The 144,179-nt window shown below is 46.1% G+C and overlaps 4 protein-coding genes across 9 annotated transcripts in view; all 4 read left to right on the top strand.

Annotated features, from left to right (window-relative positions):
• Window positions 1-242: 242 nt before the first annotated feature.
• r3hcc1 (R3H domain and coiled-coil containing 1) lies at window positions 243-11,690 on the top strand (the record flags this gene model as incomplete). Its single annotated transcript, XM_033014089.1, has 9 exons — window positions 243-370; window positions 1,433-1,570; window positions 2,806-3,727; window positions 5,769-5,947; window positions 7,493-7,563; window positions 8,598-8,693; window positions 9,647-9,787; window positions 10,857-10,897; window positions 11,535-11,690. Coding segments are annotated over 9 exons (1,740 nt in total), but the record flags the coding sequence as incomplete, so codon positions are not given.
• A 4,375-nt stretch (window positions 11,691-16,065) lies between these two features.
• Window positions 16,066-39,212, top strand: entpd4 (ectonucleoside triphosphate diphosphohydrolase 4). 3 transcript variants are annotated; one of them, XM_033014086.1, is made up of 13 exons: window positions 16,066-16,207; window positions 21,099-21,218; window positions 22,268-22,462; window positions 23,626-23,831; window positions 24,099-24,249; window positions 25,768-25,871; window positions 27,249-27,308; window positions 28,269-28,423; window positions 29,927-30,093; window positions 32,151-32,475; window positions 34,898-34,983; window positions 37,212-37,373; window positions 38,347-39,212. In XM_033014086.1, the coding sequence occupies exons 2-13, from the start codon at window positions 21,211-21,213 to the stop codon at window positions 38,573-38,575; spliced, it is 1,848 nt and encodes a 615-aa protein (XP_032869977.1). In that variant the 5' UTR covers window positions 16,066-16,207; window positions 21,099-21,210; the 3' UTR covers window positions 38,576-39,212. The 3 variants fall into 3 exon arrangements, with proteins under 3 accessions (XP_032869977.1, XP_032869979.1, XP_032869978.1); XM_033014088.1 differs by having other exon boundaries at window positions 28,269-28,399; XM_033014087.1 differs by lacking the exon at window positions 16,066-16,207 and adding an exon at window positions 16,475-16,674.
• An 8,557-nt stretch (window positions 39,213-47,769) lies between these two features.
• Window positions 47,770-113,966, top strand: loxl2 (lysyl oxidase like 2). 3 transcript variants are annotated; one of them, XM_033014084.1, is made up of 15 exons: window positions 47,770-48,050; window positions 54,608-54,987; window positions 59,074-59,249; window positions 78,314-78,525; window positions 79,901-80,114; window positions 89,368-89,551; window positions 94,609-94,757; window positions 98,742-98,909; window positions 101,559-101,724; window positions 104,304-104,547; window positions 107,301-107,409; window positions 108,933-108,953; window positions 110,205-110,327; window positions 110,992-111,103; window positions 112,304-113,966. In XM_033014084.1, the coding sequence occupies exons 2-15, from the start codon at window positions 54,687-54,689 to the stop codon at window positions 112,381-112,383; spliced, it is 2,259 nt and encodes a 752-aa protein (XP_032869975.1). In that variant the 5' UTR covers window positions 47,770-48,050; window positions 54,608-54,686; the 3' UTR covers window positions 112,384-113,966. The 3 variants fall into 3 exon arrangements, with proteins under 3 accessions (XP_032869975.1, XP_032869974.1, XP_032869976.1); XM_033014083.1 differs by lacking the exon at window positions 108,933-108,953 and having other exon boundaries at window positions 47,773-48,050; window positions 107,301-107,416; window positions 110,191-110,327; XM_033014085.1 differs by lacking the exons at window positions 47,770-48,050; window positions 54,608-54,987; window positions 59,074-59,249; ... (6 more) ...; window positions 104,304-104,547; window positions 108,933-108,953 and adding an exon at window positions 104,726-104,781 and having other exon boundaries at window positions 107,301-107,416; window positions 110,191-110,327.
• Window positions 113,967-130,569: 16,603 nt separating this feature from the next.
• LOC116967466 (mitoferrin-2-like) overlaps window positions 130,570-144,179 on the top strand; it is a 22,331-nt gene continuing 8,721 nt past the window's right edge. The window contains exons 1-3 of one of the 2 annotated variants that reach the window (XM_033014056.1): window positions 130,795-130,908; window positions 135,242-135,327; window positions 142,485-142,713. In XM_033014056.1, the coding sequence (XP_032869947.1) occupies window positions 142,491-142,713 (223 nt within the window). In that variant the 5' untranslated portion in view covers window positions 130,795-130,908; window positions 135,242-135,327; window positions 142,485-142,490. Of the gene's footprint in view, window positions 130,909-135,241; window positions 135,328-142,484; window positions 142,714-144,179 lie in introns of both variants that reach the window. The other variant, XM_033014055.1, reaches the window with a different exon arrangement.

The raw sequence follows: 144,179 nt of genomic DNA on the forward strand, positions 1-144,179 counted from the left end.
AGATATGCACAAGTGCAAGAGTAACTCAGCGGGTCAGGCACCATCCGTGGTGAAAACGAATAGGTGACGTTTCAGGTTGGAACCCTTCTTCAGACTGGGTTCAGGCAGGTCTTCTGTTTTTTCTTACACATTGGATCAAGATATATTTGACTAATAATTAAAATGTTTTTCCTCCTTGTGCAGGGTTTGGACTTTATTTTCTGCAGTCTGTCTCTTTAGCGTTCTGTGGCCGCCGTGTTTGACGTTGGCTCAAACTGGCGCTGTTCCGTCTGGATGGAGTTTACCTCTCCAAGCAAGAGGCCGAATTTGCAGATAAAATATCCGAAGAGCTGGAATGCCTTCTTTCACAAGCCGTTCATGATCCAAAAAAGTAAGCAGACCACGTTTTGCTGTCACATTCTGTCTTAGCCTGAAAATGTAAAGAGATGAAATTGATGAGGCGTGTTTTGGATGTGGGGGTTGCTTGTATGGTTCAGGTCACACAGTGTATTGCAGGGTGGCCGTGCAATGCGCCTGCTCCTTAGACCATTGACAGTGGAGGTGCAGCTGTCGTGTTGGGGTACAATGTCTAAAGAACAGCTCACTTCTACTTTACTTTCTACTGGAGCCCATTGCTTTCAGTGAGCTAGGCACCTCGTGATCAGCACGGACTAGAATGGTGAGTAAAAGCCCTGTCCCACGGTACGAGTTCGTTCCAAGAGCTCTCCCGAGTTTAAAAAAAAATCTAACTCGTGGTAAGAACGGAGAATAAATGTAGCGGGTACGTTGGAACTCGGGGATGTCTCTTAGCAGCTCGTAACGCTAACTGCAGGTACTCGGGAAGACTCGCTAACTGCAGGTAAGCACGGGAAGACTCGTGAAGATTTTTCAACATGTTGAAAAATGTCCACGAGATCCCCGAGTACCGATGAGTGGCCATTACTGTAAATCTCCGAGTTCGAATCAGGGCAAACTCGGGAGAGCTCTTGGAATGAACTCGTACCGCGGGACAGGGCTTTCACCAAGAAACACTGTTCTAGAGTAACTCAGTAGGTCAGGCAGCATCTCTTGAGAGAATAGATGGGTCAGTGCTGTTTGTGGGAGCTTGCTGTGCATCAATCAGCTGCCACCTTTCTTGCATCTCAAATGATATCTTATTAGACGAGGTGGTCAATGATGCTGTAAAGAAATGTAGAAACTGGTTTGTAGAATGCAGGTGCTGGTTTACAAACAAAAAAAGTGCTGGAGTAACTCAGAGGGTCAGGCAGCATCTCTGGAGAACATGGATAGATGACATTTCAGGTTGGGACCCAAAACTTCACCTATCCATGTTCTCCTGAGATGCTGCCTGATCCGCTGAGTTACTCCAGCACTTTGGGTCTTTTTTTTTTCGATGGACATGTCGGTCTTTCTTTCCAAGTTGTTGTTTGTTAAGATTTCCCTCTGTCTGCAGGGTGCTGCTATTCCCACCACTACCAAGTCGTTTGCGTTACCTGATACATCGGATTGTGGAAAACTTTGACACTCTGAGTAGCTTCTCAGTTGGGGAAGGAGATGGGCGGAGGACTGCTGTATGCCTGGCTGAAATGAGGTGAGCTATAGGGACTGAGGGGAATACTTGGGTCACCTCTGTTCAACTGATCTCTTTGTTCCTCTGTGCCTTGCAGATTCTGATTTGTAACTTCCTGAAGAATGCTGTGAAATGGTTTTGTTTAGTTACTGCATGGATACAGGCCCTTCGGCCCACTGAGTCCGCACTGACCAGCGATCCCCGATGGATCTATTTCCATCCTGTATCTCTAAACTAAAAAAAACCTTTTAAGGTTACTGACAGGATTTATAGGGTAGTTGAGGATAATAAGATATCCCTCAGGGGTGGTGTGATTTGGTACTTGTAGCCTGAAAGAGTGGTTGAGACTTGTCGGAAGGAACTGCAGATGCTCGTTTAAACCGAAGATAGACACACAATGCTGGAGTAACACAGCGGGAAATGTCCTCAAAATGTCTAGAATCTAATAATAATAATAATGGATGGGATTTATATAGCGCCTTTCTAATACTCAAGGCGCTTTACATCGCATTATTCATTCACTCCTCAGTCACACTCGGTGGTGGTAAGCTACTTCTGTAGACACAGCTGCCCTGGGGCAGACTGACGGAAGCGTGGCTGCCAATCTGCGCCTACGGCCCCTCCGACCACCACCAATCACTCACACACATTCACACACACATTCACACACAGGCAAAGGTGGGTGAAGTGTCTTGCCCAAGGACACAACGACAGTATGCACTCCAAGCGGGATTCGAACCGGCTACCTTCCGGTTGCCAGCCGAACACTTAGCCCATTGTGCCATCTGTCATCCCAAAATCTCAACATTTATTCATCTTATTCGGGACATTAATTGACTGAGCATCAACAATCATGTGGGGTCGAGGTTACCAGAGACTCACAAACCCTACAAAACAAATTTCTCCACATCTCAGCCCTATCAAGGTTACCTCCGTTCCATTTTACCTGTTGATTAACCTGACTTCTCAGCCATATCAAAAGGTTCAACGTGTAGCCTGGGGAGATTGTCCATTCTGTCTAGATCTTTGGCTCAAATAACATACAAGCCATCAATAAATGTTGCTTGAAACAAGAGATGATTAGCTCGTGAAGTGCGTCCTGTCCCACAAGGGAACTATTGGCAGTATAAGCATGTACTGATGACACAAGTGGGGTCAGCCACAGAGGGAAGTTCAGATGGGAGTATTTAATTTGCCAGATGCATATATATATATTTTAACAGATTTGGTTTTTTTCAAATCCCTACACTTGCCAGGTCACAGGCTCTGGATGAGAACGAGAGCAGTGTGGGTAAACAATGGAAAAGCAAAGATGAGTTGAGAGAGACGTGTGGACCTCTTCATGATGGGGCTTCAAGGAACCCAAACCTTGCTCCTGGTAACGACATATCTGAGAACAAGCCTGACAAAGACAACCATGCGCATTGCCAGAACAGGGGGGAGATGAGAAGAGATGCCAGGTTCAATTACAAAAGGGATGGAAGGTACAGGAAACCCAAAAGCAGCAGGAACAAGGATGGAAGAGAGCCAAGAAGGGGTGAAGAGGAGAGGGACCAAACGTATGGACATGCTTTTGAAGATGAACAGCTCTGCTCGCTCACTGGTGGGAATGTGGTTCATGCAGAGGAAGGGAGGAAATACACGGTCTCAAACCTGCAGCATGAAGACAAGGCCCAAACAAACACACCCACTGAAGACCTGGAAGTTGGTACAACAGTGAATGAAAATCTTGATGAAGCAAAAGAAAAGGAAGGCCCAAGTTCAGATTCTGAGATGAATCACTCGCCTAATGAGAAAAGAGCAGAGAATAGTCAACCAAAATTGCTGGAAGATGCCAATCCCTTGGTGAAGGATGATGATACACCTCAGGCATCAGTGCACACAGTAAAGATATCGGAAGCTGTTGGGTCCAGCCCAAAGGCAGAGATTAATCTTCAGTGTGAAGATCAAGCTGTGAATTGTGACCAGTCCCAGATGAGTAGCATTGTAGACCAGGCTTCTACAGAGAGCGAGCACATCCCGATCAACATTCCAAGGAGCCCAGAGAAGAGTAACAACGTTGACAATGAGACGGACTTGTTGAAGTCTGGCGATTCCAAGGCAGAGGAAGAGGTTGGAGTGAAGACTGAGGAAATTGGCGAACATCCTCAAAATCCTAATGGAGATCTGCTCAAAGAGGTAACATATTTCCGTTGGGAATATTTCAGAATCTAAATGTGCAGTAGGAAAACCTGGAGCCGTAACCAATTGGTATAATCCTCAACTCTTAAATTTATTTTAACTTTTTCACACAAAGGGTTGTGGATGCATGGAACAAGCTGCCAGAGGAGATAGTTGAGGCAAGGACTATCCCAACATTTAAGAAGCAGTTAGACAGGTACATGGATAGGACATGTTTGGAGGGATATGTACCAAATGCTGGCAGTAGGACAAGTGCAGCTGGGACATGTTGACGGGTGTGGGCATTTTGGGCAGAAGGGCCTGTTTCCACACTGTATCACTCTATGACACTATTCCAAGTTTTGAAAACAGTTCCATTTTGTTGAATTTATGATTTTTTTGGAAGGTTTAAATAGAATCAATTGCATGTAGAAGGAAGCAATTGTGGATGCCTGTTGCGAGAGGATATCGGGTGGGACGGAAATTAGAGGTTTTAATGTGGACTTTAAATAATGAAAGTGAATATACCTTATAGCTTAATTATTCAATGGCTGAGGTTTATCCATTATAATTATAGTATTCCTTAAGGAAATGTAAACTTGAACGATATTGCAGTAATCTAATTCAGTTTGGTCTTTATTTGTCCATTCTTCACTCTCATATCTACTTTCCCACTTACTAAATGTAGCAATCCAATTTTTTCCATAATTACCTATTTTCTTTGTTCCTACTACTTTGCCAAGCTGATTCCTCACTCGTTTTTAGTGCAAAGATTAATTGCAGGGATTGTTTTGTGGTGCCATACCTCCCTCGAGGCAACGATACCTGGAACAAGGACTGGGCTTCAGTACTTGGAATGAAGAACTGCTTTGTCCTCTGAGCATCCCATCAGTAATACTGCCAGTTCCATGGGATTGCTTCACTATTTTTGCTTTGGATAAAGCATCATTCACAGTACAGGAGCATTAATTCCCATCTCACAATGCTCTCTGAAAGACGGTTTGTGGTAGACTCTGTGAAGCTTCACAAACCATGTGGTGAAGGTATTGCCTTGGCAATGTGGGCTAGAGACTTTGAAGATTTTTATCTAATCTGGATGGTTGCGATTTGGTGGTGGTAGTGTTCTTGTGCACCAGCTGCCCTTATTTCAAGTCTAACTAGTCAGGTAGTTTATCAACACTAAGTCATAGAACGGATGTTAAAGCCTCAGAGGAGCTCGATAAACTATTGATGAGAATTGTTCTTGGAATGATGAAGTATTATGAAACGGTGAATCAGAAAGGCTGGGATTGTCTTCTTTAGACCAGCGTTGGGGGGGGGGGGGGGTCTAACGAGGAATATTGACAGAGTGAACAGGGGGAAATTTTATTTTTGAATGTCTTGAAGACTGGAGATCCAAGTTATAACATAAAGGGGGAAAATAATTTAGAGCAAGGTGAGGAGAGTCTCGCATGTGGTTGGAATTTGGAATGCACTGCCAAATAGGTAGGGGTGCAGTTTTTACTGTAACATTCAAGAGGTACATGGAATGCTACAAGGAAAGACCAGGGGTGGAACTAGTGAGTTTCCCTGGCAGGAACACAGTGGGTCAAATGACCACCTACTGGACTGTAACCTGGATCCTGTGATTTTGATATTAGGTATAAATAAAGTTGAGGTGAGGATTAGCAGTGATCTATTTGAATCATGGAAAATGCTTGAATAGTTAGAGAATATTGTTCCCAATCAGTGTAGATTAAATGCAGGTACACAAAAATGCTGGAGAAACTCAGCGGGTGCAGCAGCATCTATGGAGCGAAGGAAATAGGCAACGTTTCGGGCCGAAACGTTGCCTATTTCCTTCGCCCCATAGATGCTGCTGCACCCGCTGAGTTTCTCCAGCATTTTTGTGTACCTTCGATTTTCCAGCATCTGCAGTTCCTTCTTAAACAGATTAAATAGATACTGCTGCACCCGCTGAGTTTCCCCAGCAATTTTGTGTACCTTTTAAATGCAGGTTCTTCTGGTTGGATGCAATCTATATTTCTGTGTTCTTAAGTCAAATTTTTGATTGATGCAGCTTTCGTCCTGCGTGTTGGAGAGCAACATCAGCATTGAGCACCCTCAGTCTGACTATTCCACTTACCTCTTGGGGGAACCGCAGACATACGATGTGGATTTTGGACACATCATTGAAATTTATGACTTCCCACCGCACGTGAAAACCGAAGACATTCAAGAGGCATTTGCCAGCTTTCGGTAAGTACTGAGATTCACTCTTGACGCTTCTTCACTGAGTTCGGGCAGGAGTATCATTGTGGAAGTAAACAAATTGCTCAAAAATTGAGATTAAATGAGCGCAATCACAGCTGCCAACATGTCCCATTCCTGTCACAGTACAATGTTCCACCATCAACTAATCATACCTCCAAAGCAGGCACGTGCCGTGAGTAATTAGTCAGGGTGGGTAGTGGCTTTAAAAAATCTTGCGCAGATTGTTCTCTCGAATTTTATCAAGTAATTTCTCATCAATATGTCCTATCTCTTAATAAAGTATTTAAAAACATATAGCTCAAAAAAATTTACTTACCATATTATTTGTACACGAAATCCATTCTTCTCCCCTTGTTTCCTGTTGTACCAAGCTGTTTTAAACGTTCTAATTATTTTTGTTCCTTTGCGCGGTTGAAGTTCTTTAAGTTCCGGCGTTGGTCTGCCATTTTCAATTATTTTGGTCGTTTCCTCGTAAGTTTGCTTCGAGAAACTCTTCAGGTAATCACTATCCATCTTTGAAAAACCCGCCAAGAAACGTGCGCATGCGCAGTAGGCTGGTGCGCAGTGCGCAGCGCATGCGCGCAGTCCACGGTGTAAAGGCAGAATTTCAGCTGCCTTTACGGACCGTTGCCACTGATGGCTTGAAGCAGCGTCGATGGCACGTGAGTGGCACGTACTTCCGCGTTTTAAATGTACTGCGGATGAAAGCACGGGAGAGTTATGCCTCCCTAAGAGATCGATCTCTGAGGGGAAGCAAAATTCTCCCGTGCCTTTACTATTTATGACCATTTTATATATATATATATATAAAATAATGACCATTTTATCATTTTAGTCAGGGTAGGCACTGCCTACCTTGCCTACCCTGATGGCACGTGCCTGCTCCAAAGAAGGACATCAATGCCCGCCTAGCTCAAAGTTACCAAACTGGGTTAATTTTACGTGTGCATGTCTATGGGCATTGGTGTAACCTTCATCACCAGAAAAGCTTTTGTTACAAACACAGGGTATTTATGTGTGTACCAGGGATTCAAATCTAACGCAATGGAAAAATACATGGGCTTATCTGTGAAAATACGCTTCAAAATAAGCCTTTTTGACATTGAAGTGTGACGTCGCTCACTATGAACATTGAGGTATGAACATAGGCTAAGACTAGATCAGTTTGCAATGAGTGCCAACACTGCTGCACAGTTGGTGGTGGGGGGGGGGGGGTGGGGGGGGGTGGACATCCTTTGGAGTCGGAATCTGCCTGGTTCTAGGGATGGTGATGATCTGTTGCCATTATTTCACACAGAGCTCTCTCCGTGTGAAAGCCAATATTGCACCCTTCATCATGCCAACCAGTAAGTTGATTTGTCGTTGACCTTGATATAGGTGTCAAATGGTGATGCCTACAACATGGCTGCCAGTTTTACCAAGATCATCCATCTATTTCTAAACCGATTCAAAGTGTGCAAGTGTGAACAAAGTGTGCAAGTGTATTTCCAAAATGCACTATTTTCTGATACTTGTTTTGACATTTTCCAGTGAAAAAGGCTTCAGAATAAAATGGGTGGATAATTCTCATGCTTTGGGAATATTTTCAAGTCCAGATGCAGGTAAGTGTCTATGATAGATACGGTCTTCTCCCCTATAACCCAGATAGTTGCCTAATATCACTACAGAGAGTTATTTGAGTTTTGAATCATACTACTACATGAGGACTGGGGTTCAAAGGAATCTTATGCTGCACTTCAAAGTTTCCTTTCAAATTTGAAATCTGGTTCTATTTGGATATTATTGTTAATGACAAATGCATTAACCACATTGCAATTGTGTGTATCTACAACCGTCTCCAGTTTTTACCTCATAGGTACCCAAGGATGGACTATTATCTCAAGGTAACACACAGTCCCAGCATGCCAACCCAGATTTAGAGTGATAGACTCATACAGCACAGAAACAGGACTTCGACCAGCAAACCCATGCTGCCCAAAATGCCCAATCAATGCAAGACCAAGCTGCCTGCGTTTGACCCTTATCCCTCTAAACCTTTCATATCCATGTACCTATCCGAATGTTGTTATAGCACCTGCCTCAGCCATCTCCTTTGGCAGCTCGTTCTATATACCCACCCACCACCATATGTGTGGAAAAAAATTGCACCTCCAGTTCCTATTAAATTTTTCCCCTCTCACCTTAAGCTAGCAAGACCTGAAGCCTTGAATTGCTCTTGTGCAAGCTAACCATCCCATATTAAGACTCCTCTTAAACCTAGCTCTTTGATTTGTGTCCTAGCCTCTTATGTCGAATGTTACCATATATTGTTTGACACAGTCCAACGAAAGACCTTGACACATTCTATCAAATAAAAAACGTTATAATTTTGCATGTTAGTCTCTGCACACTGGCAGCCATTCTCATGCTTGCTGTTTCGAGATTCTTAACCATCTTGTTATTGAATTCCATCACTGATGTGCACGTTTGGAGTGCCTGTTAAATGTGAAGCTTGCTCTGTTGAAAGGTCGATGTGGGGAAGAGTGAATGGCAGTGTTTGAATTACGGATTTCACAGGCAACTCAGGAAACCGCTAGGCAACAAGCAATGCTTTTCCTTGTATGGCACTAAGTAAATTTTTTTTCATTTCTCGCAGCCTCTGAGGCTCTGACCATTAGCCACGAACTGTTCAAAACACAGCCTTTGTCTCAAGCAACAAAACAGTCAAAACTGAAGGTTTCCAGATGTTCAGGTAAAGGAACTGGTTTCTTTGTGTCTTCAAAGACATGCAATTATTACAGTATGTAGAGAGACCAGTAAACCATCTTCATGTTGAATGGCCTTCTCCAAAACCATTTCCTTCTCATCAATATACGTTTTGCGTTTCGAAACCATCTTTCAACTAAGATGTCAGACCAAGATACTTGGTTTAGTTTTGAGATACGGCGTGGAACTAGACCCTTCAACCCACCAAGTCCACACCAACCATCGATCACTCATTCACACTAGAGATTAAAAGTAGACAAAAGGGGTTTGACCCGAAACATCACCACCTATCCATGTGATGCTGCCTGACCCGCCGGGTTTTCTCTGAGAAATATGGTTTCCTCTCACACTCCAAAGTCTGAACTTACCCTCATCTGTGGCAGCCAAACTCATTTCTTCTCATCCTTATTGCCAATACGTTGTATAATGCCAGCTGAGAATTCTTGCTTGAGGTTCTAGTGGGATCTGAACCCTTCTCACAGATGAGAGGGCCACCAACTAATCCACTGCTGACACATTTTGGGATATCTTGAGAGTGTGACTGAAGGTTAATACAAGGTTCATTTGTTTCTCTGGAGAACGTGGATAGGTGATGTTTTGGGTAGGGTCTCTTCTTCAGATTGATTGAACTGGGGGAGAGTGAGTTGGTAAAAAGGTGGGAGTGGGACAAAGCCTGGGAAGTTTTATCTGGATACAGGGATTGAGAATTTTTTGATTGGCATGAGGGTGGTGTGAGGCTGGAGATGAAAAGTAGACAAAAAGGTCTTGACCCGAAACATCACCAGCTATCCATGTGATGCTGCCTGACCCACCGAGGTACTCCAGCATTATGTGTCTTTCTTTGGTAAACCAGCATCTGCAGTTCTTTGTTACTACTTTCTTTTGGTCATTCCGGTTTGGGAGAATTTGGAAAACACCACTTTGATTCATTGCTTGCAGAGTTCCTGCAGCCAGTGAAAGAGAGGGCACAGGTCAACACTGCCATTGCCAAGCGTTTGGTCAGCAGGGCACTCGGGTTCCAAACCACTGAACGCAAAGTGTGGCCTGATTCCAAGCCCAGAAATCTGAAGGAAAATAAAGGTGCGTATCATTTTGTCCAGGAATGTTGTTCTCAATTCATCACTGTTCCTCAGATGCAAAGGGTCTAGAGAAGAATTCTTGGGAAGAATTTGGTTACATACAGACTAGTAATGGGATTTGAGGCTCTAGATCAAAGATACTAGAGGAGCTCCTCTAGTATCTGTGCTCTAGATTGAGTACTAAGTATTCCATTGTATGTTTCTGACTGTGCTTGTTGAATAGGTTGTACTATCTGTGAAACTTGTCTTTGGTGATGACATGGACATAAATGACTTCACAAAATGCTGGGGTAACTCAGCAGGTCATGCAGCATTTCTGGAGAAAAATAAAAGGTCACCTTGACAAAGGTCACTTTCAGACTGACTTACCTAGAATATGCTGGATGAGGTTGAAGCCTCCTATTCTGTCAGCTGCCTGACCTGCTGAGTCTCTGGTCTGAAGAAGAGATCCGGCCCAAACCTTCACCTATTCTTTTCTCCAGAGATGCTGACTGACCTGCTGTTACTCCAGCATGTTGTGTCTATCTTCAGTATGAACCAGCATCTGTAGTTCCTTCCTACACTAAATGACTTCACAGCACCAATAGGGTCAGGGAAGTTCTTTCTGTTCTCTGGTGCAATATGTATTTCCAAATCGTTATTACTTAAAGATAATCCAGTTGCATTGGCATTTGTCGGAGCATGTTGCATGTTGCATATTTCATAACAGTGACAACTTCACAGGCACTTCATTGTCTGTAGAGTGATGTGAGATAGCCAGACGCAAATTGGCACACGAGACCATTTAACCCTACGTGCCCACTCTGCTGTACAATGTAAGATACTGGAGGAACAGTGACTCAAGCGGGGGTGCTAAATAAATGTACATTTATGAAGGCAGCAGGCCAGCTGGGAATGCATATGGAAGATCAATAATCACTATGGGAATTTGCTTGACCACTTGTGAACTTTGTGGGAATTTTTAGTCTCCTAGCCTATGGAGGTAATGAGGAGGAATTTGGTTTTGGGAGAATTGGCTTAATCAGTTGGTTCAACCCTTCCTCATCCCATGTTTGGTTCTGTTCTTCTAGAGCCACCGCACAAGACTGAAGAAGATGCAGACAACACACTGGTACGTATCGATGCCCAGCCTGCAATCTGATGGGAACCATTGTTATGATCTGTGCTTGACCAAACACTTTGCTGTTTCTTCGCTTGGTGCTGGGTCCCAATAAGCTGCTGTATTCATAGAAATGTGCGATGGTCTAGTCATTTGATTCATTGAGTCTGTGCAGGTTTGTAAACATAGGCAAGAACAAGGTGCAAGTCTCATTGTTCTTTCAAAATAGTTCCTCGGATGGGGTCACAAGAGACCGTAGATGAGGGAATCGTGAGCAAAACCTAAAAAGTGCTGCAGGAATTCAGGGGTCAGGGGAGGGAATGGACAGGCAATGTTTCGGACTGGGAGTCTGAAGTAGGGACCTGACCTAAAATATGCCCATCCATTCCCTTCCCAGATGTTTTCTGACCCACTGAGTTTTTCCAGTACTTTATGTACTCCTCAGATTGGGTTTTGGTTAATGACCTTCCTGATGGATAACTCTTGGAAGTGCCCCTCCCCCCACCCAGTACCACACTGTCATTGCTAGCCTGGATTTCTGAATATATGAACTGAACACAAAACCTAGTTTCTGAGGCCGACTGACAGGATGAAGCTAATCATCAACATAATATTCTGCTTTATCCCCTTTTTGTTTTTGTTGCTGCAGAATTCCGGCTCTGATCAAATTTGAAACACAAGGTCTGGACAAAGTCTACGGTGAAGAAGATGCCGTGTGGATAGTTCACATTGAAGAACTGCTGTGTCTTTTGTAACAATAGACTGTGTACTTTGAAGCTGGATTAAAAGTTACTTTGGGCTGGAGGATGCTGTGGCATGAGTTTTGTGTTCAGGCTGAATGTCTTTCTTCACAAAGTACTTCATTCACCACATATATGGTCCTGTATTTTTCACTAGCAGCGATCTGCAATTGGCTGGAATGAGGTGGAATGTGGGCTTTGCCAATTATATTTTGTGATTTTAGTAAAATAAATACCGGGGGTGGCTGCGGGGGATTGGGGAAGAGCAAGTAGGGAAAGAGTAAAAAAACAAAATGCTGGAGTAACTCAGCGGGTCAGGCAGCATCACTGGAGAATATGGATGCGACATTTCGGGTTGGGACCCTTTTTCAGACTGACTTACCTAGAATATGCTGGATGAGGTTGAAGCCTCCTATTCTGAGCTGCTTGATGTGACTCCAGATTAGTCTCTGTCAGAAATAGTTCTATGTTCATAAGTCATTAGGTCTTAAGTGGTAGGAGTAGAATTAGGCCATTTGGCCCATCGTCTATTCCGCCGTTCAATCATGGCTGATCTATCTCTTCCTACTAACCCCATTCTCCTGCCTTCTCCCCATAACGTTGGGCACCTGTACCGATCAAGAATCTATCTCTGCCTTAAAAATACCCACTAACTTGGCCTCCACAGCCTCTGTGGCCAAGAATTCCACAGATTCACCACCCTCTGACTAAATAAAATGTTGGCTTAAAAGAACTTCCTTTAATTCTGAGGTTATAACCTCTAGTCCTAGACTCTCCCACTAGTCTCCACATCTACTCTATCCAAGCCTTTCACTATTCTGTATGTTTCAGTGAGGTTCCTCCCCTCATTCTTCTAAACTCCAGCGAGTACAGGCCCAGTGCTGACAAACGCTCATCATAGGTTAAGCAACTCATTCCTGGAATAATTCTTGTAAACCTCCTCTGGACCCTCTCCAGAGCCAGCCCATCCTTTCTCAAATATGGTGCTCAAAATTATGATATGATACGATAAAACTTTATTTATCCCCGGAGGGAAATTGGTCTGCCAACAGTCACGACACACAAGGTACATGAAAAACTTGAAATTAAAAGTGAGAAGAAAAAGACAAGACACTGTTGGCTGGCTGCAGTGTGCACAGTGCCTTCACCGGAACAAATGAACAAACAAACACAGACTTATCCCCTGGGCAGATGATTCTAAACTATAAGGTGGAGTTGCAGGTAGATAGGGTGGTCAAAATGGCATTTGGCACATTGACCTTCATCAGTCAGAGTATTGAGTATAGAAGTTGGGAAGTCATGTTGCAGACAACATATACAAATAAGGTGTTGGTGAGGCTGCATTTAGAGTATTGTGTTCAGTTCTGGGCACCATGTTAAAGGAAAAATGTTGTCAAGCTGGAAAGGGTACAGGGACAATTTGCAAGGATATTGCCAGAGCTAGAGGATCTGAGCTACAGTAACAGGTTGAGTAGGCAGGGACTCTATTCCTTGGAGTGCAGGAGGATGAGGGGTGATCTTATAGAGGTGTATAAAATCATGAGAGGAATAGATCGGGTAGATGCACAGAGTCTCTTGCCCAGTGTAGGTGAATCAAGGACCAGAGGACATAGGTTTAAGGTGGAGGGGTAAAAATGTAACAGGAATCTGAGAGGTAACTTTTTCACACAAAAGGTGATGGGTGTATGGTACAAGCTGGCAGAGGAGATAGTTGAGGCAGGGACTATCGCAACATTAAAGAAAAAGTTAGGAGACAGGTACATGGATAGGACGGGTTTGGAGGGATATGGACCAAACACAGGCAGGTAGGAATAGTGTGCTGGGATACGTTGGCGTGTATGGGTAAGTTGGGCCGAAGGGCCTGTTTCTACACTATATCACTATGACTCCATAATAAACTATAATTCATTCATTCATATCACAGATATGAGGATCTGCTCTCCCTATCTCTGCAGCTTAAAACACACTTGCTTTACTCACTTTTCCAGCTCTTATGACGCTCCTTGATATCAAGCATCAATTGTTATTATACAATTATGTATTGTCATTTGAACCTCAATTGAAGTTAGAAACATAGAAAATAGGTGCAGGAAGAGGCCATTCGGCCCTTTGAGCCAGCACCGCTATTTATTGTGATCATGGCTGATCGTCCCCTATCAATAACCCGTGTCTTGGTTCTTGGTTCTCCAAAATATTCCAAATGGAATTTAAACTGGAGGTGGTGGAGGGGGGACTTAAGCCAGAAAGGGTTATTGGGAAGAAAGAAATTCCCTGCCTTCTTCCCATATTCCTCGACTCCACTAGCCCATAGAGCTCTCTCTAACTCTCTCTTAAATCCATCCAGTGACTAGGCCTCCACTGCCCTCTGCGGCAGGGAATTCCATAAATTCACAACTCTCTGGGTGAAAACGTTTTTTCTCACCTCAGTCTTAAATGACCTCCCCTTTATTCTAAGACTGTGGCCCCTGGTCCAGGACTCGCCCAACATTGGGAACATTTTTCCTGCATCTAGCTTGTCCAGTCCTTTCATAATTTTATATGTTTCAATAAGACACCCCCCTCCCCTCATCCTTCTAAACTCCAGTGAATACCCCACCCCCCTCCTCCCCCCCCCCCTCCCTCCTCCCCCCCCCTCATCCTTCTAAACTCCAGTGAATACCCCCCTCCCCCTCCCCCGTCCTGCCTAAAATCAGCCACAATCGTCCCAGTGCCGAAGAAGTCTCCCATCACCAGGCTAAATGATTGCCGTTCCGTGGCCCTCAACCCGGTAATCACGAAGTGCTTCGAGAGATTGGTCCTCCAGCACATCAAGGACTATCTCCCTCCAGACTTCGACCCCCACCAATTCGCCTATCGCCCAAACAGATCCACAGAAGACGCCATCACCGTAGCTCTCCACTCTGTGCTAAGCCACCTGGAGCAGGGGCAGAGCTACGTCCGGATGCTCTTTGTGGATTACAGCTCAGCTTTCAATACTATCATTCCGGACATTCTCATCGACAAACTGGTCACTCTCGGCCTCCCCACTCTCACATGTGCCTGGATAAAGGACTTCCTCACCAACCGGCCCCAGACTGTGAGACTCGGCCCCCACCTCTCCTCCACTCGCATGTTGAGTACCGGCTCCCCACAGGGCTGTGTGCTAAGCCCCCTCCTATACTGTCTCTACACCCACGACTGTAGTCCGGCCCACAACAACAACTGCATTGTCAAGTTTGCTGACGACACTACAGTAGTCGGACTCATCTCAAGGGGAGACGAGGCAGCCTATAGAGAGGAAGTCCTGAAGTTGACAGCCTGGTGCTCAGAAAACAACTTGGCTCTGAACACCAAGAAAACAAAAGAGCTCATTGTCGACTTCAGGAGTCACAGCACCGACTTAGCCCCCCCTATACATCAACGGCGAGTGTGTGGAGAGGGTCTACACCTTCCGGTTTCTCGGCGTCCTCATCTCCGCTGACATCTCCTGGACAGACAACATCACAGCGGTCATCAAGAAGGCTCAGCAGCGGCTGCACTTCCTGAGGGTCCTCAGGAAGCACAACCTGGACTCCAACCTGCTGCTGACCTTCTACCGCTCGTCCATTGAGAGCCTGCTGACATACTGCATTACAGCTTGGTACGGCAGCTGCACCATGGCAGACAGGGAGAGGCTTCAGAGGGTAGTTAGGGCAGCACAGAAGATAATTGGCTGCCCTCTCCCCTCCCTGATGGACATTTACACCTCCCGCTGCCTCAGCAGGGCGAAGAACATCATCAAGGACAGCTCCCATCCTGCATTTGACCTGTTCGACCTGCTGCCCCCAGGGAGGCGCTATAGGTGCATCAGAACAAGGACAAATAGACTCAAGAACAGTTGCTTTCCAAAAGCCATAACCTCTCTGAACTCACACATGCACTGACTTCACAGCCTAACCCCCGGACTTCCATCTATCCACCTACTGTAATTTGTACTGTAACTGTAATTTTTAATATGTGCAATAACCCATACTGTATATAGGAGTCCTATTTATTCACTCTATTCACCCATTGTCTTTTTATAGATATGTATATAGCGCCGCAGAACTGTGCACCTTATCCTCCCCCCCCTTTTGTTTTGTTTTTTGGTTTTTGAACTAATTACATGTCTGCACTGAGTACGAGCTGCTTTTAATCTCATTGTACATGTGTATAGTGACAATAAAATGGCATTCTATTCTATCCTTCTAAACTCCAGTGAATACAAGCCTAGTCAAGTTCAAACGAAATTTGCTACACGACCTGCTGGAGAGATTTCCAAGATTGTGTGTTTTGTATTTCAGTAGCTGCAGTTGTTTTGGTCCCACTGTGACACAAAGGTCATTGGACTACAAGTCCCGGGATACATAGCGGGTGCCGTGCGTGTAATCCAGCGTCAGCACGCACGCACGCACGCAAGAGGCGGGACACTGCGGCGCAGAGCGGCGCGAGGCTTCCGTCAGTCAGTCGCCGCCGCCACTGAGGGCGAGATGGGCGCCACCTTCACCAGCGCGCTCACGGTTATAGCCGCGTTCTTTCACATTGACCTGAAATGACAGGACGGTCGGCAGCCGACCATGAACGGGTAAGTGTTCGCCCTCGTGTCGACCGCGCCAAGGCGGCCGATGGCGGTTTTTTTAGTGAAATACGACTGTTATTCGCGGGCCGCGTCGGGTCCCAGCGACGACGTAAATGCGTGCCTCTGACGTCAGCCCGGCTTGACGTCAAGGGACGGGCATGATCGACAGCCGGTTTAGCCAATCAACTACGGAGGGTGGGGCAGGTGAGTCAGGCGCAGCCAATCACGGCGGCGAGGAGGCGGGTCGCTGAGGCTTCAGGTGGGCAGCCACGTAGTGAGATATGTGTCCCAGGTGAGAGCAGTGGAGTCACTGTAGTGAATACAGGCTGAGGAGAAACGTTGTGCCACCACACCACCAGGATAAAGTACACCACTTGGGAACAAAGCCTCACTTATCCATCTGTATAATAAAGAAAGTGAGCCTAACCTTTGATATCCAGACAACAGATGGAGAGGGGAAACGTCTAATAGAGGTAACTTTCCTGTTTTAGAATGCCTTTTATTGTCATTCAAACAAACAAAAGTTTGAACGGAATTTTAAGTTGTAATCAGTATTTCCATGAGCTGCACTAATTATCATCGGCGGTCACTCAAAACGAGTATGACTGTCCTCTCCTCTCCATAGGGTCGTCTACTTGTGGGTCTGCAGATGCCTGTAGAGGCTGATTTGCAATCCACACACCTTGGTGCAACGTGGGCAGTGGAGACTGGCGGTGGTTGGTAGTCGTTGAACCGCCTTCTCTTTCTCCTTACGGTGCTGCGACACAGCGTAGTTCCATTTTGTGACGTGCAGCTCCTTCCTGCACAGATTTCCTCCAGGAGCGCCTGTCCAGTGCAATGTGCTCCCAGTTGCTCGATATGATGTGGAATTTCTTCAGACTGTTCTTGATATTGTCCTTAAAGCGTTTCTTTGGCCCACCGGGGGCTCGCAGACTTTCCTTCAATTGAGAGCATAGGAATTGTTTAGGGAGACATGTGTTGGACATGCAGATGAGGGAAATTGGTCTGTCAACAGTCATTAAACACAACAAGATACATGAAACATTAAAATGACTAGTAGAAAGTCCAGGATTGTGGATGTGCAAAGATTGGGGAAGGGGAATGGGAGTCAGTCTAGGGAGACATGTGTTGGATATGCAGATGACAAGGGCAGTCCATCAAAGTTGGTGCTGCATTATTGTGCTGGTCATGTTGGTTTCCTCCAAAACGCTGATTTTAGTGCGTTTGCCCTCCCAGCTGATCCTCAGAATCTTTCGTAAGGATCTTTGATGGTATTGTTCCAGGGCTCTCAGGTGCCTGCTGTGGGTGGTCTATGACTCGGCTCCATACAACAGGGTGGAGAGGACAGCTCTGTAGACCTGCAGTTTTGTTTGACCTTCCGGTCTCGGTCTTCAAAGACTCTTTTCCTGAGTATGGCGTCGGCTCCACTGGCACAACTCAGGCGATGGTTGACCTCAGAGTCGATGTCAGCTTTTGAGGAAAGAATGCTGCCAAGGTAGGGGAAGTGGTAGACAGCTGGTTGGGTGGAGATCGATATGGGACCCGGGCCTTCTTGATATTTAAGGCTAGGCCCATGGCTCTCTTTGCCTTGGCAAAGGCATTCAGGATGCCCTGGAGGTCTTCGCGTACTGAAGCTCCATGATGGCGGTGTTACTGACTTTGCTCTTGGTTGAGGTTTTGCTGTTAAGGTTGAAGAGCTCACCATGAGTTCTGTAGAGGATTGGGATCCCCTGGGGCAGCTCTTCACCAACGAGGTGAAGTATGGCAGCAATGAAGACCACAAACAGGGTGGGTGCGATGATGCATCCCTGTTTGACCCTGTTTCCACAGTGAAGGTCCTGGACTCAGAGCCACAGTTGCTGATCACTGTACCCGACATGCCATCATGTATAAGCCTCAATATTCTGATGTACTTGTCTTGACAACCGTACCTTGATAGGATGCCCCCAAGAGGCTGGCGTTCTACCGAGTCAAAAGCCTTTGTCAGGTCTATGAAGGCCATGTACAAAGGCTGCCTTTGTTCATGGCATTTTTCCTGGAGTTGGCGTGCTGTGAATATCATGCTTGCTGTATCTCTAGATTAACTGAAATTAAATTCTGTAACTGCTGAGGTGAAATTTGGATTTCTATTTCCATGTCTGCAAACAACCAGTTGATTGTTGGAATTGCTGTTGTATCATTCTGATCAACATGCCGATGAGGTATGATCATGCAAATGGATCATAAAATAAGAAAATGTGAAATTGTCAATTTTGACAGGAATAATTAAATAAAGAACCATTTGGTGATGGGAGATTGGAGTTCTGAAATGCAGCGATATCCAGGTGTTGCAAGAGGCAAGTATGGGGTGGAGCAAGTAATCATGAAGTTATTATTTATTGCAAGAAAATTAACGACAAAGGTATCAAGGTTACGATACAATAGAACTTTATTTGTCCCCTGAGGGAAATTGGTCTGCCAACAGTCATTAAACACAACAAGATACATGAAACATGAAATTAAAATGACTAGTGGAAAGTCCAGGATTGTGGATGTGCAAAGATTGGGGAGGGGGAATGGGAGTCTGTCTACCCCATGACAGAAGGGGAAGGAGATGTACAGTTTGATAGCCACAGGAGAAAAAGGATCTCCTGTGGCGTTCTGTGCTGCATCTTGGTGGATTGGAACCAGTCTGTTGCTGAAGGTGCTCCTCAGGTTGTCCAGTGTGTCATGGAGGGGGTGAACTGTATTGTCCAAGATGCTCCACAGTTTGAGGAGCATCTTGCCCTCCAAGACGTCAGGTGTATTAGTGCTGGAGCAGAAGAGATTCACTCGGGTAAATCAGTGGCTTGTCCTATTAGGAGCGGCTAAAAAGATGAATCGTTTTCTTTTATTTGGAGTTTCGAAAATGAGAGATCACCTTATTGAAACACACAAGATTCTGGCAAATATTTACACGGTGAGGGTGTGGTTATTCAAAGGTCAGGTACATAGAATTTAGCCCTACAGGAAGAATGTGGATCATACTATGGTTGTGGAAATGCGATCATCAAAGGTATTTAAGTAGAAGTTGATCAGTTTTTGAAAGATCGGAAATTGAGGGCCAGAAGATGTGCTGAGGCCCACTTGAGAGGTCAGATAATCTACTTGTGCTCCTATTTTCTGGTGTTCCATTTAATCATAATCATACTTTATTAGCCAAGAATGTTTTGCAACATACTAGGAATTTCATTTACCTTACAGTCATACCAATAAAAGCAACAAAACACACAAAACACATTTTGACATAAACATCCACCACACTGACTCCTCCACATTCCTCACTGTGATGGAAGGTGAAACAAAGTTCAATCGCTTCCCTTCTTTGTTTTCCTGCGGTCGGGGGTTCGAGCCTTCCGTTGACGGGGAGATCTTGCCGGCGGCGTTTGGGTCCTCGCGTCGGGGCGATTGAGTTCCTGCATGGGGAGGGAAATCTCTGCTCCCCGCACCGGGTGATCTGACCCCAGGTTAGGTCTGGTTGAAACTTTCTACATCGTTTGGAGCTTCCAGACATCGGTCTCTACCCGGAACTGCGAGCTCCTCGATGGTGAAATCCGCAGGCCGCGGTTGGAGCGTCGATCCCAGGCAGGGGATCAGCTCTGATGGTAAGTCCACGGTGGGGCTCAAAGTCAGTCCCGAGCAAGTCCTCCAGCTCCATGATGTTAGGCCGCAGAGCGACTGGAGATATGAGAACAATCCGGAGAACAACGCATCTTCGGCAAGGTAACAGATTGAAAAAAGTTTCCCCTGACTCCCTCCCCCACCCCCACATAAAATAAACCTGAGAACATTAACACAAACTTTTAAAACACACTAAAAATAACAAAAAAAGGAGAAAAGACACAGACTGTTGGCGAGGCTGCCATCCGTGCGGTGCCCCCTGGTGGTAATCTGTTTAATTTATTGGATATGGGAACATCCTAGTTCTAGCAGCAGAATTAGGCCATTCGGCCTATCAAGTCTGCTCTGCCATTCCTGATATATCTTTCCCTCTCAGCCCCATTCTCTTTCCTTTGCCCTATAACCCCGACGCCCTTACTAATCAAGAATTTGTCAATCTCCACTTAAAAAATATCCATTGACCTTGCACCCACAGCCATCTGTGGCAATGAATTCCACTGAGTCACCATTCTTTGACTAAACAAATTCCTCGCCCCAGGTCCAAATTAATCTGGGTACTCTGAATCCATTAGCACTCCAATTCACAGCACAAAATTTGAATATCCCTTAGGTTAGTTCTCTGCCTCGTCAGGGAATGTTTCTTGCATCCCGTCTGTCCCCTCCCGCACCTGGTTTCTGTTCCGGGTCACTGTAGAAGTTGTTATGATGCTGTATAACATCGTAAAACTAAATGATTGTTTGGGAATTAATGTCACTGGCATCCAGTGGTCCTTAAAATCGCCCAGTCTGGCATCGCCAGAGTCCTGTGTGCTGGATTATTGTAGTTTTAGCGTATTTTTAAAAGTTTCTGTGAAAGGTCGAATGTAACATTATTTATATCACAAGGACACTGTTACTGGGGAAAAAAAGTTGCACTAGTGACCTGAGGATAAGGTCCAATCTCATCACAGCTGTGGTATTAAAATCAAGTGTGAGCGGTAAGAAAAACATTGTTTGAGGTTTGTAAGGCACTATGCGGCATTTGTAAAGATGGTATTTATAACAGAAGTATATTTTGAACATGGTCGTAGAGTCTGAAGAAGGGTTTCGGCCCGAAATGTTGCCTTCGCTCCATAGATGCTGCTGCACCTGCTGAGTTTCTCCAGCATTTTTGTGTTCCTTATATTTTGAACATGTTGTGAACAGCATGGAATATTTTATTAGTAAATGCGTCCAAAGTGCTGATCCCTTTTAAAACATTTTTTTTTTATTGGAACAGGATAAAAATGTCTACTTGGCAGAGCTGTGAACAGCGCTCATCTAATCTTCAATACATCGAGGGCACATAGTTGCATCTTCTAGTTGTTGCATGCTTAGAGCAAATATTTGCCATGGGAAGGTAAGGATTCTAATACCCTACATTGCATGTATGTACAACATGTACCCTATGTTGATCAATTATGTATTTCTCTGGCAAAATGCTTTGCACACAAGTTGACCAGTTAGCATTGCTTAACAATAGAACTTTCCTCCATGCATTTTTCCCATTAGTAGACCTAACTTAAAATTGAATTATTCACATTTTTAGCAGTCTCAAAGACAGTGTACTCTAATTTGTCTGATTTTCTGGTGAAATAATTTTGAATTAAGTTTATTCCTTTTTTTTAAATCCAAAGCCTGCATCCACCTATAACTTGCCAGACTTTGTCCTGCCTGTAATTCTCTTCCAGCTTTCTTTCCTTCCCTACCCCATCCCCCACAACAATCAGTCTGAAGAAGTGTCCTGACCCAAACCCTCATCAGTCCATGTTATCCAAAGATGCTGCCTGACCTACTGCGTTGCTCCAGCACTTTCAGCACTTTGTCTTTTTCTGAAGTGCTATTACTGTTCCAATGTAGCAAACGTTACAGCCAATTTGCACTGGGCCATCTTTCATCACACACAGCAATGTGATTAATCTGATGTTTTTTTTATTGCAAGAAGTAAAGCAATAAAACGATAGCACTCCAGTGTCTGTGGAGATTTTCCACTGTCACTTGGATCTGCAATCATCAGACTCATTGCAATGTGGTTAATCTTCAACAACCCTCGTAAATGACGTGGCAGGCATGTTTTCAGTGCAGCACTTCGCAAGAGCAATTAGTAATGGCTGATAAAACTGGACTCTACCTGCGAATGAGGCTTTAATATTCATGACCTTGTATCTTGCAAAGATACACATGGGTTAATCTGGTCAGTTGAAGTGGTGATTCTGTAATTTAGTGCATTGCTTGCATGTACAAATATATTCCTGCACTAATTAACATTAGTGTTTGCCCTTCAGATTGCCTTTTTTTTGCTGTTGAGAGATGTAACTTTTGCACGATTGAGCAATAATCTGTTATTTTGATCTGTATTAAAATGTTGCAACGCTTTTTGTTGCAGATAACAACTTTACTATTTTTCAGGTTTTGCATCTCCTGCTTATTTCCTGCTTCGTGGCATTTCAGTTTATCGCCTTCAGCGTGCCCTCGTCCTCTAAACACGACCTATCGTCAGTTGACAGCTGTTGCATTGCTCACCATTTTAATCTCGCTGCTCTACATTTTGCTGGTCTTGGACAGGAATCGATGGGGACGTTTCTACCAGGATAATGGAAATAGGTATTGTATTATGTGTTTTTTGTTTTTTTTTAAACCACTATCCTTGATTCCGTTAGCCCTAAGAGCTATATTCAACTCTCTCTTAAATATATCCAGTGAATTGGCCTCTACTGCCGCCTGTGGCAGAGAATTCACAGATTCACAACTCTCTGGGTGACTTATCTCGGTCCTAATTGGCCTACCCCTTATTCTTAAAGTATGACCCATGGTTCTGGACTCTCCCAACATCAGGAATTGTTTTCCTGCACCTAGCCTGCTCAATCCCTTAAAAAAAATGTATATGTTTCTATAGATGGCCTCTCATCCTTCTAAATTCCAGTGAATACAAGCCCAGTCGATCCATTCTTTCATCATATATCAGTCGCGCCATCCCTGGTGAACCTACGCTGCGTTCCGTCAATAGCAAGAATTTTGGTGGTTTTTTTTGGCATCAAAGGTTACGGAGGAAAAGCAGGAGAATGGGGTTCAGAGGTGGAAATAGATCAGCCATGATCGATGGGACGAATGGCCTAATTCTTCTATGTCTTATGGTCATATGGTAAAGAGCTTGTTATGGCACAGGGAGATTGGTATGCAATAGTGGAAGAGAGTTTGAGGCCATGACAATGATGATGTGGCATGTTGAAGGTTCTATTCACTTGAAATGGATCCCCACATCTAATTGGGCAACTTCCTTTAAACTTCACCCATTTTCTCTGCCTTTGTTATCTTCGGTGTTTTTCCACTTACCCACTTATGCTTGCACCCTCAGCTCGTTCAAGGTCAACTAAAAGTCTATTGCCAACATCCTAACTTGCATGAAGTCCTGCTTGCCCATCTCACAGTGCTGCCTGGCCTTCCTGACTCCCGATCTGACAATGGCATGATTTTAAATCCCCGTATGTCCTTGCTCTTAACTCGGAATAATCCATTCCCTTTGTCAGACTCTTTGTCCATTTCGAAACTCGCACCAGATCTTTGTCTTGTGTGCATCACCAATTTTAATGACGCACTCAATTGCATTTGTGATTCCATCTGGTGAAACCCCATTCCTTAAAAGCACTGCCCAACATTTGGTCATTCTTGCCCTAAAAATATCTTGTAGATCAGTATTGACTTTGGACAACTTTTAATTTGTGTAGTATCTTGGGCTTTGTACCATTTATTAACATGCTGTTTTGCAGATACTTAACCAAATTGATGGACATGGAGGCCACTGATATAAAGAATCCTAATTTGAACTATGGCATAGTAATAGATTGTGGGAGTAGTGGCTCAAGACTCTTTGTGTACTGCTGGCCAAGACACAATGGGAACCCACACGACCTCCTCGACATCAAACAGATGAGGGGCAAGAACAGTCTACCTGTGGTGATGAAGATTAAGCCAGGTAGGATTTGCCCGTCAAAATCAGCTGAAGAATTGCTTTTGATCTTTGAATTTGCAATGTTTTGTAAAAATGCTGAGGAATAGATTTTTCTCTTTTAAGGTCATTAAAATCTGCGTGTAAAGATGTTTTGATAGTAGATGCAAAAATATTCTTTCAAATTTTTTTTTATTGCATACAACTGCTAATTTAAAATATGCATTATTCATAAGCGACAGATACTGTGCAAAGTTTTTTTGTTTTATTTAACACTGGTCTCTTTTTCTGCAGGTATTTCAGACCTGGCATCAACACCAGAAAAAGCTAGTGATTACCTCGCACCTCTTTTGAATTTTGCTGCAGACCATATTCCTCATTCTAAACATCAAGAGACTCCTTTATACATCCTATGCACCGCTGGCATGAGGATTGTGCCTGAAAAGTAATTGATTACTTACAGTTTTTTTTTTTTTGAATAAAAAAGATTTATTCCATTCAGGTGGTGAGGCAAACTGTCTGAAGTTAAATAGAGGAAGCCATACATTAATCGTTTCACGGTATTTGTACCATGAGTTGACCTGTTGATGGTTTTTATTCTTCCTTCACACGAACGCTGCCGTAAGAAACCGATTGATGCCGTGTTTGCAATCTCCCCTTTTTGTAATACAAGTCCTCGGGCAGTGGAAAAATCAAGTTGAATCACATTCCAACCATTGACCTCCTTTGGGGTCAGACATGTAGAGCTGTGTAGATGGCCCAGTTGCTCACAGCAGATTGACACCATTAAGAGGTGCGGTTGTGTTTCACTGGAACCATAAAGTTCTGGAGCAACAGTTAAAATGCAGAATAATTTTCAAAGAAATTTGCAGCTCTGAAAGAAGCCATCCTTATACGTGGCAGCTGAAAAATAAAGTACTCTGTGGTTTGGGCAATGAAATTGTGGAGTAAATGTCTGGTAAATGTTACCTAGTTTAAGAGGGTTTGTGAGCCTTAGATTGTGAGTGGACCGAATAATAATAATTATTTTTATTATTATTAAGCATGGCGTGTTTCCTACTGACATAAAATATGGGTGTAATATGGGGTAGATTGGAACACCTGAGAGAATATACCACTAGTCCGTCTTTGCTTTGAGAAATGAAGCCAATGCAATCTGGAATTTGTGCCGCGTATTTGATCTGGTGGGTGTGAAGGATTTGAGTTTGGATATAAATATTAAGTAGCATTGTGCCTGAGAATACAAGAAAGCAGAGCAGGAGACAGAAGATGTTGAAGTGTGGAGCAAAATATAAACTGATGTTAGAAATCAGCAGGTCATACAGAATCTGGAGACAAAAGGGTGGTTAACGTTTAGGGTTGCTCAAAATGTGTGAGCGAACAACTTTTGCATTTGACCAAAATGGCCGACCCCTTACCCTGAGGGGCCCATTGCTTTGAGATCTCCAGCCAGATCTCAATGGGATCACCTCCTATACATCAGTCAAAGTAGGCCCATCCTGCTCAATTGTCTTGTGTTCATCCTTAAGCTGGAACCCCTTCATACGGAACAGAACAAATACAATTTCATATTGTAGTAGCACAAATTAGTAGTGGTAGTATTGTATTGGGCAGATTGATGTCAATTTGGACAACAATGGAGATGGTCAGATGGTCTCCGTAAACTGTTTTCAGTTAGTGGGGAATACATTCTGCTTTGGGTTGGAAAGCATTCCATCCATTTCAGGCGCAACTCAGTATGAGTTTGACTGTGATGTCTCCACTGTCAAATCTGCTAATAGTCCATATTACATTGATAGGTCAATTTTGATGGGTGTGGGGGGGGGGGGGGGGGCGCAAGCAGTTGACAGCTTGCCTGGCTTGAAATGTACAAATTAGGGAACATAAAGCCACTTCTTTTGCCTCTACACAGTGTGAACTACTATTTTCAAACTGTTGACCATTGACTTTTCTTGCTTGGCAGCCAGCAAAATGCCATACTTGAAGATCTCCGTACAGATATCCCACTTCACTATGATTTCCTGTTTGCAGACTCACATGCCGAGGTAATCTCAGGCAAACAGGAAGGTATGTATTCTGTGCTAACTGTAAGATTAAATCAGTCATCACTCACTTGAGAAGTGTATTTTGCCATTATTGTATATAGATATTAATGAGTCAAACTGATCTCATCTGCCTGTACAGGATCCATATCCCTCTATTCCCTGCACTTTCGTGTGCCTATCTAAAAGCCTCTTGAACACCACCATTGTATCTGCCTCTGCCACCACCCTTGACAATGCTTTCCAGACGTGCGCACGCGCACACACACACACACACACACACACACACACACACACACACACACACACACACACACACACACAAAACTGTAATGTCCAGGTTTGGGAACAGCGTCTTCCTTTTACACCCATCAAGCTGTTAAACACTGCAACCTCCAAATAAGATGAACTACACAGACTTGGGGGCATTGATTTTTGTCTTTGGGACAGGCAGAGTTTAGCTTGCTTTAGTGCTGTTTCTCTGCGCTGGCTGTGGGCCTGGGGGTACAGCTCGCATCTGACTCCTGACCTCTCTGCCTACCCATGGGGGGGGGACACTCGGGACAGCGCTGGACACCCGGCCGGGATCGATCCAACCTGCGAATGAGGTGCAGGTCTGTGCCACGTCTCCCTCCTCCAATCATCGCGCCCCCGATCATCAGTCCCACCCCCACTGCCTCGCGGAGAGCGAAGATTTTAAAATCGGGATCACAAAAACTTGGGGGGGTTATCCCCCACCTCTCAAAACATGGGGGGGACGTGTCCCCTCTGGCTCCCCCGGGTTTTCCGCCCCTGCTCACTACTCACTGTGTGTGTGTGTGTGTGTGTTTGTGGGGGGGGGGTAAATGTCGTGCGCATCTACATTAATTTTTCCCCCTCTCACCTTAAAGCTATGCCCTCTAGTGTTGGACATTTCCACCCTTGGAAAAGGTTTCTGGCTATTTACCATACATATGTATGCCTCATAATTTTATATCCTTCTATCAAGTTTACCCTCAACCTCCATTGTTCCAGAGATAACAATCCAAGTCTATTCAACCTCTCCCTGCAGTTGAAATTCCCTAATCCAGGCAGCATTTTGGTAAACCTCCTCTGTACTGTCTCGAAAGGCTCCATCTTTCCTGTGATGGCATGACCAAAACTACATGCAATACTCGAAATATGGCCGAACCTACAGAGTTGCATCATGAATTTCTAACTCTTATACTCAGTGCCCCTAGCAATGAATGCATCTATGCGCCTTCTTTACCACCCTAGCGACGTGCTGCTACCTTCCGTGAGCTACGAAATACAATAGCAAATACAACTTGTTCTAATCTCCAATATTCTTTTGATCCTAAATAATTAATATTCAACACTTTTGCATGTATGTGTTTTTGAAATGTTTTATGAATTGTTTTAGGTGTATATGCCTGGATTGGAATTAACTTTGTCCTGGGAAGATTTAACCACATCAGTGCTGGTAAAGATTCATCTATACATTTGGAGGGTGGGACTAAACTTGCATTGGGTGTATTTTGCAACATGTTATTTATAGCTAATTTTATACTAAGATGAAGATGTATTTAATATAATCGTCTGCCAGTCCTTAAGATAAATAGATTTAGCACATTAGAATGGCACAGTTAGTGGAGCTGCCATATTACAGCTTGTGACTTGGGTCAATTCCTGATGTGCTGGTTGGTAAATTAACTGGTAACTCTAAATTGTACCTAGAATGGGTGAGTTGTAGAGTCTAGAGGGGTTTGAGAATGTGGGAGAATTTAAAAGAAGGGTCAAGAGCAAATATTATCAGTGTGGGCTTAGTGGGTGGAAATTCATGTTTCCTTGCGGTGATTCTGAATATTTGGCATGTTCTGTTCAAAGAATTTAAGTTTTCACTATTGCTTCAGCCTCATCAGTTTTGTTTTACAATCTGGATTAATTTATATATATATTTGAAGCATGGTTTTGGGGATACGAACCGAAAAATCATTTCCCGTTGGTTTGGCTTAGTGTGGAGATACAGCGTTAAGACAGGGCCTTCAGCCCACCGAGTCCATGTAAGCATTGATCACCCTTTCACACTAGTTCTATCTTATCCCAATCTCTGTACAATAAGAGAATTTTACAAAGGCATATTAACCTACAAAACCTGCACGTCTTTGGGATGTGAGGGGAAACTGGGGCATCCGAAGGAAACCCACGTGGTCATGCGGAGAACGTGCAAATTCCACATAGACAGCAGTTGAGGTCGGGACTGAACCTGGGTCTCCGGCGCTGTGAGGCAGCAGTTCTACCCCTCTACCACCATGCCTTTGGTTATAGGAGGAATAAAATGCAGTCTACAACTTGGGCATTGTGTACCGCGTGTAAACTTTGTATGATGGCTTTCAAAAAGAAATGGGCTTCTAACTACTTGTCCTTTCCTGATTTCATGCAGGTGAAGATTCTGTGGTGGAAGTCAATGTTCCTGGCACTGAAACCCAGGCGGCCGTTGTCCGCAAGAGGACAACTGGTGTACTGGACATGGGTGGGGTTTCCACTCAGATAGCCTATGAAGTCCCCAAAACTGTAAGCTTTGCCTCTTCACAACAGGTTATTATCTGTCCAACCTTCTTTTATTTTGCAATTTTCATTTTAGTCTGTATTCCCTAACATTTTGATCGTTTACTTTATTTAATTGAAGGCTTGCGTTCAATCCTTTGCCTGTTGGCTACTGCAGTTCTTACTAACACCCAAATGCATGCTCTGTGAAATCTAATGGCCATTACTTTATTGGTCTTGTATATTGTGTGCTCTCATTTAATTATTTATTTTTAAATCAACCTTGTGAATTAAACTAGATGTGGCACGAATTCGAAATCACCTTTGTGACAAATGTCCTGCACATATGTTCTACTTAGTTTTTCAGTTGGAGCTTAGACCAGTTCTGAGAGGAGTGGAGGCAGAACTAGCAGGCCCTTGTTTTGGACATGGGGAGGAAGGATGGGGCTGAGTGGGTATAGGTGGATAAATGTGTTTAAGAAGAAATGCAGGGGGATGTGGTTGGAAGAGTTTAATGTCACTCTGCAGGTCATGTCATACATGGGAAGAGAAGTAGAATGTTTCAGGCTGAAGTCCTTTCATGAAAACGCTATGGTTCACACGCTTTCAAGCTTTTGCATTTTATGCCCGATGGGGGTGAGAAGAGAGAATGACTGGGCTGTGGTTCTCCATTATGTTGCCTGCTTCTCCGAGGCACATGGAGTGTAGATGGAGTTGTTTGTAGTGGTGGGGAGACTTTTTTGTTTGTTACACTGGCCAGCATTTATATCGCTTCGATCTTGGGCAGAATAGTTGCCATGCCAAGCTGAGAAGCTTGTGGTTTGTACGGCACCTCAGTAGAAATTGGTGGGAAGCATAGGAGACAGTGCGGACAGTAAATGGAGAATGGACATAAAAATGGTTTAAACCGTGGGTTCAGCCATGACACGGAATTTTTGGAGTGGACTGAAAGTCCTCCCCTGCTACTTATGTGAGCAGCCTCAGTGAATTTATATTTTGTTTCTTGTGGGAAGCTTCCTTGGGGTTTGATTATTTGCACTGAATCGTGCTAAAATTCATTTTTCCTGCTCCTAACCGTGAGAAGAAAAATAGGATCTTTCCTGTTGGCATGTTGAGACCTCAAAGTGTTTTTTCTTTTTGACCCTTAATTCCATCTTCACTTAATTCCATCTTTGTCTTTTTTTTAACTCCTAATTTGACTCTAATTTTCATCCTTCCCTGACACTTTTAGTCTGTCCTCGAATCACTTTGGTTGTTGAGGTACCCAGTTTGTGCCATCTCACATAAGGTCACAATGGTCTTTCACCCGCTCCCTGCCATTATCATCTTGTGGTCTAACAAAGTCAATCGTCTTGTGCTGCTGAATGCCAGCGAGTCACCATTTAACTCTTGTGCATTCATTTCCATTTCACCCCCTCTGCTCTAAGTTGAATTGCTGCTGTACTCATTCAATGCTGTCTGTTAATTATGCTTAGTGGTTTGAGTTGCATTCTGAAGGGTTTGGATATGAGATAAAGTTGACAGCTTATGTGTGATTGCCCACCCTTTGAGCAGGAGGAGGTAGCCAAGAACCTGCTGGCAGAGTTCAACCTGGGCTGTGATGCCCATCACACGGACCATGTATATCGAGTCTACGTCACCACGTTTCTAGGTTTCGGTGGGAATGCTGCCAGAAAGCGATACGAGGAACAGATTGTCTACAAGACTACGCTGACAAACAGGTACTTGGACCATCTGAGAAGAGGATCTCGCAAGTGAGCTGGGTTAAAACTTTATTATTTGGCCCAGCTGATGAATTTCAATGGTTTGCTCCATTTGTTCAGCTTCCCACCCTACGGCACCTTGTCCTTTTTAAAGAGATACGGTATTGTATCAAAATCTACAAATGGAATGACCTGAAGTCAGCCACAGCACGAACAGCAGCAAAGATCACTGAGGCACTGGGGATCACTGGGGGAGTCCAGAACCAGGGGCCGCAGTTTAAGAATAAGGAGTAAGCCATTTAGAACCGAGACGAGGAAACGCTTTTTCTCACAGAGAGTGGTGAGTCTGTGGAATTCTCTGCCTCAGAGGGTGGTGGAGGCCGGTTCTCTGGATACTTTCAAGAGAGAGCCAGATAGGGCTCTTAAAGATAGCGGAGTCAGGGGATATGGGGAGAAGGCAGGAACGGGGTACTGATTGAGGATGATCAGCCATGATCACATTGAATGGCGGTGCTGGCTCGAAGGGCCGAATGGCCTACTGCTGCACCTATTGTCTATTGGCTCTTCAACTTACTTCCCTGTGCTATGAATTCTAATAACGTTCCGTCTTATTTTGTCTGGCACTTGATGATCAAGTGTTAAAACTAAAACAAATGTTCATGCTGTTCATTGAACTGCTCAACCTTGGAGGGGTTGAAAAGGCAACCATGCACAACAACTGGGGTTGTACCACTGGCCTGACATTAGACGTTATGCCATGGTCAAGAACAGGGTATCTTGTATGCTAACAAATCTAATATGATCTCCTTATTCAGGACCTGGGAGGAAATGTTGGTGGGTGGCCAAGGTGGAAGAGTTAGTGGTGGGGTGGAAGGCATTATGTGGACGACACAGAAAGGACCAGGGGATAGTTGATTTGGGGGGGGAGTGAAGTTTAGAACAGCAGTGGGCAAGAGATGGGGTTTCCTGAGAGCCATGAGGGAGGAATAAGGACAACTGATACTGTGGTCAAGTTCCAATTCAGCAGTGTTTAAAGTGTGTGCCATTTGCCAGTCCTGTGCATTCTACACTATTTGTTAACATTTGTAAATTGTCCCTAGAATGTAGGATAGAAACATAGAAAATAGGTGCAGGAGTAGGCCATTCGGCCCTTCGAGCCTGCACCGCCATTCAATATGATCATGGCTGATCATCCAACAGTATCCCATACCTGCCTTCTCTCCATACCCCCTGATCTCTTTAGCCTCAAGGGCCACATCTAACTCCCTCTTAAATATAGCCAATGAACTGACCTCAACTGCTTTCTGTGGCAGAGAATTCCGCAGATTCACCACTCTCTGTGTAAAAATTGATTTTCTCATCTCGGTCCTAAAAGACTTCCCTCTTATCCTTAAACGGTGACCCCTTGTTCTGGACTTCCCCAACATCGGGAATAATCTTCCTGCATCTAGCCTGTCCAACCCCTTAAGAATTTTGTAAGTTTCTATAAGATCCCCCCTCAATCTTCTAAATTCTAGCGAGTACAAGCCGAGTCTATCCAGTCTTTCTTCATATGAAAGTCCTACCATCCCAGGAATCAGTCTGGTGAACCTTCTCTGTACTCCCTAGAACTAGTGTACTGATGACTGCTGGTCAGCATGGACATTGGGGTCAAAGGGCCTGTTTCAACCCTATCCTCAAACTAAGCACTGGACACTAAACTCAGCCTTTACGTGCAGCAGCATCACATAGCAGGGTAGACAAAAGTGCTGGAGAAACTCAGCGGGTGCAGCAGCATCTATGAAACGTTGCCTATTTCCTTCGCTCCATAGATGCTGCTGCACCCGCTGAGTTTCTCCACCACTTTGGTCTACCTTCGATTTTCCAGCATCTGCAGTTCCTTCTTCAACATCATGTAGCAGGGTTCCAGAACTGGTGCTTTGGGAACAAAAAATGTGGATAGGCCCATTATGGCGAATTTATTTGCCTACAACGACACAGTAAATGTCGCAACTTCAGGAGAGGAGAAATGAAATTCAAATATTATAAACGAGAAGGAAAAAAACAAAAAAACACTTCCTTTATTTCTTGCACAGGTTACTGGGGCAGAAGATGGGCACATCTGAGGACATCCCATACTTGGACCCTTGTTTGCCGGTTGACATCAAGGATGAAATTCATCGAGACGGGCAAACTGTGTACTTGCGGGGACTGGGAGACTTTGACTGGTGTCGGGAAGTGATTTTCCCCTTGTTAAACAAGACTAATGAGACTTCGACGTCCATCAGTGGGATCTACCAGCCCCCGCTGGACTACAGAAACAGTGAATTCTATGGTTTTTCTGAATTCTTTTACTGCACTGAAGATGTCTTGCGCATGGGTGGTGGCTACAAAGTAGCGAAATTCACAAAGGCCGCTAAGGTATTGAGTTGAATTTCAAATATCTAACGACATATGCCTCCGGATTGACATCCTGTGGTCAGGTATTTGTCACACCTGAGTGGCTTGCAGTTGTTTCAGTTTATGGGTCGCAGTGGCACTGGGGGGGAGGGGCTGGAGAATCATGTAGTCTCATGTAGTCTGATGCCCAGAAGAGGGATGCAGGTGAAAGTGGCAACACCAGGAGGCAGGGTGGTGACAAAGTCTTGCGACAAACTTGCCTTCATTGATCAGGGCACATTGTGTAGGTATTGAGGCAAGTTACAGCTGTACAAGGTAGAGGTAAGACCACATTTGGAGCACAATGTTCAGTTTGGACCATCCTGCCGTAGGACGAATGTTATTAAACTAGAAAGGGTGCAGGAAAAGACCCTTACGTGCTCTGAAAGGTTTGAGTTACAAGGAGAGGCAAGTTCGGCTGATATTTGTTTCTATTCCACCTTGGAATGCAAAGGTTTGAGGGATGAGGGGTTTATAAATTCGTGAAGGGCAGAGATAAGGTGAATAACCACAGTCTTTTCTCCAGTGAAGGGGAGGCTAAAACTAGAAAGCATAGGTTTACGGTAAGGGGAAAACTTTCAATGACCTGAGGGGCGAGATTTTCACACAGGGTGCTGCATATATTGAACTAGCTGCCAGAAGACGAGGCAGAGGCAAGTACAATTGATATTTCAAAGGCACTTGGACAAGTAGACGGTTAAGAAACATTTGTAGGCGTATGACCTGGGTGCTGGCAAGTGAGTCTAGCTCAGTTTGCCACTTGGTCAGCATGGGCAAGTTGAACTGAAGGCCTATTTCCGTACTGTATGGCTCTAAGATACGTTAAATTAAGGCAACATATATCAGCTGGTATTTCAGATTCCATGTCGTGATTTGGAAGAACAGAATCAGTTGTTCTCCCTGAATATACGTCTTGGGGGGGGGGGGGGGGGGGGAAAGAAACGGGTTATAATCTCAAAACCCACAGCGTTGGAGTAACTGAGTTGGTCAGGCAGCATCCCTGGCAAACATTGATCGGTGATCTTTCACGTCAGGACTCTTCTTCAGTCTGATTGTGGGGAGAGGAAGGGAAGTCTTCTACAGATTAATTGTTGGGGGGGGGGGGGGAGTGAAGGAATGAAAACTAGACGAGAGGAGGGGCAAGACAAGGTGTGGCTGGTAATAGGTGAATACAGGCAAGGGAGGGTTTTGATTGTCAGATTGGTTGTCAAGGGCCATAGATGGGGAAAAAAAATGAGATAAAAGGATTGAAGAGTTACAAACTCCAGATCAAGGAATGTGGGTGGAGGGGAGAAGTAGGTCTAAGTCTAGTTGGAGGGATAGGAGGGTGTAGGGGAAAAGGGGGCTGTTAGCAGTTACTTCAGAATTGGACAATCCAACGTTGATACCATTGTAAGTTACCCAAGTGGAATATGAGGTGCTGTTCCTCCAGTTTGCATGTGTCCTCACTCTAACAATGGAGGAGGCCCAGGACAGAAAGGTTAAAGGGCCTGTCCCACTTTCCCAAGTTACTCACAAATTCTCCCAAGTTTTCCCCTTGTTTCAAACTCGGAGAATGTCCGTAGCGAGTCCGTAGGAGGCCGTAGGCTTCCGAAGATATTTCGCCTTGGAAAATATTTAATGGCTGCTCGTAATGCCGCCATGAGTAGGTACTCGGGGCATCAGGTAAGTCGGGACATTTTTTCAGCATGTTGAAAAATGACCACGAGTAAAAAAAATAGCCCCAAATACCTACGGCTGGCTATTACCATAATTCTCCGAGTTTGAATCAAGGGGAAAACTCGGGAGAATTTGTGAGTAACTCGGGAAAGTGGGACAGGGGCTTTACATGGGGATGGAAGGGAATTAAAATGGTCAGCAACTGGGAGATCCAGTCGGCCTTGGTGGACCAAGCTCATTGATAGATACAAATGGCTGGAGTAACTCAGCGTGACAGGCAGCATCTCTGAAGAGAAGGAACGGGTGACATATCGAGTCATGATCCTTCTTCAGACTGGTTAGGGATCAGGGAAAGGAGTTGTATAGACGAAGATGTAGAGAGATAAAGAACAATGAATGAAAGATATACAAAAAAGGAACGATAATAAATGAAACGGGCCATTGTGGTTGTTTATTGGGTGGAAGCAAGACTGGGGGGGTGGAGGGATAGAGAGAGAGGGAATGCCGCGGCTACCTGAAATGAGAGAAATCATTATACCACTGGGCTGTAAGCTGCCCAAGCGAAATTTGCATTCAGCCTCACTCTGACAATGGAGGAGATCTAGAACAGAAAGGTCTGTGTGGGAATGAGAAGGAGAATTCAAGTGTTTAGCGACCGGGAGATCGAGTAGGTTCAGACGGACTGAGGGAAGGTGTTCAGCCAAACGATCGCCCAGTCTACAACTACTAATGTATGTTTTTGTAGGATTATTGTGCAACAAAGTGGACAGTCCTGAAGGAACGCTTTGACCATCGCTTGTACTCCTCTCATGCGGACCTGCACAGACTGAAGTAAGCTTCTATTGGTGATGGCATTGATCTCATCCAACAGGGAAACGGTGCGGTTCCATTCCTATAAAAACATTTTCTCCCTTGTATAAATGTCGTGGCACAGTGTGGAATAAACTGGACATGTCCGACCAGCTCTCCTATCGACTGTCAAAGTCACCATTCCTATGAGGTATGCTGGAGCAAGCACGCTTGTTCACTACTTTAGTCAGATGGTGGTGAATCGGTGCAATTCTTTGCCACAGAAGGTTGTGGAGGCAAAGTCAGTGGATATAATTAAGGCCGAGATAGATAGATTCTTGATTAGTACGGGTGTCAGAGGTTATGGGGAGAAGGCAGGAGAATGGGGTTAGGAGGGAGAATTAGACCAACCATGATTGAATGGTGGAGTAGACTGGGCTGAATGGCCTAATTCTACTCCTATCTCTTCTGATCTTATGGCTACCTGATGGTACTATGCACAGCTTTGATAACCTGCTATGACAAGTTTCCAGAAGGATTGTTGTGTGTTTCAGTAGGTATGGGTGGCTGTAAGCAGAACACCTTTCCTTTCCTTATTCATTACATCTCAGGAATGTCGCTTGAAATCACACAAAAAGAAATAATTTTAATCAGGACTGGAGATTGTTGCATATCTGCAGTTGGCAACACTGAGATGAGCACAAAGTCATCGTGGCAGGCAACCGTTGTCTCCTTTTGGCTCATTGGGATTGAGTCATATGCAATTATAAAATGTTCTCTTAAGATACTAAAACCAAGAGAGGACCAGAATAGCCAATTTACTTGACTTGAAATTAGACAGCAACTCTGAAATGTTCTATCTCTGTGTACAGTGCTGGAAACTGCTCATTTAATGTAAATTCAGCTGTGAGTCTCCCATTCTTTTCTAATTGTGTTCATGCAATGAATATCAACCTCACTAGCAAGGCTGGCATTTAATTCCCTTTCCTTTGAGAGGGTGGTGGCGATATATCTTATTTATCTCTGCAGTCCTTCAGTTTGTTCCTATGCAGGCTCCCCCAGTGTTACATTACGGTAAAACTCCAATAATCTGGACATTGACACTGGACTAGCAGATTTTCCAGACTATTGGACATTAGACTTTACTTTAGAGATACAGCACAGAAACAAGCTCTTCGGCCAACCGAGTCCGCGCCGACCAGTGATCACCCTGTATACTAACTAGCAATATCCTACACACTAGGGACAATTTACAATTTTTACTGAAGCCAATTAACCTACAAACTTGTACGTCTTTGGTGTGTGGAACGAAACGGAGCACCTGGAGAAAACCCACGCGGTCACAGGGAGAATCTACAAACTCCTTACAGACAGTATCCGTAGTTGGGATCGGACTGGGTCTCTAGTCCTGTAAGGCAGCAGCTCTACTGCTGCGCCTTGTTAATTCCTCGAATTACTCTTGTTAATTCCTGAACAAACTTATTTTACTTGTTACACAGTTGCATAATAGATTTTCCACTGACCTTAAAGGGAGCAGGAAATATACAAGCGTTCTGGCCACAAACCTCACCCATGTTTCCCAATCCCAGCTGTGGCTGCATAATAAACCCATAGTCCATTCATGCCCTGGCTCAGGCAACATCACCTGCCTGAACTCTGAGCCCCCTGCTCACATTGCAGAATAATGAATGAGCCAGGAATCGCACCGTCTGCTTTCCAATTAATTGGACTTTGCGTTATTGGAGTTTTAATTGCACTTATGAATAATTTGCTTTTTTCAACTCGTGTCTGTGAGGAAGGAATATTTTATTTTGCTTACTGTTGTAAAGCAACAAGAAAGCTTGGAATGCAAAATAGTTCTGTAATGCCCCTGTCCCACTTAGGAAACCTGAACGGAAACCCAAAGGTTTTTGTCAGTCTCCCTACCTGCAACCTCCGGCAACCACCTGCAACCTCCGGGAACCGCACGGAAACCTTGGGTGGGGCGCAAAGTCTCCAGAGGTTTCCGTTCAGGTTTCGTAAGTGGGACAGGGGCATAACTCTCAAAGTACTGGAAGAATTCAGTGGGTGAAGTAGCACCTGTGGAGGGGATGAGCAGGTGATGTTTCAGGTCAGGACCCTTCAGTCCCAACCCGAAACTTTGTGGTTATTCCTTCCACAGATGGAGCCTGACCAAGGTGACTTCTTCCAGTGCTTTGTTTTGCTCAAGATTCCTATATCTGCACTTCCTTGTGTCTAGATCTGTGACATTGTGTGTGTGTTGACTTCAGGTATCAGTGTTTCAAATCGGCGTGGATGTATGAGGTTCTTCATCGTGGCTTCTCCTTCCCTGTGAACTACACCAACTTGAAAACGGCTCAGCTGGTCTATGATAAAGAGGTTCAGTGGACACTTGGAGCAATTCTCTACCGCACTCGTTACTTACCCTTGAGGTGAGTGAGACTCATTGGAGGTTTGAATTTTCTCTGCGAAGATCACTAAAGTTTTGGATATGAAATGTTTGTCCATTAATGATTGCAACTGATTTCCCCTTGTGCTCTAGATGCAAATGGAAACATCTTTATTTCTACAATGCCACCTAACCTGCTGTGTGTTCCCAGTATTTTCTGTTTTTATTTCGCTTTTAAGAAATGTTGTTTGAGGGTTAAATGTTGGTCATGTCACAGTGACAAACTCTCGTATGTACTACCCAATAAGGTTATGGGAGGTTTGGGGTCACCTGTGGCCAGCTTTGGGTTCCTTATCCAAGAAATCCCATTGATAACACCTTTTCACAGACCCTAGCGAGTACCCTACCATGGATATTAGAGCAGTTATTCTGCTTTCTTTTTTTAAAATAGTGAGTATACATTTGTCACCTTCCAATTTGCAGGAATCATTCTAGATTCTCTTGAAGTTTACAGGTACCCACGACATCCTACTTTTGGTTCTCTGGGATGTAGAATATCAGATCTAGGAAGTTATTTTTTGCCTGCATTAATTCTTCCAGCACTATGTCTCTTTTGCTAATTCTAATTTCCTTTTTGTTTAACGTTTCCTTTTTATACTAACGTGTTACCAGACAAGGGAACCACGTTTTGTAGAATCATACTGCTCTTTCTTTGCTCCCATTTCTGATTATAAGATCCCTACATTTCTCTTTAGTAAATATTTCTCTTTTTTTATGCTTCTGTTTGTTCATTCATTTATCCCATGCTATTTTACCTCTATGCCCTGTTTTGCTCTCTTAATCAATGTATGTTTTCTTGCTAAATTCTAAACTGCTCTCGGTATGCATGTAGCATTAGACTATTCTTTGAACCATTCTAACAAGACCCGTCAGCTTCCAGTGCATTGTGATCGCTGACTCCATGAAATGACCTTGGCCGTTGTTTCCTCTCATTCTGATTTCCTTGACGCCAACAGGGACATTCAGCAAGACGCCTTCAAGGGGAACCACACACACTGGAGGGGCTTCTCCTTTGTCTACAACCATTATTTATTCTTTGTCTGTTTCCTGGTGGTCCTCTTGTCCATCCTCCTCTATCTGCTGCGACTGCGTCGGATCCACCGCAGGATGCTGCACAACACCTCGCCTGCTGCTGCCCTGTGGATGACTGAAGGCGGGCTACCTCAGATAACCGAAGTCTCCTGAAGTCCAGTGGCTGAGGGATGGCAGATGTGACTGTCTTGCTTTTCAGGGTGGGATTTGGCCACTGCCGTGACTGTCAGTGAGGAACACTGGCGTTGTGCAAAACTCTGAAATTGAATCGGTTAGGCTGCCATCTGGTTTCGAGTTTCCTTCTGAACATTCTTCAGATCATCATCTGCATTTTTTTTTTTTTTTAAATTTTGGATAGCCACGACTGATCCATATGTTTCCTTCTGTTGGTTTGTCAAGTGGCAGGCTACAAAAACATGATCTTCAACATTCGTGTAAAAGAGTTTATGAAGGCTGGCCAGAATATCCGAAAGTTGTTAAATTCCTCAACAAAAAGAACAGCAATCAACCAAGCTTGAGACTTTGAGTACCAATGTTTTCCATGTTGCCGTTTTAAAAACAATGTGGTATCGAAAACCATGTTACTTTGGCAGTGTGTGTGTGGAGTATCCTAAGCCAAGCCTGGATGTCTGCTGTCAAGCTGGGCCAGTACGTGCTTGTAATATGGAAAATTAATGACAATCGAACATCTTTATGTTTATTTATAATTGCAATAAATGGAAATGAATGAGATGCATTTGTTACTTAGCAATCAATGACCTGTAGTAATAAATGTCTTTATAAAATGTTACTTGTCTTCATTGTTCAATTACCTGTAATGCAATGTTCTGACAATGTGTAACATGGCCACTAGGCTGGATGTCCATCTAGTGGCATGTTCCATCATTGTGTCTGTCCAATTTTACCTTCTAAGAGTGTCCATGCCCAACCCTTGGAACAGCTCAACTGTTGTTGATTATCTTATTCAGGCCTTTCCTGCCACCAACCCAAATTTTCTGATGATCTCCTTACTAATCGCCCACTTTGCAACTCTATCAGTTTCTCCACGTCTATTATTATAAATCACACCAAGTTCCACTCACTCATGTGCGTTGACTTCTAGCCTGGCGAAGTCCCAGTTTTAAATTTTTTTTTTAATCTTCCAAACTTTTTTGTGGCCTTGTTTCCTAAGTTACCTTTCGCAGCCTTATGACCTTCCTGAACGCTGAACAAATCTTGTGCCACAATGTTTGTGATCCAATGGCATTTTTTAATTTAATGGCTCTTCTATGAAAGATTTTGGGATGCAAGCTATTAAAGTTACAAATTGAAATTTGAAGATACAATTTAGGAACAGGAGTGGGTCCCATCATTAATATTGGTGATCTGATTATAACCTCAACTCTGATCCCACCTACCCTGGTAACCTTTCACCCTTTGCTTATCCAAAATCCATCTTAAAAATAGTCAAAGGTACTGCTTCAATCCAAGAGAGAGAATTTTCATTACCATTTTAAATAGGTGAGCCTTTATTTTAAAACAGTGACTGAGAACCCCCCCCCCCCCCCCCTCACCTAGTCCTGTATTCTCCCCAAGGGCAAATGTTCAACCAGGTGGTGTAGCGGTAGAGCTACTGCTTACAGCGCCAGACACTCGGATTGGATTCTGACTATGTGTGCTTGTTTGCATGTCCGGCCCCCCCCCCCCCCCCCCCCCGTGACCTGCGTGGGTTTTCTCAGAGATCTTCAGTTTCAAGTTCAAGTGAGTTTATTGTCATGTGTCCCTGTATAGGACAATGAAATTCTCGCTTTGCATCAGCACACAGAACATAGTAGGCATTTACTACAAAACAGATAAGTGTGTCCATATACCATAATATAAATATATACACACATGAATAAATAAACTGATAAAGTGCAAATAACAGAAAATGGGTTATTAATAATCAGAGTTTTGTCCGAGCCAGGTTTAATAGCCTGATGGCTGTGGGGAAGTAGCTATTCCTGAACCTGGTCGTTGCAGTCTTCAGGCTCCTGTACCTTCTACCTGAAGGTAGCAGGGAGATGAGTGTGTGGCCAGGGTGGTGTGGGTCTTTGATGATACTGCCAGCCTTTTTGAGGCAGCAACTGCGATAAATCCCCTCGATGGAAGGAAGGTCAGAGCCTCGCACACTCCAAGGATGTGCAGTAGCGCTAATGTGTGGGGATCACCGGTCAGTGCGGACTTGGTGGGCCGTAGGGCCTGTTTCTCTAAACTAAACTAAAATGTGGTCATACTTATGCTCGGCTTGTTTTAGGACCTCTTACTCAAAGGTTGGTTGCCTGCTCCATCTCTGTTCACAGGTCAAATTCCCATGACACCTTTTCCAAATAAGTGGAATCCTGGTGTCCTGACTCTCACTTTGAGAGTTCAAAGAGTAACCTACCTGAGAAATGAAGGTACTCCTCTTATATTTAGGGGCGGCACAGTGATACAGCGGTAGAGTTGCTGCCTTACAGAGCAAGAGTCCCAGGTTCGATCCTGACTATGGGTGCTGTCTGCACGCAGGTTGCGTGTTCTCCACGTGACTGCGTGGGTGCTTCACTTTCCCCCCACATTCCAAAGACCTACAGGTTAATTGGCTTCGGTAAAAATTGTGAATTGTTCCTAACGTGTAGGGTAGTGTTTATTGTGCGGGGTGATTGCTGGTTGGCACAGACTCTGGGCCGAATGGCTTGTATTTCTCAACTCAGAACTAAACCATGGCTGCAAGAAGGTCCTGCAAGATGCTGGTTTAAATTGAAGATAGAAACAAAAAGCTGGAGTAACTCAGCGGGACAGACAGCATCTCTGGAGAGAAGGAATCGGTGACGTTTCGGGTCGAGACCTTTCTTCAGACTGCAATGGTTAGGTATGGGTTGGATCACTCTCTAACCCTGCTATCGCATGCGTTTACCACAAGAGGCCCCTCTTTCACCATTCTTGCATTATCCGCATGGGAGCTGTGTAATTTGTCAATTCACCAGTGACCATTTTTATATTGATGTGTTTAAGAAGGAACTGCAGATGCTGGTAAATCGAAAGTACACAAAAATGCTGGAGAAACTCAGCGGGTGCAGCAGTATTTATGGAGCGAAGGAAATAGGCAACGTTTCGTCCCGAAACGTTGCCTATTTCCTTCGCTCCATAGAAGCTGCTGCACCCGCTGAGTTTCTCCAGCATTTTTATAATGATGTCAGTTAAATAAAATGTGGAGTTGAATGTTAAAAACATTTAAGCATAGGATTGCAATGTAATTAAATTCAAAGATAGACAATAGTGCTGGAGTAGTTCAGCGGGTCAGGCAGCATGTCTAGAGAAAAAGGATGATGGGCGATGTTTTGGGTCAGGGCACTTCTTCAGACCTTAGAGTAACCCATCTTTTTTCTCCAGAGATACTGCCTGACCCACTGAGTTATTGCAGCACTTTGTGTTTAACTTTTCTATAAACTAGCATCTGCAGTTCTTTTTTTTTTCTACAATGCAGTTGAATTATTCTGCAAAGTCATGTTCACTGATCTCTAATCAAGCAAGCTTGAGCTGAGACCTTCAAGCTTTGAGCCTGACCAGCGTAGTTTTTCCATTGGTGATAAATGAGCTGCTGCTGTTGGAAGCGGAGGTTTTTGTCAGTCTCCCTACCTGCTTCCACTACCTGCAACCTCCAGGAACCGCACGGAAACCTTGGGTGGAGCGCAAAGTCTCCGGAGGTTTCCGTTCAGGTTTCCTAAGTGGGACAGGGGCATTTAACTCACTGAGGATGAAATACTCAGACTGGGAGCTGTACTGAAACATTACCATGCCCCATTGCAATCCAAACGCAGAGGTGAGGTGAAAGAAACCTCCCGGTACCACAGAGTGACACAGCATGGGTCCTTTGGTCACCACAGAGTGACACAATGCATGAGTCCTTTGGTCCACTGATCCTTTCACCATCAAACATCCCATTTACACTCATACCAATTTCTTCCCCCATTCTCATCAAGTTGCCACGGGCTTCTATATCTTATCTACACCCTTGGAGAATTGACAGTGCCCTATTAACCGATAACCACATCTTTGGTACAGTATGTGGGAGGAAGCCAGAGAAGGCTGAATGAAACCCTTGCAGTTACAGAGGGAACATGTGAATTCCACAGAGATTCTACAGAGCTGGAGGTTAGGATCGATCAAGGTTGCTGGGGCTTGGGGTTCTGAGGGACCTGATTATTCTTGAACCTGGAGTTAACAGGCAGAAACAACAAGCATTCGTGATAGTAGACAGTATGTTGGCTTTTATTGCAAAGAGAATTAGAGGCAATATTTCCCCCTTCAGCTGATTTGATCGGTAGTTAGGACCATGAAAGACTTGGTCAATGTCCCCAGAAAAAAAATTATCCACTGCCTAAGTCTCTCATGGTGCAGGTGTCACCAACATCTGCTCTGCCCCAACTTTTCGTCTCCTTGCGTCCCATTACCACTCTCTTGAATTGCCTCATCATCTCTTTTGTGTCATTCAATATCTCATGCTTTCCACCAAGAGTCATCTCAGACCTTCCATTTTGTTCGAAGATAAACATAAATAGCTGGAGTAACTCAGCGGGACAGGCAGCAACTCTGGAGAGAAGGAATGGGTGACGTTTCGGGTCGAGACCCTTCTTCAGACCCCTTCTTCCCATCTTCTGCATCTTTAAAATCAGTCCTTCTATTTCTATCTCTACAGATGATGCCTGATCCCTTATGCTTTCTGATATATTTCAGAAACCACAAACTTGTTGCAGCCTTTTGCTTTTCACTTTAAAGAATGTTATGCTGTTCAGGGAGAAAATAGCAATGGAGAAAATAGTACTGGCTGTGATCATGTTGATCAAGACCATCCAGCATGTTAAAAAAGAATGGCTATTAGGCTGGTGTCCCATATGGTCCATGAAATGATGATATTGGCAGTCGGGTATCCATGCAGATCAGGTTTTTGGAGATCAAACTTGTTTACAGCTGAAGAGAAAGAATCTAAATATTGTTTCTTGGACAACTGGAAAATTGGACATAGACCAATTTAACAACTTTAGAGGTTGGACAATCTGGTTTGAAACAACTCCAAGCTGACTATAATTTTTTATATTATATGTATTTCATGCATTTTATGTGTTGGATTCATTGCTTCAGCTTGATGTTTGTGCTGGCATCGTATATCCCAACTGGTCTGAATAACTGATACGTGACAACATGCTTCAGTCTACATCTGGTTATTTCATATTCATGTTGGTCATAGTACAAAGGTTGCTGGTTTCTCAGCCTCTCCATAAATCAAGGGCCATGAAGGGAAGGATAATGAGAGTGTTTGAAGTTTGAAGTATCTTGGCTTTTGAGCTGATTCTTTTTTTCCCCACAAATACTGCCTGACTTATGGAGTGTTTTTTTTTTTAGCACTTTTGTTTTTTATTATGAAACGACATTTGCTTTTTTTTTAAAAATGTTGTGGTTCACCCAGCAGTTTGTCTTGTGGTTAGCCCAAGAAAATATTTGTATTATTCACTGTAAAATGTATGCGTCATTCTGGAAGGGACTGAAAAAGGAGAGGCAACGTGGACACCTTGTCTGACAGAAGAGATCAGAGAGTTCATCTAATTAAAGTAGATTTGATAGAATACAATTTTTTGGAACATGAGCTGTGAATCATGCGTTTTGGAACATTGTCTGCATTCTGTTAAACTTGAGGCAGAGCAGTAAAACATGACATTATATTACTGATAGAATAAATAGGGTTTCAAAACATGATTTGATTTTTATGATTGCTCTGAAGTTTATATGGGAGAAGACACATGTACTTTAAACACTGAAAGGGTTTGAAGCCCCCCCGCAATGAGATATATGCTTGAGTAAATTTTGGACTGGATTTCATACCATGCAATTCTCTCAGTGCAGAGCACTTTGCAGCTACTGAAGGTATTATTCAGTCCAGTTATTGTTGTAATGCCGAGAACAGGGCAGTTAGTGTGTGCATTCCAACCTCATACAAACAGTAGTAACATGATCTGTGTTGGTTCAATAGTTCTTTGGGGGCTGTGGGATGGTTGTTATAGGAGAACTCTTTGTCCTCTCTTCCTCTACTCAAGGTTTACTGCCTGAGAAATGTACTGTCTCGCCCAAAAGACAGCATTTTATTGGAGCCGAAGGTAGACATAAAATGCTGGAGTAACGCAGCGGTCAGGCATCTCTGGAGAACTACTCCTTGACGTTTCCGGTCGAGACCCTTCTTCAGACTGTGGGGTCGAGAAGTAAGACCCTTCTTCAGACTTCAGAAGAAGGGCATCGACCCAAAACATCACCTACTCCTTTTCTCCAGAGATGCCTCCTGACCCGCTGAGTTCCCCCACAATTTTGTGTCGTATCTTCGGTATAAACCAGCATCTGCAGTTCGTTCCTACACGTTTCATTGTCGCCAACTTGATAATCTGCCAAAGTTTCTGTAGTGGACTTGACCTCTAATCTTTTAGCCGAGAACTAAGCATGGGATTGAAGACAGTTGAGCTGCAATAACTTAAGATATCCTCTCCTCTTCACACCGAACGGCTGTGTTCCTGCCAATTTTGCAGTGGAAATTATGAAGCATCTTATCTGTGCAAAATGTCCACGCAGTTATTTGGAAAGCCTCATGTCTGAGCTTTGACAGTGAAATATGGTTGTGCCATAATTTGACTGGGTTCCTATCTTCTGAGCTTTGAGAACTTGAGTTCATAATAAACACAGCTACACATTAACTCACAGTCCTGACTCACATCCAGATCTTTTCACCAATCAGCAGTGTACTTCATCCCTGTTCTGGCAATGTTTCGATCAAATATTCTCCATGGTTACAGACCTCGCAATGTCTGTAATCTTCTCCTGCTCTTCAGTGCCATAAAATCTCTGCATTCCTCCAATTCTGCTGTCTTGGACATCCCTGTGTTCCATCGCTGCAGTGCTGGGGACTGCACTTTCTATTGAGACATGAGGCTGCTGGAATCTTGAGCAAAAAACAAAATATTGGAGGAATTCAGCGGGCCAGGCAGCATTCGACGACACCACATGTTTCAATTCAGATTGCTGAAGGGTCATAAGTTTATACGTGATAGGATCAGAATCAGGCCACTCAAGTCTACTCCGCCATTCAATCTTGTTTGATCTACCCCTCAACCCCATTCTCCTGCCTTCTCCCCATAACCCCTGACACACGCACTAATCAAGAATGTATCTGTCTCTGCCTTAAAAATATCCATTGATTTGGTCTCTGCAGACTTCTGTGGCAATGAACTTCACAGATTCACCACCCTCTGACTAAGGTATGTTCCTGATGTTTGGGGAGTCCAGAACCAGGGGCCACAGTTTAAGAATAAGGAGTAAGCCATTTAGAACGGAGGCGAGGAAACATTTTTTCTCACAGAGAGTGGTGAGTCTGTGGAATTCTCTGCCAGGGGAGCAGGTTCTCTGGATGCTTTCAAGAGAGAGCTAGATAAAGCTCTGAAAGATATCGGAGTCAGGTGGTATGGGGAGAAGGCAGGAACGGGGTACTGATTGGGTTTGATCAGCCATGATCACATTGAATGGCGGTGCTGGCTCGAAGGGCCAAATGGCCTACTCCTGCACCTATTGTCTATTGTCTAGTGTCTAATGAAATTCCGCTTCATTTCCTTCCTTTTCTACTGAGGCTATAACCTCTGGTCGTAGACTCTCCTATTCGTGGAAACATCTTCTCCACACCCACTATATCCAGGCCTTCCAGTGTCCTGACCTGAGATGTCATCTCTATTTCCCTCCACAGATGCTGCCTGTAAATTCGTCCACCAGCTTGTTTTGTGTTTTCTGTTGCCCTGATTATTGGAATTCGATCAAAGAACATCACTGCCTCTCCACTTCACTCATTAAGCATCACATTGGGCATCCATGCGCTCCCTCATGGTGCCAACCCAAAGTTGTCTTTCTCCACTTTGAATGTCCATGGGCCAGGGGTTCCCAGGAGTCGGTGAGGTTGTTGCACTTTCCCAAGGAGACCGAGAGAGCATTCATGAATATTTTCATCTGTTCATTTAGTAATCACATTTCCCACAAAGAATTACCCAATATAGTGTGCATGTATCGAGAGTTTGTGCGTATGCAAGAGTTTGTGTGCGTGTTGATTTTTGTGTGGAGGTATTTGATGTTTGCGTTTGAATCTGTGTAGGGATTGTGTGTGTCTGTGTGTGAGTGTTTTGTAGCTTGTAGAAAAACACAAAGTGCTGGAGTAACTCAGCAGCTAAGGCAGCATCTCTGCAGAACATGTATAGAGGACGTTTTGCGGTCGGGACCTTTCTTCAGACTATGGCTTGTATATTGTTTTAGAATAGGTTTGTATTTGGTTGCCAGGTCTGATTAGTTATGTGCCTTTTCATACCTCTAGTTTCCCTTTTCCCCTAAGTCGCAGTCTGAAGAAGGGTCTCGAACCGAAAAATCAGCTATTCCTTTTCACCAGATGTGCTGCCTGACCGACTGAGTTACTCCCAGCATTTTATGCCTCTTGTGTGCTTTGTGTGTTTATATGTATGCCTTTCTTGTGCAAGTCTGGTGTGTGCTTACATGTTGTGTGAGGGGCTTTGTGCGTGTGCGTCAAGTGTGTTTTATTGTCATATGTCCCAGATAGAACAATGAAATCCTGTGCAGCAGCACAACAGAATATGTAAACATAGTACGCTGTGAACAATAAACTAAACAAGCTGAAGATCGATGCAAAATGCTGGAGTAACTCAGCGGGACAGCCAGCGTCTCTGGAGAGAAGGAACGGGTGACGTTTCTGGTTGAGACCCTTCTTCAATAAACAAGCTGACTGGCTAGCATGCAACAAAAGCTTTTCACTGGACCTCGGTACACGCGACAATAAACTGAACTAAACTGAAAAACTGTTCAGTGTACACACACGCACACGCACAATAATAGTGCAAAACCCAATGCCCCCAAGTCTATGTAGTTCAGCTTATTTGGAGGTTGCAGTGTTTAACAGCTTCATGGGTGTAAAAGGAAGAAGTTGTTCCCAAACCTGGACGGTGTGTGTGTGTGTGTGTCTGTCTGTGTCTGTCTGTGTCTGTCTGTGTCTGTCCGTGTCTGTCCGTGTCTGTCCGTGTCTGTCCGTGTCTGTCCGTGTCTGTCCGTGTCTGTCCGTGTCTGTCCGTGTCTGTCCGTGTCTGTGTCTGTGTCTGTGTCTGTGTCTCTGTCTCTGTCTCTGTCTCTGTCTCTGTCTCTGTCTCTGTCTCTGTCTCTGTCTCTGTCTCTGTGTGGCTGTGTGAGAGAGATCCAACTGTATGACTTCTGCGACCTCTCCCCCCGATGCCATCCATGTTCCGCCTTCAGGACACATCACATCTGGAAACTGTTTTGTGGGGACGGGGGGCAGTTTTGAGGGAATCCCTTTGCCGATTGGTTGCTGCTGTTCGCTGCATTACATCATCGGCCGGCCGGCAGGGCGGGGGAAAGTGACAGGACACTGGGAGATCGATCCAGCAGTGGGTCGGAGCATCTGAACTGGGCGAAGTGTGGAGAAGAGGCAGCCGAACGGTACCAACTCTCTGAATTAACCAGAGACCAGGACCTCAGTCGAGAGAGAGAGAGAGCGAGCGAGCGAGAACTGCTGGATAACGGTATCCCAGTAAGTACATGGAGGGGGTCTATCTGTGAAGTTAATCCATGTGCTAGAAACTTACACTGTTCTTAACATAATATGACTTGCGAGATTTTCAAATTTCCAGAGTCTTCAATTGTCGATGGAAACACATTTGCAGACGCCTGCAACCATTTCAGCGATAACTTCAAGGCGTGAAAATATTTAGGGGGACGGCGGCGAGGGTTGAAGATGTGTGGGGGTTGGGGGATGTGGGGGTGGGGGCATTATTAACTTTATTGCACAGGCTCCCAGTGTGTTCGGTTTGACCTATTGAACCTTAGCCACGTCCTGTTACATTCGTCCCGTCGTCGTCCCCCCTCCCCCCCCCCCCCCCCCCCCCCAGCTCTCGACCAAACCGCTCCCCACTTCAGACTGCAAGTGAGAATTTCATTGTTCCATCTGGGACATATGGCGATTAAATCCTCTCGACTATTGACTGCGGGAGGGAAAGTTGTAGAAAGGAGAGGACTCCGGTTGTAAATCTGAGACGGTTACTTCCTTCTCGCACTCCGACAAAGAACCGCAAGAACCCTCCCCCACCTCCCCCCCCCCCCCCCCCCCCCCCACCCCCCCACACACACACACACACAATTCGAGGTAGATAACTTTCTCTTAAATACGATACGATAGAACTTTATTTATCCCAGGAGGGAAATTGATCTGTCAACAGCCATAAAATACACAAAATACATTAAATTAAATTAAAAAACTGGGGCACCCAGACTTTCAAGGGAATTGAAGAGCAGCCTCGTTACCTACAGAGGAGAGAGCTTGTGGAAGGTAGACAAAAGTGCTGGAGAAACTCAACGGGTGCAGCAGCATCTATGGAGCGAAGGAAATAGGCAACGTTTCGTCCCGAAACGTTGCCTATTTCCTTCGTTCCATAGATGCTGCTGCACCCGCTGAGTTTCTCCAGCACTTTTGTCTACCTTCGATTTTCCAGCATATGCAGTTCCTTCTTAAACTTCCTTCTTAAACAAGAGAGCCTTCTTAAACAGTTCCTTCTTAAACAAGAGAACTGGCTCCCTGCTGCGAGCGTTTCAAATTTCGAGAGTCTTCAATTATCATTTATACCGACGCGGTACAATTACATTCTGAAGATAGACTCGACATGCTGGAGTAACTCAGCGGGTCAGGCTGCATCCCTGGAGAAAAAACTTATAGATGTCGTTTCGACAACAGGATCTCAATCCCAACCTATTCATTGTCTCCAGAGATCCTGCCTGACCCGTTAAGTTGCAGGGGAATTTTGAGTAAAGACGGGGGAGAGAACGGAATGCAGTTTTGGTGATTAAAGTCAGGCAAATGCCCCTGTCCCACTTAGGAAACCTGAACGGAAACCTCTGGAGACTTTGCGCCCCACCCAAGACTTCCGTGCGGTTCCCGGAGGTTGCAGGTGGTTGCTGGTAGTTGAAGCAGGTAGGGAGACTGACAAAAACCTCCGGGAACCGCACGGAAACCTTAGGTGGGGAGCAAAGTCTCCAGAGGTTTCCGTTCAGGTTTCTGTTTTTCTCTCCACAGCCACCCTCTAACTTGTTGGGTTTTATTCCACATTTTTCCTTCGTGTTTCAGATTCTTTACGCCTGCAGGATTTTGCTCTTGTAATTGGATTCTGTGCTATCTATGAGCACTGTGTTTTTTTTCTGTGCAGCTTTTTGTACGTGGGAAGCAGATTTTGGCTAAGAAGCGATGCCTTGAATCTCACAATTATGCAGCATCTCCGGGGGTTATGGATAGGGGGGTTTTCGGGTCAGGACTCCAGACTGATTAGAAGGGTCCCGATATGAAACGTCGCCCATCCATGTCCTCCTGAGATATTGCCTGGCCCACTGAGTTACTCCAGCACTTTGCGTTCTACTCCAGATTCCAGCATCTGTTGTTCCTCGAATCTCACTAGAACTGCATATTTTTGCACTAAATTCAGTGTAGTTTCGGTTATTATCACATGTACAGAGGTGCAGTGAAAAGCCTTTGTTGCCAGCTAGCCTGACATTACACGATTACAATACACAGTGTACTGATACATGATAAAGGGAATAATGTGAATAACGTTTAGTGCAAGATAAAGTACTGTAAATGCCGACCAAAGGTAGTCCAGGGGTCTTCAATAAGGTAGAGAGAGGTTCAGGACCCCTCTCTCTAGTTGTTGTAGGATGGTTCAGTTGCCTGATAACAGCTGGGGGAGAAACTGTCAATGAATCTGGAGGTGTGTGTTTTCGCCCTTCTGTACCTCTTGCCTGATGGGAGAGACAATAGGTGCAGGAGTAGGCCATTCGGCCCTTCGAGCCAGCGCCGCCATTCAATGTGATCATGGCTGATCATCCCCAATCAGTACCCCGTTCCTGCCTTCTCCCCATATCCCCTGACTCCGCTATTTTTAAGAGCACTGTCTAGCTCTCTCTTGAAAGCATCCAGAGAACAGGCCTCCACCGCCCTTTGAGACAGAGAAGTGGGAGTGGCCAGGGTGCAACTCGTCCTTGATCAAGCTGAAGATAGACACTAAAAGCTGGAGTAACTCAGTGGGACAGGCAGCATCTCTGGAGCGAAGGAATGGGTGATGTTCCGGGTCGAGACCCTTCTTCAGATCAAGCTGGTCGCCTTGTGGAGGATACTTTAGAGCCATATTCTTTAAGTTCATCCAAAGGGCAGCAACTAGCTCAATTCCTCTTGCTCTGTCAGTTTATATCATGTCCCTTGAGGCTGACAAACACCGTGTGTCCTGCTAGCCTCAGATTTATTAGGAAGCTAAATTGCCCCTTTTCAAATGTCTCACTTTGCTAATATTTTGTCAGCTTCTGAGCAGATAACTTTTTCTCCCTCTGAGCCAGGAAAAACCTGGATTTGAGTTCCATGCACAGAGATGACCACGTAAATCTGATTCATCACATGCAATACTAAGGGAATGTTACACAATCAGAGGAGCAGTTACAAATAACTGTCCATATTCATGTAATAGGAGCAAAAGTAGGCCATTCGGATCATTGAGTCTACTCCATTACTCAATCATGGCTGATCTATCTTTCCCTCTCAACCCCGTTCTACTGCCTTCTCCCCATAACCCTTGAGGCCAGTACCCTGTCAATCTCTACTTTATAAATACAAAATGATTTGGCCTCCACAGCCATCTGTGGCAATCAAATTCCACAGTTTCACCACTCTCTGACGAAAGAAATCCCTCCTCATCTCCTTTCTAAAGTTATGTCCTTTTATTCTGAAGCCATGCCCTTTGGTTCTAGGCTCTGCCCTAGTGGAAACATCCTCTCACATCCACATCTGGCTTTTCACTTCGATAGAGTGGAGGAATAGTGAAAGGTTGTTTAGAGGAGAGGTTACATTGAGGTCTGGGACAGATGTCAAAGGTCTCAAGAAGGGTCTCGACCCGAAATGTCACCTATCCATGTTTAAGAAAAGAACTGCAGATGCTGGTAAACTCGAAGGTAGACACAAAATGCTGGAAAAACTCAGCGGGTGAGGCAGCATCTATGGAGAGAACGAATTAGCAGCGTTTCGGGTCTGAAGAAGGGTCTCGACCTGAAATGGCGCCAATTCCTTATCTCCATAGATTCTGCCTCAACCGCTGAGTTTCTCCAGCATTTTATGTCACATATCCATGTTCTCAAGAGATGCTGCCTGACCCGCTGAGTTACTCCAGCACTTTGTGTCATTTTGTGTTCAAGGCATGTTTCTGATTGTGGTGAGGGAAGTAAATACTGTGGAATGCTTGGATTCTGTTCTGCTGGACAAAACTAGCACTGAAACATGTTAGCTGTTTTTTGAATACTACTATTTATGGCATATTTCTGTATGTAAGAGTGGTTGCTACATTTGCAACATTATGCTACTGTCTGCACTTCAGAATTGCCTTATTGCCTGTCAGGTAATTTTTACATGTCTTGAGATTCTAACCAGCACCACAAATTCTTTCATGTTCAGTAATCCAATGCCAGAAATCCTCTACTGACAGAAACATGTTTATCTTTATCTGTTTGCATGGAACAGCTGCAGAACTCTGTGGATCTTGAAATGACTGAGAGATAGTCCATGTGAATTTTCTTTTTAGACAAAGCTTTTATAACCCATCCCTGTCTGAATTACGGTCTCAACCAGAAACGTCACCCGTTCCTTCTCTCAAATGATGCTGCCTGTCCTGCTAAGTTACTCTAGCTTTCTGTGTCTACCTTCGGTTTAAACCAGCATCTGCAGTTCCCTCCTACATATAACCCATCCCTCGTTGCCTTTGAGAGGGTGGTGATGCATCTTCAGCTTGAACTGTTGCAGTCCTTCTGGTGCTGGTGCTCCCGCCATGACAATGTAAAATAAACCTGCAGATGGCAAGATCGAACTGGATCGCTGAGCTGTGCATTATCAGTACTAACTGCTGTGTCACTGTGGTGGTGATCAACTGACGATGGTCATTCTAGGGTAGTGGAAACTCCTGAGTAAAACAATGTACAATATGTTGGCGAGGCCGCATTTAGAGTATTGTGTTCAGTTTTGGTCACCCTGTTGTAGGAACAATGTTAAGCTGGAAAGGGCGCAGAGAAGATTTACATGGATGTTGCCAGGACTTAAGGGCCTGAGCTACAGGGAGAGGTTGAGCAGGCCAGGACTTTATTCCTTGGAGTGCAGGAGGATGAGGGGTGATCTTATGGAGGTGTACAAGGTCTTGAGAGGAATAGATAGGGTAAATGCACAGTCTTTTACCTAAAGTAGGGGCCTCAAGAACCAGAGGACATAGTTTTAAGGTGAGAGGAGAAAGATTTAATAGGACCCCTAGGGGCAATATGTTATACCAATGGTGGTAGGCATATGGTATGAACAGCCAGAGGTGGTAGTTGAGGCAGGTACTATCACAACACTTAAAAAACATTGGGACATGAACATAGATAGTAGAGGTTTAGAGTGAATTGGCCCAACCTAGGCAGGCGGGACTAGTGTCGATGGGGCATATTGGTCAGCAAAGGTCTGTTTCCATGCTGTATCACTGTTTAATATAACTCATGGGTTTTTAGCTTTGATCTTTGCACTCAATTGCATTTTAAAAGATTCTTTGCAGCAGGGCACATTATACATTGCAAAAAGGCTCCTGATTTTCCTTTGGATGTTGAATGTGTCCCCCCTGTGAAGTGTTGGCCTGTTCCTGCCTTGCTCCACCCATCTAATGTTCGTCCCTCAGTCAACAACAAGGGACGTTTGTGCCACAGCCACGCATCCCAAGGTAATTCCCGGGAATGCTGACAGGCGCTGACTCATGAAAGGACATGCCACGAAACATTTGGCCAGGATTGCAGTATTAAGGAGGATTTTAAAGAGCGAAAAGTAGACGGAGGAGGATGTGGTGAGGGATTTACAGAGGAACTTCCAGGGATTTAACGCTTTACAGCTGAGGCAGTAATACATCGATGTAAACGTTTGGCCGTGCAAGAGGCCAGAACTATACATAGAAACATAGAAAATAGGTGCAGGAGGAGGCCATTCGGCCCTTCGAGCCAGCACCGCCATTCATTGTGATCATGGCTGATCGTCCCCTATCAATAACCCATGCCTGCCTTCTCCCCATATCCCTTGACTCCACTAGCCCCTAGAGCTCTATCTAACTCTCTCTTAAATCCATCCAGTGATTTGGCCTCCACTGCCCTCTGTGGCAGGGAATTCCATAAATTCACAACTCTCTGGGAGAAAAAGTTTTTTCTCACCCCAGTCTTAAATGACCTCCCCTTTATTCTAAGACTGTGGCCCCTGGTTCTGGACTCGCCCAACATAGGGAACATATTTCCTGCATCTAGCTTGTCCAGTCCATTTATAATTTTATATGTTTCTATAAGATGCCCCTCATCCTTCTAAACTCCAGTGAATACAAGTCTAGTCTTTTCAATCTTTCCTCATATGACAGTCTCACCATCCCAGGGATCAATCTCAACTGGCTGAGACTGTATCTTTTGCAGGCCTGTACTGCTGGAGGTTGTAACTGAAACAGCAGGACCATGGGCAGATATAAGGAAAGATGCAAACATTAGTTTACTTTAGAGATACAGCACGGAAACAGGCCCTTCGGCGCACTGAGTCCGCGCTGACCAGCGATTCCCGTATCCTACACACTAGGGACAATTTACAAGTCTTACTGAAGTCAATTAATTTACAAAACCGATACATCTTTGGAGTGTGAGAGTAAACCGGAGTACCTGGTGAAACCCCATGCAGGTCACGGGGAGAACGTACAAACTCCGTAAAGACAGCACCATAGTCAGGATCAAACCCGGGTCTCTGGCGCTGTAACCTCTGCACGACACGAAGAGTAGTATTTTACAGCAAAGTTAATTATTAATTACTCATGGTGAATCTGATCAATAGAAATACAAAAAATAATATTGGTCGGTGCAAGAAGAGCGGAAAAATAAAGGAGCAATTTCATCTGGATAGTCCGTTGGCTGAACCAGCTTGTTGAAATCACACACAATCAAAGGCAAAGATATATTTTTGTGTGAAACGGGCTGATAATGAAATCAGTGTTTCAGCTACACTTGTTTTTATTTCACTTGTAGGAGACTAGCGCTGACCTCTGGACCTCGAGGGCAAGGAGCTGAGTTTAAGCTCCCTCGCTGCCCAGGGAAGTAGCGTAGAATGAAAGCCATCCTTTGTATCCTCCATCGTTCGTTGGTCCTGGTGGTCCTCCTCGGCATCTTGGAGCTACATGGCTTGGTACAGGACGATGCCGTGAAGCAAGTCCCCAGGATTCAAGCGCGGCTGGCAGGCAGGAGGAAGAAAGGGAACGAGGGGCGGATCGAGGTCCACTACAACGGCGAGTGGGGCACGGTGTGTGATGATGACTTCTCCATTGCAACGGCGCATGTGATATGTAAGGAACTCGGCTTCATTCAAGCGGAAAGCTGGGTGGCTGGTGCCAAGTATGGCCATGGAAAAGGTAAGAAAAATTAACATCGCATTATGTCTATTGGAATGGAGTGCTGTAAGGTCTCTGGAGATCATTATCTGATGCCATCCAGTTCCACCTGTAGGAAGGAACTGCAGATACTGGTTTACACTGTACATAGAAACATAGAAAATAGGTGCAGGGGTAGGCCATTCAATATGATCATGGCTGATCATCCAACTCAGTATCCTGTACCTGCCTTCTCTCCATACCCCTGATCCCTTTAGCCACAAGGGCCACATCTAACTCCCTCTTAAATATAGCCAATGAACTGGCCTCAACTACCTTCTGTAGCAGAGAATTCCACAGATTCACCACTCTCTGTATAAAAAATGATTTTCTCATCTCGGTCCTAAAAGACTTCCCCCTTATCCTTAAACTGTGACCCCTTGTTCTGGACTTCCCCCAACATCGGGAATAATCTTCCTGCATCTAGCCTGTCCAACCCCTTAAGAATTTTGTAAGTTTCTATAAGATCCCCCCTCAATCTTCTAAATTCTAGCGAGTACAAGCCGAGTCTATCCAGTCTTTCTTCATATGAAAGTCCTGCCATCCCAGGAATCAGTCTGGTGAACCTTCTCTGTACTCCCTCTATGGTAAGAATGTCTTTCATCAGATTAGGAGACCAAAACTATACGCAATACTCCAGGTGTGGTCTCATCAAGACCCTGTACAACTGCAAGATAGATGCAAAATGCTGGAGTAACTTAGCGGGTTAGGCAATATCTCTGGAGAAAAGGAATAGGTGACATTCCGGGTAGAGACCCTTTTTCAGACCCAAAATGTCACCTATTCCTTTTCTCCAGAGATGCAGCCTGACCCGTCGAGTTACTCCACCATTTTGTGTCCATCCAGTATTAGGTCAATTTGGTGGCAGGTCTTTGTGTGCCAAGCTGAAACAAGCGCAGTGAGGATGTTGCCAAGACATGGGCTTGTGCTATAGGGAAATGTTGGGCTAGGACTTCATTCCTTGGAGCGCAGGAAGATGAATGGTGATATTATTGCGATCTATGAGATGATGAGGGGAATAAACAGGGTTAATGCACAGTCTTTTACCTAGAGTATTGTGAATCATGAATCAAGGGACATTGTTTTAAGATGAGAGTAGAAAGATTTAATAGGACCCTAATGGGTAACGATGGTGGTTGGTATATGGAACGAGCTGCCAGAGGAGGTAGTTGAGGCAGGTACTATGACAACATTTAAAATAAATGTGGACAGGTACATGGATAGGAAAGGGCAAGAGCAATCTGGGTTAAATATATCCCCAGGGGATGATACATTTCACCTACTTGGGGTAAATTTGCTGATTCAGGATTTGTACATATTTTTTCTCATTGACTGACTGTGTTTGGTTCTGGTATACCAGTATCTGTTCATCATTAGTTGTTCTTAAATAAGTGAAATAACATTGTTATGTGCTGTTTAAGTTGCCAGGGGTAAACGGGACAAAAATGGTTGGGAACCCCTGGGCAAGAGGGGTATGGGTCAAATGCAGGCAGGTGGGACCAATGTAGATGGGCCATCTTGGTTGGCATGGGGTAGTTGGGCCGAAGGGCCTGTTTCCATGCTGAATGACTCTATGACAATTCTGTCCACTTGGTCAGTTTCTTTGAGGCAGTTTTGAACTTCTCCCTTAAATATGTTTTCTTGCCCAAACCTAATTTTTCCAGCTTCCATAGATCTGTCTTGAATGTGCTCCATGACAGAGAACTATGGGTTGCCAGGGAATTTGAAAGTTTCACAATTCTCTGATGGAAAAAAATCTTCCTCATCTCAGTCCACATGAGCTGACCCGTATGCTATAATTCCCAGTGCTAGACTCATTGCCAAGCCTGTCATTTCACAAAGAATTTAATGATTCAACAACTCTTATGCTCTGAACCTTCATGGGCTCCCACTATTCAAAATGTCATCGCAGTACAATCTTCTCAACCCCGAATCTTTTCACAAAAGTTGTCCTAGGGAAGTATACCATTTAAGAAGACCAAAATGTATGCAATATTCCCATGTCAAAGCTACTAGGAGATATGACTCTTAAATAAACCTCACCTATTTTTCTCCCTCCTCCCTGCTTTCCTTCCCCTTCCCTATGACAAAGGTCTACTGAAGAACACGTTAATCTCTCATTAACCTTGTTGTCTTGCTTGCCTTGGGAAAGCAGTCTGTATAATCAAGGGCCACTCAGAACCCAATCATTCTCTCTTCTCCCCTTTCCAATCAGTCACAATAAACAAAAGCTTGAAGGGTGAACCACCTCATTCAAGAACAGCTTCTTCCCTGCTGTTATTAGACTCTTGAATGGACTTTTCATGTACTAGCCATGCAGTCCCGATCTTCCAACCTACCTCATTGTGGCCCATTGCACTTTTTTTATCTGTACTTTCTCTGCAGCTATATATCTGCACTCTGTTTATTTTCTACTTTGCATTGCCTAGATAGCTTGCAAAACAATGATTTTTACTGTTGCTTCACATGACAATGATAAACTATTATCAATACCAGCTTTACTATCCAACCTTAAGCCAAAAGGAGATGGTTGATGGGGTTGTTGATACCCACGTGTTATTTCTCCCTTTACCTGGTGTTCTCCAGTTCCATAGAATGGAATATAAAGCATAAAATATAGAGCTGTGTGTTAACTCATCTTGGTACTTGTGTAGGAAGGAACTGCAGATGCAGGTTTAAACCAACAACAGACACAAAATACCGGAGTAACTCAGCGGGACAGGCAGCATCTCTGGAGAGAAGGAATGGGCGCTGTTTTGGGTCGAGACCCTTCTTCAGACCTTGTGTCAGGGGAGAGGGAGATACAAAGATCAGGAAGTGTAAGGTGTGAAAGCAGGACAAAGGGGATAGAAATCAAGGAAAATGTGGAATAGATCATTGTTAGCTGGGAGAAGGTAACAACAAAGCAAACAGAGATAAAATGTACTTGGATACAGTCAAACTGGCCGGTGAATTGGGAAGGGGGAGGAGGGGGAAAGCAAGGGGTTACTTGAAGTTAGATGCGTCAATGTTCATACCGCTGGGGTGTAAGCTGCCTAAGTGAAATATGAACACCCCCTTAGAAAAGATAATTGCGCTGGGAAAAGAGCATAATTGCTTAAATTTATTGGAATTAAATAAAAATTCAAGTCCAGTTGGCCTGCATAGGGTCAGCAAATAATCAAAAGGAGGGTTTATTTAACGTGCTGCATCAGTAATAGTATATAGACACAAAGTGTGGAGTAATTCAGCAGGTCAGGCAGCATCTCTGGAGAAAAAGGATAGGTGACGTTTCGGGTCGGGACTCTTCTTCAGATAATTGCAGCCTGTAATCCCAATTTGACTTAGCGGGAACTAAGGAAGGACACAGTGGGGTAGCGGAGGAGTTGCTGCCTTACAGCACCAGAGACCCAGGTTAGATCCTGACTACAGATGCTGTCTGTACGGAGTTTGTATGTTCTCCCTGTGGTCGCGTGGGTTTTCTCCGGATGCTCCGGTTTCCCTCCACATTCTAAAGACGTGCAGATTTGTAGGTTAATCGACTTCTGTAAATTGTCTGTAGTGTGTAGGATAGAACCTGTATGGGTGATTGTTGGTTGGCAAGGACTCGGTGGACTGAAGGACCTGTTTCCACTCTGTATAGTCTTAAATAGTGGAAACAAGCCCTTCGGCCCAGCTTTCCCGCGCTGACCAACATGCCCCATCAACACTAGTCCCCCTTCCCATGCTAGGCCTAAACCTATCCTACCCATGTCCATGTCCAAATGTATCTAAAATGTTATGATGGTACCTGCCTCCACTACCTCCTCTGACACATCCTTCCATATAACCACCGTTCTTTGTGTAAAACATTGTGCCTGAACTAAGACAACTATTAAATTACACAAGTTGTTAGTGCAACTGAGTAACTGCGTTTGGGTTTAATTACCAAGATGATTGGGTGATACCCAAGGAAAATGAATTGCTTCCTAGACTTGCCCATAAGCACAGCTTTAGGCGGGCTGGTCCTGTGGTATTTTGGGCACCTATTGTCCTTGGCTCTGAGTAACCAGGGGGGGGCCAGTACTGATGGTTTATTGTTGTCCGCAGGCCGTATTTGGATGGATAACATCCGGTGTACCGGGCGCGAGACCACCCTCGCTGCTTGCAGTTTCAACGGCTGGGGGATCACTAACTGCAAACACTCAGAAGACGTGGGAGTGGTGTGCAACGAAAAGAGAATACCTGGCTTCAAATTCACCAACGCTGTCTTCAACGATATAGAGGTGGGCCAATTGCTGTGTTTCCCACCAGTTCTGTTGAATAATAATAATAATAATATATTTTATTGTCATTGTACATAAGTGCAACGAGATTTGGGTATGCAGCTTCCATCCGACATCATAACTTAAGTAACTACTAAAATTTAGGTTTAGATACCCCGAGAACATGGTTTGTACAAAGAACATTACAACAGTAAAATTGTCAAAACAGACTAAAGTGCAGATGTGTCTGTGCGACGTGACCATCCGAGGGAGACAGTCCATGGGGGTGGGGGGCACTCAGCAGGGCCGAGTCAGAGCAGCTATAGCTCTGGGAAAGAAGCTGTTCCTGCGTCTGGATGTGCGGGCGTAGAAGGCCTTGTACCATCTATGGCCTTGTAACGTCTGCAGAATGAGCAGACCCACTAATGAGCAGAAGTAACTACAGCGTCGATATTTACAGAAGAAATTTGGGTTCTTTGGTTGAGGAGGGATTAAAGTTGAGCTCACCACTATTTCATGGAATGGGGGTATATCTTAAATTGGTCGCATGACTTTCTCTTCCATGTTACAACGGTGTGAGTGATTTCAGGAGGATCATATATGGCCACCTGTGCAAACAAATCCTTTGTGATCTGAATAGTTCATAGGCTGCGTCCTTGGAACAATATCTGTACCATTACTTTTCGAAAGCCCCAGTGCTCTGTGCAAACATCTCTCAACTAAACTGAACCAAACCAAAGTAAACTAAACTAAACTAAACATGCTTGTTAGAGGAAATGACAGTGGGATTATAAGGATAATCACTTAAATAGGATAAAGCACTTAAATGAGCAGTAGAAGGTCAGATAGCAGTGGACAATCGAGACTATGGAGGGATTTGCAGTCAGCACATATTTAATGGGGTTGGTTACAGGGAGTATTTTAATATAGAAACATAGACATAGAAACATAGAAAATAGGTGCAGGAGTAGGCCATTCGGCCTTTCGAGCCTGCACCGCCATTCAATATGATCATGGCTGATCATCCAACTCAGTATCCTGTACCTGCCTTCTCTACATACCCCCTGATCCCTTTAGCCACAAGGGCCACATCTAACTCACTCTTAAATATAGCCAATGAACTGACCTCAACTACATTCTGTGGCAGAGAATTCCCGAGATTCACCACTCTCTGTGTGAAAAATGTTTTTCTCATCTCAGTCCTAAAAGATTTCCCCTTATCCTTAAACTGTGACCCCTTGTTCTGGACTTCCCCAACATTGGGAACAATCTTCCTGCACCTAGCCTATCCAACCCCTTAAGAATTTTGTAAGTTTCTATAAGATCCCCCCTCAATCTTCTAAATTCTAGCGAGTACAAGCCGAGTCTATCCAGTCTTTCTTCATATGAAAGTCCTGACATCCCAGGAATAATTAGTTAGAGATTCGTGGAAAGTGGGTTCACTCTTTTTGGAACTTCCAGATATTTGTTCAGGCTTACTTGTATGAATTGTTCTTTTGTAATACAGAATTTCAGAAAGTGATGATGTTGGGATTTAAGACTTCCCACTGAATGAAGTTTACTGAAAATCAACTTGCATACTGCAGATCATAATGCTATCACATTTGAAGGAAATATGCTTGTGCCTGTGACGAGTCTTAAGCTCGCATGTTCAATCCTAGTGTTGTTTTCTAATATTATGTTCTTCAACCAGAAACAAAGATCTGGATTTGCTGTTAGCCAAATGTGGTAAGTGACCAATATTATGGGGAAATTGGTATTAAACCATAAAGGGCAAAAAGTCCCAAGCATTTTTTCACTGAAGCTCAGATAGTTTAATCTCTGGACTTTGTCCAACCATAAAGTTCAATAGTTCCAAGAGGAGAATTAGGCCATTCAAACTGAAAAAGTTACCTTTATAACAACTAAACAGGTTCGCTTATTAATAAACAGACAACACACAAACTGTTTGGTAGACCAGTTCAAAACTTATGTGGAGGGAATAGACAGATGACATTTCAGGTTCGAGGACTTCTGACTGGATGACCTTCTCCTTTGCCATATACCATACCAATGCCATTTGCCATTGGATTTGATTTACTCTTAAAATCCAAGGTCATCCATTCCACTTCGGCTTGTTTCATAGAAAAATAGGTGCAGTAGTAGGCCATTCGGCCCTTCGAGCCAGCACCACCATTCAATATGATTGTTAATTCCGGTTCTTTGACTAGTCTGGGTCAGTAAAACACTGAATCGAATACTGGAGTCCAAATCCTACTTATTATCGGCCGATGGAAGGGAGGGCGAACTCCAGTCAAGTGAGCAATTACAGACACTTCACTGTCCTCATCCACTTCTCTGAACAACAGAATTACATCGTATTATATAGTGTTTTTTGTCACCTTAGCACATTCCACAGACATTAGTCATGGTCAGAGGTACAGGAAAATAAAAGTTTCTACAGAATGCATCACATCAAAGGCATTTTGTCACATGGTACAAGATATATTAAAAACATTGGCCACCTCTCAAATACATCAAAGAGATCTAGCTACTTCTCTGGTTCCTCTCTCATCACCTCCTCCCTCATAAACATAGGACACTTGGTATACGACATTTTACTTTTCAAATACATCAAAGAGATCTAGCTACTTCTCTTGTTTCTCTCTCGTCACCTGGGAGACAAATGCCTTTCTGTATTAATCTACTGGAGAAAAGCCTAATTTGGGACTAAATATAAGGTGTAAGCTAGCCCAGCAACCATTTAATCTTCTTATATTTTTATCTTAATTCGGCTTGATCAAAACCATCGGGTCAACTACACCACTCAATCATGGCTGATCTATCTTTCCCTCTCAACCACATGCTCCTGCATTCGCCCCATGACCCCATAACCATCCACCTATCACTTAGTAGAAACAAGGAACTGCAAATACTAGTTTATATCGAAGATAGACACAAAGTGCTAGTAACTCATCAGTTCAGGCAACATTTCTGGAGTTAAAAAGGCCAGGGTGACATTTCGGGGTCAGGCCCCTTCTTCAGCCCTTCTTAGGTCTGAAAAAGTGCCCCGACCCAAAACGTCACCCATCCTTTTTCTCCAGAGATGCTGCCTGACTCGCTGAGTTACTCCAGCAATTTGTGTCTATTCACCTATCACTTGCCAGGCTTTGTCCTGACCCTCCTATCTTTAATCCTTCCATCCCCCTCCCCCCAGCAACCCAGCACAATCAGTCTGAAGAAGGGTTCCAACCCGAAAAATCACCTATCCATGACCTCCAGATGTGTTGCCTGACCCACTAAATTACACCAGCACTTTGTGTCTTTGTTGGCTGTTCAGACGTACAAATTTTTGAGCTGATTGCATGCTTGTGAGTAAATGTGGTTCAGTTTTATTTTGGGATAGTCATGTCTGGAGTTGAATTAAACAAGGAGCTTCAGATTTTTTTTTCTGTTGCCACATCATTAAGATAAAGATTTATCAGGTTTGCTCTATTTTTCCCTGGAGGTGGGTAAAAAAATGCAACAATTTCTTTCAATATTTCATATTGGTTGAAAGTGGCCATATGGGAATGGTAGAATTATGATCAATCAGTTTTTGTTGGACAAATGATTCAACCCCAAGTCCTTACATGTGCCCATTAGAACGGAGACGAGGAAACACTTTTTCTCTCAGAGAGTGGTGAGTCTATGGAATTCTCTGCCTCAGAGGGCGATGGAGGCAGGTTCTCTGGATGCTTTCAAGAGAGAGCTAGATAGGGCTCTTAAAAATAGCGGAGTCAGGGGATATGGGGGGAAGGCAGGAACGGGGTACTGATTGGGGATGATCAACCATGATTACATTGAATGGCAGTGCTGGCTCGAAGGGCCAAATGGCCTACTCCTGCACCTATTGTCTATAGTCTACTGTCTAAGAACGTGATCTGCATGGACACATGCCTGGTGCTGGAAGGTGACATTAGTCTGGGTAGCTCTTTCTTTATTAACAGGGACACAATGGGCACAATGGCATTCTCCTGTATCGTAAATGGCACAGTTCTTAAATGGGCAGATGGAATTTAGAAATTGATTACATGAAGGACAGAAGCAACATGAGGGGCTGAATGTATTCCAGTGATGGTTTCTGGAGAGGAAATGCATTCAGCAGCCCATGTGTTTTATATCGGATGCGGTCTTCCATCTACAACATTGGCTACAGATCATAGGCCCCGCTGTTGGCCTCATTAGATCCAATGTTCCCTGTTTCCCACCAGCATATCAGACAGAGCCATCAACCACCATATTCCAGCCAAGACAACTATTTTGCAGAAAACATCAGGCTACAGTTTTGATTGCTGATGAATTAGTTCCACTGAGTTCCAAGCCTAATTTGCTGAACCACTTCTGTTTTGTTTTAGTTGCCGTTTCTTAATAATTTTGCACAAGCATAAATAAATAGACCTCAGAGAGGGCCACTTGCACGACAGCCATGGTCAGACTGCATTCCTTCCGAGTTATCCGCACTGTGGAACGATGTGTTATTTGCATTCCATTTTCCTTGAATTTAGAATTGCCTGGTAACTGAGGTATTAGCATGATTGACATTAAACCTATCGATTGTGGATTACTTGGTCCAGTAGAGTGTGAGTGTGTGAGTGTGTGTGTGTGTGTGTGTGTGTGTTTGTGTGTGTTTGTGTGTGTGTGTGTGTGTGTGTGTGTGTGTGTGTGTGTGTGTGTGTGTGTGTGTGTGTGTGTGTGTGTGTGTGTGTGTGTGTGTGTGTGTGTGTGTGTGTGTGTGTGTGTGTGTGTGTGTGTGTGTGTGTGTGTGTGTGTGTGTGTGTGTGTGTGTGTGAGAGAGAGAGACTGACTTTCTAGACCTTTGTATCTGCAAAAATATTGAAGGAAAGTCTTATAGATTATGCATTTATAGAGATTCTATTAATTAATAGAGCTGCTGCCTCACAGCGCCAGAGATCCAGGTTCGATCCCGACCTCAAGTACTGACTGTGTGGAGTTTGCATGTTCTCCCTATGACCATATGGGTTTCCTCCGGATGCAAGGACTTCCTGAGGTAAACACAAAATGCTGGAGTAACTCAGTGGGACAGGCAGTATCTCTTGAGAGAAAGAATGGGCGATGTTTCAGGTCGAGGGACTTCTTCAGACTCTGTGATTCTTCCTGATTTGTGAGCTCCAGTTAATTTTGCTTTGGGCACAATTGATTTCATTTGTTCAGATGTGGGTGGGTGTTTTGGGTTCAAAACACATGCTGGAGATTTAAGGTAGACAGAAATGCTGGAGAAACTCAGCGGGTGAGGCAGCATCTATGGAGCGAAGGAAATAGGCAATGTTTCGGGTCGAAACCCTTCTTCCGATCCGAAATGTTGCCTATTTCCTTTGCTCCATAGATGCTGCCTCATCCGCTGAGTTTCTCCAGCATTTTTGTCTACCTTTGATTTTCCAGCATCTGCAGTTCCTTCTTAAACATGGTGGAGTTTTTTGAGTGGACTCTCCCATGAAGAATGAGCGGGAAAAATATCGTTCCATTCCTGGATTGGACCAAAGCTACTCCCAAGGATAATCTGAGCCTTGGCCACTGATCTGTTCTATTGCTTGTGAAGGAACTTTACCATCTATAGACTGTGCTCCTTCTCTCTCCCCCAAAACGTTGCCTATTTCCTTCACTCCATAGATGCTGGCGCACCCGCTGAGTTTCTCCAGCACTTTATTCTACCTTCAAACTAACCCTTTTGAAGGGAAAAAAATGAGTGCCTGGGGCCGGGGAGGAGGGAGAGACAGGAAATTGCAGAGGCCTCCTGTCTCTGGAAGGCGGAAGTAATGTCTGCCACATGAGAAGGCCAGTGCCCTGCCTGTGACCCTTGCAAAACCGAAGCTATAACATTCCCGCCCTCCAACACTGTCACACCATGGCTACAGAGTGCGCTGCCCACAAACTACTTACTCACCTCTGACTGCCCCTCCTCAACCAGTGACCTCCACCAGCTGAAAGGACATAAACAGCAAGAGTACATGACATTGGGGCACAGTAGGGCTGCACAGTATCACAGCAGTAGAGCTGCTGACTCACAGCAACCAGAAACTCCATTTCAATCCTGACCACGGGTGCTGTCTGTGCAGACATTGTACTTTCTCTCTGTGACCACGTGGGTTTTCTCCGGGTGTTCCGTTTCCTCCCACATTCCAATGATGCGCAGGTTTGTAGGTTCATTGGCCTCTGTAAATTGCCCCTAGTGTGTAGGATAACATAGAACTACTGAAAGGGTGATTGATGGTGGGTGCAGACACAGGGCCTGTTTCCATGCGCTATCTCTAAACTAAACTAAACTAAACTGAAATTAAACCCGGTTTGATCCTGGGTCCTGTCTGTATGGAGTTTGCAAGTTTTTTCTGTGACCGCATGGGTTTTCTCTGGGTGCTCCAGTTTCCTCCCACACTCCACAGATGTACAGGTTTGTAGGTTAATTGGCTTCGGTAAAATTATAAATTGTCCGTAGTGTGTACGATAGAGCTAGATAGATGGCACAATGGGCTAAGTGTTCGGCTGGCAACCAGAAGGTAGCTGGTTCGAATCCCGCTTGGAGTGCATACTGTCGTTGTGTCCTTGGGCAAGACACTTCACCCACCTTTGATTGTGTGTGTCCTTGGGCAAGACACTTCACCCATCTTTGCCTGTGTGTGTGAATGTAATTATGTGAAGCACTTTGGTGTCAATGCAAGTTGACTAAAAATGTGCTATATAAATAAAGAAATTTAAAATTTAATTTAGTGGACAGGGTGATCGCTGGTCGGCACAGACTCGGTGGGCCGAAGGGCCTGTTTCTGTGCTGTACCTCAATACCTCTAAAGTAAAGCCTACTTACTAAAGTAAAATAAACCTATGGGGGAAATGTGCATGGATAATTGAAGAAGGGTTCTGACCCGAAACGTCACCTATTCCTTTTCTCCATAGATGCTGTCTGTCCTGCTGAATTACTCCAGCATTTTGTGCCTATCTTGCTTTGTATAGAAACATAGAAAATAGGTGCAGGAGTAGGCCATTCGGCCCTTCGAGCCTGCACCGCCATTCGATATGATCATGGCTGATCATCCAACTCAGTATCCCATCCCTGCCTTCTCTCCATACCCCCTGATCCCTTTAGCCACAAGGGCCACATCTAACTCCCTCTTAAATATAGCCAATGAACTGGCCTCAACTTCCCTCAGTCACAAATGCGGGCTACAATTTGACCAACCACATTCCCGTGAAGTGCCTTGAGAATTTGCTTGCATAACTGTGAGGTTTTTTATTAGCTTTGTGCATCAGAAATTAAAGTTGAGAAGTTACGGGTTTATTACGTTTCTCATATGATCCATTGAACACTGTGAAAGTTTAAACAAAGTATATATTACACAGCCGGGAATTGTTCCAACGCACATCTGTTTCCCATTCCAAGGAGCGCGGAATAATTGGTTGTTAGATTTTATGTACTTCCAATCTCGCCTTCCAGCTGAGGAATGCCACATGATTAAGTTGTCATCTAGATTGGTATTTTCTGGGAGGAGATTGTTGTGCAGGATGAACCAAGAAACTGGTCTCTTCAGTACTGCCACTCTACTGAGGACTGCGGTTACATTGAGAGCTGGGGTGGCAAACTTATTCAGGTAGATTACATAGAAACATAGAAAATAGGTGCAGGAGTAGGCCATTCGGCCCTTCGAGCCTGCACCGCCATTCAATATGATCATGGCTAATCATCCAACTCAGTATCCTGTACCTGCCTTCTCTCCATACCCCCTTTAGCCACAAGGGCCACATCTAACTCCCTCTTAAATATAGCCAATGAACTGGCCTCAACTACCTTCTGTGGCAGAGAATTCCACAGATTCACCACTCTCTGTGTGAAAAATGTTTTTCTCATCTCGGTCCTAAAGGATTTCCCCTTTATCCTTAAACTGTGACCCCTTGTCCTGGACTTCCCCAACATCGGGAACAATCTTCCTGCATCTAGCCTGTCCAACCTCTTAAGAATTTTGTACGTTTCTATAAGATCCCCCCTCAATCTCCTAAATTCTAGCGAGTACAAGCCGTGTCTATCCAGTCTTTCTTCATATGAAAGTCCTGACATCCCAGGAATCAGTCTGGTGAACCTTCTCTGTACTCCCTCTATGGCAGTGGTATACCCAGTAAAGCCGCTGCCTCGGTTACTTGGGTTCAGGTCTGACCCTGGCACTGTCAGCAGGGGTTGTGGACATACTTGCCATGGTTGCATGAGCTTCCTCATGATATGTAATTGGTAAGAGCAGTTTGGCCACTGTAGGTTGTCTTAGCATATGAGTGTAGGGGTAGACTCTGGAGGGAGTTTGGGATGGCACAGTGGCGCAGTGGTAGAGTTGCTGTCTTACAGCGCCAGAGACCCAGGTTTGATCCTGACTATGAGTGCTGTCCGTACAGAGTTTGTACACTCTCCCTGTGACCATGTTGGTTTTCCCCGGGTGCCCTGGTTTCCTCCTCACACTCCAAAGACGTGGTTAATTGGCTTCGGTAAAATTGTAAAACTGTCCCTCATGTGTAGGATTGTGTTAGTGTATGGGGATTGCTGGTTGGTGTGGAATCAGTGGGCTGAAGGGCCTGTTTCCGCTCTATCTCTCTAACGTCTAAAGAGTTGATGAGAATTGCATCAAATAAAAGCTGGGTTTAGTGTAAATGAGCAATTGGTGGCGATCATTATCACATTCGGACAAACGGCATGTGCTGTATCCAGCTAGGACTCTAATGTCAGCTAGTGCAGCAGCACCACTTGGATTACTTCCTCTGGCAGAGGCAGAAGAAACTATCCCATCCAAAGGCCTGGGTTCGAACCTGACTACGGGATGCTGTCTATACAGAGTTTGTACGTTCTCCCCATGGGTTTTCTCCAGGAGCTCTGATCTCCTCCCACGCTCCAAAGACATACGAATTTGTCGGCTAAGTGGCTTGGTAAAAATTGTAAATTGTCCCTAGTGTGTGTAGGATAGTGTTAAAAGCCCCTGTTCCACTTAGGAAACCTGAACGGAAACCTCTGGAGACTTTGTGCCCCACTCAAGGTTTCCGTGTGGTTCCCGGAGGTTGCAGGTAGTGGAAGCAGGTAGGGAGACTGACAAAAACCTCCAAGGAACCTCCGGGAACCGCATGGAAACCTTGGGTGGGGCGCAAAGTCTCCAGAGGTTTCCGTTCTGGTTTCCTAAGTGGGACAGGGGCATTATTAGTGTGCGGGGATCGCTGGTTGGTGGGGACACGGTGGGCTGAAGGGCCTGTTTCCGTGCTGTTTCTCTAAAAACCTAAATCGGCAGTCACTTGTGCCTCCACTATATGTTAGGATTAGATCGTGGGAAGAAGGGGACAGTGGAACTGTAATGCTAGGTAAAAGAGAAAAAGCAATAAAGTTATATAAATCAGGCAGTTGAACCTTTAGCCTAATGTTCCATAAATAGTGTTTACAGGACTTGCAACTTCTTTGCCTCAGGAATGTTTGACCGGCAAGTCGTTAAGATTGTGAGATAAACGTGGATGGGGTGGTTTAGCCTGACCTCAGATGGTTGAAGTCGATGATAAATATTTTGTTTATTCCCAGCTGTCTAATCTCAAACTGCACACAACTTTCTCATTTTCTTTGCCATCAAGCAGGATGCATTTTTTTTTTTTAAAGACCTCAGTGAGATTCCTGGAGAGCAACTGAGACTTTTACAGTGTGCACTAAACGCTGGGGACTTGTCAAGGCACTCCCGCCAGCATTGTGCTGCAGGGCCCCTTCAGTGAAACTGACGAGGGATTGATAGATTCTGAGAAAGCTGGGCCTCTTGCAAGGAGGTTTTACATTTCATAAGAGGTCTCTGGCCCTGAATTCAGAAATGCACTCTCCACCACTCTGTGCAGCAAAATTTAGTTGCATCAACATTGCCCCTCTATCCCCCCTGCTGGCCAAGTCTATCCCAGTAGTCAGTATTTACTTTAATGTCATTTTAACTGAGTACTTACATACACAGAAGAAACGGAAAATTGTTTCTCAATCAGTTCCCGTCAGTGCAGTTAATAAAAACAGAATAAATACATATAGCATTAAAATTAAAATTACCATATCTAAAATAGGCCTAAAAATTGAAATAAAAACAGACATTCAGACCGAACAGTGGCTTTGCTTTGACAGGCGCCTAACTGTCAAAGTATGGGCGAGGTTAGATGTGTTGGTGTATGATATATGGGGAGGGGACACAGTCCGTTGTTGCCTGTGGGAAGAAGCTATGGAGCATCCTGCTGGTTTTGCAGCTGATGCTCCTGTACCTCTTCCCAGATGGCAGAATGGAGAAGTTGTGGTGTGATGGATGGTGTGGGTCCTTGATAATGGAGATGGCTCTGCTGATGCTCCGCTTCTGATAGATCTCCAACAGGAAAGGGAGTGGGGCACCAATGATCCTGCTGGCGGTCTTCACTATCCTGTTGAGTTGGTTTTGTTCATAAGCCTTGCAGCTCCCAAACCAGGAAGTGATGCCGCATCTCAATATACTCTCGATGGTGCCCCTGTAGAAGGTCCTTAGATGAACAGTAGGGAGACCTGCTTTCCTTAGTCTCCGGAGGGGGTGGAGCCGCTGCTGAGCTCTTTTGATCACTGCTGTGGTGTTGGTCGTTGAGGTCAGGTCATCCGCCAGGTGAAGTCCCAAGAACTTCACACTGCTGACCCTCTCCACAGCAGCACCATCAATATGCAGCGGAGTGTGATGGTGTTTTCCAGCCCTCCTGAAATCGATCACCATCTCCTTTGTCTTTTCCACATTGAGGATGAGATTGTGGGATCTGCACCACTCTGTAAGCAGCTCCACCTCCATCCTGTACGCCGACTCATTGGTGTCACTGAAGAGACTCACCACTGTGTGTCATCAGCGAACTTATTGATGTAATTATTGCTGAGTCTGGCAGTACAGTCATGAGTAAGCAGACTGAACAGCAGTGGGCTTAGGACACAGCCTTGGGGTGAGCCAGTATCCTGCACTGTATATCATTATGGCTAAGCTTAGAATATGTGCGGTGCTGCTGCTATTTTTTCACTTGAGTCCAATTCACAGCTGATTATATTGGAGGTCCCCTACCTCAGCAACCTGGAACCAATCTGCTTTAGCACTAGTCCTTCTGACGGCAGAGGATAGGGCCCAGTAAACCACTTTACTGTGGACAAAGACGCACGTCCTTTGCTTGGCTATCATTTTAAAGGGACGCTCCAACACAGTGCTTTTTCAACGATCTCTGCTTATTGGCTTTGGATGGCTACAGACGGAATACAATACAACAGGGCGGAACGGTGGCGCAGCGGTAGAGTTGCTGCCTTACAGCGCTTGCAGCGCCGGAAACCAGGGTTCGATCCCGACTACAGGGTGCTGTCTGTACGGAGTTTGTATGTTCTCCCCGTGACCGCGTGGGCTTTCTCCGAGATCTTCGGTTTCCTCCCACACTCCAAAGGCATACACGTTTGTAGGTTAATTAGCTTGGTATTAATGTAAAATTGGCCTTAGTGTGTGTCGGATAGTGTTAATGTGCAGGGATCGCTGGTTGGTGTGGACTCGGTGGGCAGTAGGGCCTGTTACCATGCTGTATTTCTAAACTAAACAATGAAGATTCACCAGACTGATTCCTCGAGTGACAGGTTTGTCATACGAGGGAAGTTCACTCAAACTGCTTCTCCGCCTTGCAGAGTTTTTAAGTGTTAGAGTTAATGCAGAATTTTAGAAACAAGGAACTGCAGATGCTGGTTTACAAAAAGGAGCACAAACTGCTGGAGTAACTCCAGTGGGGCAGCACAGTGGCACAGTTGTCTAGTTGCTGCCTTACAGCGCCAGAGGCCCAGGTTCAATTCTGACTACGGGTGCTACTTGTATGGAGTTTAAACATTCTCTCTGTGACCGCGTGGGTTTTCTCCGGGTGCTCCGGTTTCCTCCCACATCCCAAAGTCGTGCGGATTTGCAGGTTAAAAGTAATCACAGCCTCGGAATAAAAGGATGTACCAATCGAAAGGAGACGAGGAGGAGTTTCTTTAACCAGTGGGTGGCGAATCTGTCGTATTATTCATCGCCAAGGATGGCAGTGCTGGACGAGTCTTTGGGTAGTTTTAAAGCGGAGAGTGATAGATTCTTGATTAGTAAGAGTGTCAATATTTACAGGGAGAAGACAGGAGAATAGGGTTGAGAGGGAAAAATAGATGAGCCAGGATCAAATTGTGGAGCAGACTCCGGAGAGAAGGGTTTCGGCCCGAATCGTTGCCTATTTCCTTCGCTCCATAGATGCTGCGGCACCCGCTGAGTTTCTCCTGCTTTTCTGTGTACCTGTGGAGCAGACGCTATGGGCCGATTGGCTTAATTCTATTCTTCCGTCTTCTGATCTAATTGGCTCCGTAAATTGCCCCTAGTTTTTAGGGGGTGTTTCAGAAAGTGGGATAACTTAGAACTAGTGAGATTGAGTGATCGATAGTCGGCCTGGACTCGGAGGTTCAAAGGGCTTGTATCTATGTTGCATCTTTCAGTCAATCATTCAATGATCAGCTTTAAATGTTTCATGTCCAAAGGTGAGTACGTGGAGTTGAAGTGCACGACAGGTGTGGTCGGATCAAATGGCTGAACAGCTCTGAGGAGCTGAGTGATCTAATGTCCAACGAATAATGAATGGCCTGGATAGAGTGGACATGGAGAGGATGTTGCCGCTAGTGGGAGAGTCTAGGACCAGAGGTCATAGTCTCAGATTTAAAGGACGTTCCTTTAGGAAGGAGACGAGGAGGAACCAGGACCAGAACCAGGAGCCACAGTTTAAGAATAAGGGGTAAGCCATTTAGAACAGAGAAGAGGAAACACTTTTTCTCACAGAGAGTGGTGAGTCTGTGGAATTCTCTGCCTCAGAGGGCAGTGGAGGTAGGTTCTCTGGATGCGTTCAAGAGAGAGCTAGATAGGGCTCTTAAAAATAGCAGAGTCAAGGGATATGGGGAGAAGGCAGGAACGGGGTACTGATTGGGGATGATCAGCCATGATCACATTGAATGGCGGTGCTAGCTTGAAGGGCCGAATTGCCTACTCCTGCACCTATTGTCTGTTGTCTATTGAATTCCTTTAGTCAGAGGGTGGTGAATCTGTGAATTCATTCCTACAGAAGGCTGTGGAGGCCAAGTCAATGGATATTCTTAGGGAAGAGACAGATCATTCCTGATTAGTACGGGTGTCAAAGGTTATGGGGAGAAGGCAGGAGAATGGGATTGGGAGGAAAAGATAGATTAACCATGATTGAATGACAGACTAGACTTGAAGGACCGAATGGCCTATTCTACTCCCACCACTTATGCAACGTTTTAACCTTCTGAGCCATTTTGGCTACTTCAACAGATGACGGGAGCTGTTGGAACCAAAGTGCATTGCTTTGGCAGTATTTATATTGAGGCTAGAACTTGCTGCTTTGACTGAAGTGGAAAATGAGATGGCAGAGGTTAGCAAATGGAAACTGATGGTCATACTCGGCCGCTGGAGTCTAGTTGCTCTGGCAGCAAGGTGCTGAAACAATTCAGAGGAGCTCTGCATGAATGGTTGGAGGGCTTTCTGTCTCCAACCCCTACCCAACATTTCTGCCTTCTATAACTCCAAATGGCAGCCTACACTTTCCCAATCGAATTGAAAGCAAAACTGCTCCAAATGACTCAGAACCAACACACAATAGTCAATCAAATAGCCTCTGTGATCCTGGTTCCAAATAACTTGCAAAGATATTGAATAAAAATCCAGTTTCCAAATAACCCACAAAGAAATCGCATAGAAATCTATCATCATGCCTGAAAATGGCCTTTGAACATCCATCCAATATATTTCAGTCCCTGCTCTTCATAGACTCAACGGAACAGCATAGTGGAAAGGCAATTCAAATCCAAACCTGTGCTGACTCTTTTAAAGAACTATTAACTGGACCCCTCTCCTGGCCTTCCACTGATCTTAGTCTCTATTGGTGTGAATATTTCCTCCACACATTGATTGCTAGAGGCAGCATGGAAATTGGCCCTTCAACCCATCAAGTCTATGCTGACCATCAATCACCCGTTCACACCAGTTCTATATTATCCCACCTTGGCATTCTCTCCCTGGGGTGGGAGATTACAACCTTCACGTGGTCCGCCCTGTTTCGACCAATGCAATCAACCCGGCGTGCACAATCAAATAAGATCAAATAGAACAAGTTGTCCGACAACTTTAGGCTGTGCACGCCATACGCAAGAAGAAGAAGATCCTCTCCCTACACACTAGGCGACAACGTACAGCAGCCAGTTAACCTACAAACCCGCACGTCTTTGGGATGTGGGAGGAATCCGGAGAACCCAAGATACCCCCACGTGGTCACGGAAAACATGCAAACTCCACACAGACAGCACACGGGGTCAGGATTAAACCGGGGTCTCTGGTGCTGTGAGCATCGCCTCTACTCGCTGTGCCAATGTGCAGCCTATATATTAATGCAATTCCTTTTTGCAAATACCTATGGAATCTGCTTCCCCTTCATTTCCAGGCAAAACATTCCATCTGGAATGCTTCTTTTTCCAAACGCCTGATGTCTGTGTCCTCGAGTGACGTCCCCTGCTGCTATAAATCATCCATTTCCCCCATTTGAAGCAGCTGCTTCTACCGTCAGGCTACTGTTCTTACACACTCTATGAAGGATGGTGCTTAGATATTGTGTGTACCTGGGGATCAGCAGCTGTTGAGAGAGATCAGCCTAGGCCCGACATTTCCCTTTCACACTGAGCTTGATCAGAGCTCTGCCGAATCCAGAACAAACAAACCTACCTTCTTCCTGTGCCCTACTTTGGTTTAGTTTAATTTAGAGATACAGCTTAAAAACAGGCTCTTCGGCCCACCGAGTCCATGCCGACCAGCAATCCCCATTAACCAGCACTATCCTACACGCTAGGGACAAACCAAAGCCAACTAACTTACGAACCTGTGCATCTTTGGATGTGTGGGAGGAAACCGGAGCTCCTGGAGAAAACCCACAAAGTCACAGGGAGAAAGCACAAACTCCGTACAGACAGCAGCCGTAGTCGGGATTGAACCCGGGTCTCTGGCGCTGAAAGGCAGCAACACTCCCGGTGTGCCACCTGCAGCTGCACCTTTGGAAATGGTTGTTTCTCTGTGATTAGCTTTTCCGGGCCAGTCCATACACCATGACACAGCTCCAAAACCCATCCTGATTCTAATTCTACAGCACGGAGCAACATTAAATTAAAAACTTTGGCTCCTCAAAACCTGGGATCACCGTGCAGGATCCCATTTGGAGAAATTCTACTCTCTGTCCGTGTTTTCTGTTGGAGATCTCCTGCTCATTCTTAATTTCCGCTTTGCAATTATCCCCTTTGCTGCAGCTGAAACTGCTCAATATCATCAATCATGCTTGTGTTATGTTCCAAGCTCCATGGAAGCATCCTTGGGGTCTAAGTGCAGCTCTTGTAGTCCAGAGTTGAGCATAGTCAACGGACAGGCGTGGAACATAGGTTTTAGACTTTGGAGATGCAGCGTGGAAACAGCACCTTCGGCTCACCGACTCCGCGCCAACTTCACCTCAGTGGTGAATGGAGCCAGTGACTTCGAACCCTCAGACTGCCAAAAACAGAATGCCTGCCAACAAACAGTTAGACAGCTTGATACCAGATGTCAGGCTGGGTTTTGATGTAATCTCATGTAAATATAAACCAGTGCATTTGCATTCACAATGGGAACAAATGTTTCTATATTTTTTTCATTTTAAGCATCATTTAAGTTCTGTCAACTGTTCAAAACCGCTCTTACTGGGTCAAAACAGAATTTAACATCAGGGCAATGGAACTAGTTCCCCAGCTCCAGGCCCGATCCAAGAGAAATAACATTTAATCTTATTCTGTTTTACCTTAAAAGGCACAACGTGCTGGAGTAACTCAGCAGGTCAGGCAGCATCTCTGGAGAACATGGATAGGTCAGGATGTCCCGACCCAAACCATCACCTATCCATGTTTTCCAGAGACACTGCCTGGCCCACTGAGTTACTGAGTTTCATTATCTTGATTCCAGCAAACAATCAGATTTCAACTGGATAATCCTGGGAACAAAGCAGGGTTCTGTGATTCAATTTAGGAGTATTTTGCATGAAATGTAATTATGTTTGCAACATGTGAAGTTTTAATGATGTTAGTGATTTTGCTGCACTCTGAACTGATGCACCTTTGCAGAAAGCTGTGAGGAAACTGTGATCAGTTGCAGCCTGACCTTTCAGGGAGTTTGTTCTTCTGCTATCTGAGATAAGAGTCTTGCTCTTCACAGCCTCAGCACATCCCAAAGTGTTCCTTTATGGGCCTGTCCTACTTGGCGATTTTTTCGGCGACTGCCGGCATCATATCAGTGTCGCCAAAAGAATTTCAACATTTCAAAATCCAGTGGCGACAAAAAAAACTGTTGCGACACTTGAAAAATCACCGCGCGTCACATGTCATCACGCCACAAATTTTTCGGTGACCCGATACATCAGTCAATGATGTCGCCGAAAAAATCGCCAAGTGGGACAGGCCCTTTTGGCTAAAGAAATGACTTTGAGGTGTTGTCACTGTAGTGATGCAGGAAACACAGCAGTCAACTTGTGCACGGCAAATTTACATAAAACATGATAGCACAAGTATCCAGATATTGTGTGGTATAAATGTAGAATAAATGGTAAGCCATTTAGAACGTAGATGAGGAAAAGCTTTTTCACACAGAGAGTTGTGAGTGTGTGGAATTATCTGCCTCAGAGGCTGGTTCTCTGGATGTTTTCAGGAGAGAGTTAAGCCCCTGTCCCACTTAGGAAACCTGAACGGAAACCCCTGGAGACCTTGCGCCCCACCCAAGGTTTCCGTGCGGCTTCCGGAGGTTGCAGGTGGTTGCCGGAGGTTGCAGGTAGTGGAAGCAGGTAGGGAGACTGACAAAAACCTCTGGGAACCGCACGGAAACCTTGGGTGGGGCGCAAAGTCTCCAGAGGTTTCCGTTCAGGTTTCCTAAGTGGGACAGGAGCATTAGGTAGAGCTCTTATGGATAGCAGAGTTAAGGGATATGGAGAGAAGGCAGAAACGGGGTACTGATTGTGGATGATCAGCCGTGGTCACATTAAATAGCGGTGCTGACTCGAGGGGCCGAATGGCCTACTCTTGCACCTATTGTCTATTGCCTATTGGTTGAGTGTTAAGTAGTGACCACGGATCGGAGGTAATAACTCCTTTGCTGCTGTGCAAAATCTTTAACACCCAATATTAATGCTTCATCCAAATGTCAGCATTTTCTGCTGTACAGCGCATCCTTACTACACTGCAACAATAGAGAAACACTTTCCATCAATGTTTACTTGCTGCAGTGAATGAAACAGCAGCGATGAAGTCCAATATTCAACATATGTTTTTGCACTTAGCTCCCAAACGTGGGAATGAGACAATACTGTGATCGAGTACATTTAGTTCCCTCATGTACAGCTTCTCCAAGAGACCTTCTCTCCAACAAGCCACTCACTCATCACTCCTCCAACTTTCAGATGCACATTTGTTTTCATTTAATTCTGATGGCAGTAAACCTGGAAAGTCTTCTTTAGATTAACACTCTGTTAGCCCAGAGTGCTCAGAGTCTCAAAACACATGGCAAGTGCAAACAAAGTATTGTCAATTCGTCACATATGCAACCGCAGAGTGAAATTATTTTTGCATATATTACACATGCGGGCGCCGACATTATTGGAACCATTATTCAAAGTCCTAAGTCCGGTCGGCCCACACTCTTGATGTACTGGAACTATTTCCGTGAACCAACGTCCCTCTCCTCTCCTCGCCCGGCCTTCTCTGTGCCCAGGAGGCTTCTCCTGCAGCTTACCCAAAGGCCTTACTCCGGTTCACCCCACTAACAGTGGTTGCTCCCCACACCCGTCTTCTACAGTTCCCTCCCGGTTATGCCATTTGCCGAGCGTTTGGGCGAGGTCCCTGTTGACCGTGAGCGTTTGGGCGGGTTCCCGGTGCTACCAGAGACCGCGGTCGGCAAGCCAGGCTTACCGGGCATGTCCCCTGAGATCCGTCAATGGCGGGAGAGTCGGGCCTGCTTGCCGGGAGTGACCCAGCCCGGTGTTGAATTCTGAAACAAATCCTAAATTTGGAACCACTCAGCAGGTCAGGCAGCATCTGTGGGACAGACAAAGCGAATAAACATTTCAGATGGAAAAAAGAGGAAAGGGCGGCATAGAGTGGAGCAGCTGGTGGAGTTGCTGCCTCACATTCTGACCGCAGGTGCTGGCTGTGTGGAGTTTACAAGTTCTCCCTGTGACTACGTAGGTTTCCTCTGAGTGCACGCAAACAAAAACCTCTCACTGTACCTCGGCACATGTGGCGAAAATAAACTAAACTAAACCAAAAACTACGATGGAGTGGAACCAAAACTTGATTCAGCCAACTATGGTTGGGAATTGAATTCCACTGGTTGGGCAATGGAAGGGGACATTCAAGGGAGAAGTATTTAAACAACAGTTAGACAGGTACATGGACAGGACAGGTTTGGGGGGATATGGACCCTGTGCAGGCAGGTGGGACTGGTGTTGCCAGGACAAGATGGGCCGAAGGGCCTGTTTCCACACTGTATCACTCTATGACTATATGTGGATAAGTGATTGAAGGAAGCATCACCATTGTGTTGGGAAAGGATGAGGCCGATTGTTTGCCCTTCAATGGTTTAATGGTCCCTTCCAGTTTAGTACTGTCCTCCGTTTAAAAACGTCTGCTCGCTTACTATCATTTTTCACACAGAGAGTGGTGAGTCTGTGGAATTCTCCGTCTCAGAGGGCGGTGGAGGCCGGTTCTCTGGATACTTTCAAGAGAGAGCTAGATAGGGCTCTTGAAGATAGCGGAGTCAGGGGATATGGGGAGAAGGCAGGAACGGGGTACTGATTGTGGATGATCAGCCATGATCACATTGAATGGCGGTGCTGGCTCGAAGGGCCGGATGGCCTACTCCTGCACCTATTGTCTATTGTCTGTAAGTTAAAGCAAGTTGAGAAATGAATTCCACATGCTGTCAAATAACAATCTATTTTTTTCCTGACTCTAGGAAGGGCAGCAGCATGTGGAAGATATTCGCATTAGGGGGGTCTTTGGCCCGTCTCGGAGGAGCCTGCCCGTGACCGAGGGCTACGTGGAGGTGAAACAGGACGGGAAATGGAAGCAGATCTGTAGCACAGACTGGACAGAGCTCAACACCAGGGTGACCTGTGGCATGTTCGGCTTCCCGGCCGAGAAAAGCTACAACACCCGAGTTTACAGGTGACAATAAAATAAACTGAACTGAATAGAGGAGAGAGCTTGGGCTCAACGGAGCTTTCAGGGTGATATGGATGAACATATCACAGGAGAATAGGTGTCCACCTAACCGGAGGTTGCAGGTGGTTGCCGGAGGTTGCAGGTAGTGGAAGCAGGTAGGGAGACTGACAAAAACCACCGGGAACCGCACGGAAACCTTGGGTGGGGCGCAAAGTATCCAGAGGTTTCCATTCAGGTTTGTTAAGTGGGACAGGGGCATAAGGCAGCTTGCGTAACAGTAGGAATGAGAGACTTTTGTGTTTAGTTTCGTTCAGAGATAGAACGCGGAAACAGGCCCTTCGACCCACCGAGCCCGCCCCGGCCAGCGATTCCGCACATTATCACCATCCTACACGCAGTAGGGATAATTTACCTATACGTCTTTGTAGTGTGGGAGGAAACCGATCATCTCACCCACGAGCAAACCCACGCAGTCACAGGGAGAACGTGCAAACTCCGTACAAACAGCAGCTGTAGGAGGGATCGAACCTGGGTCTCTGGCGCTGTAAGGCAGCTATTCTACTGCTGTTCCACAGTGCCACCCCACAAACGGTTGTTGCATCAACGGTCCACCTTGACAAGTTGGGTGTTGTCCTTTGAAGGTCAGTGCTGTGCAAACCCACGTCTTTCTTTCATTCTAATCCCAAGCTTGCAGCCCGCGGCCAATAAAGGCTTGGAATGATGGAGTTTTGTTGGATTTGAAAGGAATTGGTGGGATTAGATGACAAAAACTGTTTCAATTGTTCACATTGATGGAGGTGGGTGTGAAGATCAAACAACTTAAGTATAGCCATTAAGGACATACTTCCACAAAAAGAGTGGTGGAGGAACTCCTTCCACAAGGAGTAGTAACCCTTGTTCTATGAGTTGAAATCTGAATCGCTTCCATATTAGCTGTCCTAGGGTGTAAGAGGTATTGGAGCCAATGAAGGCAGAAAGGGTCCTGGTGGGACAGGATGAGGGCTGTTTGCCCTCCTCCTGTGCCTGCAGAGGGGTATATTGGCCCTTAATGTAGTGGTGCAGCTGTTCGAGCAGCACCAGAGATTCAATTACGATCCTGACCTTGGGTGCTGTCTGTGTGGAGTTTGCACGTTCTCCCTGTCACCACGCTGGTTTCCTCCTACATCCTGAAGACCTACAAGTTTGTAGGTTAATTGAACTCTGTAAAATGGCCCCTAATGTGTAGGGAATGTTTGGGAAAGAGGTATAACATGGAACTAGTGTGAACGGGTGATCGATGGACGGCATGGACTCAGCGGGCCGAAGGGACTGTTTCCTGCTGTATCTCCAGAAGAGAATTGTTGGAGGTGACTGGTTTTTCATTGCTCCCTTTGTGCAGGACATTTGCCAGCAGGAAGAAGCACATCTTCTGGCCCTACTCCATCAACTGCACAGGCAACGAAGTCCACATCTCCAACTGCGGCTTGGGTTTGTTGGCAGTGAGTAGCAACAGTACGTGCGGGAACCAGATGCCCGTGGTGGTGAGCTGTGTCACGGGCCGCCCCTTCGCTACCATCACCCCCTCCCGAGTCCGCAAGGCCTTCCCGCTCAAGGTAATGTGATTGACGCAGCTGCGCGGCTCGGGGGGGGGTGGGGTTGGCGGTCATGGCGTCCGAGGTGGCTGGATGGAATTGAAAGTGTTGCGTTGCTCAATGGTCTCAGCCAGGCCGTAATATGTGGCAGCCCAGGGAATCACTGCCCTGGTACAGGACTCGAGGGGCACAGAAAGTCACTGACGGCACTGAGCTCATCCAGAGGCAGCACTGGTGGCCGCGTTACAGCGCCAGAGATCCCGGTTCGATCCTGACTACGGGTGCTTGTCTGTGGGGCGAAGGGCCTTTTTCCCATCGATGAAAAATCAGAGAGATATTAATGTTTTAAAATAATTTGCCATTCTCTCTGCTGCCCCTGCTGGAGGGAGGGGGAGGGACTATAAAACCAGGAAGTGGTGTGCTCACTCAGTCTCTGCAAAATGGAGGACCCAGAGGTTCACGTCTCTGAGCTCTGAATAAAACTGAGCACATGTCTACTCAACTGTGAGTGCCCTTAATGTGGTTTGAAAATGAAAATATGGTTGGGTTGAAGTAAAAATGCACTGCTAATGGCTCTTTGGGTTGTTGAAGGTAAAAATGCACTGCTAATGGCTCTTTGGGTTGTTGAAGGTAAAAATGCACTGCTAATGGCTCTTTAGCCCACCCCCTCTCTCCCCCCTCCCCCACCCCTCTTCACCCCCATCTCCCCCCACCCCCTTCCCCTCTCTCTTGCACCACTCCCCGCTACCCCTCTCCCCCTCACTCCCCACTCTTCCCCTCTCCCTCCCCCCTCCCCACCTCTCTCCCTCCCCCCTGCCCCACCCCTCTCTCCCCCACCCCTCGCTCCCCCACCCCTCGCTCCCCCCCTCTCTCTCCCCTTCCCCTCATCCCCTCGCTCCCCCCCGCTCTCTCCCCTTCCCCTCATCCCCTCTCTCTACCTCTGTCCCGCCCCTCTAACATCCCCTCCCCCCCTCTCCCACCCCCCCCCCACCCCTCTCACCCCCCTTCCCACCCTTCCCGCTCTACTCCCACTCCCCACTCTCCTCCCCCTCCCCATCCCCCTCTCTCTCCCCCTTCCCCGCTCTCCTCTCCCCTCCCTCCCCTCTCCCCACACCGTCTCCCTCTCCCCCCCTCCTCCCGCCTGTGTGTTTCGGGGGTGGTTAGTGTGAGTGTGACGCCACATCCCCCCACCCCCCACAAACGCGCGTTGGGGAAACAGACCCAACGGGTCTGCACTTGGTCTAGTATATATATATATATAAATTACAAGCATACAAATAATAATAGTGCTAAGTCAAAAAGAATGTCCCCAAGCTATAGTTCAGAGCCTATTTGGAGTTGTCGTGGTTAATAACCTAATGGTTGTCGGGAAGAAGATGCTCCTGCATGTTACAGTTTTCAGGCTCCTCTCCCTTCTCCCCGATGGCAAGAATGAAATGTGAACTTGTCCAGAGCAGTGTGGCGTCTGTGGGTGCGTGTGTGTATGCACATGTATGGGTTGTGTGTGCACACATCTGTGTACATGTATGTGAGACTGGCTATGGTTGTCTGAGTGCCAGTGGGTGCCTGCGTACATAGAAATAGAAACTCAGCTTGCCCTGTTAGTCTGTCTCGTCCGAAACCCAGGTGATCATTTTTAAAGTACATTCACAGTTTGATTAAATACTGCTGCTGACATATACACGGCAAGTCCCACTAACAGCAAAAGAGTAATTCATCAGATTATCTACTGAAGGAGAAGGGCTGGTGGGGAATGGGAAGAAACTAATGCTGTATCAGGATTTGTGATTGTATTGAAAGATCTGAACCCAAGACCTTTGATTAAGTTGAAGTTATCACCCTTCAAAAATATTCAAGAGGGAGTTAGATATAGCTCTTGGGGCTAACGGAATCAAGGGGTGTGGGGAAAAAGGAGGAACAGGGTACTGATTAGGGATGATTAGCCATGATCATATTGAATGGCAGTGCTGGCTTGAAGGGCCGAATGGCCTACTCCTGCACCTATTTTTTATGTTTCTATGTTTCAGGAGTCAAATAGCCCATTAAGGAGAGGGGTCTCGAGAGACTGAGATTAGACAGTGAATGTGTTCTGTCGTTGCTAAGGCATGTTGGGAACCCGTGGCTTGGAATTGAAAGGCTCTTGAATGGCCACAAAGTGTTTTTGAACAGTGTATAAATTTAAGCTTGAAATACAGGCCATCACACAGTGCATTCCATATATTATGTGTAATGCACATCAGTAAATAAAAGCCAGATGGATGTTCTGGCTGCAAATCTGAAGCACGTATCAGTCAGTTCTGGCAGAGATGTTCTTCTTGATTGACCAAACACTGTCCCATCTTAACTATTTGATTTAAAGTGTTAGTACATATGTCCATTGGTTATAGGAACAGAATTAAGCCATTCGGCCCATCTGGTCTACTCCACCACATTCAATCATGGTTGATTTACCTCTCCCTCCTAATCGCACTCTATTGCCTTCTCCCCATAACCACTCCCTAATCCTTGGCACTCCTAAGCCCCTGTCCCACTGTACGAGGTAATTCACGAGTTCTCCCGAGTTTTCCCCTTATTCGAACTCGGAGAATGCCCGAAGCGGGTCCGTAGGAGCTCGTCGATGTCTCGTAGCGGCTCGTACGAGTAAAAAGTAACAATTTTTTTCATTACGAGTTTTTTTTACTCTTGAACATTTTTTACATGGATGAAAAAACTTCACCAGTTTACCGGATTTCCCGAGTTCCAACCGTTAGCATTACGAGCCGCTACGAGACATCCACAAACTCCTACGGACCCGCTACGGACATTCTCCCAGTTCGAATCAGGGGAAAACTCGTGAATTAACTCGTACAGTGGGACAGGGGCTTTATCAATCAAGAACCTGTCAATCTGTGCTTTAAAAATGGCCAATGACTTGGCCCACAAAAATGCCCAATGACTTGGACCACATAGGCAATACATTTCACAGATTCACCACCCTCTGACTAAAGACATTTCTCCTCATCTCCTGTCTAAAGGAACGTCCTTTTATCCCGAGTTTAGGCCCTCTGGTCCTCGACTCTCCCACTTGAGGAAACATTCCCTCCACATCCACTCTATCCAGGCCTTTCACTATTTGGTTGTTCTATAGTGTATGAAACTGGAGGTCTCAAAGCTCTGCTGAAGGATGAGAGGGGTGGGTTCAGGATCCACAGGATAAAGGACCACTAGCTCCAGGGTTTGACCCCTGGTTGATATCTTGCCACTGCAGCCCACTGGTCCCATGTTGTCATTTTTGCTCACCCCTCCTTTAACTCCTCCCTCCTCCTTTAACTCCTCCCTCCATTTCACTGTCCCCTCCTCACACCTCTCTCCCAACCACCAACTTTCATCTTGTATGTGTATGTGACGAATAAACTTGACTTGACTTGACTTATTCGATTTTATTCATGTATTGTCTTTTTGCTGACTGGTCAGCACGCAACAAAAACTTTTCCGTGTACACGTGAGAATAAACTAAACCCAAACTACTTTTCCTCCGGCATTACGTTTTTCCACGCGTTTCCAGCATCTAAAATCTCCCGTGCCTCCATTTTAGATCAAGCCTACACTCACCTGGGTTAACGTAAACTGGCGTCAAACGTTGAGTGATATCACTTCTGCAAAATGCCTTGGAGTGTTTGTACCAGGTTGTTTTGGCCGTGCTGTTTTTAAATTAATTAATTTATTTTTTATTATGCAAATACTTTTAGTCAAAAAAATTAAAATAAATATACAAATGAGCACAATCAAAGACTGCCTATGTTGACAGTTTTACAAACAAACGATCATCAAATTAATATAACGGCCACTTAATCAACAAAACACACAACATCCCGCTGTGACCAGCATTCACGAAGGCCCCAAAGTCCCCGTAGACACCATGTGTTCCCTCTCCAGGGACACGCGGGCACGGACGTAAAAGGGGAAGGCAGTCAACTCTAGTGCGGCCATCGACTACCCGCTGCCTGGACATAGAAACATAGAATATAGGTGCAGGAGTAGGCCTTCGAGCCTGCACCGCCATTCAATATGATCATGGCTGATCATCCAACTCAATATCCCATACCTGCCTTCCCTCCATACCCCCTGATCCCTTTAGCCACAAAGGCCACATCTAACTCCCTCTTGAATATAGCCAATGAACTGGCCTCAACAACCTTCTGTGGCAGAGAATTCCACAGATTCACCACTCTCTGTGTGAAAAATGATTTTCTCATCTCGGTCCTAAAAGACTTCCCTCTTATCCTTAAACTGGACATATGGCATATTGGCCGTGCTGTTGGGATCTTTGCTTGGATTCTGGATCCACAGCCACCTGTCCCCAATCCTGTGGCCTTGGAATTCATTGCAGAGATGCAACATCTTTTTGTTCATGCAGTGGACTGGGAACCATGTGTTAAATTGAATCACCATGAAGAAAGCAATGTGTGTTGGCTGAAGGTACTGTGGGAGTCTGGCGTGGTGCCTGTAGCCTTGTCCTCCAAGTACCCTGCATTGGACTTGGACCATGTGCCTCCATTCTCTCTTGCCTCCCAGAGGGAGTCCTGTGTAATATTAATTTTGAGTCTTCTGGCATCCTTTCTCCTGGCCTCTGTGCAGCTGGGGAATGTTCAACCTTCTGTTAAATCCTGGGGCCACTGGATGCAAAGCTTGGTAGTGGATGTGGTAGCAGATGAATTAATCCTCCTTGGGTCTGTGTGTAGCTCTCTCCTCTCAATCTACGAGTTCAGGCTCCACATAAAAAATCTCAGCACATCACCCAGTGTGAGGGTCAGTACTGTTAGAAGTGTAGTCTTTAAACTTGTTTTCTCATTATGACAATTGACCCGTGACATTGGCACCATTTCCCCCCACAGATACTGCCTGACTTGCTGAGTATTTCAAGCAATTTATGCCTAATACACATCAACAGTATTTCTTGTGTGGCTCGACAATTTTGGTGGACAGGGAGCTTATTTAGTTTAGTTTAGTTTAGATTAGTGATACAGTGTTGAAACAGACCCTTCGATCCACCGCATCCGCAGGGGAACAACGATCCCCGCACACCAACACTATCCTACACACACTAGGGACAATTTACAATTTTACCAAGCCAACCTGTGTAGGAAGGAACTGCAGATGCTGGTTTACACCGAAGATAGACACAAAATGCTGGAGTAACTCAGTGGGCCAAGCAGCATCTCTGGAGAGAAGGAAAGGGCGACTTTTCGATTTAAATCTTTTTATTTGAATTTCACAGCAATTTGCATACATACAATGATAACAGACAGTGACAGCCAAGGCATAATTGTGCAACAGTATGTAAGCGACCCTCAAAGCCCTTACCCTTACCCACCTTCAACCCACCCGAATCAGGTCGGGACAAACAACACTCACATACATACACATCCACACAAATATGGTAAGATAAACGAAACAAAAATTAATAAAAAAAAAAAAAAAAAAAAAGGGGGTCACTAATAACAGTAAATAAGTAAGTAATTAAATAAATAAGTGTGGGGAGGGAGGGGGGGGGTTAAGGGGAGAGCAGCTGCAGTAGAGCAGAACAATGGTGGAGAGCACTCAGTCCTCTTCCGAGTCCGGGGACAAGTTAAGAGAGTTAACAAGTTCCAAGAAAGGGTTCCATATATCTAGGAATGTCTTGGTAGAGCCTTTGAGAGAGAACCTAAGTTTTTCAAGCTTACTCCTTAATCCAGCGGGCGTGTGTCGGGGGACAGGTGAGCCTCCAGTTAAGCAAGATCAGTCTCCGGGCTAATAAGGTTGTAAAAGCTAGGACCCGTTTCACCGCAACAGAGAGGTTGGTGTTGGGAGGGGTACCGAAAATGGCTGACAGTGGGTTTGGAGGAATAGTCTGGCCGTAGGCTCTGCTTATCAAGTCGAAAGCACTCCTCCAAAAGGCTGCTAGCTTAGGGCAAGACCAAAACATATGGCTATGGTTGGCAGGAGATTGATTACATCTGTTGCAGGTGTCCCTAACAGCGGGGTAAATTCTAGATAATCTTGCATTTGTGTAGTGGACTTTGTGAAGGACTTTGCATTGGATTAGGCCACGACGGGCACATATGGAGGAAGAATGGGTCAAGTCCAAGGCAGAGTCCCATTGCTGGTCTGTTAGTTTCGTATTCAGCTCACCCTCCCACGCAGCTTTTAATGAGGATATGAGGTTTCAGTATAACCGACCCTAACAAGTTATACAAAACAGAGATGCATTTCTTCCGGTTGGGATCTAGAGCTAAGATGGTATCGGTCAGGGTTTCAGGGGGGGGCGATTTGGGAAATGGGGGAATGTCTTCTTCACAAAATCCCTAATCTGGAAAAAAACGAAAAAGGTGGGAGTTTGGGAGGCTATAGTTGGACGAGAGCTCCGCAAAAGGACGAAAAGATGCCATCCTTGTATAGGTTTTTGATACTACTGATACCGTTGCTATGCCAGGTTTTGAATGCGTGGTCTGTACTTGAAGGTTTAAAGATGTGATTTTTAAGCAGTGGGGTCAAGATGGAAGGGCCTTGTAAACCGAAGTTTTTCCTGAAGTTGACTCCATATCTTGAGCGAGAGGGACGCAATTGGGCCTGCACCCACAGATGTTATAGGAAGGGGGAGTTGGGAGCATAGGACAGTACCGCAACGGGAGATGTGAACTCGCCTTTTCCATGTGTACCCAGGTCGGTAGGTGGTCGCAATTCATCATTCATCCAATACAGGAGTTTTTGCAAGTTAGCTGCCCAATAGTATCGCCTAAAGTCAGGAAGTGCCAAACCGCCGTCACTCTTAGGAGACTGCAGTATCGCCTTTCGGATTCTAGCCGGTTTGCTACCCCATAAAAATTTAGATATTATCCTTTCTAATTTATCAAAAAAAGATTTAGTGATAAGTATAGGGACGTGCTGGAAAAGATACAGGAATTTGGGTAGGACGACCATCTTGACCAGATTTATCCGGCCCACGAGGGATAGCGGTAAAACTGCACCAGCGGTCAAAATCTCTTTCAGCTTTCTCAACCAGAGGCAGAAGGTTTGTGCGGAACATATCAGATAAGGATGTTGTGGTAAAGACGCCGAGGTAGCGAAACCCGTCCTCTGCCCATTTGAATGAGGTTAAAGAGCGAGTGAGCTGCTTAGCCAATGAGTTAATCGGTAATAGCTCACTCTTTGGTAGTTAAGTTTATAACCAGAATACGCACCAAACCGTTCTAAAATATTCGTAATCACAGGGAGAGAGCTGACTGGGTTCGAGATGTACAGGAGCAGGTCATCCGCATACAATGAGACTTTATGAGTTGTGTCGAACCGTGTAATACCTTTAAAGCCCTTCTCTGAGCGTAACCAGACCGCCAAGGGTTCTATCGCGACAGCAAACAGAAGTGGTGATAATGGGCAACCCTGTCTGGTACCTCTCCGAAGGGGGAAGTGGGGCGACAGTGTGCCGTTTGTTTGTACTGAGGCCACCGGGGACGAGTATAATAGACTGACCCAAAGAATAAAACTGTTACCGAGGCCAAACCTGTCCATCGCCTCATATAGGTACCTCCACTCAACCCTGTCGAAAGCTTTTTCGGCGTCGAGGGAGACCACTATCTCCAGGGTCTCACTACTCGGTGAATGGATGATGTTAAGGAGACGCCTAGTATTGTGGGAGGACTGTCGGCCTGGTATGAACCCTCTTTGATCTAACGAGATAATAGAGGGCATCACTCGTTGAAGACGGAGCGCAAGGGCTTTAGAGAGGATTTTGAGGTCCACATTCAGTAGTGAAATTGGTCTATAGCTACTACAAAGCAGGGGATCTTTCTCCTTTTTAAGAATTAGGGAGGTAGTAGCCCACGACAAGGTGGGCGGTAGGCGACGATGTAAAAACGCCTCATTGTACATATCTCTCAGGACTGGTGCGAGGAGAGCAGAGAAAGCTTTGTAATATTCTACAGTGAAGCCGTCAGGGCCGGGTGACTTTCCGCTTTGCAGTGATGTGATGGCTGCTTGGACCTCAGCAACAGTTATGGGACCACCCAAGTCTCTCGTGGCTTCATCGTCAATTCGGGGAAACGTCATACTACTGAGCATGTCACCTGCAGTGGGAGGACAATCGGAAGCGTATAGTTCAGCGTAGAATTTAGCAAATGCTTCATTAATTCTAAGAGGATCAGTATGAATCTCCCCTAAGCTGGAGGAAGGGCGACTTTTCGGTTGAGTTTGAAGAAGATTTTTGGCCCAAAATGTAACTCATTCCTTCTCCAGAGATGCTGCCTGTCCCGCTGAGTTATTCCAGCATTTTGTGCACATTTAACGTGTTGTGTAGCCTACACATCTTTGGCTTGTTGGAGGGAACCTGAGATCTCAGAGGAAAACCGCGCAGGTCATGGGGAGAACGTACAAACTCTGTACAGACAAGCGCCCGTAGTCGGGATCGAACCTGGGTCTCTGGAGTTGTAATGCACCGCGCCGACCTTGTTGCAACCCAAGCTTGGATTCCTTTTGATAAGTTATTTATTTATGCAGCAACTGGATGTAGCTTTCATTGCCAGCATTTAGCCTTCATCCCTCATTACCCTTGAACCAGCCGAGGCAAATGTCACCACCTTGTGTCACAACCCCACTCTGGATCTGAATGGCAGCCCTACTCATATGGCCTCGATAGTGGGACAAATTGGAAACTTCAGCCCAACCTCTCTCTGTAGCTAATACCTCCTAGACCAGGCATCATTCTGGTAAATAGCTTGTGCTTTGCCACGATCATTGCAATCTCCTCCAACATCCTCCACTCAACCTCCCATCCCAATGAGTTAAAGGGTAGCGTGTCTCACTGGCCAACAATACTTTAATTTAAGGGGGAAATCTTTTAGGACTGAAATGAGGAAAACATTTTTCACACAGAGAGTGGTGAATCTGTGGAATTCTCTGCCACAGAAGGTAGTTGAGGCCAGTTCATTGGCTATATTTAAGAGGGAGTTAGATGTGGCCCTTGTGGCTAAAGGGATCAGGGGGTATGGAGAGAAGGCAGGTACAGGATACTGAGTTGGATGATCAGCCATGATCATATCGAATGGCGGGGCAGACTCCTGCACCATTGTTCTATGTTTCTATGTTTCTATGTAATACAATGGTGGTTCTCATCAAGCTACCAGCAGGTGCTATGGGCAATGCTGTAGTTCTGGGTGTATTCTGCTGGAGCATGGGATCGCATGGATAGGGGAAGTGCAGGATTCCCACTGTTCTCTCTCACGGGATCGCCTTGCCCAACAGATTTTGTTTGCACCCGCAGGAACCGCAGGTTCGACTCAGAGGAGGTCCCAAGATCGGAGAAGGCAGAGTGGAGGTGTTGAAGAACGGGCAGTGGGGAACAATCTGCGATGGTTATTGGGGCCTCGTGTCAGCCAGTGTGGTCTGTCGGCAGCTGGGATTCGGCACTGCCAAGGATGCCTTGGGCGGGGCTCAAATGGGCAAAGGTGAGGCCTTCCCCTCCCTTCATCTCCATCTGCCCCCAGCCTAACACCAGCCATTCCCCAATGGCCCCATCCTCTCCTTCCATCTCCATCTGCCTCTACCACAACCCCAGCCATTCCCCAGTGGCAGCATCTCGTCCCACCTTTCCCATCTGCCTCTACCCTAACATCAGCCATTACACAATAACCCTGTCCGTTCCACCATTCCCCCTGCCTCCATCAAATTGCCAGCCATTCCCCAACGACCTCATCCCATCCCACCATCTTCATCTATCCTGACCCTAACACCAACCATTCCCCAATTGTAACGAAGTTAAGTCTGACACACTTGTAGCTTAACGTTTAATGATCACATAGGTTAGACACGTTCCAGCACTGACTGCATACAGTCTATGACCGTGCTGGAACCAAGAGAGAGAGAGAGAGAGAGAGAGAGAGTTATTATACTTGATAACTAAGGCGTGGTTAGTGGTACTGAGGTAGCTATATTATTGGTTGCATGCATGAACCATCTACATCCTTCCCCTTAGAAATCAAAAAACAGAATTGGAGCCGTGAGCATGCGAGTTTAAACAAAGTCGCCGTAGCGAACAGGCGGCTTAACAATGCGACCCGAACGCGTGCGTACAGCGCCTTCCCCCCCCCCCCCATCGGAAAGAAGAGAAGGCGTAGCGGAATCTGGCGAGAATGTTAAAGCAGGAGGAGACGCAGTCGGAGCGGGAGAGGCAGGAGGGGAAGGCGAACGTGTAGGAGGGGGAGCAACCCGGCCAAAACCTGGCGGCAGCGGAGGAGGAGAACGCAACAGGCGAGGGGTCTGGGGCATGCAGGGAACAGCAGGGCAATCGGCAGTAGCAGGCTGGAACAGCAACGGAGGAGCATAAGGACCCGCAGGTGCAGGCTTCGGCTCGTTCACAGCCAGCAGGTGTTGATGGCTCCGATGATAGACAGTCCCATCATAGTCTGCCAGGTAAGATCTGGGAGAGTCAGCCACACCAACCACGGTCGCGAGGCGGGAATAGCCAGTGGTGTGCTCGGTCAGGCATCCCACTTCTGACACCATGTAAAGAGTTAAGTCTGACACACTTGTAGCTTTACTTAACGTTTAATGATCACATAGGTTAGACACGTTCCAGCACTGACTGCATACAGTCTATGACCGTGCTGGAACCAAGAGAGAGAGAGAGAGAGAGAGAGAGAGAGAGTTATTATACTTGATAACTAAGGCGTGGTTAGTGGTACTGAGGTAGCTATATTATTGGTTGCATGCATGAACCATCTACACCAATGACCTCATCCTCTCCCTCCATCCCCATCTTTCCATATTCCCCTACCCCAACACCAGCCTTTCCCAATAAAACCCATCCTTCCAACACATTCCCTCTCCCACCACCCAACCAGCTGCTGTTGCCCAAGAACCCCCACCTCTCCCGCCATCTCCACCTGCCCCTAACCTACTAGCCAATAACCCCGTGGTCCCCCAATCCCTCTGCCCCCTTCTCACCACCAGCCGTTCCCCCACAACCCCGCCCACTACCTACCATTCCCACAGCCCAAAACTTATAGGGTCATGTACGGGATAATGTATATAAGCAGGTCCTTTGGTCCAACCTGTCCACGCTGACTATGTTGTCTACCTGAGCAGTTAAGACTATAAGAACAATATGGCTTTTTATAACCTCAATGCATCCCCAAACCACTTGGCAGCCAGTAAGGTTTGCTCCCTGCCATAAGGCAGGATATGTGACAGCTATCTCAGCACAGCAGCATCCCAGACACAGATAACCAAATAAAGACACAAAGTGCTGGAGTAACTCAACAGGTCGGGCAGCATCTCTGGTGAACAGGGATAGATGACGTTTCAGTTCGGGACCCTTCCGCAGACTCTGTCTTCCAGTTTTCCGGACAGACTTTGGGGATCTGGAAGATTTATAAATCTACCAGAGAGAGCAGACTACACGATTTATCGGCCTTCCGTTCTGGATCATGTGCTCTGGTTTCTAGAGTGACTTGTGAAGCCGCTATTGAGGGGACCACCCACAGACACACTGAGAGAGCCTGGTGTGGTTAAAGGAAGCTTGGGAATGTCTTTTGTTTTGAAGCCGGGATGACCTCTCCCTCATGCGAAGACCAAAGTTAGGTCACCTGCAGGTCATCGAGATAGAAACTTCCAGCCGGGGATAAACCCAGCAATCATTGTCATTATTATCGGAAAATGACATTTTCATTCTTAATAAAGGGAGCACAAGAGATGTAACCAGACAGGGAGGTATTACATGCAGTGGGGCTCAATTCATCCAGTGTGTGATAACTCTCTACACATCTTTGTAGTACAATTGTACGTTATTGTCATGCACACCTGTACGGGTACAGTGGAATTCCTTTCTCAGCGTGCAGTTCAGTGAAGGAAGCATAGAAACATAGAAAATAGGTGCAGGAGGAAGCCATTCGACCCTTCGAGCCAGCACCGCCATTCATTGTGATCATAGGTGATCATCCCCAATCAAAAACCCCTTCTCCCCATATCCCTTGACTCCACTAGACCCTAGAGATCTATCTAACTAAAATTGTTAAGGGCTTGGACACACTAGAGGCAGGAAACATGTTCCCGATGTTGGGGAAGTCCAGAACCAGGGGCCACAGTTTAAGAATAAGGAGTAAGCCATTTAGAACAGAGACGAGGAAACACTTTTTCTCACAGAGAGTGGTGAGTCTGTGGAATTCTCTGCCTCAGAGGGCGTTGGAGGCAGATTCTTTGGATGCTTTCAAGAGAGAGCTAGATGGGGCTCTTAAAATAGTGGTCAGGGGATATGGGGAGAAGGCAGGAATGGGGTACTATTTGGGGATGATCAGCCATGATCACATTGAATGGTGGTGCTGGCTCGAAGGACCGAATGGCCTACTCCTGCAACCATTGTCTATTGTCCATTGTCTATTGTCATAACTCTCTCTTAAATCCATCCAGTGATTTGGCCTCTGTGGCAGGGAATTCCACAAATTCACAACTCTCTGGGCGAAAAAGTTTTTCCTCACCTCAGTCGTAAATGGCCTCCCCTTTATACTAAGACTGTGTGGCCCCTGGTTCTGGACTCGCCCAACATTGGGAACATTTTTCCTGCAACTAGCTTGTCAATCCTACTGTACATTAGGCACAATCATACTAAGTAGAAGAGTAGAAGATTGTAGCACACAAGAGTCACCACACTTTCGGCCCCAACACGTGCCCTCAAGTCCGAAATATTAAAAAAAGTGTTACCTTGGCCACAAAGGCCCACTGTCCGGGCTATGATTCTCCTCCTCGCTCTCACAGTCGCTCATTAATTCCCACACTCATTTCAACACACACTCACCCTCACACTTACTCACTCATGTTTGCACCCTCGACACACTCTCACTCTCACTCTTTTTTCGCTTGCATGCTCACACACGTGCTTGCAAATACGCTCACTTGCTGTTGAGTTTGCAAACCTGCTGCGGGGAAGGATTTAATTGTACCGTTTCTGTACATATGACAATGGAACACACGCTTGACTCTTGCCCACCATGTCTTGCCCCATTCTTAGTGCCTACCCATTCATTACTGGCACATCAAGCTATCCATCTACCCCATCTGGTTTTCCCCAGGGTTGACTGTACATGTGTTGGCATCTTCCTGACATCCTCCCACTGCTCTGACTTGTGGCTATAGTCACATCGACTTTCTCGTAGCTTGTTCTTAATAATTCACCAGACCTCAGCTGAATGGTTCAGCAAATTCCTGACTCCCTGCCAAAGGGGAACTGGCCTTCCCACAGCTATGAGAAACATCTATGAGAAGCAGAGAGGAGGGGAAAACAAAGGAGAGATTGGGAGAAAATTCAAATAGAGAAAATGAGCCATGAGTCTTTGACCTGTATTCACTGGAGTTTGGAAGGATTGGGGGGGGGGGGGAACATCATTGAAACTTACCGAATAGTGAAAGGCCTGGATAGAGTGAATGTCGAAAGTATGTTTCCACCAGTGGGAGAGTCTAGGAGCGGAGGCCATAGCCTCAGAATAAAAGGACATACCTTTAGAAACGAGATGAGGAGGAATTTCTTTAGCCGGAGAGTGGTGAATCGGTCGAATTCACTGCCACAGAAGGCTGTGGAAGTTGTCAATGGATATTTTTAAGGTGGAAGTTGATAGATTTGTGATTAGTACTGGTGTCAGGGATGATGGGGAGAAGCAGAAGAATAGGGTTGAGAGGGAAAGATAGATCAGCCGTGATTGAATGGTGGAGTAGACCTGTTGGGCCAAATGTCAAATAACTTATGAGTAAAGCCTTCCACTGAAACATCAGCAAGGTCGCCACTGGTGTACAGTGGTGCAGCAGGAACTTGGCATGCCTTTATGGATAACACTCAATTTATGTGGCTTTCGAGGAGCAGTTTTACATGGAACATAGGACAGTATAGCACAGAATGAACTCCCGAGCTGCAGCTGAATGTTTTATACAGTGAATGTTGCCAGCCATTGAATGTTCCAGTTCCAATTAAGTTTATTGTCACGTGTACAGTGAAAAGCCTTTTGTCGCGTGCTATCCAGTCAGCGGTAAGAAAATACATGATTACAATCGAGCCATTTACAGTGTGTAGATACATGATAAGGGAATATCCTTTAGTGAAAGATATAGCCAACAAAGTCCGATCAAGGATAGTCCGAGGGTCTCCGATGAGTTCATGCCTGCTGCAGAGGCAATAGGAAGGCAATCGGCAGTCTAGAGGAGAACTCACCTGGATTGCCATTGAGTCCCCCTGAAGTCTCAATGTTGTGGCCTCCACAGAGCAAGGGTTCAGTATTAGTATTCAGTATTAACGTTATTGTCATTTCACTGAGAACTTGCACACACAGAAGAAACAAAAAATTGTTTCTCATCAGTGCAATTAATAAAAACAGAATCAATACATACAACTTTAAAATTAACATATCTAAAATAGACCTAAAATTGAACTAAAAACAGATATTCAGACCGAACAGTGACTTTACCTTGACAGGTAAAGCCACATGACGCTCACATCTCACTGGATTCCTCTCCCTTGCAGGTATTGGCTCAGTGCACATGGGCAAGGTGTTGTGTACGGGTTTCGAGAACTCCATCACCGACTGCTCCTTCAACCAGCTTGACCTGTGCGGCCACGATGAGGATGCCTCAGTCCGCTGCAACATTCCTGCCATGGGCTTTGAGAACCAGGTGGGCTGAAACCGCAGCCTGGGCTGTGCATCTTACTTACATCACCTTTACCATCATAATACCATCATCATTATACTGGTTGTATTGGGAAGGGTGATTATAGGGTGATGGGTTGTATATATGACTAAGATACTGTATAGTATATGAGGGTTTTTTCTTTTCTTTTTTCTTTTTTTCTCTCCTTTTTTGTATGACTTTGTAAATATTTGATTAGTGTATAAATGTGAATAATTTGGTGTACATATAGCTGCTGGTGTACATATGGTGTACATATAGCTGCTGGTGTACATATGGTGTACATATAGTTGCTTGTGTACATATGGTGTACATATAGCTGCTGGTGTACATATGGTGTACATATAGCTGCTGGTGTACATATGGTGTACATATAGCTGCTGGTGTACATATGGTGTACATATAGCTGCTGGTGTACATATGGTGTACATATAGTTGCTTGTGTACATATGGTGTACATATAGCTGCTGGTGTATATATAGCTGCTGGTGTACATATGGTGTACATATAGCTGCTGGTGTACATATGGTGTACATATAGCTGCCAGTGTACATATGGTGTACATATAGTTACTAAATTTGTATACGATCATTATAAGCAGTTGAATAAGGGGTGGGAATTAATAAGCTTTGGCTTCTTCCTGCTCCTTTTCGGACACGTACGATTTCATTTATTTATAGATATTGTTTATGACACTTTATAAATATTCTTGTTTTGTTTTGTATTTTGTTTTTTTATGGTGTTTCACACTTGCTTTTTATTCTTTTATTCTGTTCGAAATAAAGAATTAAACAAATAAATAAATAAATAGATAGATAGATAAATAAATAAATAAGGCAGCCCAACGCACTGTAGATATGAAGAACTGCAGATGATGAGGGCTGACAAAAAAAAAGACACAAAGAGCTGGAGTAACTCAGCGGATCAGGCAACGTCCATGGAGAACATGGCTAGGTGGCTTTTGGGTTGCGGCCCTTCTTCAGTCTGAAACATCACCTATCCGTGTGGAACAGCCCAAGGTGTTTCACAAACTTAATCCATATTCACATGTTTCAGCCACAATTATCCCTGTGTCTGCCACATTCCATGCAGATTCCAGCTGCTATTCTCCCCCATTTCAGGTCCATCTGTAAATACATATATGTTCAGTGTTCCTCAATTTCTGTTGCTTGGGATCCACACATAATGCCCTGCGGAGGTGCATGCATTCTCCTCCACACTCCCTCCAGTGGCATCAACTCACTGTCTCATAGCTGTCCAGTTTTAGAGTCATAGACTGATACAGTGTGGAAACAGGCCCTTTGGCTCAACTTGCCCACACCAGCCAACATGTCCGAGCTACACACATCCCACCTGCCTGCGCTTGGTCCACATCCCTCCAAACCTGTTTTATCCATGTACCTGTCTAACTGATTCTTAAACGTTGGGATATTCCTAGCCTTAACTACCTCATTTGTCAGCTTGTTCCATACACCCTTTCACCCTTTCATTCCATTCACCCTTTGTGTGAAAAAAATTCTCCTCAGATTCCTATTAAATCTTTTCCCCTTCACCTTGAACCTATGTCCTCTAGTCCTCGATTCCCCTACTCTGGGCGAGATTCTGTGCATTCCTCTCATGATTCTATGCACCTCTATAAGATCACCCCTCATCATCCTGCGCTCCAAGGAATAGAGACCCAGCCTACTCAACCTCTCCCTATCGCTCACACCTGGGAACATCATCGTAATTTTTTTCTGAACCCTTTCAAGCTTGACATTATATCTTTCCTATAACATGGTGCCCAGAACTGAACACAATATTCTAAATGCAGTCCGTCCAACGTCTTATACAACTGCAACAGTTGCTCAGTTCCACTTCATCTTTTCTTGCGTCCAGTGCTTTTATAATAGAATTTCCCTTTCTTTCAACATCAAGGATCGCGAACTTCCAACAAATTTTCATTTCAAATACTCCTCCACCTCCTAATCTCAAGTTTTCAAGGTCCCGTCCAACCTTGCCTACAACTACCAGCTTCATTGCCTGGTGCTCAACCTGCATGGATCCCACTCATGATGTGGTGTTGATGTTTGACGGCCTTCATCTCTCTTCTCGCTCCTGCAGCCTGGAGTCTTCACCACAGACTGTCAGCACTTTCTCCCATCTTTCAAATTCCCCAAGAAGACCTGGCTTCATAGTCATATGAGGAGCCATCTTGGGGAACGGCTGCAAACCAGCAGCTGTCCGCTTAATTCATTTTTTAAAAAAGTTTTTAGTAAGTCTTGTGCTTCGTCTGTTGGAGAAATTGACTTTTTAATGTGGGGGGAAGGGGGTAACTATATTTCTAAGTCCCTACCTGGTCGGTGAGGCAGCTTTTTCTCCGGGCTGCCCCGTCGACCCGTCCTCGTGGCCTACCAGCGGGCGTGGAGCGCGTTTCCTGGCAGGGACCGCCCAGCACCTCGGCTTCGGTGGCGGCACAGCGCTGGAGCGCTATCGCGGAGCGGAGCGGGCGATGCCTTGCCTGGGTCGCCGCGCTGGATCGACGTGCTGGAGCTCCGGTGAGCTGTGACCGCCGAGATCAACACCTCCGTCCGGGCTGCGGGTCTGCGGAGCGGAGCGGGCGGCGCCGACTCTAACATCGGGAGCCTGGGAGCTCCAACCCGGCGCGGCCTTGTCGGCTTCGGAAGCCGCGGTCCCCAGCTAGGAAGCGGCCGTTCCAGGTGGCCCAGCCGCTGTGAGGACTCTCTCGATGCCGGGGCAACACCACCCGGCCAGAACGGCCAGGAACATCGGGCCTCCGTAGAGGCAATTGCGGTGGCCTAAATAGGCCTGACTTTGGGTGAACTGGGGATGGGGACTGGATGTTGTGCCTTCCCCCACAGTGGTATCCACTGTGGGGGGATGATTTTTTTGTGTGTAAGTTAACATGTTAGTCTGTGTCCAAGATGGCTGTCGGAAGGGAGAGTGGACGCTGGCGCGCTTTAGCTGCCGCTGCTCTCTCTTCACTGTTTTTTGATTTTTTGTCTTTGGAGCGATTTCTGTCTTTAATTTGTGTATTGGTGATGTCCTTATTATTTATTTTACTCCGACTATATGCTTTTTTCTCTTCTGTTAATTTCTGTAAGGTGTCCTTGAGACTTTGAAAGGCGCCCGAAAATAAAATGTATTATTATTATTATTATTATATGGCACAGAAATAGGCCTCTTCGGCCCAATTCATCCATTCCAACCAAGATGTCATGTGGATACCATGCGTAGGTGATCTCATCCCAACTAGCCAACATAACATTGACCAACTCCATTTTACCACTCGCTTGCATGCTCTAATCCATCCGACACGAATCCTGGAGAACTCCACTCACTCAGCACCGACCCCAGCATTGTCAATAACCGAAAGACAAGGGCGGTCTATGTTTGGTTGTTTGGCACCACCATTGTTGAGCCATGGGATCATGATTGGTGTCTTGAATGGACTGATTTGGCCGTTCCTTCATGGATGTTAGGTCATGATCCTGAAGATGGTCTTCTCAAAGGTCAACCTAGATTGGCCAATCTTTACAGCCCATGTCGGTAAACCTTTAAGATCACTAGGCTGATGTTTTTGTTGAAAGATCAAGAAGCAACAGCCAATAATCTGTTGCCTCCCTTTGATCTGGTATTTTGTTGGTTCACATGCTTGATCAATGGTGTTTTATCATTAATGTTTTATTATTATTAATGTTTAGTGTTTTCTGAATCATTCATAACTGTCACTATGTCATGTTGTTACTTGTGGGCGGAGCGCCAAGGCAAATTCCTTGTATGTGAATACTTGGCCAATAAACTTACTTACTTACTTACAATAATGGGGAATAATGGAAATAAGCAGCATTGTCATGAATCAATCAGTCATAGCTCAGTTATCTCTCTCTGTCTCTTTCTCTCTCTCTCTCTCTCTCTCTCTCTCCCACCCTCCTCTCCCCCTGCCCTGTTGGAACTCGCGGCCCATAGATCCGCCTGGCTGGAGGTCGTACCCCCTACGAGGGGCGGGTGGAGGTATTTGCGAAGAGGAATGGCACCCAGAGGTGGGGGACGGTCTGCAGTGACAACTGGGGCATCATGGAGGCTCTGGTGGTGTGTCAGCAGCTGGGCCTGGGCTTTGCTGATCATGCGGTTCAGGTAGGTTGCCGTGGAGTCCATTACCACATCAGCGTCATTCCAGGCAGCACGTCAGCTGAGCGCTGGCTATGCACGTTAAGCAGTAACATCCGCCATGCAAGAGAAATCTTGGAAAGCACAACATGGCTCCAGTTGTCAACCTTATGTCACACAGTTGGCTGGTGTATCGTCCTGCTCCCTTGTTAAAATAAATAGGTTTAGGGTTATTATTATCACTTGCACTGAGGTACAATGCTGCCCCAACAGATCAGATACACTAAGCATAGATACAATCAGTTCTTGCCATAGAGGGAGTACAGAGAAGGTTCACCAGACTGATTCCTGGGATGTCAGGACTTTCATATGAAGAAAGACTGGATAGACTCGGCTTGTACTCGCTAGAATTTAGAAGATTGAGGGGGGGATCTTATGGAAACTTACAAAATTCTTAAGGGGTTGGACAGGCTAGATGCAGGAAGATTATTCCCGATGTTGGGGAAATCCAGAACAAGGGGTTACAGTTTAAGGATAAGAGGGAAGTCTTTTAGGACCGAGATGAGAAAATCTTTTTTACACAGAGTGGTGAATCTGTGGAATTCTCTGCCACAGAAGGTAGTTGAGGCCAGTTAATTGGCTATATTTAAGAGGGAGTTAGATGTGGCCCTTGTGGCTAAAGGGATCAGGGGGTATGGAGAGAAGGCAGGTATGGGATACTGAGTTGGATGATCAGCCATGATCATATTGAATGGCGGTGAAGGCTCGAAGGGCCGAATGGCCTACTCCTGCACCTATTTTCTATGTTTCTATGTTTCTATCTCAACTACAATAGATGGAGCAAAGGTGAAGATAGAATGCCGAATATAGTTCTCAGCACATTGTCGCACATCAGTTCCTCAGACAAAGTCGAACGCCCTCAATGGGGTATGAGGTGAATCGAGCAGTACCCTTTCCGGGCCATTATGAAGCCTGATTAAGTGCAGCACTGTGTCGCAGCGGTAGAGTTGTTGCCTTACAGCGCCAAAGACCCGGGATCCATCCTGACTATGGGTGTTGTCTGTGTGGAGTTTGTACGTTCCAAACATGTACAGTTTTGTAGTTTAATTGGATTCAGTAAAAAAAATTGTCCTGGGGTGTGGAATAGTGTTGGTGTATGGGGTTGGCACAGACCCGTCGGGCCGAAAGGTCTGTTTCCTCTAAAGTCTAACATGGAGGAAGAAGCTTCTCCTGAGTCTGGTGGCGCGCGCTTTCAAGCTTCTGTACCTTAGCTTAGAAAAAAATATTAACGGGATGATCTCGGGATTAACATTATTTAACTAGCCACAAAGAAGAAAGAGGCTGCAATTCTAGAAGCATAGAAAGGGCTGAAGGGTAGCCTGAAGGAAGTCTTAAAAGTTATAAAAAGTTTAATTTGGTGCTTGGAGGGAGAGTTCTATTTGTGGGTCATGAATACAGACAACCACTCATTAATCCAAAGGGAATGTTTTTGCCCAGTGATCTATTTGAAGATGAGGATCTCACCACAGGGAAAGTAGGAGTTGGCAGATCATATGGTGAAACTTCCTGCAAAGTATCCTGCTGGGGATAGCAACCCTTCCAACCTTTGGAGATGTCCCAAAACCACAATACTATTTGGCCAGATGACCTAATCCTTCGTTGCGTGTTGTGCACTTGTCTCTTTTACCATCTGGGTTAGAATACTGAGTTGCAAGCAAGGTAGGAAGCATTAACGATGAAATACAAGGGGGCTGGCATCGAGGAGTGGGTTAATCCTGGCAAGGGGCATATGGACCAGTGGCTTGGAACAAATCTTCATGCGATGCAACCAACTTGGAGGGGCAGGTGGCTGAGGAAGTTATTTCCTTGTGATATTCCCTACAAATTGTCTTCACCTCAGCTCCTCTGTGTTCATGGCATCTTTCAGTCTAGTGGGGGCAAACCTCAAACAGTGCAGGGTGATGAAGGGTGATCTCATAGAGGTGTATGAGATTATAAGGTGAATAGATAGCATGGGCGCACAGTCGCTTACCCAGAATAGGAGAATCAAAAACCAGAGGACATAGGGTTAAGATGAGAGGGGAAAGATTTAATAGGAATCTAAGGGGCAACTTTTACAAGGCATTTGGACAGGTCATGTACAGGAAAGGTTTAGAGGGACGTGGGCCAAACGCGAGCAGGTGGGACTAGTGTAGATGGGGAAGGTTGGTCGGCATGGGTAAGTTGGGCCGAAGTCAAGTCAAGTTTATTCGTCACATACACATACGAGATGTGCAGTAAAATGAAAAGTGGCAATGCTCGCGGACTTTGTGCAAAAAATTAACAAACAAGCAAACAAACTCCAAACAGAATGGAACAGAATCACATATCCTTTTACATATTACATATTGTGGGAGGAAGGAAAAAGGGAAATAAAGAAATAGATTTTAAAAAAGGGCCCTTTTCCATCCCTCTACGACTCTCTGATATCACTCCAGGGGGCTACGGGAATGGCAAGCATATTTTGTTTAAAGCTAGGTGCGAACATTACTGAGTATGGCACTATTGAATGTATGGACATTTGAGAGTGCTTGCACAGTTTTAGTTTTGCATATATTTCTTATTCTGAATGAAATTTATTTTTTGGTTGGGGGGGGGGGAGAAACTCTTTGGATTTCATGTTGGATTTGTCCCCAGGACTCGTGGTTCTGGGAAGGGGACCGATCAGCAGATGAGGTGGTGATGAGCGGAGTGAAGTGCTCCGGGGCAGAGCTGTCTCTCTTCCAGTGTCGCCACCATCGTGAAGACCTCGAGTGCACTAAGGGAGGGGGGCGTTTTGCTGCTGGGATCTCCTGCACTGAAGGTAGGTCCGTACTCTCCTCAGTTTGGTTCAACTGATCCAACACTTCCGCTCCTACACTCCCATTCAACTAGATGGGTGAAAATGTGCTTAGAGTATAAGAGGCAAGGACATCTGCCCCTACGGCCCCTGGATTACAAACATGTCTGAGACGCTACATCTTGAAAATATGAGACTTGTCTTAGCAGGAAAATCAGAGCAATTTTCAAAGGCATGGATTCCATTCATTGATTCATTACAAGCAGGGGCGGAAAACCCAGAGGGGACACATCCCCCCCATGTTTTGAGAGGTAGGGGACATTCCCCCCCCAAGTTTTTGAGAGGTAGGGGACATTCCCCCCCCATGGGTGGCCAGAGAGGTCGGGAGTCAGACATGATCTGTGCCCCCAGGCCCACAGCCAGCGCAGAGAAACAGCCCTAAGCCCAGCTCAACTCTGCCTGTCCCGCCAGGTTAACCTGCCTGGACTAGCGGGTAATATGGCCAGCGTGGAGAAGCAGCGCTGGTGTCCCGTCAGTCCAGTCAGGGCTGTAGATAACCCGGTGAGACAGGCAGAGTTGAGCTACATTTAGCGCTGGATTGAGACTCCGAAGCCTCGCGCGCATGTCTGTGAGTGTGCGCATGCACGTGCGGCCGCCAAAAAATTGTGTCCCCCGTCCCCTCCATGTTTTGATAGCGAGTTCCGCCCTTGATTACAAGGATAGTATGGTGCAACACAACTTTGGAATTAAATCGATTTACGGACCGGGTGATGGGTGGGGAGAGAAAGGAAGCAGGTACATCAACACTTTTTTTTTTCAGTTTTTGTCTTTTTATTTCTTTACGTTTTTCCTATTTCTTTTACTTACTCACTCTTTGACTACACTCATTCGGTAGTTTAGGGGTTCTATTCTTACACATTCACTTTCTCTTTCATTTTCTTTCTTTCTTGCTTCTTTCTCTCTTTTTCTATTTCGTCTTTGCTAAAATTTAAATTGATGCTGTACAATAAATGTATTATGTCATATGCCGCGGTTTATACTTTTGTACACTGCTTCTAATACAAATTTTAAAAAATTTAAAAAAGAGTATAAGAGGAAAGGAGAGGCAATGTCAAACACTGAATGCTTAATACTAAACGGCCCCAATAAATATTTTTTCTCTGGAACGTCGGAGGTTGAGGGAAACCTTGATGGAAGTGTATAAAATTATAAGAGGCATCGATATGGTAGACATTCAGAACCTTTTTCTCAGGGTGGAAATGTCCAACACTGGAGAGAAACATGAGTAGAGACTAGGAACTGAATATTGTTTAAGAAGGAACTGCAGATGCTGGAAAATCGAAGGTAGACAAAAGTGCTGGAGAAACTCTGTGGGTGCAACAGCATCTATGGAACAAAGGAAATAGGCAACGTTTCGAGCCGAAACTTTGCCTATTTCCTTCGCTCCATAGATGCTGCTGCACCCGCTGAGTTTCTCCAGCACTTTTGCCTACCAAGGAACTGCAGATGCTGATTTACCAAGGAGAGACACAAAATGTGTAGGAAGGAACTGTAGATGCTGGTTTACACCGAAGATAGACACAAGATGTTGGAGTAACTCAGCGGGACAGGCAGCACCTCTGGAGAGAAGGAAAAGGTGTCGTGTCAGATCGAGACCCTTCTTCAGACTGAATTGTAAGCTGTCCAAGCGAAATATGATGTGCTGTTCCTCCAATTTGCACTGGGCCTCACTCTCTGACAGTGGAGGAGGCCCAGGACAGAAAGGTCAGTTTGGGAGTGGGAGGGGGAGTTAAAGTGTTTGGCAACCGCCCAGGTGAATTCAGCGAAACAATCGACGAGCCAGCGCTTGGTCCTGCCGACATGATCTCCAGAAATGCTGCCTGACCCGCTGAGTTACTCCAGCTGTGTTACTGCATTTTCTTGTATCTCTGGCTGGTCTAGTAACATCCTGGTATCACAGAACCTTTTTCTCACAGAGAGTGGCGAGTCTGTGGAATTCTCTGCCTCAGAGGGTGGAGGAGGCAGGTTCTCTGGATGCTTTCAATAGAGAGCTAGATAGGGCTCTTAAAAATAGCAGAGTCAGGGGATAGGGGGAGAAGGCAGGAACGGGGTACTGATTGGGGATAATATTGTCTATTTTTGTGTACCTTCGATCTTCCAGCATCTGCAGTTCCTTCTTGAACACTATTGTCTATTGTCTATTGTTTATAACCTATGCCAAAGGCTCAGACCACTGTCTGAGGTAACTTTAGGAGGATTTCCTGCACTAGATATGATTCCTGTCCCTACTTGGACAGTGCATGAGTGGACCAAGGGATGAGTTTAGTTTTTGCTTACTCCACAAGCAAATGTTCAATATCAAGGCTGGTGGATGCCTCGGAAAATTATCATCCAGGTCAGAACAAGAGAGATTGGGAGGTGGAGGAAGGAGCCTCGACATCTCGGAAATGGGAACTATCCTTGCAAATGTCTGCACCTCTGAGCTCTGGGTCTTTAGCCTGCAACTTTTAACTGGTTTCTCTTTCCGCAGATGCAGCTTGACCAGCTGAGTTCTTCCGTCGTTTCCTCCTTCTCCTTAACACCTCTGCTGTCTCATTTTCCAGCTGCTTCCGATATCGTTCTCAATCCCCAGGTCGTTCAGGAGACCACGTACCTGGAGAACCGGCCCATGTCCATGCTGACCTGCGCCATGGAGGAGAACTGCCTGGCCTCCTCCGCTGTGGGCCAGCCCTTTCTCTCCAGCTTCCGCCGCTTGCTCCGCTTCTCCTCGCAGATCCACAACAACGGCGAGGCCGACTTCCGGCCCAAGGCCGGGCGCCAAGACTGGGTGTGGCACGAATGCCATAGGTACGTGGGTGATGCCCTAATGCCCCTCCCTGGGTTAGCGTGGGACGATGGGCCGAGTGGGTGTGGCACGAATGCCCACATGGGTATTGCCCTAATGCCCCCTCTCTGGGTTAGCATGGAACGACGGGCCGAGTGGGTATGGCACATGCCCCAAGTATGTGAGCATTGCCCTAATGCCCCTCCCTGGGTTAGCATGGGACGATGGGCTGAGTGGGTGTGGCACGAATGCCACAGGTACATGGGCATTGCCCTAACACCCCCTCCCTGGGTTAGCATGGGACGATGGGCTGAGTGGGTGTGGCACATGCCACAAGTACGTGGGCATTGCCATAATGCCCCTCCCTGGGTTAGCATGGAACGATGGGCTGACTGGGTGTGGCACGAGAGCCATGGGTATGTGGGCAGTCTCGCTGTGCTTGATGGTTCAGTCAATCCCTACCCCCAGTACTTGGGTTAGCCTGACTGGGATAGACACCAACCATCAATCAAAATCCAGTGGTTTACTCGATGCTGATATGATGATTTTTTACATACATGGTGCACTGTAGAAAACGATTGTTCGATCACATTTGGTGTATTCTGTGCAATTCTCTTTGTTGGTTTACTGGGACGATGTGTAAGCTTGGGGGGGGGGGGGTTGCAGAAGAGGTTCACCGGGATGTTGCCTGGATTAGTGAGCATGAGCTATAAGGAGAAATTGGACAAACTTGCATTTTTTCTCTGGAGCGTCGGAGGCTGAGAGGCAACCTGATAGAACTTTACAGCATTCTGAGACATAAATAGTGAGGTTAGTTCATCCTTTTCCCAGGTTGAATATATCATATTCAAGATTCAAGATTCAAGAGAGTTTATTGTCATGTGTCCCAGATAGGACAATGAAATTCCTGCTTTGCTTCAGCTCAACAGAATATAGGCATGAATACAGAACAGATCAGTGTGTCCATATACCACTGTATCAATATATACACACATGAATAAATAAAACAGATAAAGTGAAAATAAACTGGTAATGAGCTATTAATGTTCAGAGTTTTGTTTGAGTTGAGTTCAACGTCCTGATGGCTGTGGGGAAGCAGCTATTCCTGAACCTGGACCTGGACCTGGATCATATATTAGAGGGCATAGATTTAAGGTGAGAAGGGGAAAGTTTAAAGGAGATTTACTCAGCACTCCAACTCGTTGTTGTATAAAGAGGGTGATAGGTGCCTTGAACAGGCTGCCAGGGGGAGCATGTACAATAGCAATGTTTAAAAGGCATTTAGATAGACACATGAATAGGGTGGGGATGAAGGAATATCAATCATGTGCTGGCAGATGTAGTTTAAAATGGCATTATGGTCAACACAAATATCATGAACCGAGGGTGTGTTCTTGTGCTACAAGGTTTGTCATTGCAATGCATTGTTTCCATCAGTCTGAAGAAGAGTCTCGACTTAAAATCTACCCATTCCCTCTCTCTAGAGATAGGAATAGGAATCTGAAAGGTAACATTTTCACACAAAGGGTGGTGGGTGCATGGAACAAGCTGCCACAGGAGATATTTGAGGCAGGGGCTATCCCAACGTTTAAGAAACAAGTTAGACAGGTGCATGGATAGGACAGGTTTGGAGGGATACGGACCAAGCGCAGGCAGGTGGGACTAGTGTAGCTGGGACATGTTGGCCGGTTTGGGCAAGTTGGGCTGAAGGGCCTGTTTCCACATTCTATCACTCTAAGCCTCTATGACTCTGAGATGCTGTCTGTCCCGATGAGTTACTCCAGCATTTTGCGTCTATTTTTGTATTCTATATTTAATTAATTGCCTATAATTTGCCCTCAGTACTGCACTATGAGCATGAGTACATTGGTGAAAGAGGGGAGTACCCAGATCCTGCTAACATTTGCAAGTTACACAAGGGACATGTATCCATATTCCAGGTTATCTGTGTGTGTGTCAGAATCATAAGGTCATAAGGAATAGGAGTAGAATTAGGCCATTCAGCCCATCATTCAATGGTGATCTATCTCTCCCTCCTAACCCCATTCTCCTGCCTTCTCCCCCGAGTGAGCTTGCAGTAAAGCAGAGATTTCCACACTGCAGAAAGTGAGGCTGTGAACCATTGTGTGAACTGTGCATGTTACCAGTTGAGCAGAGGGTGGGAGGGATCACCAGGGGATCTGGTGTGCAGCTGCAGTGTTAATCCTCGGCACTGCGGGGGATCGGCCACCAGGTGGGGATAGTGAGCCTGCACTGCAGAGCTGGGCCGAGATAGGTTGCAAGCAGCGACCTCTGCTGGAGTGAGAATGACAACTGAGGGTTGGAGGCGAGGTGACACTTCCATAGTTAACCCAATGGTTTTAGTTTGGAGATACAGCGTGGAAACAGGCCCTTCGGCCCACCGAGTCTGTGCCAACCAGCAATCACCTGTACACTAGTTCTATCCGACATGCTGGGGACAATTTACAGAAGCCAATTAATCGACAAACCTGCACTTCTTTGGAATGTGCGATGAAACCAGAGCACCTGGAGAAAACCCACGTGGTCACAGGGAGAGCATGCAAACTCCATACAGACAGCAGCGGTAGTCAGGATCGAACCCGGGTCTCTGGCAGCATCTCTACCGCTGCACCACTGTGCCTCCCTAACCTGGTTTACCTGGCAATTGTAGGAACCCACAAGATGGGCTGGGGTTGATCAGCAATGCTGATAATGGCTTTTGTAATACTCACTGGACGTTTGTAGCTGACTGCTGTCCTCACTGCTTGACCTGCAGGCACTACCATAGCATGGATGTCTTCACAAACTATGACCTGCTCTCGCTGAATGGGACAAAGGTGGCGGAGGGACACAAGGCCAGCTTCTGCCTCGAGGACACAGAGTGCGACTCAGGTAACGGCCCCTCCACCATGAGTGTGAATCACAGCTCACATAGACAGAGACAGCATGGAAACATTGCACCATCCTTGGGACGACAGATGGCACAATGGGCTAAGTGTTCGGCTGGCAACCGGAAGGTAGCCGGTTCGAATCCCGCTTGGAGTGCATACTGTCGTTGTGTCCTTGGGCAAGACACTTCACCCACCTTTGCCTGTGTGTGAATGTGTGTGAGTGACTGGTGGTGGTCGGAGGGGCCGTAGGCGCAGATTGGCAGCCACGCTTCCGTCAGTCTGCCCCAGGGCAGCTGTGGCTACAGAAGTAGCTTACCACCACCGAGTGTGACTGAGGAATGAATGAATAATGCAATGTAAAGCGCCTTGAGTATTAGAAAGGCGCTATATAAATCCCATCCATTATTATTATTATTATCCTTGGACCATCATGTCCACTCTGACCATTTGGTCTCCTAATTTGAGGAATGACATCCTTGTGATTGAGGCAGTGCAGCGTAGGTTCACGAGATTGATCCCTGGAATGGCGGGACTGTCATATGAGGAAAGATTGAAAAGACTAGGCTTGTATTCACTGGAGTTTAGAAGGATGAGGGGATATCTTATCGAAACATAAAACATTATAAAAGGACTGGTCAGGCTAGATGCAGGAAAAATGTTCCCAATGTTGGACGAGTCCAGAACCAGGGGCCACAGTCTTAGAATAAAGGGGAGGTAATTTAAGACTGAGGTGAGAAAAAAACTTTTTCACCCAGAGAGTTGTGAATTTATGGAATTTCCTGCCACAGAGGGCAGTGAAGGCCAAATCACTGCATGGATTTAAGAGAGAGTTAGATAGAGCTCTAGGGACTAGTGGAATCAAGGGATATGGGGAGAAGGCAGGCACGGGTTATTGATAGGGGACAATCAGCCATGATCACAGTGAATGGTGGTGCTGGCTCGAAGGGCCAAATGGCCTCCTCCTGCACCTATATTCTATGTTTCTATGTCTGTGTCTATGACCATCAACCACCCATTTACACTCATCCCACACTTAGGCTTATGGGCTCCATCTTCCCATGATCATCCTTGGTTTGTTCCTTTCATACCTTTCATTCATTTACCTCTTCATACTTGATTAGTACGGGTGTCAGGGGTTATGGGGAGAAGGAAGGAGAATGGGGTTAGGATGGAGAGATAGATCAGCCATGATTGAATGGCGGAGTAGACCTGATGGGCTAAATGGCCTAAAACTACTCTAATCAGTTACGAACATACCTCCAGTTCCTTCTCCCCTGACTCTCAGTCTGAAGAGGAGTGTCAACTTGAAACGTCACCTATTATTTTTCTCCATAGATGCTGCTTGACCTGCTGGGTTACTCCAGCATTTTGTGTCTATCTTCGGTGTAAGCCTACACTGATCTATTCCAACTTCACTCTCTCCGCACTGCTATCAATTTTCAACCAGATTCGACCACTCACCTATACACAAGGGGGAATTTACAGAGGCCAATTGCCCAACCAACCTGTACATCTTTGGGAATGAAGCGGGGAGGAGGGAAACCAGAGCGCCCAGAGGAAACCCACAAAGTCAGGGGGAGAACGTGCAAACTCCACGCAGACAGCACGAGGTCGCGGGACGAATGTGCAAATTGCACACAGACAACACCGAGGTCAGGATCGAACCGAGGTCTCTGGCGCTGGGAGGTAGCGGCTCTACCTGCTGCACCGCTGTGCCGTCGATTAGATCAGCTGTTGCACAATTCTGAACGAGCGGCACCTCCGGCAACCCAGATTAAATCCCAACCTCGGCTACTGTCTGTGAGGAGTTTGCACGTTCCCCTTGTGACAATGGGAGTTTCTTCCCTCATCCCGAGGGCGTGCTGGTTGGAAGGTTGGATGGCCAGTGTCAATTGTCCCACATTGGCGTGGGAGGGTGGTGGGAGATTCAGGTGGGAGCTAGTGGCCACGTGGGAGAGAATCAGCATTGATAGGTTGCTCTGGAAGCCAGCATGGACTCAATGGGCCAAATGTCATCTCCCTTGGTCGTGTGGAAACGAGGTATGGCTCTATTTATTCCCACCTCTGTGATGCCAGCCAAATCTATCCCAGCTATGTGTTACCAGTGGATGAATATTTCTGGTAAACCCCCCTCATTCAGTCCCCTCAAGGTCATCCAAGTCTCTGCTGAGCTGGATCCTTCTGTCCCCAAAGCTTTCGTCCCAACCCCCCTTGCCTCCTTCCCCAACAAGAACCTTGTGTTGGTGTCTCATCTGGGAGACGGAACCTGACAGAATGACACACCCTCTCTCTGGCACTGAATGTGAGCTTACACTCTTGTCTCTGGCGTGGGATCTGAAACCCAGAAGCAAGGGACACTGAGCCCTGGAATCGGATTACAATTTCTTGCTCTCTCTCACTCACTCTCTTTCTCTCAATGCCTCTCTCTTTTTCTCTCCTCTCTCTCTCTCTCTCTCTCTCTCTTTCTCTCCATTTCTATTTTCTCATTCAATGTCTCTTTCTCTCTCCTTCTCCTCTCTCTCTCTTTCTCTCCTTCACTCATCCCCATTTACTCACACTCTATTTGCTGTTCTTTCTCTCACCCTTCTGTCCCTCTTTCTCTCTCCCCCCATCTTGTTCTCTCTCCTTTTCTCCTTTTCTCCCTCTCTCTCTCTCTCTCTCTTTCTCACTTCATCTCTCTGTGTCTCTCTTCTACCCTTTACCTCTCATCTTGTTCCCCTCTCCCTCTGTGTTTCCCTCACCCCAGATGCTAATGTTGGTTTGCCTGCCTTTCAGAGGAGCGGAAGAACTACCAATGCGCCAACTTTGGTGAGCAGGGCATCACAGCGGGCTGCTGGGACACATACCGGCACGACATCGACTGCCAGTGGATCGACATCACTGACGTAGAACCGGGCGAGTACGTGCTGCAGGTGAGCCTGTCCTGCATGTGTGCGTGCTCAGAATACGTGCATATCTTGCAAGTGTGCATGCCCCTGCACATGAACCTGCCTGCATCTTGTGTGGCTGTGTTTGGATATATGTTTGTGTGTGTATATACATTAGTGTGAGTGTATACCTTTATCTGTCTGTGTGCATGTGTGAGTGTGCATGTGCACACACACGTGTCTGTCTCTCTCTGTATGTGTTTCTGTATGTGCCTGTGCATGTGTGTTTTTTGTGCATGCAAGTGTGTGTGTGCGCGTGCAAAGGACCTGTGCGTTTCTGGGTCAGCACACATGTTGGCGTGTATACCTTTGCATATGTCCAAGCGTGCGTGCGTGTGTGTGTGTGCATGTGCGTGTGCGTGTGTGTTTGTGTGTGGGCGTGCAAAGGACTTGTGCGTTTCTGGGTCAGCATGCATGTTGGCATGTATACCTTTGCATATGTCCAAGTGTGCGTGTGTGTGTGTGCGTGTGCGTGTGTGTGTGTGCGTGTGCGTGTGTGTGTGTGTGTGTGTGTGGGCGTGCAAAGGACTTGTGCGTTTCTGGGTCAGCATGCATGTTGGCATGTATACCTTTGCATATGTCCAAGTGTGCGTGTGTGTGTGTGTGCCGGAGCTCTGGAAACCCGACCAACGTGTGCTGTGCTCCACAGGTCGTTGTCAATCCCAACTTCGAGGTGGCAGAGTCGGACTACACCAACAATGTGGTGAAGTGTCGGTGCAAGTTCGATGGGCATCGCGTCTGGTCTTACAACTGCCACATCGGTGAGTCTCGCACTGGCGCTGACCCTCAAACAAGTTCCTTTTGGCTACCTGATGTTGCCAGGACTTGAGGGCCTGAACTATAGGGAGGGGTTGAGCAGGCTTGGGACTCTATTTCTTGGAGCACAGGAGGATGAGGGATGATCTTATAGAGTGTACAAAATCAAAAGCAGATAAGAACGGAATAGATCGGGTGGACGCACAGAGTCCCTTGCCCAGAGTTGGGGAATCGAGAACCAGAGGACATAGGTTTAATAAGAATCTGAGGGGTCATTTTTTCACGCAATGAGTAGTAAGTACATGCAACGAGCTGCCAGAAGTGGTAGTTGAGGTATGGACTATCACAACGTTCAAGAAACATTTAGACAGGTACATGGATAGGACGGGTTTAATGGGATATGGACCAAATTCAAGTAGGTGGGACTAGTGTAGATGGGACACATTGGCCGATTTGGGCAAGTTGGGCTGGAAGGCCTGTTTCCACACTGTAAGACTACGACTATGACCTATCGGTATGAAGTACAACCATGTAATTTGCCCATAGGGTGAATGACATAAAACTGGGATAACATAGACCTAATGTGAATGGGCAATCAATAGTTGGTGTGGACTTGGTGGCCCCAGGGGCCTTTGTATCTCACATTTACACAGTGTACCTCGAAACTAAGGGTAACAAAGGTTATGGGGAGAAGGCAGGAGAATGGGGTTGAGAGGGAAAGATAGATCAGCCATGATTGAATCGAAGAGTTGCGCAGCGGTAGAGTTGCTGCCTCACAGCTCCAGAGACCCAGGTTTGTTTCTAACTATGGGTGCTGTCTGCAGAGAGTTTGTGCGTTCTCCCCATGACCACGTGGGTTCTCCCCCGATGCTTCAGTTTCCTCCCATGCTCCAAAGACATATAGGTCTGTATGTTAATTGGCTTCGGTAAACATTTTTATAAATTGTCCCTAGTGTGTGTAGGATAGTGCTGGTGTACAAGGTGATCGCAGATAGGCGCGGACTCGATGGGCCAAAGGGCCTGTTCCCACTCTGTATCTCTAAAACTAAACTAAAGCGGACATGATGGGCCGAATTCTGCTCCTGTGACTTCTGAACTAGTGAACTCACACCATTTCTGCAACACCAGGCAGGCTGGTGATCACTAGGTGACCACTAGTCCATTCAGTGACCATTTAACCTTCTTCCTCTTTCTGCTTCTGCCAGGTGGGTCCTTGAATGCAGAGACGGAGGAGCAATTTGACCACTTTCCCGGATTGATGAGCAACCATCTGTACAACTGGTAACGCCGGGGGCCCGAGGGACAGGTCTCTGCAGTAACGCTTACCAAAGGAGATGCTCAGTGATACTGTCAATGGCAGAGAGTGACACTGGCCCAATGCAACATTGCTGTTATACTTCCACTTCCAGGATCAACGCGGGCCGCGGGGGTAAAATAATTATCTGGCGTGAAGTGCTCTCCCCTCAAGGAAGCAGCACCTGGAACATGAGCCTCCAACATCAAAAACACACACGCATGCATGTTAAAACACACACAGATCGGATGCACACAAGAGCGCAAACACGCATGCTCACAGATAAACATGGACTATGCACATGGCATCTGCACATGTACACACATGCAGATGCATGGTTCACCTGCACGGAAATCCACACGGATACACATGTAAACACGCAAATGTGCACGCATGCATGCTCACAACTATTCACATGTGCAACCAAGGATTCATCCACACAAGCATGCAGCCCCATGCACACACAACCCTGAATGTGTGCGTGCATGTATACATATACAGACACATACATACACCTATACACACCTACAAACACAGGCACACTGACACATATACTGAAACACACACACAAGCACACAGAGACACTGACACACATACACACACTAAAACATGCACGTATAGACACAGACACAACTAAATACATGTACATACATACACAGTCACACACAGACACATACACACACAGACACATACACAAAGGCACAATCAAACACACAGTCACACACAGACTTGCACACACAGACACAGATGTGCACGCAGACATAGTCGCATAGGGACACGCACACACAAATTTGCGCACACAGACAGTCACACACAGACATGCACACACAAATATGCTCAATCACACACAGACACACACAGTCACACACAGACACAGATGTGCATGCATAGACATAGTCACACGCTGACATGCACTCACAGACGTAGGCACACCCTAACACACACACACGCGCGCACACACATACCACGCACGCACGCACACACACACGCACACACGCACACACGCACACACGCACACACGCACACACACACACACACACACACACACACACACACACACACACACACACACACACACACACACACACACACACACGAGCGGCTTGGCTTCTGTCCCCGGCTGTGTCTCTCTCAGCCCCTGTGGCAGATGGTGGTCAGCAGGCTCGGGCAAGCCTGGCATCTGCCGTGGGTCTACCTGGCCCCTTCTCCAGGGCCGGAGGGAGAGAGTGACCCAGTACAGGGTCTCGAAGCCAAAGAGCGCCGCATGACATTCAGGGTCACTCGTTAGTTTTATTTTACTCTTGCGACACGAGTCCTCAGAAGGGGAGGCCACATCTCATTTCACGATGGGAGGTAGTGAAATGCACACCACAGTTGAAGGGTGAATGGGCAACAGCCTTCTGTCAACTCCAAATGCTCAACGCTTTGTTATGGTCCATGTCTGAGTCTTTGTACCTCCTAGACCCATCTGCTTTGTACAGTACAGAAAACTACAGCTGTGCATCTCAAGGTTGGTTCATTACTTGGAATTTGCAAACAAAAGAACCACTGCATAATAAAAGAGTTACCGGTGAGTCTCCTCTGCTTTGTTTAGTAATAGAGTCATACAGCCTGAAAACAGGCCCTTTGGCCCAACTTGCCCACACCGACCAACATGCCTCATCTACACTAATCCCACCAGCCTGCATTTGGCCAAATATCCCTCTAAACCTGTCCAATCTGGAGTTTAGAAGGACGAGAGGGTTCTCATTGAAACATATAAGATTGTTAAGGGCTTGGACATGCTCGAGACAGGAAACATGTTCCCGATGTTGGGGGAATCCAGAACCGGGGGCCACAGTTTAAGAATAAGGAGTAAGCCTTTTAGAACGGAGACGAGGAAACACCTTTTCTCACAGAGAGTGGTGAGTCTGTGGAATTCTCTGCCTCAGAGGGCGGTAGGTTCTCTGGATGCTTTCAAGAGAGAGCTAGATAGGGCTCTTAAAAATAGCGGAGTCAGGGGATATGGGGAAAAGGCAGGAACGGGGTACTGATTGGGGATGATCAGCCATGATCATATTGAATGGCGGTGCTGGCTCGAAGGGCCGAATGGCCTACTCCTGCACCTATTGTCTACTGTCTGTTCTCTATTGTCAATCCATGTACCTGTCCAAATCTTTCTGAAACGTTGGGATAGTACCTGCCTCAACTACCTCATCGGGCAGCTCATTCCATACATCCACTACTCTTTGTGTAAAAAAGTTACTCCTCTGGATCTCATTAAACCTTTCCCCTCTCACCTTAAACTAATGTCCTCTGGTTCTCGATTCCGCTACTCTGGGCAAGAGACTCTGTGTTTCCTCCCAGTCTATTCCTCTCATTATTTTTATACACCTCTATAAGATCACCCCTCATCCTCCTGTGCTCCAAGGAATAGAGTCCTAACCTGATCCACCTTTCCCGATAGCTCAGACCCTTGAGTGCTGGCAACACACTCGTACCGCTCTGCACTCTTTCCAGTAGAACAACATAGTTCCTACAACATGGTGCCTTGAACTGAACACAATACTCTAAATGCAGCCTTGCCAATGTCTTATATACCTGCAACATGACCTCCCAATTTCTTTCGTCAATGCTCTGACCTAGTCATAGAGAGCCATGCAAAGTCACAGCGGAGAAACAGACTCTTCGGCCCATCAAGTCTGTGCTGACCATCAGTTACACTAATTCTCAGTGTGATTCTCGCCACATAGATAGATAGAAATAATTTAATTGCCACACAACCAAGGTCAGTGGAATTTGGGTTGCCAGCAGCGGTACAGTAATAAAGAACACAACCACAATAAAAAATTTACACAAACATCCACCACAGCATTCATCACTGTGGTGGAAGGCACAGAGCTTGGCCAGTCCTCCTCCATTTTCCCCCGTGGTCGGGACCTCCACCCTCCACAGCCGTTGCTGCGGGCGTCCAGATGGTAAGGGACAAAGTCAAAGTCAAGGTGAGTCCAGGATCGGCTCTTCCCAACCAGAGACCGCGGCTTCAGGCTGGTGTAGGCCGCAGGCCGGCGGTCAAAGTTTTAAAGTACCTGCCGTGCCGCAGCCGGAAGCACCGCAGTCTGCAGGGCCGGCGGTCGAAGCTCCCCTCCAGGGGAGATGGTAAGTCCATGCCGCACCCGCGGTAGAAGACGGCCGCGGGCCGGCGGTGGAAGCTTCTTCTTCCCCCCGGGTCCTCCACGGAGGATCCCGGGCTGTAGACGCCGCACCAGCTGGAGTTCTGCAGACCGCGGCTTCAGGCTGCCGGCTGCCGCGGGCCAGCATAACGGAGCGCTCCCCTCCAGCGAGGCCTCACCCGCTCCGCGCCGAGAGTCCACGCTGCGCCCGCCGCTGAAGCCCCGGGCGCGTCTCCAGGGAAAGTCCGCGCCGATCCATGCTGTTAGGCCACGGGGGAGGCGACCTGGAAAAAGTCGCCTCTCCATGGAGGAGGCGGCCGAAACGGTTTCCCCCTTACCCCCCCCCACCACCCCCCACACATAACACACAAAGAAACATTAAAAACAAACTTGTAAACATACTAAAAAAATAAAAAAAGTTGAAAAAAAACCGACACGCTGCCGACGGGCTGCTGCAGTGCAGCGCCCACTTTCTGTGATCCATCTCTGCCAGATTCTACCACTCAGCTACACTAGAGGCAATTCACAATGGCCAATTAACAGGCACGTCTTTGTTGGCGGCATGGTGGCATAGTTGGCAGCACAGCGGCGCAGTGATAGGGCTACTGCCTTACAGTGCCAGACCCGGGTTCGATCCTCACTACCGGTGCTGTCTTTACGGAGTTTGCGTGCTCTCCTGTATGGGTTTTCTCCGAGATCTTTGGTTTCCTCCCACACTCCGAAGACGTACAGGAGTTAATTGGATTGGTATAAATGTAAATTGTCCCCAGTGTGTGTAGGATAGTGTAAGTGTACGGGGCTTGGTGGGTCAAAGGGTCTGTTTCTACGCTGCATCTCGAAACTAAACTAAATCTTTGGGGTGTGGGAGGAAACTCATGCAGTCATGCAAACACCACACAGACAGCTGCATGGAGATCAGGATTGAACCCAGATCGCTGAAGACGCATGTTCATGGCAGCGGCTCGCCCAGCCGCGCGTAAGGCTGAGACTGCAAGCAATCTAGCCCATTTTATACCAATTGAGATTAACATGTGCATAGTTATGTCACACTGGCTGTAGTCCAAAGGTTTTAACCCAACCAGTGAAAGGCCTGAGCAAAAGGGTTAAACTAGTTGAGCTAACGTGTCCTCGATTAGTCCGGGTAAAACATGGGGAGAATTGCAATCAATATGGGGATCTGTAGTGGAGGGGATTCATTGTGGGCAACTGGGATGGGATGGGGTGGGGGGGGAAGGTTGTGGGTGATGGACGTCAGCTGATGATCAGTGTGCACTGACATCGAGTTTTCAATGTTTCAATGATACTTTATTGTAAAGTGAAAGGGTTTGTTTTGTGTACAACCCGGTAAAATCACGTATCAGGCCTCTCCCAGGCAGGACATAAGTGTGGTCACGTTTTGGCGCCGACAACGTTACAAAAGTATTGACTATCCGCCTCAGCTGATGGCAACAGGCGACCCCCCCCCCCCACTCCCCGCTGTGTGCTCCCCCTTTGTTCTCAGTGCCACCCCTGTCGGGTTCCCCCCCCCCCCCCCCATTTGTCCTCGATGACCCCCCTTACCCTACCTGGTCTCCCCTTGTTCTGACGCCCACTCCCCCCCCCCCCCACCCCTCGCAGGGTCCCCCCTTTGTTCATGGTGACCCCCCCCATCAGGTTCCCTCTTGTTCTTGGCGCCCCCTCCTCACTGGGCCCCCCCTCATTCTCGGTGCCACCCCCTGTCGGGTTCCCCACTTTGTTCAAGGTGATCCCCACCACACTGGATCCCCCCCTTCATTCTCGGTGCCCCCCACCCCTCTTGGCGCCTCAACCCTCACCCCCCCCACCACCCCTTTCATTTGCGCCGTTCTCAATTCAATTTCAATTTTAAAACTTTATTGGCATGATAAAAAAAACATTGTTATAATTGCCAAAGTATAAAATATGACATACATGTTTAAAATGCATAAGTATAAATACAAGTATACAGTGCATGGATAGATATGTCCCTGTACATAAACTCGCAATAGGCCTATAGCCCTTTATTGATTGCTACATGTTCTTGCAGCTGTAAGCAGTACAACACAATAGCAAGTTTAGCAATGCAATATTAATTTCTTAATGTTAGTTAATGTCAATTAGTGTGTGCGTCCATATGTGCATGTTGGTCATTCACCGTCTCTCAGGTTATGGCATGCTGTTACGTATTGTGCACCAAGATGTGCCGTATTTCATTCGCCAAGGATTATTCTTAGTTTCATTAACCCACATCATGGAGAATGTTCCTCTGCAAAACCTCATCCAGCATTCAGTCATGGGGACTGGAAACCTTGCGCTATAAACGTTGTATAAAGGCCCGGGAGAACCGCCACTCCCCAGCTGGAGCCCTTCGCCGTTCTCAAGACCTCGGCTGGGTGGATTGGAGAAAACTCTGAGCGCTCTCCGTGAGGCGGGCGATCCTCTATCTCAGCCGGGCAGCCTGCCAGTGACGAGCCATCCCCTTTATCGCTCTGTCAGCTCTGGGCTTCCAGGAAGATTAAAACCACATTTAATTTTCTCCCCACCCTGCTGCCTCACTGCAGATCGCTGGACTGCGACATCCCCTTCAGCTGACCGTCCAACTCACCAAGAGGGGAACGTCTGGGCTACCTGAACAGTCGCAGCAGAGGGACAGACCCTCCAGCCCATAATGTGCCGAAAATGTGCCAAGTCAAACTGATCTCATGGGCCTGTACATTATCCATATCCCTCTCTTCTCTGTGCCTCCGTGTCAATTTCTAAAAGCCTCTTAAACGCCACTATCGTATCTGCCTCCACCACCAACTTCAGGCCTCCACTGCTCTCTGTAAAAAAAAATTGCCCCGCACATCTCCACTTGATATTAAAGCACCATTGAAGCATTAAAGTTTCCCCCCTCTCACCTTATAGCAGTGCCCTCTAGTGTTGGACATATCCACCCTGGGGGAAAGGGTTCTGACTGTCTACCCTATCTATAGGATGATTTCACGAAAGGTCACTGGAGCGTAAATCCCCACTCACGTGACCGAAAATTTTAACTGGGGGACAAGCGTCACTTCCGGTACATGTTAGTGGATGGGAAAACACGCACTTTCACACCCGTTAAAAACATCGAAAACGGCCAGTTTTTGAGCTGCAATTAACGGAGCCAGTCGGGGTGACCACTATTGACTTTGTGGCATTATTGACTTTGTTATCTTTATTCATTTGTTATATGAAAAGTATTAAAAGTTAGAAACCCGTCAGTAAAATTGCAAAATCGCCCATGGTTCTCAGGTGGGTTTTAACATGCAAAATGAAAATGCTTCTGAAGCTCCATTTACCATTTAAATAATCGTAAACTATCAATGCGTTTTGAAATAAATTTTACTGAGATGCAAGCTTACGATTATTTAAATGGTAAATGGAGCTTCAGAAGCGTGTTCATTTTGCATGTTAAAACCCACCTGAGAACCATGGGCGATTTTGCAATTTTACTGACGGGTTTCTAACTTTTAATACTTTTCATATAACAAATGAATAAAGATAACAAAGTCAATAATGCCACTTTGGATGAAATGCAGCGAGCAAACGCGATAATTCCCGATATTTTGGATCTTTAAATCTCCAAGAAAAAAGTCCGCTAGCACTTCCGCCTTTTTTACACCTTCAGCTCGCTCTTGTATTTACCTCAGTTTCTATCTTTTTTTTGGACTGTAAATTTAGGTAGCTGTTCCTCACGGTCACCCCGACTGGCTCCGTTAATTGCAGCTCAAAAACTGGCCGTTTTCGATGTTTTTAACGGGTGTGAAAGTGCGTGTTTTCCCATTCACTAACATGTACCGGAAGTGACGCTTGTCCCCCAGTTAAAATTTTCGGTCACGTGAGTGGGGATTTACGCTCCAGTGACCTTTCGTGAAATCACCCTATGCCTCTCAACATTTTATGTACTTCTATCAACTCTCCCCTTGACCACCATTTGCAGGGCTGGGCTTAGGCAGAGCTAGTTTCTGGTGGGATGGGGGGGCCGGGGGGGGGGGGGTGTTTGAGCTTCCTCTTGAGGTGCCCTAACGTAAGGTCAGAGGTCAGGATCCCACTCCTTCCAGCACTCCCTCAGGAGCGAGCTCCCGAATCCCACCGCTGCAATCTCCCCCTTCTTCCTTCACCACTTCCTCCCTGTATAACATAACTCTCCCCTCCCTTGTGGATCTTCCAGTTCCAACTGTAGATCCACCTGTGACCAACCCCACCTCATTCACTTCACCAATGGCGGATGTGCCTTCAGGTCTTATGCTCTGGCATTCTCTCCCGAACCCTCCCTGCCTCTCCCCACCTTAAAACCTCTCCCTTTCCAGTAAAACGTTTAGCCATCCGGCCTAACTTCTCTACTTTAATTTGCAAGTTGAATCGGTAGTAAGAAAGACAAATGCAATGTTAGCAATAATTTCGAGAGGACTAGAACATAAAAACAAGGGTGTAATCTTGAAACTAATTTATAAGGCACTGGTCAGACTGCATTTGGAGTATTGTGAGCAACTTTGGGAAGGCAGATATCTGAGGGATATCATGTATCTGAGGAAGGATGTGCTGGCTATGGAGAGGGTCCAGAGGAGGTTTACGAGAATGATCCCAGGGAACATCGGCTTATGATGAGTGTTTGACGGCACTGGACCTATACTCACTCCATGTCTCCATTCCAAATGGCCTTTCTGTGCTGTATGTCACCATTCCTTACATGATATACCACAATTCATACCCAATGCTACCAGCCCCAGTCCCTGGTACACAGGAGAGTAAACAAGCAACATTCAACATCCAATGACAAAATATATTTGACTCGTGACTTTTTGAAGAGGGGAGCGAGAATTCCACAACTTAGCAACTTGGCACGCAGAGATGGATAGTTTGAGTTCCGACACTCATCCACAAATATTTAGACTGACAGTTTTCGTTTGAGATGCTTCAGACATCTCTCTATGTAGGTCGATGTTTATTTGGTTAGAGTTTAGAGATGCAGCGCAGAAACAGGCCCTTCGGCCCACCGGGTCCGCGCCAACCAACGATCCCTGTACATTAACACCACCCTACACATACTAGGGACAGTTTTACATTGATACCAAGCCAATTAATCTGCAAACCTGAATGCCTTTGGAGTGTGGGAGGAAACCAAAGATCTCGGTGAAAACCCACGCGTGTCACGGTGAGAACGTACAAACTCCGTACAAACAAGCACCCATAGTCAGGATCGAACCCGGGTCTCTGGTGCTATAAGGCATATTGCTCTATTTGTTTCTTATTGTTCAATATTGCTTCTGTCAAGAACTTTGGGAACTTTTATTGGTTGAGCAATGTCACATAAATTCCACACTGACACTGAACAGTCATGTGGAAATTGGAACCACTGGCAACAACCTGACCAGTCATGACACAGAAAAAAAATGATTTGTCATGCTTACATCAGTGAAGGCACTGAGTACGGAAATTGTTTTTTTTTAATGTATTGTGTTCACTTTTAGTCACCCAGCTATTGGAAGGATAAGTTCATAGTTATAGACTTTTTTCTCTGGGGCATTGAAAATTGAGGGCTGGCCTTCTTGAAGTTTATAGACAATAGACAATAGGTGCAGGGGTAGGCCATTCGGCCCTTCGAGCCAGCACCGCCATTCAATGTGATCATGGCTGATCATCCCCAATCAGTACCCCGTTCCTGCCTTCTCCCCATATCCCCTGGCTCCGCTATTTTTAAGAGCCCTATCTAGCTCTCTCTTGAAAGCATCCAGAGAACCTGCCTCCATCGCCCTCTGAGGCAGAGAATTCCATAGACTCACCACTCTTTGTGAGAAAAAGTGTCCCCTCGTCTCTATTCTAAATGGCTTACTCCTTATTCTTAAACTGTGGGCCCTGGTTCTGGATTCCCCCAACATCGGGAACATGTTTCCTGCCTCTAGCGTGTCCAAGCCCTTAACAATCTTATATGTATCAATGAGATATCCTCTCATCCTTCTAAACTCCAGAGTGTTCAAGCCCAGCTGCTCCATTCTCTCAGCATATGACAGTCCCGCCATCCCGGGAATTAACCTTGTAAACCTATGCTGCACTCCCTCAATAACAAGAATGTCCTTCCTCAAATTAGGGGACCAAAACTGCACACAATACCCCAGGTGTGGTCTCACTAGGGCCCTGTACAACAGCAGAAGGACCTCTTTGCACCTATATTCAATTCCTCTTGTTATAAAGGCCAACATGCCATTCGCTTTCTTCACTGCCTGCTGTACCTGCATGCTTACTTTCATAGACTGATGAACAAGGACCCCCAGATCCCATTGTACTTCCCCTTTTCCCAACTTGACGCCATTTAGACAGTAAATGTATGGGATCTTGAGAGATATAGGTAAGGTGAAGATCAGGTATAGATATAGATAAGGTGATAGATAAGGTATAGATCAGTCTGAAGAAGTGTCTCGACCCGAAAAGTCACCTATTCCTTCGCTCCACAGATGCTGCCTCACCCGTTGAGTTTCTCCAGCATTTTTGTATACCTTCGATTTTTCCAGCATCTGCAGTTATTCTTAAACATATAGATAAGGTGAATGGTCACAGTCTTTTCCCCAACTGAAGGGAATAAGTTTCGGGTGAAAGGGGCAAGATTAAAAGGGTATGTGAGAGGGAACGTTTTCACACAGAGAATGGTGGCTATGTGGAACAAGCTGACAGAGGAAGTGGTACAATTACAATGTTAAAAAGACAGTTTGGACAGGTACATGGATAAGAAAACTTTAGAGGGGTATGGATCTAACAAATGGCAAATGGGACTAGCTCAGGTCCACCTTGGTTAGTATGGATGAGTTGGGCCGAAGAGTCTGTTTCTACTGTGTACTTCGTGACTCTGCACACATTTTGCCCTACTGCCGGCTGGATCAAGGTTCCTCTCTAAAAATGGAAACATGGAATGTGGGATCAGCACAGGGCAGTTGGGGGTAAGATAAGAGCTACCACAATTTCAATGGATTTGGCTTCTGTTCATATTGTTACATCTCTCAAATAATTAGCCTGCCACTATTGTGTGCAAACTGTACACCTTGTGCATTGTCACAGCAACTAGACTTCAGGGGCGGCACGGTGGCACAGCGGTAGTTGCTGCCTTGCAGTACGAGAGACCCAGGCTCGATCCTGATCTCGGGTGCTGTCTGTACCGGGTTTGTACGCTCTTCCTGTGACTGCCTGGATTTGCTCCGGGTTCTCCTGTTACCTCCCATATGCCAAAGACGTACAGGTTTGTAAGTTAATTAGTTTCAGTTTTAAAAAATAGTAATTTGTCCCTGGTGTGTAGGATAGTGTATGGAGATCGCTGTTCGGCGCAGACTCGATGGGCCGAAGGGCCTGTTTCTGCGCTGTATCTCTAAACTAAGGAGCGAGCAGAGAAAACCCATGCAGCCATGGGGAGAACATACAAACTCTGACGGGGCTTGTTTCCGCGCTGTATCTCTAAACTAAACTAAACTAAACTAAACTAAACCAAGTTAAGTACTTCGTTGGCCATGGAGTGAAAAGAGACATACTGCAATTGAAGTGTTCTGCACAAATGCAATTCTCCTTTATACTTTTTCTCTTTTATTTCAAGAACTAAGGGTTCCTTTGTGCTTGAATGTGTTCCAGCCTGTCTTCGAGCCACAGGGAGGAGGTTGAGTGCAGTCCATTATCTGTGATGCAGTTTGTTGATATTTGATAATCGGTTGCCGGCCAGACAGCCCATGATAACGCAGGCAACACCTGCTAGAGGCCCAACATTGCTGATATGGGGAGCGCGTTGGGCTGAGTCAGCACGGAGGTGACTTGCAGCGTCTGCCAACATCTTCGGTCAGCTTCTTACATTGAAACTTAGAAACATAGAAAATAGGTGCAGGAGGAGGCCATTCGGCCCCTCGAGCCAGCACCGCCATTCATTGTGACCATGGCTGATCGTCCCCAATCAATAACCCGTGCCTGCCTTCTCCCCATATCCCTTGATTCCACTAGCCCCTAGAGCTCTATCTAACTCTCTCTTAAATCCATCCAGTGTGTCAGGGAATTCCATAAATTCACAACTCTCTGGTTGAAAAATTATTTTCTCACCTCAGTCTTAAATGGCCTCCCCTTTATTCTAAGACTGTGGCCCCTGGTTCTGGACTTGCCCAACATTGGGAACATTTTTCCTGCATCTAGTTTGTCCAGTCCTTTTATAATTTTATATGTTTCTATAAGAACCCCCTCATCCTTCTAAACTCCAGTGAATACAAGCCTTCTCCGCAGCGGAGCCAGAAAATTATGAGTGACTCTCTCTGTCAGAAATAACTGCTGGTGCTGGTTTAAATCAAAGGTGGACACAAAATGCTGGAGTAACACAGGCAGCTTCTCTGGAGAGAAGGGATGGGTGAAGTTTCGGGTCGAGACCCTTCTTCAGTGACTCTCTCTCGCAGGTTGACTCTGCGGGGGATGTGGAGGAGGTTTTCCGCAGTTAAGAGTTTGTGGAATCAGCGGCACCTCTGGTGAAGGGGCTCAAGTTTCTCCATCGGAACATACCGTGTTGTGCGGTCGTGGGGAACGGATGCTCACGTTCGTGGGATGTGGCATTATTTTCTTTGAGCTTGTTTAAGTCCCAAACCAGAGGTTCCAGCACAAGAAATCTTGTTTATTACGATTCAAGCGTAAGTTTAGGTTTATTATTATCACGTGCACTGAGGAACAGTGAAAAGCTTTATTTTGCACACTATCCAATCAACTCAGATAATACTATACATAAATACAATCAAGTCTAACTCAATTACAATAGGTAGAATTAAGGGAAAAGTTCAGAATTTAGTTCCATACGTCCATAAGTCATCGGAGCAGAATTAGGCCATTCGGCCCATCGATTCTACTCCACCATTCAATCATGGCTGATCTATCTTTCCCTCTCAACCCCATTCTCCTGCCTTTTCCCCGTAACCTTATATCCAGAATCTGTTATTCTCTGCCTTAAAAATATCCATTGACTTGGCCTTCACAGTCATCTGAGGCAATGAATTCCACAGATTCACCACCCTAAGGTACGTCCTTTTATTCTGAGGATGTGCCCTCTGGTCCTAGACTCTCCCACTAGAACCATCCTCTCCACATCCACTCTCTCCAGGCCGATCACTATTTGTTCTCAGCATTGTGGTGCAACAGTTCCATAGACAAAGTCCAATGTTCACAATGGGGGAGAGGAGAATCGGTCTATACCCTAGTTTACGGAAGGGACGTTCAGAAGTCTGATAACACAGGGGAGGAACGGAAGCATGGCACAGAGATGGAGAGGGTGCGGAAAGGATTCACAAGGGCATTGCTGGGACTGGAGGGTCCAAGTCAAGAAAGAGGTCAAGAAAGTTTTATTGTCCTGAAACAAAACAATGAAATTCTTACTTTCAGCAGCACAACAGATATGTGAACATAGTACTCTTTAAAACCTGTCACAACCAACAACAAAACAATTCAGTAATAATGAGAGGCTAAATATGGTGGGACCTGCATGTCTTTGGAGTTTGGGAGGAAACCAGAGCACCAGGAGGAAACCCACGCGATCACATGGAGAATGTACAAACTCTGGACAGATATGGTCAGGGCTGAACCCGGGACACCGGCGCTGTTAGGCAGCAACTCTACTCACTGTGCCTCCCTTGGTTTTCCCACTTGTGACCAAAGTTCCTCTCTGCCAGGTTTTTGCCTTCAGAACAGATACCAGCTGCTCTCATGACTTTGCTCATCTTCAGATTACAGACAACCTCTACGACTTGTTCTTCATGGTGGGGGATGGACTGGACTGGGATATTGGCTGTGTGATGTAGTCGAGGTTGTCTTTAGCTTCGGAGTGGCTTGGTGTTGGAGGGATGTTATCCCTGTCCATCATTTATTCCACAAAGAAGATTGTGGGCACGATGACAATGGTGACTGTGGAATCACAGAATGTTGGTAGCTATCTATGCTAATTACAACAGCCATTACTGGCCATCCAAAGGTCCACGGTTTGATATAAATGGTGCCATAGAAAGCCATGTCTTTACTTTTTGACTTGTGTGAGAACAAAGCAGTAATTGTCAGGTATTCATTCATCGTTGAACGTCTGGGAGCAGAGAGATCATCAGATGCAACGACATACCATAGCTCAGAGAGGGGGGAAGGATTAAAGAGTGATTCCAAGTGTGGGAATCTGAACAACACCAACCATGATCAGCAAGCGGAGGGCCTGAAAAACACTCTGCAGTCAGACTGTGTCCTTAGAGAAAGAAAAAAGACCAAAGGGGAGGTCATTTAAGAATGAGATGAGAAAAAACGTTTTCACCCAGAGAGTTGTGAATTTATGGAATTCCCTGCCACAGAGGGCAGTGGAGGCCAAGTCACTGGATGGATTTAAGAGAGGGTTAGATAGAGCTCTAGGGGCTAGTGGAGTCAAGGGATATGGGGAGAAGGCATGCACGGGTTATTGATAGGGCACGATCAGCCATGATCACAATGAATGGCGGTGCTGGCTCGAAGGGCCGAATGGCCTCCTCCTGCACCTATTTTCTATGTTTCTATATTTCTAAAAGCAGAGTCAACCTGCTTGGTATTAACTTGCTTTTTCTCTTTCCTAGTTCAAAGGTTCATAGACCTGAAACGTTAACTGTTTCTCGTTCCACAGTTGATTCCTGGCCTGCTGAGTGTATGCTGCACTCTTTGTTATATCACATTTCCAGCAACTGCAACTTGCTTTTTTTATTTTGTGTTGAAGCTGGGGCAGCTGTGAAAAGCGTGATGGCAGATCGGGGTGATGGATTGTCGGGGTATAGGGCAGGTATCGCCGCAATGTAGGATGGGGCCTAAGTGGATTCATTACTGCCGACGGATGGAACTGCAGATGCAGAAATCTTGAGCAGGAATCTCAGGAATCTTGAGCAAAATGTAAAGTGCTGGAGGGACTTAGTGAGTCAGGCAGCATCTGAGATGGACAAAGTGCTGGAGTAAGTCACCGGGTCACGCAGCATCTCTGGAGAATGTGGGTAGGTGAATATCGAGTCTGGTCCCTGCTTCTAAAGATATCTAAAGAAGGGTCCCAACCCGAAACATCACCTTCCCGTGTTCTCCATAGATGCTGCCTAACTCATTGAGTTACTTCAGCAGTTTGTGCCCTTTTTGTAAACCAACATCTGCAGTTCCTTGGTTCTTGCATCTGGGAAGGAATGGGCAAGTGACGTTTTGGGACAAGCCCCTTCTTCAGACTACCCATTCAGTCCACAGATTCTGCCTTATTCACTGAATTCCTCCAGCATAGAGTCATGGAGTCATACAGCACGGAAACAGACCCGTCGGCTGAACTTGCCCTTACCAACCAAGATGTCCCACCTACACTTGTTCCACCTTCTGTGTTTGGCCCATATCCATATAAACATGTTTTGGTCACCGTGTCATTGGAAAGATATTGTCAAGTTGGAAAGGGGGCAGAGAATATTTATGAGGTTGTCAGGCCTTAGCTATAGGGAGAGGTTGAGCAGGCTTGGACTTTCTTTCCTTGGAGGGCAGGAAAATGAAGGGTGATATTATAGAGGGTACAAAATCATGAGAGGAATAGATCAGGTAAATGTACAGAGTCTTGCCTAGAGTAGGGGACTTGAGAACCAGAAGACTTAACTTTAAGGTGAGGGGGAAAGATTTAATCGGAACTCGAGTAGGTACTTTTTTACGCACAGGATGGTGGGTCTATGGAACGAGCTGACAGAGGAGTTAGTTGAGGCAGGTACATTTGGAATGTTTAAGGAACAATTAGACAGGCTTCATGAATAAGAAAGGTTTAGAGGGATGTTGGCCAAATGCAGGTAGGTGGGACTAGTGTAGATGGGACATGTTGCTCGGTGTGGAAAGGTTGGGATAAAGGGCCTGTTTCCACGCTGTAGGGCTCTATGACTATGGCTCTGAGCCTTTCCTATCCTTGTACTTGTCGAAATGTCTTTTAAATATTTTTAAAAAGCACTTTGTGTTTTGCTCCAAGATTAATGACTGGCTCGTCAGGCAGGTGCCCCACACTTCAGTACTGCAGTGGAGAGGCAATCTGTCCCAGCCGCAGGTGCCCTTATGACCATGCCCTTATGACCTGACTTGGGAGAAAGCAGCAGGAAAGCAGCAGGAAATAGACTAGGGCATAACTAAAGAGTGTACCCACCTCAAGCAGACCGGGTGAAGAGACAATGTCACCATTGGGAAAATAAAACCCAGCAAACCTGGAAAAAACACTTGGTGAGTCCTTACTACTTTCACCAAGGTGAGAGTAAAGGCAGGGACTTTAAATTACAGTAGAACATGTTCAGCGAGGGATCATGTAATCAGTACTCTGAATTATAGTAATTAAGACCTTTCCCTAAGGTAATTTGGCACCGTGGAATACTCCCCAAGTTAGTTAGTTAGTTAGTTTAGTTCATTGTCACTTGTACTGAGGTGCAGTGAACAATTTTGTTGCGTGCTAACCATTCAGTGGAATGACAATACATGATTACAATCAAGTCATCCACAGTGTACAGATATATGATAAAGGGAATAACATTTAGTGCAAGATAAAGTCCGGTATAGTCCTATCAAAGATAGTCCAAGGATCTCCAGTGAGGTAGATAGTAGCTCATTGGGTCACATCTTGGCTTGGTAATAGGGGACAAAGGATTGCTGTTGTGATTGGAAGCCTGTGATCAGCAGTGTACCACAGAGATCAGTGCAGGGACCCTACTGTTTGTCAAAGAATAATTTGAATAATTTTCCATAACACGAGGTGTCTTAAGACTATAACTATTGCATTGTAGCAGTACTACCTTATTGGAAGAAAAAAGATACAAAGTGCTTAAGAAATTCAGCAGGTCAGGCAGTATCTCTGGACAACATAGATAGGTGATGCTTTGGGTCGGGACCCTTTTTCAGAATTATGGTGATGAGGAGGAGGTGAGGTGGAGGGGAGGAGAAAGTTGGAAGAGAGGAGGGGCAGGACAAAACCTGGTGAGTGATAGTGGATATGAGTGAGGGATGGTTTCGATAGGGAGATGAGTGGACAAAGGCCAAAGATGAAGATACAAGGAGCAAGATAAGGATAGAAGATGTGTGCATTGTGAAGACAGAGGAAGGAATATAGGTGGATGAAATTGGGGAAGGGAAGAAAATAGTGCGAGGCCAGGTGGGGCACAGGGGAGACAGGGGGAAGGGAAAATAAGCTTTCAGCAAGGGATGGGGGTACATATAAGGGACAGGGTGGGTGGTGTAGACTAGTAGTTGATTTCAGTGGATAGTTTGTCTCTTGAGATGGAGACAGTGAACTCAAGAAAGAGGAGAAATGTGTCAGAGATGATCCAGGTGAATTTAAGGGCAGAATAGTTGGCAGTGAGGTTGATGAAATTAAGAGTTTTGCACGAGCGCTGGAGGCAGCTCCAATGCAGTCGTCGATGTAGCAGGCAATGAGTTCGAGAGTGGTGTCAGGATATTTTTGGAACAACGAGTGTTCATTGCATCCTACAAAAAAGTGCATAACTGGACACGTGTCAATGGCCATACCTTTGATTTGAGATGGCCAATGACATGTTATTAGTCAAGAGAGGGTAGAAGGCCGGCAAAAGGGGTGTCTAGGAGGAGGAGGATGATGAGGCGGAATGTTGGAGATGGGTCGTCAGTGGGGGCATGGAGTCCTTTCCAAAGAAATATGTTTAGAGCTAGAGGCGATGGAAAACCTCGACATCGAAAGCTGTACCAGAGCTTTAGGGTCTATGGAATTTGTACAGCCACTTCCAACAGAACGATTTAAAATCAAAAGCATACAAGGCTCATTCAGTTCCGAGAAGGCCTGGACAAATAGTGAGAGCAAAAAAAAAGAGGAATGCAAAAACAAGGATGAGAAGCTCAAAGTGGAAGCAGGCGTTGGTTGCTGAGCAGATGGACTCCCGTAGTCCATGCGCATTTGTGTCCCCCTCAATTGCCTCATTGAGATGACCCTGCAACGTACGGCAGCTCCAACTTCTCCCAGAGTGGTTTGCACACTCGCCTATTCCTATCTGAACGCCCATTCAGCCACCTGTTCAGTTGCATGAAACCGTCCTTCTTATCTCAATGGTACACAGAATTGCTGGGGAAACTCAGCGGGTGCAGCAGCATCTATGGAGCGAAGGAAATAGGCGACGTTTCGGGCCGAAACCCTTCTTATCTCAATGTCCATTTTCGTGCCGAGAGCTGGTTACGCCCGAAGGTTGGACTGACATTCGCAGTTGGAAATGTACGTTTGGGACTGCTTGTTGCTTGAAGTAATTGCCCCCCCCCCCCCTTGCTGAATGCGTCTCACCTCAACTCAGATAATTAATATCTGAAAGTGGATCAATGAAACGTGGGAACTTCCCCAAAAATTCCACCCACACTAACTCCGAGACATGAAATAACCCCAATGCATAAATCTGCTCTTTCAGTAACGGTGCAAGTGCATCTGTTGCTCCGGGCACGTTTGGACTGCAAAATCGTTTGCAATATTATTTTTAGTGTTATTTAGTGTTATATACACACTTGGCTATTAAATTAATTACAATTACATACACACACTGAACTTTTTTTTTCTCTCTGGTTTATTATATTGTTTACAGTCTACTATGTTTGCATATTCTGTTGTGCTGCTGCGAGTAAGAATTTGATTGTTCAGTCTGGGGCATGTAGACAATAAAACACTCTTGACTATCCCATGAAGTTTAGGTAACTTCTGTCCATGTCCAAGCAGTGGGGCGGGAGGGGCGGGACCTTTGCTGCCACCGACCACTCAGCAGCAAGGGATGGTCCTGATTGATAGAGGGGGCAGCCATTCGGGTTTGAGGTCAATCGTGGGATTTCTATTGGTGGAGGGTGGGTGGGGGCGTGTCGATGGTCGTCCAATCGCAGACAGGGTTTGTGTAGATCCCGCCCTCCAGCCAGGGGGTGATTGGTGAGCGCGGCTGTCCATCATTGTTGTGACGTGGGGACGTCAGGGTGCGTCTGTCACGCCGGGCGGCGGGTGTGCGTCAGGGGGCGGGCCTTGGTCTATAAGGCGGGCGCTGGGCGCCGGCAAGCGGGCTGCTCCCTCATCGACGCCGCCCTCGCCCCGCTCCCCGTCTCCCCGCTCCCCGTCTCTCCGTCTCCCCGCTCTCCCCTCATGGAGGTGGGCTGTGCCGGCTCCCAGCGCGGTCTCGGCCGCCCCCCTCACCTGCTCACGGAGCCCCGGGGTGAGGTGCAGGCCGCCGGGCCCGAGTCCCTGTCCGCGTCCGGCGACGTCTACGAGTCGCTCCCCGAGAGCGCTTCGGTCAGGGCGCACATGCTGGCGGGCTCAGTGGCCGGTATCCTGGAGCACTCGCTCATGTACCCCATCGACTCGGTGAAGGTGAGCGGCTCACACCGTCTAGCCCGGCGTGGGGCTGTGGGCACGGGAGGGTGATGAGGGTGGGTGAGTGTGTGTTGTGTGTGTCAGTGGGTGCTGGGGGGTGGGTGTGGGAGAATACATAGGTGCTGGGTCGGTGACATGGGTGAGGGACCTTGACAGTGGGTGCTGTGTGTCTGTCAGTGGGTGGGTGCTGTGTGAGTGGGTGCTGTGTGTGTCAGTGGGTGCTGTGTGTGTCAGTGGATGGTGTGGGTGCTGTGTGTGTCAGTGGGTGCTGTGTGTGTCAGTGGATGGTGTGGGTGCTGTGTGTGTCAGTGGGTGTTGTGTGTGTGTGTGGGTGCTGTGTGTGTGTCGGTGGGTGCTGTGTGTGTGTCGGTGGGTGCTGTGTGTGTCAGTGGGTGCTGTGTGTGTCAGTAGATGGTGTGGGTGCTGTGTGTGTCGGTGGGTGCTGTGTGTGTCAGTGGGTGCTGTGGGTGTCAGTGGGTGTTGTGTGTGTGTGTGGATGGTGTCCGTAGGTGCTGTGTGTGTCAGTGGGTGCTGGGGCATGGATAGTGTCAGTGGGTGCTGTGCGTGTGGGTGAAAACAGTGGGTGCTGGGGTGGTGACATGGGTGCTGGACGATGACAGTGGATGCTGGGGTATGGGTGGTGACAGTGGGTGCTGGACGATGACAGTGGATGCTGGGGTATGGGTGGCGTTGGTGGATGCTGGGGGTGTGATCGATGGCAGTGTGTGTATGGGTGGTGAAAGTGGGTACTGGGGGGTGACAGTGGGCGCAGGGTAGGTGGATAAAGATGATGGGTGCTGGGGCAATGACGATGGGTGCTGGTGACAGTGGGTGATGGGGGTGTGGGCAAAGACAGTGGGTGCTGGGGCAATGGCAGTTGGGTGCTGGGGATGGAGGGTGCAGATGTAGTGACAGTGGGTGCTGTAGGTGTGGGTGGTGAGAGTTGGTGCTGGGGTAATGAATGAGGGTGGTGCAGGGGCCATTAGAGTGGGAGCTGGGACGGTGGCCGTTGTGGGTGGGTGCTCATGGTGGACACTGGAGGTGGGTGATGAGTGTGTGCGATTGGGTGACAGGGACAGCATTGGTCGTCGGACATGTGCCTGTACAGACAGGGCACTGGTCTCTGCGTAGTAACAGTGTTTATGGGGCAGAAGCATTAGGCAGTCAGGGAAACACCCGCCTGTAGCTGTACAGCCTAGACTGGGACTGGAGGGATTGTTACAGAGAAAACTGGGACCCTAATCACCTGGAAGTTTAATACCTTGGTAGTAGATCATAATGGGAAGTGACTGTTCAAACTGTCTATGTATACCTGTTGCACTGAAGAATGAGGGATTGCTGGATTATAAGTAGAAGCAAGGAACTGCAAATGCTGGTTTACAAAAAAAAAGACACAATGTGCTGGAGTACTGAGCGGGTCAGGCAGCATCTCTGGAGATCATAAATAGATGTTGTTTCGGATCTGGACTCTTCATTCTGAAGAAATGTCCTGTTCTGAAACTCATCTCTCCAAGTTCTCCAAAGATACTGCCTGATCCTCTGAGTGCTTCAGCACTTTTTATTTGCTGGATAATAACTGTGGCCCTGCTCAAGGATATATCTGGAGACTGTAATATCAGCTCAAACCTACAGTTGTGTACTTGGGGCAATGAGACTACTGTAACAAGTACTCCAACCTGTTCTTTCTGTAGGCACTATCATTATAATGTGGTTTTAGAACTGCTCCAGCATAGCTTTGTCTAAAGATGTAAATGCCTGATGTATTGCAACTCGTAGCTATGGAGAACACTTTGGGATAATTCTACAACTTATTGAATGGTTTCTACTCTGGTTTTGTGCCTTCTGAGGTGGCTAAAAAGGATGGTATTGAAATGTAGACTGTAGGTGCGGCACAGTAGCTCAGCGGTAGAGCATCTGCTTCACAACGCCAGAGACCCGGGTTCGATCCTGACCGTCTATACCGAGTTTGTATGTTCTCCTGTGCTGCATGGGTTTTGTCTGGATGCTCCGGCTTGCTACCATATTCCAAAGACATGCAGGTTTGTGGGTTACTTGGCTTCTCTGAGGTAAATTGCCCCTAGTGTGCAGGTTGCGATAGCATGGAACTAGTGTGCGGATGATCAGTGGTCGGTGTGGACTTGGTGGGCCGAAGGGCCTGTTTCCACGCTATATCTCTAAACTAAACTAAGGAGTGGAGACAGGTGGATATCTCTGGAGTATCCTGTAACTGGATGAGATGCTGCAAACAGCACCACGCCAACAGTCCTAGGTACCGTAAGCCTGTGATAATGTTCGATAAAAGAGCATGCTGTGTTGCGTTTCAGTTGCTGTTCAGTTCACAGCTCTTCAATCCTTTTGCCAGAACCAGGGGCCACAGTTTAAGAATAAGGAGTAAGCCATTTAGAACGGAGACGAGGAAACACTTTTCACACAGAGAGTGGTGAGTCTCTGGAATTCTCTGCCACAGAAGGTAGTTGAGGCCAGTTCATTGGCTATTTTTAAGAGGGAGTTAGATGTGGCCCTTGTGGCTAAAGGGATCAGGGGGTATGGAGAGAAGGCAGGTACAGGATACTGAGTTGGATGATCAGCCATGATCATATTGAATGGCGGTGCAGGCTCGAAGGGCCGAATGGCCTACTCCTGCACCTATTTTCTATGTTTCTATGTTTTTCTCACAGAGAGTGAGTGGTGAGTCTGAGGAATTCTCTACCGTGGAGGTGGGTTCTCTGGATGCTTTCAAGAGAGAGCTAGATAGGGCTCTTAAAAATAACGGAGTCAGGGGATATGGGGAGAAGGCAGGAATTGAATCAGAAGATTGGGGATGATCAGCCATGATCACATTGAATGGCGGTGCTGGCTCGAAGGGCCGAATGACCTACTCCTGCACCTATTGTCTATTGTCTTGCACCATCTGTTTTTTCATCTCTGGTCTTCGTCCAAGCATCTGTCTATCAACCCCCCCCCCCCCTCTCTCACCTGTGTTCACCAATTACCAGGCACACTTTGTCCTGCCCCTCCTCTCTTCCAGCATTCTTCCCCCCCCACCTCCCAACTTAGTCTGAATACGGGGCGTAGCTCAAAACGTCACTGATCCACATTCTCAAGGGAGGCTGCCTGATCCACTAAATTAATCCAACACTTTGTGTTTTTGTGTAAACCAGCGTCTGCAGTTCATTGCTTCTACATTATGTTCTTCTCTCGTGTTGCTTCACGTTAGAGTTGTAACCCCCAGCAGTGTTGCAGGCTGCACGCTGGGCCGGCAGTGACCCACCCAAGATAGGGTGCTGTTTGTTATCTCTACCTTCATGCAGAATTGCCGCCTGAGATAGGGAAGTTCTCTGTGTTTTTGAGAGTCTCATCCTGACTGCAGCGGTTACAGATTGATGTTGTACAGCTGGGTTCAATTGATCATAAGATCATAAATTATAAGAGCAGAATTAGGCCACTCGGCCAATTAAGACTACTCCATTCGATCATGACTGACCTATCCCTCTCAAGCCCATTCTCCAGGGGACCTCAGCATTGTAATTATCTTGTGATCTTCATTGAATGAGGTGACTTTGAATTTGGAGGGCAGTCCCGCATGCATACAGGCAAACGCCAATGTTTGAATCTGGGCTAATTTTGGTTTGGTGCCGGACACAAAATAATGTCTCCGTTTTATTCTATGGATTAAATCTACTCCTGCTGGAGACCGTTTGAGGTGAGATGCGCCATTTTGGTGAGCAAGATTCGTGTATCCGAGTGATGTGCAGCCTATCTTGCTGCTAGTCTCACGAAGGTTTGCTTGTTTTTTTTTAGATTGTATTTTTTGAGATGCGGCATGGAAACAGACTCTACAGCCCACCGAGTCCACACTGAACACCAGTTCACACATCTGTTCACACTAGTTCTATGTAATCCCATTTTTAGATCCTACACACAACAGACCTGCATGTCTTTAGGAATTGGGAGGAAACCGGAGCACCCAGAGAAAACTCACACAGTCATGAGGAGAACGTGCAAACTCCACACATTTAGCACTTGTGGCCAGGATTGAACCCGGGTCTCTGTGAGGCAGCAGCTGTGCCACTGTGCTGCCCTGTTATAGACCAATTGATTATGACCACAGAGACCATTTTTGAATGATGCTGATGCAATATATATTTCTGTAGCCAGACAAATTTGAAAAGGGTGGCATAGTCCATCCCAGTTGATGGAGTCAAGTAACATTGTAAACTCACAACAATTCTTGGTTGCTGATGCTGTTCCTTGTATTTCTCACTTGAAGTTGATGTTCATTGACGATTGTGTCCACTGTGCCTCTAAATGGATGGAATTTGCATTGCAGTTTAAGGACCTGCTGTTTGTCACTGGGAGGAAGCAGTTGAAGAGGGTGGCCCAACGGTGCGGCTGGTAGAGCAAGATTCAATCCAGGTTCGATCCTGACCTCGTGTGCTGTCTGTGCTGCGTTTCCACATTCTTCATGTGACTGCGTGGGTTTCCTCCAGGTGCTCCGGGCTCCTTCCACATCACAAAGACCTGCGGGTTTGCAGGTTAATTGGCCCCTATAAAATTGCCCCTTGTGTGCAGGGAGTAGATGAGAAATGGGATAACATAAAACTAGTGTAAACGGGTTATCGATGGGTTGGCATGGTCTTGGTGGGCCAAAGATCCCGTTTCCATGCTGGTGTAAATTAAACCCAAGTCACAAACTTTCAACATCAGCTCCCATATCTGGGAAGAAGAGGCCATGCCGAGGGATTTTGGAGACAGTCTAATTATGGTCATCCCGTCCCAACGCCGCGTCATGGGATGGCCCCTTCCCATGTGCCACTGCTGCTGATGGGCTGCCCCCACGTCTTTCTTCGGTGTGACTCCTTGCAGCGCCCCTATGAAGGTTCCTTTCGCGTGCTGCGGCATGGGCCTACTACATTTAATTTGGACATGGGAGGCTGGCGCGAAACTGTGTCCGTGGCTCGTTTGAAGCCGGCCCACTTGGACTTGAGCGAGCCAGTCCATGTGGCGCAGGAGTCCACTGTCCCGGGCTCCTGGAGATTCTTCCGAACCGAGCAAGCACCCGGGCGTGGGGACGTATCCATGCGTTCTGGCCGACTCGTTCGGCGTCCCGTCTGGTTCAGTGCCTCTGGTTCTGGGGGGGGTCAGTGGAAACAGGATGAACCGAAGCTCAATTTTGAGTGTCATAGCAAAGGGTCTGAATACTTATGTAAATGTGATATTTCAGTTATTTATTTTTAATTACTTTGCAAAAATTTCTAAACACCTGTTTTTGCTTCTTCATTCTGGGGTATTGTGTGTCGATTGATGATAAAAGAAGAATTAAATCCATTTTAAAGTAAGGCAATAACGTAACAAAATGGTGAAAAAGTGAATGGGTCTGAATACTTTCTGAATGCACTGTAGGGTGACTTTCAGTTTGAGGCTGCTGCCTTGAGCAACCTATAATTTTACCTATGAATTATATGCTCAGTGCACTCAGACTCTTTGCTGCAACAGTTTGTTCTATAGTAAATGGCAAGCAGTTCTAGGTAATGTCAGCTTCTGGGATTCATTGTGAGGCCGTTCTCTGTAAAAATAAAAGATGCAAACAAGCGTGGTGGTTAAACTAAATGTAAAAACAAAGTACTGCAGATGGTGCTTTATACCAAAGATAGGCACAAAGTTCTGGAGTAACTAAGTGGTCCAGGCAGCATCTCTGGAGAAAAAGGAGGGGTGATGTTTTGGGTGGAGACCTTCCTTCCAACTAAGTCCCTGGAGAAAGGAGAAAACGGATGTGTCTGAAGAATCTCGGCTCGAAAAGTCACCCATCCTTTTCTCCTGTGATGCTGCCTGACCCGCTGAGTTACTCCAGCATTTTATATCTATCTGTAGTGTCTCTTTCAACTTGAAAGTTCGGGCTGAGACCTTTTTGTATAGTGAATGGTATATAAATGTAGAACATGTGCATCAGTAAGATGTAGAAACGAGGAACTACAGATGCAATGTTTACAAAACAAAGACACAATGTGCTGGAGCAACTCTGCAGGTCAGGCAGCATCTCTGGAGAATATTGATAGGTGACATTTTTATTCAGGACCCTTTGTCAGACTCGAAGGTTCAGACCTGAAATGTCACTGATCCATGTTCCCTGGAGATGCTGCCAGACCTGCTGAGTTACTCTAGTACTTTGACTTTTTATAGATCAGTACAGCACATGAACAGGCTGTTTGGGCCACAATGTCTGTGCCGAAGATGATGCAAAGGTAAACTAATCTCCTTTGCCTGCATGTAATCCATGTCCCTCCATTCCCTGCATACCCATGTGCCTATGTGAAAGCTGCTTCAACAGCAGTTATGTTTAAGAAGGAACTGCAGATGCTGGAAAATCGAAGGTAGACAAAAATGCTGGAGAAATTCAGCGGGTGAGGCAGCATCTATGGAGCGAAGGAAATAGGCAATGTTTCGGGACGAAACGTTGCCTATTTCCTTTGCTCCATAAATTATGCCTCACCCGCTGAGTTTCTCCAGCATTTTTGTCTACTTTCAACTGTAGTTATGTTCTGTACACACAATGACTGGCCAAGCTTCCTGCATTGAAACCGCTCTGATTTCTCGGTAGGAATACTTATGCAAGTCACTTGTCTTTTAAGTAATTACTGGAATCTAAGTAGGTATCTGTCAGGGGCTGTTGCTAAATTCAGTTCCGTTTGGGTGGTGCACCTGGTTTTAAAATTTGCAGTGTCATCATGAGTTGCTTGGGTGACGAGAAAAATAATTGTTTGCTAAGTAGCTTTACAAGAAGGAAGCAATCAGTGGCTGCTTTGTGCTGAGCTGGCAGGTACAGGGCTCTCAATAAGAAGCCAAAGACTTTCCCCTTTGGCTGAAGTGGTAGTGATCTGCCCTGTTTTCCCAAGAGTCAACAATAGGCCATTAAGGGGTCCACCCTCTCTTGGTCGTCTGTTGCCGGCCTTTTCCTACCTCCAGTTACTCCCCCCCTTCCTTCAGTCGGAAGAAGTGTTCTGACCTGAAAAGTCACCCATCCTTTTTATCCAAAGATGCTACCTGACCCGCTGAGTTGCAACAGCGCTGTGTCTATCTAGTGTAAACCATCATCTGCAGTTGGAAACCAGAGTATCCAAAGTCTGAAGGGTCCCGAACCGAACCGTCACCTATCAACGTTCTCCAGGAATGCTGCCTGACCTGCTGAGTTAAGTGCCTGTCCCACTTGCATGCGATTGCATGCGTTTGGCGCGACCAAACGGAAACGGAGTTCGCGCTAAGTTTGCGAGTGATGTAATTTGCCAATACTTACTTGGTCATACTTACCAATCAGCTGGGCAGGAGGGGGGCCGACTGAATTTGGTCGTCGGGCGGTGACGTCATCACGCAACGCCACGCGGGGCAGTGACGTCATCACGCAACGCCACGCCGGGCAGTGACGTCATCGCACAACACCACGCGCTAGACGTACGACGTCAAGGCGCTGCGTACGCCCTCAATGCGCCTGCAGGCCGACAGGCCGTTGGCGCATAACATTTTCGGACAGTGCGGGATTTTCGGAGCCCCGCGTGTTGTCGGGACCAACCCCGCACAACTCCATAAGCCTCCGCGCTTGGAAGTGGGACTGGCCCCGCGCGCCCGTACGCCTCAAGGGACCACGTTTGGTCGCGCCAGACGCATGCAAGTGGGACAGGCCCTTTACTCCAGCACTTTGTGTCTCTCTTGAGGAAACCAATTCTACGACAGGTCGAACTCCGCATGGCACCTGATGTCAAGATTCAACCTGGGACTCTGGGTGCTACAAGTTCCACTCATCCATCTCTGTGTTGCCTTCATTGTCCACTCGGCACCATATGAAGAGCTGACAGGAGCGCAGGACCATGGTAATGGCTGGTGCTCCCTTTTCCTTCAAGTTTACACAGAGACAAGACACAAACTGGAGGAATGGCACTTCAAGATTCAAGAGAGTTTATTGTCATGTGTCCCAGATAGGACAATGAAATTCTTGCTTTGCTTCAGCGCAACAGAATATAGAACACATAAATACAGAACAGATCAGTGTGTCCATATACCATTGTGTAAATATATACACACATCAATAAATAAAACGGATAAAACAGAAAACACACAAATTGCTGGAGTAACTCAGCAGGGCAGGCAGCATCTCTGGAGAACATTGAATCGTCATGGATGTGGGTATCTCTGGCAGACCAGAAGTTATTACCCATCTCGTATCGAACTGGGTATCTTTCTGGACCTTTTAGTTTAGAGGGAAGTTGAGAATTAACCAGATTGCTGTACATGTGAAGTCATGTATAGGCCACAGACTCTTTGAAGCACTTCCCTCTGGAAGGCGACTCTAGACTGTCAAAGCCGCCACAGTCAGACATAAAAACAGCTTTTTTCCCCACAAACAGCAGCTCTACTCAACAGCCAAATCCTCCTTTTGCTTTGGTATTTTATTTAATTCTTCACGTGTTTAAATTATAATGTTTTATTTTTAATTGTCCACGGTATATCGTGTTGTTACTTGCGGGCAAAGCACCAAGGCAAATTCCTTGTATGTAATAAAATGTATTCAATTCAATTCAATTTAATCCCTGATTCTTGTTGAGCAAGCAGATTGGCAGCAATCCAATAGCATCAGTAATGTGATCGGGAAGCAAACTACTTAATTCCAAATGTCCATAATTAATTGACATGAAAGCAGCCAATGGATTTGAATTTGCACCCCTAGAACATCTGCAATACTATTGCCAACAGATATCCGCTCTGCTTCTGTTTTGCATGTCATTAAAATGAGCAACAGAGAACTGGCTGGATGATTCACTTGCTGAGTCATGCCAGCACTTTTTCCTTTTGTTTATCGACCAGCAAATGGAGTTTTGTTGGAGGGAACTGCAGATGCTGGTTTAAACCGAAGATAAACACAAAATGCTGGAGTAACTCAGCAGGGCAGGCAGCATCTCTGGAGAGAAGGAATGGGCGATGTTTTGGGTTGAGATCCTCCCTCAGACCTGAAGACCAGACACTTCTTGAGTCTGACTGTCTGAGGAAGGGTCTTGATCTGAAACGTTTCCCATTCCTTCTATCCAGAGTCCTGAGTTACTCCGGCATTTTGTGTCTAGCTTCAGCAAATGGAGTTGTTTGTTTCCGCTTATACAATGATAATACCCTACTCGGTTATAGCTGACCATTGGCCATTTCCCCCTTCTCCCCACCCATGGTCCGTTATAACGATAGTTTAGTATATTCCTTTGTGTTATTTTGTTGTGGGAACTCTATGCACAAAATGGTTGCAACATTTTCCATCTTACTTCTGAATACATTTCAAAATCATTTGATATGCCTTGGAATACCTTAAAATAGAAATGATGCTCCCCTCCCACTGGCCCCCTCCCCCTGGTGTTTGGCTCTTGCTGTGCCTTGCACATCAGAATTGGCAACATTGACTTGTGCTCGTTCTGAGAGCTAATCATAAACATCAGCTCATGTTTGCACGCAAATACAGCTTGCTTCAAAGGTAGTGATCTGTTAGGATTATTTTAACAGGATCATTAGTTAGGTATGGTTCCTAGAAGTAGTAGGAGTGGGTGATCGATGGATTTGGTGGGCCGAAGGGCCCGTTTCCACGAGGTATCTCTGAACTATACGAAATACTAAACCTACAACCTTACGGCTGACTCTTAGCGAATGCCGCAGCTCTTGTGTTATGGTGCAGGTAGCAGAGTTAATCAGAGCTTCAGAGATCAGGATTCAAACCTGATATTGGATGCTGTCTATGTGGAGTTTGCAGGTAATTCTTCTGACCAGGGGGGTTTTCTGCCAGGAGCTCCAGCTTTCTCGCACATCTGAAAGCTGTACGGGTTGGTGGATTAATTGCCCACTGTTGCCCCTGGCTGGCGTAGGTGAGTGGTAAAATCTGTGAGAATTGATGGAAGTGGCTGGGAGAATAGTTTTACAGGTAAATGTAGTGGGGGATTGGGATGGTGACATCATGGCGCTGCGGTAGAGTTGCTGCCTCGCTGCACCAGAGACCCAGGTTCGATCCTGACTACGAGCGATATCTGAGCCGAATTTGTACTTTCTCCCTGTGACCATGTGGGTTTTCTCCGAGTGTGCCGGTTTCCTCCAACATGCCAAAGGTGTACAGGTTTGTAGGTTAATTGTCTTCTGCAAATTGTCGCTAATGTGTCGGATGGAACTAGTGTGTGGGTGATTGTTGGTCAGCGTGGACTCAGTAGGCCAAGGGCCCCGTTTCCATGCTGGACATCTAAACTGTATGCTCCCGTTTCCTCCCACACTCCAAAGACGTGCAGGTTAGTAGGTTATATTGGCTTCTGTAAAATTGCCCCTAGTGTGTAGGATGCAAAAGTGGGATAACATAGAACTAGTGTATGGGTGATTGATGATCAGCGTGGACTTGGTGGGCCGATGGGGCCTGTTTCTATGCTGTATCTCTAAATGAAACTAAGTTAAAGCTCTGAGCTAGCATTCACATCATGGGCGGAGTGCCATCAAGTCACAAAAATATGCCCCTAACTCGGGTGTGGTGATGTACAAGCCATTTTGCGTGCACAGTTTATCTCTGGGCCTTTGCTATTCATCTGCTGCTTGTTTGGACAGTGCCCTTTGTCAATTGCAGTTGACACCATGTTCTTGAATATAATGGAGCAGAACTCATTGTGTCTGTGTTTGCCTGTGATAATTCCACCCCCAGACTCCGTACATGCCTGTCGTGCAATTTTCATGCCGTGCACGAGATGGCAAAATCCTGGTTATAGTTTAACAGGTTGTTTGCTCACGTCTATTAGTCACAGAAAAACATAGAAGGCGAGGTTTACAACCCTCAACCTCAATAGTCATGTTGAAGCCAGTTTTATCTTCTCCCACCCAAAACCCAGTGATGGTAGTTAGCTCGATAGTAAACCTGAACGTTTTATGACCTTTTTAAGCCACCCAGGAAGAACATTTTACTTCTTTTTTTAAATGAGCAGGATTCTCCAAATTTGCAGCGTAATGCTTTGTTTGAAACCTTCCAATGACATTGCTGATGCAGACTCTGCTGTAGGGGCAATTTTAAATTTGAAAGTCACTCTTGGCTTATTAACAAAGAAAAATCTGAGTGTGAAGAAGGGTCTCGACCCGATACGTCACCTATCCATGTTCTAGTGAGATGCTGCTTGGGTTGCTGAGTTACTCCAGCACTTTTATGTGTTTAGGGCCTGTCCCACTTACGCGACCTTTACAGGCGACTGCTGACACCCGTGATAGGGTGCTGTTTAAGAAAGGAGGTGAGGAGGAACTTCTTCAGTCAGAGGATAGTTAATCTGTGGGACTCATTGCCACAGATGGCTGTGGAGGCCAAGTCAGTGGATATGTTTAAAGCAGAGATAGACAAATTCTTGATTAGAATGGGTGTCAGAGGTTATGGGGAGAAGGCAGGAAAATAGGATTAGGAGGCAGAGATCAGCCATGATTGAATGGCAGAGTAGACTCGATGGGCCGAATGGCCTAATTCTAGTCCTATAACGTGAACATGTGAACTAACCCAAGGCACCCTCTCATTTTGCCTTTTTTTTTCCTCTACGCAGACACGCATGCAGAGTTTACAGCCCCATCCCAACGCACAGTACAAGAATGTATTTGATGGTCTCCTGAGGATGATCCACACAGAAGGCATCTGGCGGCCTCTGCGAGGACTGAATGCGATGGTGGTCGGTGCGGGCCCCGCCCACGCTATGTACTTTGCCTGCTATGAGAAAATGAAAAGGACTTTAAGTGACGCCATCAATCATGGTGGCAATAGTCACTTGGCAAACGGTATTAGACAATTAAGTCCGATGAGTTCTGTCTCTAACAATCTGCTGCAATCCTGGCTCAGCTCTTGTACTTAAATCAGCCGGCGACTGTAAGCTTCTCTAAAATAGTTGTCTGTTGCATGCTTGTCTGTTGGATAGCAATGTCTGCTCTTTTAGCTAGTTGTTCCTCTGAGTGGGATAAATGATTTAACTTTGTGTGTGTCTCTCTCTGTTAGACGTGCTGTGTTGCGATTTCATCTTCTCCTGAGTGAATCTTCAATTTCTTGAACTTGCCCCTTTCTGTAGGTTCTGAGGGCTCTAACCTAGCCCCAAGTTTATGGTCCCTCGGAGGTTGTGTCTTTTGAGTCTCATGGGTTTTTTCATCTTCTCAGTGAAGCCTAGATTTATTGAACTTGCCCCATTAAGAGGGCTGTGCCCCAGAGCCAAGTGTTCAAGTGGGGGGGGGGGTCTTAAGTTCTGACCTAGCTCCAATTGAATGGTGTAGGACTCTCAATACTTCATTATTATGGGAAAGGGAGATGGGGGCAGATTAGTCAGGTTGACTATTGACTCCTGATGGATCCCTTCCCATTAGATTTCATATTGATGGCACTTTAACAGTCCAGAGAGTTGGCAAATGATCGAGGGAACCACCTTGGGTCTGAAAGAGCAGAGAAGCACAAATCATTGGATCCAACAAAGAACTAGTTCATTAAACATATAGGTGCAGGATATATGCAGTGTGCTGGCTCTACTGATCAATAAGTCGGGGGCTGATCTTTGACCATAGTTGGACTTTTCTGCCATGTCCTAACTTTTCTGACCCTGCAGTCAAACTTGAAGCATAGGGGCTTGGGGTATTCTCCTGTGCAGCGTGAGTATTCGGGGAGATGGCTGTTGCCTCCTGACATGTGCCTGGGAGTTGGGTCCCACACCTCTGACCTGACTCAGAATTCCTGACAAGGGGGCAGTTGGTAAGCTCCCAACTCCTGGCCTTTGTGGAGCAAAGACCTAACTCAGCTGAAAACTCCCTGGAGGGAGTCAGATGGTTTGAAGCCATCAAGAAGAAGTCTTTGTGTGCACCAGCTGCAGCAACGTTGAGCGCAGTCCCATATAACCAACTCGGCAAAGGCCATTTTGGCTTTGTACCTTGTTTCTTTACTTCCGAGTTATTTTTTACTCCATTTCCCATAACATATAAGGGTGGCTGAAAGGTTTAGTGATGTATAAAAAACAAAGACAGGACTGAAATAATGTTAATAGATCAAAATATTGATAGAATTATTTTTTTTCACCCAACATTGCTTTTCATTGTTACACGTCCTGTCTAGGATGAATGATCTGGATAGTTTGTGTTACAATTGTCAGAGTTGGTGTGCGACAGGGAGAGAGGTGGTTCATGTCTAGTGTGGCTGGATTGAATGGGCAAGTTGTTCCTGTGTATTGTGAAATATTTTGATATACCTGTGGAGATTGCATGCTGTCCTG

Source organism: Amblyraja radiata, chromosome 39 (genome assembly GCF_010909765.2).
Source record: "Amblyraja radiata isolate CabotCenter1 chromosome 39, sAmbRad1.1.pri, whole genome shotgun sequence".
Taxonomy (NCBI): Eukaryota; Metazoa; Chordata; class Chondrichthyes; order Rajiformes; family Rajidae; genus Amblyraja; species Amblyraja radiata.

Bases quoted from the DNA above. Each gene is read 5' to 3' on its own strand.
- entpd4 (XM_033014086.1), top strand. The intron at 25,872-27,248 runs GTATGTATTCTG...GAATTGTTTTAG, and splicing joins AATCTCAGGCAAACAGGAAG to GTGTATATGCCTGGATTGGA. The intron at 27,309-28,268 runs GTAAAGATTCAT...GATTTCATGCAG, and splicing joins ATTTAACCACATCAGTGCTG to GTGAAGATTCTGTGGTGGAA.
- loxl2 (XM_033014084.1), top strand. From the start codon at position 54,687: ATGAAAGCCATCCTTTGTATCCTCCATCGTTCGTTGGTCCTGGTGGTC. The intron at 78,526-79,900 runs GTGACAATAAAA...CCCTTTGTGCAG, and splicing joins TACAACACCCGAGTTTACAG to GACATTTGCCAGCAGGAAGA. The intron at 101,725-104,303 runs GTAGGTCCGTAC...CTCATTTTCCAG, and splicing joins TGGGATCTCCTGCACTGAAG to CTGCTTCCGATATCGTTCTC.